The 101053-nt window shown below is 48.6% G+C and overlaps 1 protein-coding gene and 1 pseudogene across 1 annotated transcript; one reads left to right on the forward strand and one right to left on the reverse strand.

Annotated features, from left to right (window-relative positions):
* The first annotated feature begins 5664 nt into the window (after window positions 1–5664).
* LOC119375067 (uncharacterized) lies at window positions 5665–10786 on the forward strand (annotated as a pseudogene).
* Window positions 10787–29814: 19028 nt separating this feature from the next.
* Window positions 29815–55938, reverse strand: LOC119373639 (uncharacterized protein DDB_G0271670). The gene is made up of 4 exons (XM_037643693.2): window positions 55019–55938; window positions 33950–34317; window positions 31450–32449; window positions 29815–30003 (listed from the first exon to the last, which is right to left on the reverse strand). The coding sequence occupies exons 2-4, from the start codon at window positions 34284–34286 to the stop codon at window positions 29829–29831; spliced, it is 1512 nt and encodes a 503-aa protein (XP_037499621.1). The 5' UTR covers window positions 34287–34317; window positions 55019–55938; the 3' UTR covers window positions 29815–29828.
* Between the last annotated feature and the right edge of the window lie 45115 nt (window positions 55939–101053).

Genomic DNA, 101053 nt, shown 5'->3' on the forward strand with positions numbered 1-101053 from the left:
ATGGGCCATGTTTCCGCTTGTGTCACCTCCCCCTGTTTACGACCTGTACAGCCAGTGCACAGAAAAAGGGGTTTGGCCTCATTGTAAACATATTTCGGATTATAAAACACTGAAACAGTGGAGAGATAAATGTATGCAACACTGATGGTGCTACTACGTTTATTGTGTTGTTGAGGCGAATTAAACGCAGTGAATATAGCCTCCGAGATCATTCTCTCTACCTCTAGATTGGCTGTGTCAGCAGTAGCGGTCATTAGCACATGTTAACTTGCTATGTTCTTTTGTGCGAGAATGACGCAGCACAACAATCTCACTAGTACACTGTGTTTAAAACAAAGCGTCACAATACGGCACTACGATAGCAGCTACTGTCGTCGATGCCTTTGTTGGTCTAATGTTCCATCAACAATGTAGTGATTGGAGCCCTTAAAAGTATCGAATCGGTATGCCTAAACAATGCTAACAACATTAGAAAACAACTTTTAACATCTGTAAAGTTAGTGTGGCACGACTCTAGGTGCAGAGCAAAGCCCCAGAACGCTATTTTATCTCTTATGCTATGTTACATACGAGACAAAAGGGCTTTTTGTAGCATACACTGATGCCCTCTGGTTTCTACCATTATGTGACTTGTCTGTAAAATCCCGCATACTTATGTAGGAGTTTTTTACGTCAGCTAATGTAAAACACTGGCCATACGCTAGCTCGGCATGGGCCGCTTGCGACATTTAACCGAACTACGCGTGAGTTTTGTTGACGCTTGCTACTTCATGGCATTGTGCTTTGTTGAGAAGTCTCATTGAAGGGGCTACCTCCAGTTTGTTCTTGTGCTACATAATGCAGTTTGGAGGGGGGCATGTTATACACACAGAAAATACAGCAAAGCAGTGCACTTCGCTTTGTTGCATCAAACGTATGCGCTATGTCTTCGCGCTGTTCGCCTCATAGTGTGAGATCGCTTGGGATACCGTAAGTGGCATTGTCGCTGAAGTCAGTGTTCATCTGCCAGCATCTCGCAAAATCTGCATAGTGAACTAGAATATAGTATTCTAGGTCACCAAATAAGAAGAAGAGCATGGTAAACTATTTTCAAACATTTATATGTATCTAGAATATACGTAATCTTGTGGCAACTGGTATGCAATACTGTCCGTGTGCACATATTTCTCGCTCACACACTTGACATTCCGCCCTGCTGTGTAAACAAAGTAAACTTTTATAGATCTGTATGTCTTGCACAAGAAGCGTATGTTATGAGGGGAAGCTTTGCCTACGACCAAGCTCCTGTTTTTTTTTATTCAAATACACGTCAACCGCAGAAATCCTTTCACTAAAATTAATGCTCAACCGATTTTAATGATATGTGCTGTATTTAAAAGAGAAAGCCGCATGCTACTTACTGTAAGACGAATTTTCATATAAGGCTTCGCGCTTATCCAAATGCATCAATTGAAAAAAAAAAAAAGTGAAAGGGTAAATAGAGAGAACTAGTATGCAGTGTTCACAAATTCGTAACTTTGTGCTGAAAACAGATATGCTTTGCCTAGTAAACCTAATCAGGTTCCGTGTTGTGAAGGCCAACCAAAGGGATTTCTCTGTTTCCGTGTATTAAAGGGGCCCTGCAACACCTTTCTTAGTTATATTGGAATAGTCTCATTATTGACGTATGACTCTTCACGAGTCATATGCCGCAAAAATTTTTCGAATCCGTCAAGTCTAAGTGATGTTACCAAATTATAGAGATCACGTTCCGCAGCTTTCTCCCTCAACTCAACGCCGCGAGCGCGCGGAAAGGTAGGCAGCGAGTCGACGGAGGGAGCGCAGAGTAGCGAGGCTCCGCCCAAGAGCGCCGGCGGAATTTTTTTCTTCATTTTTTTCTCTCTGACGTCTGAGCGCAACCACGTGGTCTGTGCCGCCACTTCCGATCGGCTTGCGTCGTTCTCGTAGAGCGGAGTCGATCGCACTGTGTATCGCGCGTGCTTGAAAACTGCGCGTCGGTTTGGTAATGTTGGGTGTGCACCTCGAACGCCGTAGTGTTTTCATCGCTCTGCCAACCATGGAAGCAAACCTGCGCGCTCGTTTGGAACGAATGACAGCTGAGATCGGTTTCGGCCCATACTCCGATACACCGCCTCGTAATACGGCACTGGCAGACGACCCCGAAGCGCCGCCATTACCGGACGCCAGCATTGTTATCGGAGACACGCTGCGCCCTTGCCTCGGTCGGTCGTGAGAACGTGCCGACGATGCAGTTCTCAGCTGACGAGGCAACACTCGAACGGCTGCCACTCTCAAAGGCAACCGGCGATGGTCAAAAGCACAGAAATATTCACGTTTTCGGCACTGCGCATGGCGAAGAAAACGGAACCACGCAACTACGAGCAGACGAGCTGTCGGTGAGACCGGAAGTGCTAATATTAATGTTTGTTCGGTGTTTTTAACGCGATAACATAATATAAACATACATATTATCTACTTATTGAACTCAAAATTAACAACGAAAGTAATAATGAGGGTGTTATCGTGATTATAACATCAGCCAATGGTGGAACTGCCGACAATCGCGTCATATTTTGCGGACTAATACATCATTTATCGAGAGAAGAGGGAGCGATTTTCAGCTGACTTTGAGAATTTATTGTAAATTCCAGGCCGTGCGCATCGCTATAATATTTGGCTCGCGTGTTCTCGGAAGCCTCGACTATCGATCGGCAGCGCTTTTTGAGCATGCTCGAAAAGTGTTGCAGGGCCCCTTTAAAGGACCCCTGACAGCGAAATTTTTGTTGGTGACTTTTTTGCTGTAATTTGTAGCTTTGTGTCTGGTAATCTCTAAATTAAATCGTAAATGCTCTAGCGTATCGTACAACGAATTCTAGCGTAGTTAATTGTGACCATTTTAGCATCACTTCAAAACGCCCGCCTAAAAACCACAAGAAACTGGCGCCCCATGCGGGGGAGCGTCAAAGACCACGTGCACTCAAGCTGTGGTGACGTTGACAGCGCGGTTTTCAAATCGGGGCCCCGCGCGCGGTAGAGATTGAAAGTATGTGGGTGCCTCTGTATGGCTTTAAGCGCGTGTCCCCTCACGAAAACTACCTCGAGAGCAGCCCGACAACAGAGCCAGAGGGGTGAGGAACAATAGGCCTCGCCGGGTGCCAGTCGTCGTATTGTGCACGTGCGCCCCGCAAACCTTCTGTGACGTCCACAATATTTGCTTTACTCGTGGAACGTCACACGGGGCCTCTATCTACGTCATACCAGGATGTCGCAAGGTGCAGCCAACTCAAGTGAGCACTCACGCTTACTTTAAAACCAAATTAAGATATCTTAAAGGCAACGTTCGTCACTAATAATCGGTCAGATGTGTCCCCGTATACAGGAAAGCCAAACAACACAAAGATCTCGAGGTTTCAATTTTGGTGTCAGGGGTCCTTTAAGCTAAGCTTAAGTAAATCTTTCTCGCAGTTTACGGTCTTTTTGTCTCTTCACATGTTGGGCTCTGTGAGGGGCTGTTTTTCTTTTCAATCATCTTCAATAAAAACGCAATGTTTTCTTCTGAATCGTCCTCTTCTTTGTCTACCTAAAGGGACGGAGCTAGTGATGTTCGGGTGCCCCGTTCTCCTGTGCGAACCGAGAAAGCCGGCTCTCGTATGTCACTGATGAGGGGAGACTTAGACTGGGTAAAGGCAGTTCGTTTATTCACGACGCACACTCCGCGCGTTCCGAAATCCGACTCTCCCCGGACCCTCCTCTCGTGTCTCCTTAAAAGAAAAGAAGAAAAAACGCTGCACGCGGTCCTCTCAGGTTCATACACGGCGCCCTCGAGCGAGGGTCACGTTCACACGGTCCGTGCACGGTGCAGGGTCCAGCCATCGCGATCTGCTACACAAGCGTTGCGGGTCATAGCGCTCGGCATAGTCACAGTCCGTGGCGAACAGTTTAAAGGGGCCTGTAACACTTTCCCAAGTAATCGTAGAATGACTTTATTAAAAGAGCTTACTGCCTCACGAGTCTACTGCCGCAAGAATTTTTAGAATCCGCCAACTACGAGTGAAGTTACAGGGATTTATCGCACGGTTCAGGCACTTTCTCTCTCCTTTCGTTCCAGCGACCGCGGTGAAAGCTACGCAGGGAGGGGGATGACAAGGGGGCAAGAAGATGCGTCCGTTCGTCAGCGCACGTCATGACCTTGAGCACTGTCTTTTTTTTTTCTCTCCGAATGGGCGTTTCAGTGTGATCGCGAGGGGGCGCGCGGGCACGTGGCGGCATCCCGCTGCGGCCGCTGTAACTACGCAGCTCACGATTAGGGGCGGCGCCCATGCGGCGCCAGGATTATTTTACTGGGAGGAGGGCACCCACCACAAGTGAGTTCCTTCGGGGAGGAAGGGAGGCTGGGAACTTTTGCGCTGTGTTTTGAATATGTTTGCTCTTGGGGAAAAGCGGGGAGGGGGGGGGGGGGCTGCAGCTGCCCCAGCACCCCCCGCTGGCTCCGCCCCTGCTCACTATGCTCAAATCAGCCAATGGCCGTGGACTTCGGGTGTGTGGCGCAGTCATCTGGGTTTATGGCATCATTTGTAGAGAGAAGAGAGAACGATTTCTAGCTGACTTTGAGAATCAATTGTAAATTCTAGGCCGCGTGCTGCGCTATAATGTTTGGCTCGCAGGGGCGTAGCCAGAAATTTTTTTTTTGGGGGGGGGGGGGTTGAACCATACTTTATGTATGTTCGTGCGTGCGTTTGTATGTGTGCGTGTATATATATATACAAGCAAAACTGAAAAATTTCGGGGGGGGTTTGAACCCCCCCAACCCCCCCCCCCCCCCTTGGCTACGCCCCTGTTGGCTCGCGTGTTCTCAGGAGCATCGATTATACCGATCGGCAGCGTTTTCTGATCGTGAGCTGAAAAAGTGTTGCAGGACCTCTTTAGGTCGCGAATCGGGGCCCCGTGCTTGTTGAGTAGACGCTCGCGGGGGTCGCTGTCCGAATCTCCCGCAATGGCTTGCGCCCACCGCACGGTTGTTGTACGAGGCGCTGACGGAGACGTTCCGGCCAACACCACTACGCGCTTCCACGAGAAAACCCCGCCGAAGCTAGCTGAGCTGAGAACATGCCGACCCCCGGCATTCGCCCGCAGCTCGGTTTTGTTTATACGAGTCGCAGGCGCCGCATCGCTCCGTCCGACAGAGCTTACGAGCAGGACTCAAAAAGCAGTTCTGGCGGGAATGAACAAAAATCACCTGTGTTCTCATGACATGAAAGATTGCCACTGAAGGCAGTAATGAAAACATTTAATTCGTCAAGGTATGTTTTCGTTTCGTCCATATGCGAAGCTTTAGATATGGCCTCCAACTTGTTGCGCGTGAAGACTGCGCACCAATTAATCTTTCTTGGCGCGACTTTCAGACTTGCACCTGTGGCAGATCACGCGATATATATGCGCGTGTAGATAGATGTTCGCTGACATGGCACACGGGCCGCGTGCCCGTGTGCACACATGGCCACGGGCACACATGGCACACGGGCCGCGTGCACTGCTTCGCTGTGCTTCCACCAGCTAGGAGGGTGAATCTTCGTATGGCTGCCGTTAGTTTTAATGAAGACACTCTATCGATGCTAGCGCCAAGGGCCCCTTCAGTTACGGCCCTCGCGGAAGGGGGCTGGCAAAATGGCGGCGCACATGGTTGCTTACTCGAAAGCCTCTGAATGTGAGCAAGTTGGTACTTATTCATAGTTAAAGAACAGCGCAATATAAGCACGGACAAGTAAGGACAGTGCTGTCCTGTGTCCTTACCTGCCCGTGTTGATATTGCGCTGTTTTTTAAACTACGGTTGTTTACGTCGTCAACAGGACCAGCAGCCAGCCGCGCGGTGCCTCCTCGCCCTAGCGCTCTCCCCCCCCCCCCCCCCCCCCTCCACCTTCCCTCCTTGCTTATGCAAATCTAGTACTGCTCAATTTCTGAAAGTTTGATTCATATTTATTAAACTGGATTGTGGGTGGATTTTTTTACCAAAAAGGTAGATCGATCGTACCCTTTGGAAATCTTGTATGTTTCGATTTGTGAAAGTTTCATCCAATTTTAATAAAATTGATGGTGGGTGCATTCCATGGTGCATTCATTAGCAAAAAGGTAAGTCTGTAGCCTTTGCAAATCTTGCACTTTTCGATTTTTGAGTGTTTCATCCTATTTTAATAAAATTGACTGCGGGTGCATTGTTGACCTAAAAGGTAAGTCTATGGCCTTTGATTTTTTGTATTTTTCAATGTTTGAACTCTTTCTGACAAAGGAAGGGGAATGGATAAAGGGCTCGTTTCTTTGTTAGACATATTCTGATAAAACCTTATGGCACTGTCTAACATTACCAGGATTACACGCACAGAAATATCCATTAAAGTGGCCGGGGGTGACCGCCGCTGTAAACTCGATTAGTAGAGCATTGGGTGCGTTATCGGAACGTTGTGGATCCGGTGCATACCAGCGGCAAGTTTTTTCACAACGTAGTCTGTTACGAGCACACAACAGCAGCCGATTTTGGTTACGTGGTTGTCCGCTGCCGCCGGTGTCTATTGCGGACAATGAGAGAGAGAGAAAGAAAGAAACAGGATTCAAGCGGGAATCGAACCGAGGCCCTTTGCGTGACAGTCGAGCATTCCACCACTGAGCTATGCCGTTTTTAAGTGCGGAGCACCTTAGGGCATGGAGGAAGGAAAAACTAAGGAGAGGCCCTATCGTATTTCAATGCATTGTGAAAAGTGTGGCGGAAGTGACGTCAGATTTATGGGGCAAACAAACCGGTATGGGGCAAACAAAACAGCAGACGCCCCGCGGCGTGCTCTCCGCGGTGGTTAGCTTCTGCGCAGATTTGTAGTCCCGGCGTAAACTTAGCGCGTATTGTGCGGTTCGCACGCAGTAAAATGTTGCAACCAGACGTTTACCAGGCTGTTCGTGCGTGGCAGGCCCGAGCGCTGCGTGCTGAAATTCTTCGTGGAGCGTGTTTGTGCATCAGTACAAAATACCGGTACGTGCCGTGATCAAAATCGTTCAGCTCCTGCATCATCGTATTCGAACTCACCTAGCAGTGACTTACACGTTCTGCTGGGCGTTAGGCCTTCCCTTTCTCGTAGCCCGATTTCCCGATCTGTTGCCGGATTAGCGGTTCTTTGTTCGTGTATATGGAGTGAGCGTAGTAGCTATTCGGCGCAACGCCAACCTATAGTTGACGTAACTTCACGTCGAAAGGAGGACACCGCTGTATTGTATACGCGATCGTGCACGTAAAGTTCGTAATTCCAGTACGCACACAACAACAAGCACGCAGCGAGCGCACACCGCACAATACATACATCACGTAGTCCGATAACAACATAAGTTTATTGCCCTTTCGTTGAACGACACAGCCTCTAAAAACGTACGATGCCTTCGGCGCATGTTATGTACGGCACGTCAGACGCCAAAAAGAAAAGTTCACGTGTGTTCTGAGTTGACACAATGAGTAAGAAGCAACAGAGCGCACATCCGAGAGCTTCGCATGCAAATGAGGCGTTTTTTTTCGAAATGGGTCAAATCCATCCAAAGAGAATTTGAGAAAACGGCAAAAATTTGCTATGCAAACTAAATACAGCGCTGTCAAAGCTATTCTATGATATGTTTTACATGTCGGCTAGGGGAACTTTCTGGCCACAATCAATTAAAAAATACGCAGCGCATTTCATTATTATTAGCATGATAACATTGGATTTGGCTCATTTCGAATTGAAACATGGAATTCAATGCGGTATTCTTGAAAAAACTTTCTTGAAATTCGAGCAGTGGCACATTCTTGCTTCGTCGGCGTCGACATTGCTTCTGTTCACGATGTCGTCGACGTCTCGGGACCGAGCTCTCGCCGATCTCTTCACTTCCACCAGAATCCATGATAATCCAGCTCCGAAAGGGCAAAAAAAAAAAAAAACTTGCACATACATCCAGAAAACAGCCAGAGTAGTCAGGCTAGGCGGGAAATCACACGGAGGCTTCCACGTTCGCCGAATCACGTGATCGCCGAAGCGCTCTACTATCGGCATACTGGATTTGACTCATTTCGATCCATACAGCGCATGGATCTGGCTCAATTTCGTTTTGAAACGGGATCTGTGAGCACACGTAGCTGTTGGTATTTGACTCATTTCGTTCCGATCTCTCTTCTAGAGGAAAGTTGAGAGAATGTACTTGCCAATGGAGCAATATTTGAGCTAGTTTCGGTTTCTGGATTTAGCCCATTTCGAAAAAAAACGCCACAAATACATGCATTAGTGATCAGCAATGAAGCGAACGTGTACATACACATGAAAAGTGACACCCGGTACTTTCTGCAGTGCACGACGCAACAGCTGAGCATTGCGTAGCTTTCCTAAAGAACACACACAAGGAGCAGCATGCGTGAATCGACTGCGCCGAATCGGGCATGCGCTTGCAAACGACACGACGGAAATCGCGAAATGTTTCGAGGCTCCTTCGCTAGGAGGCGATGCGGATGTTTGCGATGTGGAGGCTTCACGAATGTGACGTCACGGCCTCTCCTTATTTTTCCTTCGTCCATGCCTTAACGCATTTTGTTCGACAGGCGTCACGACGAAAACGAGCCCATTCGGCGATTTGTAGGCGCATTTGGGAGGCCATCAAACTACGTCGAAAAAGGCCGGGATAGTGCAGCCATCGCCGCTAAAAACACACACGAACTTTCAAACAGCTCTAAAAATGGACAACTATGTTCATCTAGCGGAAAACATATCAAGCCAATGCCGCCTTTCCAGAGGAGGCGTTGATCAATCCATGCCTTAGGGGCCCGGGCTGTCTTCTCATTTCGGTTGGTTGGTGTCACGCTCAAAGTACCAAAACAGGTCAAGCCAGCCTAGTAGAACAAATGGAGGCCGATCTAAGGAAGGAACGGGAAAGGCGGGCCGAGCTCGAAGAGCGAGTAAAGGTGCTTATGGCGCTTGACTCCGGTCCCCAGCAGTGTGAGGCGAAAGGCAAGGGCATCACGGAATTCCAGGCAGAAACAGGCAAGAAAGGGGACCTAGGGGCTGCAGTGGCACATGTAGGAACAGGCGACAGCAGGAGAAAAAGCTACAGCGATGCGGCGCGACAGGCTTCCGGCGGGGCAAAGCAAGGAGCACCGGCAGCGGGCTCGTTATCGCGAGTCGGGGACACTCAGCGAACGGTGGATCAGCGGGGGAGAACAGGATCACAGCAATCGCAAGCCGGAAGCGAACGACTGGACCGTAGGAGGGTCCTAGTGGTGGGGGACTCCAATGTAGCCAGAGTCAAGCAGGGAGTCCTTACGACAGTGAAGGCAGACAGGAGGGTAAAAGTGGAGGCCCAGTCAGGAAAGTGCATGACGGATGCACTGGCCAAAGCACAGGAAGTGGTGGGGGACAGCATGGAGGGTGAAAACCTCGTCATCATCCATGCTGGTCTCAACGATGTCCTGAAGGGAAAGAGCCAGAACCTTCAGAGACAGTTAGAGGATGGGGTGCGTAAGCTTCGAGAAGCTTCTGAGGGTGTGCATGTGACAATATGCACCATCCCAGAAGTCTGGGGGCAATCTGGCGGTATGGAAAGGAGGGTGATAGAGGCTAACTGTGTCATCAGAGCTATGAGCCGGCAGCTCATTACAGCGTAATGGAGGTAAACAAAGACGTGTACGAACCCGGCCTCCGCCCTTTTGCACAAGATGGCATTCATTACAGTGGTGCCACGGGCAGGAGGGTAGGTAATAGGATGGGTCGCCAAGCCACAGCTTTTTAGGGGGACCCAGTGCCCTGAGGCCACCAGTGTAGACAGATACGATTTCAAAGTGGCACCAATATCCAAGACACGTAGAGTCCGGGGGAGAAGAAATCGACGTAGGCAGGGCCGAGCAAATTCAGATGTAGGTTATATTAACATGCAGGGTGGCAGGAATAGGTTGAAGTGGGGAGAGATAGAAGAGCAACTAAGGGAGGAGAAGCTGATGGTATATGGGTTTGTAGAAACACATCTTAGGGACATGGAACAACCACCTAGCAATCCGGACTACGCATGGGAATATTGCAATAGAACAGAAGGCAGCAGAAAGGGGGGTGGTATCGGGGCATTTATTCATAAAAGTACAGACTGGCAAAGGGTCAAGCAGGAGTGCAGGGAACATTTATGGCTAAAAGGGAAAGTGGCAGGGCAGATGACACTCCTGGGTTTTGTATACTGTGGACAGGAGCAAAAGCCAGAGAGGAAAACCAAGAAATGGTGCAGTGCATAGAAAAGGACATTGATGAACTAGGAGAAGAGTGCGAGATAATTATATTAGGAGATATGAATGCACACATAGAAGATATGGATGGATATACTGACCCAACTGGCAGAATGCTGCTGGATATGTGTGAAAGGCATGATTTAATCATTTGCAACAGTACCAAGAAGTGCGAAGGGCAGATAACATGGGAGGTGGGAAGGCTGCAGTCGACGATAGATTACGCACTGATGTCACATAGGATGTATGATAGGCTAAGGGTGATGAACATAGATGAATATGGTTCCAGAAGCTTGGGTAGTGATCACAAACGTATCAAGCTGAGTTTTGGAAGAGAAATGAAAATAGGAAAGAGGCAATATGAGCAACCACAGGGTAATATTTATTCAGAAAGGCAAATAGAAATAGCAACTAAAGAGATTAAGAAAGTAATCACTGAGGATACTAAAACAGTGTGGACGTACACAAATCTAACTAGACTGTTTGAGTTGGAGCTTGCTAAGGTACGAGCCAAATCAACCGGGAAAAGGAGACACAAACCCAAGAGCTGGTGGGATGAGGAAGTTAAGAGAGCCATAGTAAGACGTCAGGAAGCCTCCAGAGAACACAGGCATGCTAAACAGAGGGGTGAACCGGAAGATCATGTCGAAAGAAAATGGGGCAACTTTTTGAGCTGCAGAAGGGAAGCTTCCAATCTGATCAATGAAAAGATTAGAAGAAAGGGGGCCCAATGGATGGCGGAAGTAAACAAAAAGGATAGAAAGGCAGCTGCAAAGTTTTGGAACCATCTCAATTCTCTGAGTAATAAGACAAGCATGGAACAGAGGTTTATAACTACAGTTCAAGGGGTTAGGCTAGAAGGGGATGAGGCAATGGAATTTATAAGAACAATGATGACAGAAAAATTTAAACAAGGAAGCGATGCATGCACCCTAATGGATGAGGATAGACCAATTAGCGCAGTGGCTCCACTGGGACAACGAGAGTGGGAAAGGGCAGAGAAGAGGGTTCCTAATAGCACATCAACAGGCCCTGACGGCATCCCAATTATGCTAATAAAGAAATTAGGTCCAAACTCTAAGCAAACATTAAGAGAAGCAACGAGCAAAGCAATAATGGATGGTGAAGCCCCCCATGGGTGGAAACTAAGCCGGATGAGCATGATCTATAAAGGAAAGGGGGACAAGGCTGATATAAACAACTACCGTCCTATAACAGTGACATCAGTAGTTTACAGGCTGGTGATGCAGATCGTAAAGGAAAGACTACAGACATGGGTGGAGAATGAGGGGGTGCTGGGGGAACTACAAAATGGGTTCCGTAAACGAAGGAGGTTGGAGGATAATCTGTTCTCATTGACGCAGTGTATTGAAATAGCGGAAAAAGAACACAGGCCCCTGTGGCTGGCATTTCTAGATATCAAGGGAGCTTACGATAGTGTGATTCAGGAAGACTTGTGGAGAATACTGGACACACTAGATGTGGAAGATGGAATAACTAATCTTTTAAAGGACATCTATAAAAGTAACAGGGTAGTTATAAAATGGGAACAACAGGTATCCGAACCAATAGAGATACAACGCGGGCTTCGACAGGGGTGTCCCTTGTCACCTCTGTTATTTATGCTGTATCTACAAGGATTAGAAGCTAAATTAGAGGGGAGTGGACTCGGCTTCAGCCTCTCTTTTGTCAAGCAAGGAAAACACGTTGAACAGTCATTACCGGCATTGATGTATGCAGATGATATAGTATTAATGGCCGACAACAAGGAAGATCTGCAGGGATTGATAGACATCTGCGGTAATGAAGGAGATAGGTTAAATTTGAAGTTCAGTAGGGAAAAATCGGCAATCATGATTCTTAATGATAATGAAGGCAGTGAGCATAAGATACAGGAAGTCACGCTGGAGATAGTGGATAAATACAAATATCTGGGCGTATGGATAAACAACGGGGATGAGTACCTAAGGGAGCACGAAAGATACGTAATGACTAAAGGCAACAGGAATGCAGCTGTAATGAAAAATAGGGCACTGTGGAACTACAATAGGTATGACGTTGTGAGAGGGATTTGGAAAGGGGTAATGGTCCCAGGTTTGACGTTCGGCAATGCGGTCTTGTGCATGAGATCAGAGGTTCAAGCAAGATTGGAAATTAAACAACGTGGCATAGGTAGGCTTGCTTTGGGAGCACACGGGAATACCCCAAATCAGGGGGTACAGGGTGACATGGGATGGACATCGTTCGAGGGCAGGGAGGCTAGCAGCAAGATAGAATTTGAGGAGCGATTGAGAAAAATGGGAGAGGAGCGTTGGGCTAGGAAAGTTTTCAGCTACTTGTACATGAAGAATGTTGATACTAAATGGAGGAAGCGAACTCGAAAATTGTCACGCAAGTATTTAGACAACAGCAGAATACCAAGCCAAAAGGAAACATCGGTTAAGAAGAAGGTGAAGGAAACAGAGAGGGACATGTGGAAAATGGGGATGCTTACGAAATCATCACTGGAGACCTACCGAACTTTCAAGCAGGAAATTGCAAAAGAAAATATCTACGATAATTCTCGGGGTAGTTCTCTGCTGTTTGAGGCCAGGACGGGAGTATTGCGGACCAAGACGTACCGAGCCAAATACGAAGGCATAGACACGTTATGTAGTGCGTGTGGAGAGGAGGAGGAAACGGCTGAACATTTGATAATGTTCTGTAAAGGGCTTCACCCTACAGTCCAAGATAATGGCGCGGAATATTTCAAAGCATTGGGGTTTAGGGACAGTGAAGGCAAAATAGACTTTAAACGAGTAGAAATAACCAGGAGGAGGCTAACCGATTGGTGGCTACAATCAAGGCACGAGTGAATTCAATCCTTCAATACATAGTGATAGTACTTAACTTTGTGGCTAGGTGGCGTGAGCCGCCGCCCGATCTAAAGGGCACAGCCGTATACATCCATCCATCCATCCATCCATCCATCCATCCAAGGTTTCCCGCCCCAAGAGCTAGCTCATTCACTCTCCCATTTAACACCAATAAAGTTTATTCCCCCTCCTTTCCTGCCATGTACGCCGAGCAGGCTGCACGTTTGGAACGCCAGCGCTTGCTTGCCCGTTAACTCCAGCGTCGCCGAAGGTCTAATTCGTCTGTCCGAGCCAGCGCGTGGAGTTAGACGCAGTTCTACGGAAGAGAGGAGCGGAGGTGAAACGCCAGCGAATGCGAGGTAACCCTCAGCTTTTGAAGACGCAAGCCGAGCTCCAACAAAGGCAGGTGAACCCGCAGCTTCGACTCGGACAAACATAAGCCAAGCGTCAACAGAGGCCAGTGGCGTATCCAAGGGGGGGGGGGGGGGCACACCGGGCCCGTGCCCCCGCCCCAGAATTTTTTTTTCCCATGGGATACAGAGCACAAGATGACACTCGACCACACTTATCTGCCGAGGCCCAATGTCGGATCAAGGAGGTGCCCCCCCTCCCCTTGATGAGTATGTAATGAGTATGTGCAAACTCATATATACGAGGCAATCAAGAAAAAGAAATGTTCACGCGCCTGTGCTTGCCCAATTTCAACGCCTCCTCTGTTTTTGCCAATGTGTATTGAACTGAAGCATATGAATGCGTTCTACCGACGATCCAAAAAAAAGAAAAATTTGGGAAGCAGTACACTTGCTTAATCGCAATATTTTCATTGCACTGAAAGCGATCTGCTGGACAGCGCGTAAGGTCGATATCAGGAATTGCACGTTTCCCGAAAATTCTGACTTCGAGAAAATCGAATCCCTAAACCGCGTTTCCGTGATCGCATGATGATAATTTAGTTGGGCCGTCGTTCTACAGGCTGACGAACGCTAGAAAGAACATGAGAGACGCCATGCCGATTCCGCCCGAAAACAGCGTTCCCGGGACAGCCGCTACTTATAAAGAAAGAAGGAAGGAAAGAAAGAAAGAAAATTAGTACGTCAGGCACGCCCACAATTTCCCCGATTGGGGAAGGACACCTGAGTTTTTTTTTCTTCGATTAAGACAGTGGACCCACTAACAGCTTTAAAACAAGAAAAAGGCCATGCCCGCCGCGGTGGTCTAGTGGTTATGGTGCTCGACTGCCGACCCGAAGGTCGCGGGATCGAATTCTGGCCGCGGCGGCCGCATTTTCGATGGAGACGAAAATGCTAGAGGCCCGTGTGCTTAGATTCTGGTGCACGTTAAAGAATCCCAGGTGGTTTTGGGACGTAAAGCCCCGACAATTATTATTATCATCACATAAAGAAATTCGCAAGCCTGAACAAAGAGCTGAGCGGGAGCTGAGCGGCCTTCTTTGTTTCTCTGAGTTCTCTCTTTCTTTCTTTTTCTCTCCTCTCTGTTTTCTCTGTGTCTTTCTTGTCTCTGTTTATTTCTATACCTCATACTCGAGTGCCCGTGGCGCCCCCAAGATGCCGATAACAAGCCCGCAACGACCGCACGCAACAACCTCCTCGCCGAGACGTGGGAGGCCAAGATCTCCGCACGGGACCTAGACGACCAACGTGGACTCGTCGCCAGGGCCCGGGAGGCGATCGCGACCAGAGGATTCCTGGACTAAGGGACCCTCCCACCTAGAGTGACCCCAAGCTTAAGAGCTCGAGGACACTGTTTTGGCAAATTAAAAGTTTATTTCATCATCATCATCTCTCTCTCTCTATATATATATATTGTAAGCACATTTATCGTACTTCATCGTTCTCACTTGTACATAACCATCATCATCGCCATTGGTTTGTTTGGTTGCTGTTCGGAGCCGAGGCAGACATCGCGGAATAAACGCTGCTGCTGGCCCTGCCTGGTGAAGTCTTCCTGCGTCTTTCAGAGTGGTGGAGGTGGGTCAAGATCCCGACGTCCTCCTACGTTCGTGTCCCACCTGGAGCTACGATCCGGTCGCCGTTTGCGCCCGGCCACCCCCACAGCTATGCAGACAACGGAACCAACACCTAGCCCTAACCCTACCGCGCCGATGCCTGCGGCTGCCCTCCCTTCGTCCACTGTCACCAGCCCTCAGCACGAACCACCCGTATTCGCTGGTCTCCGCGGTGACGACGTCGAGGACTGGCTCGACCTTTACAACCGTGTGGGTTCAGCCAATCGGTGGACCGAAGCGGAGAAATTGAGCTATCTCCCATTCTACCTGACCGGCGTTGCCAAAACGTGGTATTTCAACCACGAAACTGACTTCGTCGATTGGTTGACCTTTGCCACCAAGCTGCGACAAATCTTCGGATGCTCGTCAGGTCGTTCCGAAACCGCCAAACAGAAGCTGGCTACGCGGGTTCAACTTGCACAGGAGACATACACTTCATATATCGAGGATGTTTTGGCCCTCTGTCGCCGTGCGAACAGCGATATGACGGAAGCCGAGCGCGTTCGCCACATCCTTAAAGGAATTGGCACGATTGCGTTCAACGCCTTGGCTGTTAACAATCCAACTACGGTTGAAAACATCATTTCCACATGCCAACGCCTTGACCAATTGCAGTCCCTCCGCCTTCAACAAGACAGCGATCCTCGCCTTATGCCTCCCTCTGATTTGAAAGCTCTTATCCGCGCCATCATCCGTGAAGAACTTCGAGACCTGGAACAGCAGCGGTCCACTGCCGTCTCAACTCCACCCGCACCGTTCGACCTGCGGAATCTTGTGAAGCAGGAGTTGGCGGCCATGACAACACCGACAGCGCCGGTCGCTCCACCAGCACGCCCGCTGCCCACATACGCTGATGTGGCCTCCCTGACGACACCGACAGCATCAGTTGCTCAAACACTGATGCCCACATATGCCGATATAGCTGCAATTCCGCCTGCTGCGGTCACGTCTGGGCCTGCTGACATTACTTGTGGCCATTTGGCTTCTGTGCGAGGTGCGGTACCTGCTCCACCCTCGTCTCCTCAGTGGCGTCCGTCCCGTCCTGTTTGTTTTTACTGCGGTATCCGAGGCCACATATCTCGTTACTGCCGTCGCCGCCAGCAGGATGAACGACGAGGCTATGCTGAGTTCGAGCGGGACCGGTTTCGAAGACCCGATCATTATGGTCCAGACTCCTACCCATTCACGCAGTACCGGTCTCCGTCTCCTCCAGCGTCCCCGCGTCAACATCAGGACTACCGCTCCTCCAGACGACGCTCTCCATCACCCTACCGCCGCTCGGCATCGCCGCTTCGGCCCCTCTCCCGCACTCTTGAACAACATTCGGAAAACTAAGGATTGCAGTTTTGGGAGGGAAAACTGCGTCCCGTCGATCATCAAAAATGCCTCCCGTTTCCCCGGCTAACCTGTTGTCAGTGACTATTGAAGGTGTTCCTGTGCAAGCGCTTGTTGATACCGGTGCCGCTACTTCTGTTATACGTAGTGACTTGTGCTCGCGGCTCCGTAAAGTCAGAACACCTTATGTGGGACCTGTGTTGCGTGGCGCAAATAACGTACTCATCCAACCTGATGGACAGTGTACGGCTCGCGTTTTCATCGACGGCATACGTCACCACATCGAGATGATTGTGCTACGCACGTGCGTTCATGAACTTATCCTGGGTTGGGACTTCCTACATTCTGCTTCCGCTGTCATATCATGTAAAGAACACGTCGTTCACATCACGGATACATCGGATGCATCTATGTCAGCCCCGCCTTCATTGATCTTCAACTTGGCTGTCGCTGAAGACTGTGTTTTGCGCCCTGGTCATGAACACGTGGTAGCTGTTGCATCTAGCCAAGTAGCCGATGGTGACGCCCTAGTTGCCCCTGCTCCTCGCTGCACCTCTCGTGGAATTCTCGTCGCCCCCTGTCTCCTCCGGTTGTCTCATGGCCGCGCGCTTCTGCCCATTTGCAACACAACTGCAGAATCTACGATGTTGCCCAAGGGGATGACTGTAGCGACGATAGACGCATCTCCACTGACCTCCATTGCAGCACTTTGCCCGTCTTCATCGTCAGTACCCACGTCAGGTGCGAGTTCTTCCCCTTTCCGAGCAGTAATCGGCTCCGATCTAACCTCTGCACAATGCACAGCGTTATTGGCGCTTTTAGCTAAGCATAAGGCCTGCTTCGATAGCTGTGCCACGACACTGAGTCAGACTCCCGTGGCCGTACACCGCATTGAAACGGATGGTTCTGGTGTTATACGCCGTCGGCCTTATCGTGTCTCACAATAGGAAAGAGAAGTCATTGAAGAACAAGTTGATGATATGCTATCACGCAAGATAATACGGCCATCTTCCAGTTCCTGGGCTTCTCCGGTTGTCTTAGTGAAAAAAAAAGATGGCTCCGTTCGTTTCTGCGTTGATTATCGAGCGCTAAATAAGATCACGCGCAAGGATGTATATCCTATGCCTCGAATAGATGACGCCTTGGACACACTACAAGGAGCGCAGTATTTTTCCAGCCTTGACCTACGATCGGGGTATTGGCAAATCCCTATGAATGAGGCTGACAAAGAGAAAACCGCCTTTGCTACGCCGGATGGGCTCTACGAATTTAACGTAATGCCATTTGGCTTGTGCAACGCTCCGGCAACATTTGAGCGCATGATAGATACTGTTCTTCGTGGCCTAAAATGGAAGACCTGCCTCTGTTATTTAGATGATATTGTTGTGTTTTCATCTACTTCCTGCGTCTTCCTGCGTCTTTCAATATTTCTTTCTCTTTCTATATTTCTTTCCTTTCTTTCTGTAGGTCTTTCTTTTCTCTTTGATTTTCTCTCTTTTTCTTTCTGCCTTTCTTTCTCTCTATTTCTCTCTTTATGCTTTGCTTTACTCTCTCCCCTCCTTTCCCTCCTCACCCTCACACCTCTTCTTCTCACCCTCACATCCCTTTCCCACCCCCTTGTTATACTGTACTATACAAGGCAATGCTATGCCCTGCTATCGTGTCTTGATAGCCGAGTGGTTAAACGCTCGCCTTCGAATCGTGGGTACGTGGGTTCGAACCCCGCCTTGCCGCGAAATTTTTTTCGCCAAGAATATCGCTCTTTTTTTTTCTTTCTCTTTCTCTCTTTCTTTCCTCACCCATCAGAGTTATTACAGGCCACGTCGGAGAAATCGGCGCACGACATCTCTGCAGTGAAGCAAACGCATCAGGGAACGCTTTGCTCGGAAGGCCACATTGAAAGTCCATCGTTGTAAGGTGTGACGTCAGAAAAAAGTTGAGCCTTATCATGGGTGATAAGGGCCTCAACTTTTTCGACTGCTTTTCGACATCTATTGAGGTGAAGCAAACATATCAGGGATCTTTAGCTCGGAAAATGCGCATACTAGGTGCGTCGTTGCAAGCTGTGACGTCAGACAAAAGTTGAGCCTTATCGTGGGTGATAAGGGCCTCAACTTTTTCGACTGGTTTTGACCATCTATTGCGGTGTAGCCGACGCATCAGGGGAACATTAGCTCGGAAGGAACGCATGGTAGGCACATCGCTTCAAGCTGTAACGTCAGACAAAAGTTGAGCCTTATCGTGGGTGATAAGGGCCTCAACTTTTTCGACTGGTTTTGGCCATCTATTGCGGTGTAGCCAACGCATCAGGCGAACCTTACCTCGGAAGGAGGGCATGGTAGGCCCATCGCTTCAAGCTGTGACGTCAGACAAAAGTTGAGCCTTATCGTGGGTGATAAGGGCCTCAACTTTTTCGACTGGTTTTGACCATCTATTGCGGTGTAGCCGACGCATCAGGGGAACATTAGCTCGGAAGGAACGCATGGTAGGCACATCGCTTCAAGCTGTAACGTCAGACAAAAGTTGAGCCTTATCGTGGGTGATAAGGGCCTCAACTTTTTCGACTGGTTTTGGCCATCTATTGCGGTGTAGCCAACGCATCAGGCGAACCTTACCTCGGAAGGAGGGCATGGTAGGCCCATCGCTTCAAGCTGTGACGTCAGACAAAAGTTGAGCCTTATCGTGGGTGATAAGGGCCTCAACTTTTTCGACTGGTTTTGGCCGTCTATTGCGGTATAGCCAACGCATCAGAGGAACCTTAAGCTCGGAAGGAACGCATGGTAGGCACATCGCTTCAAGCTGTGACGTCAGACAAAAGTTGAGCCTTATCGTGGGTGATAAGGGCCTCAACTTTTTCGACTGGTTTTGGCCATCTATTGCGGTGTGGCTGGCGCATCAGGGGAACATTAGCTCGGAAGGAGGGCATGGTAGGCACATCGCTTCAAGCTGTGACGTCAGACAAAACTTGAGCCTTATCATGGGTGATAAGGGCCTCAACTTTTTCGACTGCTTTTCGACATCTATTGAGGTGAAGCAAACATATCAGGGATCTTTAGCTCGGAAAATGCGCATACTAGGTGCGTCGTTGCAAGCTGTGACGTCAGACAAAAGTTGAGCCTTATCGTGGGTGATAAGGGCCTCAACTTTTTCGACTGGTTTTGGCCGTCTATTGCGGTATAGCCAACGCATCAGAGGAACCTTAAGCTCGGAAGGAACGCATGGTAGGCCCATCGCTTCAAGCTGTGACGTCAGACAAAAGTTGAGCCTTATCGTGGGTGATAAGGGCCTCAACTTTTTCGACTGGTTTTGACCATCTATTGCGGTGTAGCCGACGCATCAGGGGAACATTAGCTCGGAAGGAGGGCATGGTAGGCCCATCGCTTCAAGCTGTGACGTCAGACAAAAGTTGAGCCTTATCGTGGGTGATAAGGGCCTCAACTTTTTCGACTGGTTTTGGCCATTTATTGCGGTGTAGCCAACGCATCAGGGGAACCTTACCTCGGAAGGAGGGCATGGTAGGCCCATCGCTTCAAGCTGTGACGTCAGACAAAAGTTGAGCCTTATCGTGGGTGATAAGGGCCTCAACTTTTTCGACTGGTTTTGACCATCTATTGCGGTGTAGCCGACGCATCAGGGGAACATTAGCTCGGAAGGAACGCATGGTAGGCACATCGCTTCAAGCTGTGACGTCAGACAAAAGTTGAGCCTTATCGTGGGTGATAAGGGCCTCAACTTTTTCGACTGGTTTTGACCATCTATTGCGGTGTAGCCGACGCATCAGGGGAACCTTACCTCGGAAGGAGGGCATGGTAGGCCCATCGCTTCAAGCTGTGACGTCAGACAAAAGTTGAGCCTTATCGTGGGTGATAAGGGCCTCAACTTTTTCGACTGGATTTGGCCGTCTATTGCGGTGTAGCCAACGCATCAGATGAACCTTAAGCTCGGAATGCTCTTATTAAAATAAGATGAGAAGTGACCAAGTTGGCCCACTAAACAGGGAACTAATAGGTAGGATGCATAGACAGGTTTGCTTGATAAAGGAACTGTGCTCATTATCACATGTGCGTTCATAATTAAAAAAACGAGTCCGGAGGTTAGGCCAATCGGTGTGCCGGATGTTAGGCCGTTCGGTGTGCGCAGAAAAACATCGCTGCACGATGACGTCACCATGCGTCACCTAGCAACGTTTTGGAAGAAGGAAAGGTGAAGGAGAGGAGAAGGGAAGAGGAGAAGAAATAAATAAAACGAAATAAAAATCTTGACTAGGTGGGATTCGAACCCGGGTACCCACGAGCCAAAGGCGAGCGCCGTAACGTCTCGGCCGTCCAGACAAGCTTGCAGTACACGCATTTATGGGAACCTTTTGATTGCGTTGCTACGGGCCAAAGAACGAGAAAGAGATAGAGAGAAGGATAAACAGAGAGGAGAAAAATAGAGAACTAGAGGGAGAGATAGCCTCAAGTTGGCTTTCCCATGCATAAGTGCCCCTTTTATGCTTATGTGACTATATTAACGCGATAGCGTTGAAGTACTCGTTTCACAGAAGTTCCGGTGTCGGTGTCGGCGTCTTAGGCTGTGAGCGAAAAATCAGCGTTGTCCGTGAGCATGAATTCGAGGTGGATGCAAATAAAGAAATAATAAAAAAAATCTCCGGTTCGAGATTTCGAACCTACGACCCCACGCTCAGTGGCACGATGCGTTTAGCCGCTCGGCCACCACGAATACATCTTCTAGCTTCCTAACGGCGAATTATTTATATCCACCATTTAGCGTTGATGGTACCCACACCTCGAAGGTTCCACAGAAATCCCGCGAGATTGTCGTCAAAGTATTATTCGCATTGTTTTGTAATGGACACTGTTTCTTAACGTAGCAAGTTTCAGATAATTTCATTGAATCAAAGTGAACCAAAATGAACCAAAAGACTTTGCAATTGGTGACGTCACGCTGACGTTCCCTCGGTGAATTTCAGGCGCGAAATTCAATCATGAAACTTTGATCTTAGTTTCCTCTTTTAATTAGTTAACCTATGATGGCGAAATTAATGACAATAGAGTTCTGAAAGGATAGTTCATCTGTCTTAATTAATTTAATGCTTCACTTTAGTGACCCTCTAAAGGAGCCCAGCAACACTTTTCCAAGTGACCATCGAATGGCTTCATTAAAGGAGTTAATTGCCTTACGAATCAAGCGCTGCAAAAAGAATTTTAGAATCCGTCATGTACGAGCGGAGTTACAGAGATTTGTCGCACGCTGTAATAGCTTTCTCTCTTCTCGTCCCGACGAGCGCGCTGGAAGCTAAGCAGGGATGGTTGTCACGGGGGAAAGAAGGTACGTCAAGGCGCGTCATGGCCTTGAGCACTTTTTGTCTTTTTATTGCGATAGCAATTATATGGACAGTCTCGGCTGGATTTTGCCGTCGCCGTCGCCGCCGTCATGCACCGTATATGTATAAGTATGTGTATATATATATATATATATATATATATATATATATATATATATATATATATATATATATATATAAAATCCCAAAAGAAAAATAATTCAGAAAAATGCTTCCGAAGCGCGGAATCGAACCAGGCACCTCTTGCTCCGCAGCGAGTGGCGCTAACCACTACGCCACGAAACGCAGTTCCTCCACGTAGCTAACGGCGAGCGTTATATACACACCCTTTACCGCTGGACAGACTCAGAGACGGCAGGCGCGTATAAGCGTTTCTTCATTACCAGCGAGATGGCGCTAGGAGCGCGACGGGCGCATTTAGGTCGTCGGCGAGCACGCTCGCATCTTCTTATATTTGCGCAGGGAGAACCTTGCCCTTCCGCTGTCTGCTCGCGCGGTTTTCTCGTGGTGAGGGGAAGAGGCATGTTTCGAGCTTTCACCGTGATGTCCGCGCTCATGTTACGGAGCGTACGAAGGTCACTCGAGCTCAAGGGACGCCGCTAAACGAACAAACAGAAGATGAGCGCGAACTATCAAGTGTCACAGCTCGACACTTGAAGCACGCTAGTTTCCTTCGCTGCTTCGGCCGCCTTTGCAACAGGAGTGCTGTTTAAACTGAGAGTATCCATTGGCGAGCCTCACTTCTTATAGCATTAGTTTCTTGCTATCGCATTCATTGCTTCGGCCTTGCGGCGAAACTGTGACTTTTTTAAAATGCGAATGCATTTCTTAATCGCGCTATATCAGGCGTCGGTGTCCGCGTGCCTCTCCGCTCTCACTCCCTCTCCCATAGCAACAGCTGCGGGCGCGCGCGCTTATCCTCGCCCCTAGCAACCGGAGCAGGTGGTGCGGGTGGAGTAGCGGAGAGTGAGTGGAGTGGAGGAGCGCGCTCTGGCGTGTGAGGGCGCTCGCATCGCGGGAGCTCGGCGGAGCTCCCGCGTGTGTGGAGAGAGTGTAGGAGAGGGTAGGTGCTGTGCTTCGCCGCTCCTTCTCTCGCCGTTCGCTCTCTCTCGTCCCTGCGCCACCGCCTCAATGCAGTGCGTTTGAAACGCGTTTGTAGCGTTTGTGCTGCCTTGGCACAGCCTGAAAACAGCGCGTTCTAAACGCGTTTGTGCTGCATTGAAGGCGGTGGCAACATCCCTGAGGTGATTACGAACGCGCGTAGGAAGCGTTCGTTGAAAGAGGCGCCCAAAAGGGAGACACTTGAGCGCGTCTATGTGTCCAGCTTTACGCCATTAAAATTACTACGCCCTGTACTCTCGGCGTAAGAAATGCATTCGCATTTCCTCACGATTCCCTTCGGGGAGGTGGGGGCATTTTTTTTCTTCGGACGCGCGGCTTACCTTCAGCGTGATCGCAAGCGCGCGCGCGGCCACGTGGCGGCCACGGTAACTATGCAGCACACGATCGATGCTGAAATCAACCAATGGCCGTGAAGTTTGTTATACGGCGCGGTCATTTGGGTATATGGCATCACTTGTAGAAAGAAGAGGGAACGATTTCTAGCTGATTTCGAGAATTCATTGTAAATTCCAGGCCGCGTGCTGCGCTATAATAAATCGTTCGCGTGTTCTCAGGAGCCTCGCCTACCGATCGGCAGCGTTTTCTGACCATTCTAAAAAGTGTTGCAGGGCCCTTTAATCCAGGAGAAGAGCAGAGTTTTAAGCTTAGCAGGAGAATGAAAAAACTTATGGCAGCTCCACTATTGTGGACTCCCGAGGAAGTGCGTCTCAGGGGCACCCAGCGATTCCTGCTCGTGGAGTTCCCACTGCTCCGTTTACCAAAGCGTCAATGACGCCAATGTCTGAGGTAAGCATGCTTTCCCGGCACGAGTAGAATCTTGTGAGGCAGATTCGCAAACTCGGTGTGCGACATGTGCGCTACTTTTCGCTGCGCTTTATCGACTTCCTGCTTGTTACGGCAGTTGAGATAGGCGTCGTCGGCAGCGAGTTCCGTCAGGTAGGAGTCCCCCATCAGATGTAGTCACGTGGCGACGCAGCGGCGGTAACTACGGTAATGTATATGATGTCTAGCTAAATATGGCCGCAAGCATGATGCGTCAGTTTTCCGGAACGCTGCTGCTGCGCTACACGCTGCACAGAAGTTAAAATGGGAAGAGCGAACAGGGAGGGAACACGACGCACCATGTTTATTCCTCGCTTTCTTATCAAGGAGAGCAAGAAAGAAAGAGGGATGCACCCCCCCCCCCTCCCTCCACGCGCACGCTTGACGCCAGCGTGCGCGAAGGCGTGATTGCGATGGCAGCGCCCCAATAGCAGCGAGCTACTGCTCTATAGGCCAGGCGTTGCGGCCTGGGAACTTTTGACCACCTCTGTACATTGTCTTCCGAGGAGGCCAAGTTTAAGGAAATTTCGTTGAGCCAATTGTCACCAAAATACGGAAAATGCTCTTTGAAATCCGTGACGTAACGCGCGGAGGTTTCGGCGCGAAATTTAAAAATGAGGCATTCACCTTGATTTTCTCCTCTATTGATAAACCTATGATGGAGAAATTAACGTCGTTAGAGATCTCAGAGTAAAATTTGCCAATCTTAACATATTCATTGTTTCACTTTACTGTCGCTTTAAATTTGCAACGACGCCCCCCAATCTGAACCACACAGCTTGGTATCCTAATTCTGCCGCAGTGCTGGGCTTTGCGGCCGAGAGGTTCCCCCTCGCGGCCCTGGAGTGCGCCGCCTTCGGGATAGATGGCATAAGCGCTCATAGCATCGCACCTATCACAGAAGAAAAACACCATGGACAGAGACCTCGCTGGTTCATCTTCTGTCAGCGCTTCGGCAGCACTGGACTGCCGCACATCGTGAGGGTGGCGTTTTTCACGAGTGACGCAGCATGGGGCTACTATTTTGTTTCCTGATGACATCCGCGAAATAACTCGTTCTTTTCGGTGTGTTACTATATATACCTTTATAGTTGAATGAAAGAAGGGAATTTGGAGGGCTCGCGTCCTTGTTTGGCACAAACTTGATGAAAACCAGCACATATATAATGCAGCCACGGAACTGTTTTAAGTGTACTTTCGTAATTGCGATATAGATGTGAAGAAAGTAAAGTGGGCGAAAAGACAACTTGCCGCTGGCAGGGACCGAACCTGCAACCTTCGGATAACGCGGCCGATGCTCTACCGATTGAGCCAGGGCAGATGTCGTCCTCTCGTCCACTTTATCGGTTAGAAATTTATGTGCATGCAAACCTGGGAGTCTTTAGAGTCGTATAATAATGACCAAGGAGGCGTAAACAAATTATGGAGTGGAAGCACTCCCAGCTTCTTAGCAGCAAGTGAGGAGCCAGCGCCTGTATAATAAAAAAAAAAAAACACAAAACAACAACAACAACAAAGAAAAAACGTAGCTCTCTCGTGTGATGCCCGATTAGAGACAAAATGCTGAAGTTGTTGCAGCCCAGAAAAACTATAGCTCATGCCAACGAGGGGGACTGGCCACAGAGTAGTTTATCTGCTCACGTAAATGCTAGGTTAATTATAAAAATTTAGGCAGCTTTGCGCTAGTGGTGCCAAGCCTTTGGGCGGCCTGCATTGTTTTTCTTTATTTTTCTCTTTCTTTCCTTTTCCCTTTCTCTCTGTTTTTCTATCTCTTTTCTTTGTCTATTTCTATATCTGTCTTTCTCTCTCTATCTATTCCTTTCTCATCCTCCCCTTTCTCTCTCTCTCTCTTTCTCTATTTCTCACTTCCTCTTTCTTTTTATCTATTTCTCTTTATTTATTCCTATCTTTCTTTGATTCTTTCTCTTTCTTTCTCGCTCTCTCTTTTTTCTGTCTCTTTTCCGTGTGTGTTTCTTTCCGTCTTTCTCTCTACGTCTATTTCATTGCGTCTTTCAATATTTTCTGTCATTCTTTTCTTTCTCTCTGTTTATCTTTCTATCTCTTTCTCTCTCTCTGTACTCGTTCTCTCGCCCATTGGAGTTATTGCATCCCACGCCGGACAAATCGGCGCACGTGTTCTGGGAGCGAAGCAGAAGGAAGAAGAGCGCGCGTGCCGGTTCATGATGATGATAGTTTTCTGTTCGCTCTGCACCGACTAACGGTCGGCTTAAACAGCTCCTATGTTCAGACACGGCCGGGCTAGACCGCACGCGCGCGCGCGTGCGGTCTAGCCCGGCCGTGGTTCAGAACATGTTTAGGTCACGTGATTCTCCCGCATGTGACGGCGACCGGAAGTAGCGCTACTGCGTTCTATAGGATATGGGAAAACGCAAAGCTGAAGGCCGTTTTGGTCACCTCATACACACTCTTGCGCTCTTGTGGCCGAGAGCTAGGAACATTTCTTTAGTTGTAGTGAAAACAAAAAATAAAAGAAAATTGAGGCAGCTACGTACGCAGTAATGTTGCGAAGACTCTGGAAACAGCAGAGCTGGTGACCTTCTCTTCCTCCTCACCCTCACTTCCTTTTCCCACCCCCTTGCTAACTGTAGTATACATGGTTATGCTATGCTTTACCCTCTCCCCTCCTCCTCACCCTCCATCCCTTTTCAGGAGCGTAGCCTCGCGATGGCACACCGGGCCCATGTAGCGTTGCGCACATGACGCGCTCGACCCGCTAGTTCGCGCATGAGCACTCAGGGTTCATGCAGCGCGGTCGTTCATGCAGTGGCGGGACTCTGTTATCGCGAAGCCGGGGCTACATGTAGCTTTGTTCACATGATGCTCTCGACCCGTAAGTTCGCGCATGCGCACTCAGAATTTGCAGCGCGGTCGTTCATGCAGTGGCGGGACTCTGTTATCGCGAAGCCGGGGCTACATGTAGCTTTGTGCACATGATGCTCTCGACCCGCTAGATCGCGCATGCGCACTCAGAGTTCATGCAGCGCGGTCGTTCATGCAGTGGCAGGACTCTGTTATCGCGAAGCCGGGGTTTCATGTAGCTTTGTGCACATGATGCTCTCGACCCGCTAGTTCGCGCATGCGCACTCAGAGTTCATGCAGCGCGGTCGTTCATGCAGTGGCAGGACTCTGTTGTCGCGAAGCCAGGGTTACATGTAGCTTTGTGCACATGATGCGCTCGACCCGCAAGTTCGCGCTTGCGCACTCAGAGGTCATGCAGCGCGGTCGCTGCACTATTTATACCCTCCGTATGCCCGTAATAACTACCATCAGCGTGGCCGACTGAAGAGCAGTTCGACTGGTTATCGTGGTGGGAGGCGATCGGTACATGTTTCGTACGCGCATCACCGGTGGGCGAATGTGGCCCGAGCGTTGGATCTGTTACCGCGACGTACAGGCCAAGGCAACGCGGTGCGTATTGGTCGGACGGGGTGACTTGCATTATATTTCGAATAAGCAAAGCGAACGGTGTGTTGTATACTTCGGCAGTTTGTCTGCACCGATCGTCTGACGAACTAAATTGCATTGTGGTCATGCGGAGAGAGCCGTAAACCTGATACGCCGACTACGACATCTTGCATAACGCTCAATTACGCTCACGCAGTTAGACCTGATATTGAATTACGGTGTGCGCTACAGCCGAACACCAAGAGTCAGCGCTACGCAGGTCTTATGCGACCCTCTTCCAGGGCAAGCACGCTAGCGGAACTGTCGTGTTATTCCGGTAGTTGAAACGACCGCAACACATGCCCACTCTTTGCACTGCGTCCGACAGGATCATCTCCAGGACCAGGGAAGACAGAGAAACTAAGCGAGGGCACTCAGAAAAGCAGATCCGCTACGGATTTCATTTGTATTTTTACCTCCTTGGAAATAATAATATCTGGGGTTTAACGTCCCAAAACCACGATATGATTATGAGAGACGCCGTAGTGGAGGGCTCCGGAAATTTCGACCACCTGGGGTTCTTTAACGTGCACCTAAATCTAAGTACACGGGCCTCCGACATTTTCGCCTCCATCGAAAATGCAGCCGCCGCGGCCGGGATTCGATCCCGCGACCTTCGGGTCAGCAGTCGAGCGCCATAACCACTAGACCACCGTGGCGGGGCATCCTTGGAAACAATATATCTCAAACGTTTATTGCAGAATATGCGCGGTCAATGCGCAGTCCTTGCGTGGGAAGTCGCATTACCTGTAATGTTTCCGGGGATGCGTTTTGCAACGACAGGCGAAGCGTTTAAGCACCACAGCGTGCACTGCTCGTGTGACAGCGCATCCAATTTTCGCATATTCAAAATAAAAGTGCACCGGAATGTAATGTTACCAGATAAAAAAAAAATTGATATGCCGCTCTATTGGCGATCAGAAGAAAGAAAGAGACAAGCCCGATTTGTCAATTTATAGAACGGAAACAGTTATTCTGGCAATTCCCTTTCTTCTGCGAACTAGCTTTGCTGGCTTTAAGATCACTTATTTTAGACCGCGTGCCAGTTGAAGGGCCTCTATCTTGACAAGCTCGGTCTACATGGCATTGCTTAAGAAAGTCTCCAAGGTGGCATTCGAGGTCAGGATATTTTTTTTTCGCGTTTTTAACACGCAGAAATATTTCCTGGTCGAAAAGCAGGTGAAGGTCTCCCTTTGTTTTGCGCTACTCACAGTCGCAGGCCTCCGGCACGGAAAAGAGCTGCGATGCAGGTATCTTCGAAACTCAAAATATCTTTTCGTTGACGGGACTTTTCGTAATAAAACAAGTAGATGACCATTTGAGCTTTATGGAGAGCAGCTACGACACACACAGGTCTCAGTCACGCACAAAATAAACCGACGCGAGCTCACAACATCACAACGAAACGTGCTTTGCCGCCATTTCGTGATGGCAATGACACTGCATTTGGCACCTCTGACTGCCTCTGACGGGAGCATGGACGGGAAGGTCCTGCCAATGCCGTAAACATGGTTTCGGTTTCGTATTCGATTCTAACACGCAGGCAATTTATGGACTCGTTTTATTGGAAGAAAGGTGCGCGTTAGATTCCAGTAAATACGGTGCTTTCTTGACGTCGAGTTTATGCAAATGCCGACGGAAACGTTTAAATGCTTAATCATTCTTTGGGAGTGTATTTCCCGAAAAAAAGTCGCAGTTTTGCTGCAATGGTGAAGCAGTGAATGCAATAGCAATAAACTGGAATCTTATACGAAGTAAAGCCGGCAACTAACCCCTTTAGGATTCGATCTGGCGTAACTCTACGTGCGTAAGGGAATACTGCCGATCCAGGGAGCGAAGCGTTTTTCGTGCTGTCTGTCACTTCAACGCAAAGTAAGCTGTGAACTCACAGAGCGTACAAGGGTATGAGCCATGTACTGATCTCTGTCGAGATAGCACGTGCGACCGCGCCCTCTTGATCAAAGTTTGCAGTTGCTGCCCGCGCGACACAGCCTCCCCACCGGCACCTCTGTATGCTCCTTCGCCCGACGAAGCGAGCCAGCGCCTTTCATCTCTGCTTGAGCCGGTCTGCAGCTTCGCAAGCTTTCACTCGCACACAGAACATACGACGCGCGGGGCGATGTTATCGATTTGGACTTTATACGGAACATGACGGCGACGGCATAAATGCGCCTCGATTTCCATATAACTGCTAAAGCGCACACACACACACACACACACACACACACACACACACACACACACACACACACACACACACACACACACACACACACACACACACACACACACACACACACACACACACACACACACACACAGGCAGGCAGGGCGTTTCAATCAATGTCTACATACGTTAGTGGAAAAAGCACACAGAAACACGGACGACGGGAAGGATGGACGACACTGGCGCTTCTATCCTTTCCTTTCCTTCGTCCATGTTGCTTGCGCGCTTTTTTCAACAAGATGAATACAAGACCAAATGTCCCTTTTGTCCGCCTATACACACTGATTCGAGCTTCGTGTTGGCCATGTTCTGGTCATGAAATGACGTGACTCGCAAAGTCGCCGAGTTTCGTGTAACCGCACTTTTATTCCTTGGGAGCCTTCTTCGCGCTCGCGTCCTTGTTTTTCGACTTGTTGCTCCTGTGCTTTCCCCGCTTGGTTGGCTTCGCCGCTTTGCACCGGAACACTTCGCACTGTCCTTTCTTGACTGCTCCGAACAGGACTTTGAGGCCCAGCCTCTCGGCCCAGAGATCGTTGACTCTGTCGAAGAAGATCGCACGTATATGCAGTTAGGAGTCACGTGAGAAGAAGCGCATTTACACATTGGCGCGCGTATCCTGCATAACGTCATAACCATACCGGTCACAGCCGTTACGCAATAAATTAACGCCGTAAAGCAAGACATGGGGGTGGGGTGTTGCCCCCCCCCCCCATGTCATCTAAAGGGGGACGCCAAGTCTGCCCCCTACCTTCACTCAGTCGGACCTATTCTGTCATCGTATAATGTACACAGTTATGGCGACACATATTTTTTTTTACCACAATGGCACCTGAGGGCACCAGATGTTGCATTCCAAGAACTGCTTACTTCCGATCTTCACTCCCAGAAAACCGTGCACCAAAGACAAGCCGTTGTGAGTAGCGCATCATCAGCGTAGGAACATGGCCGTCCTTCCCTACGTGCATGGCTTGATCCCATTGCACAAAAAAGGTCACTTCTCGCTGCAATGTTAAACTTTTAATTTCTGCCCTCAATAAGTAGCGCAATTTTTTTGCGAAGGTTGAACGGCGAATCGCGAGCAGGTCGCAGACACAGGAACGTGCCTGTCAAATCATACACGTCATTAAATACATCCCTTGCTCTAAGTCTGTGGTTTACTCGATCCCACTTTCCTGTGACCGTGTGTATGTTTGGCAGACGGCGCGCTGCATTAATTTGCGCCTGCGTGAGCACAATTATTAATTCTTTAAAAGGCCAGGCTAGCTCGCACTTGTCGTGATTGTGGATGAGTTCCTTTGTTTGGCAACACCACCATTTTGTACCGTCACAGGGGGCAGACGCAGCGGGAAATTGTGGAGGCCGCCCACATCAGCGCTCTGTCCCGATACATGCGTCGCTCAGGCCTCGATTGCCTTACTCGACAAAGAGCTCGATTATCTGAGCTTATGAAGATAGATATGGCTTTGTTGATATTGTAACTTGTTTTTATATCCGGACCCTCATGTGAACGTGGTATGCGGCCCTGTTATTTGAGCATGGTTTCGCTCAATAAGTGTTTCAGTGGACAGTCAGCGCTCGTTCCGTGTTGTTCTTCCTTTTTTTCTCTCGTTTTTACTTCGCGCTGTTCATTACTATGTATGTTTTCTTTCAGACTCGACCACCAATGGCGAGGGGGGGGGGGCGCATGCAGTAATACTTGCCTCCCCCCTTCCCCCTTAATGTTCAACCCTGCGCACGCCTATGCAGACGGACATGGCGTTGTGTTCGCCTTGCCTATCGTCCTGTATTCATCAGTGAGCTACAAGAAGTTACCATGGGTAACTAGCATATCCAGCTAGCATATGCTTTTTGAAGTCAACACGTTGCTTAATTATCATTTTCTTCAACCTCGCGCCTAAACCTTAGCGTCGCTTCTTCACGGTAGCACGACACGAATTTCGATATAGAAATCCGTCGAGTCACTACAGAAATTCCTGCGCACTCACAGTGTCGACAGCGTGTAGAAGACCTTCTGGACCGGCAGGGATTCCGGCGCCTTGCCCTGCGCCGTCACCTCGCAGAAGATGCGCTGCAGGCAGAGAGGGTCTTCCAGACTGTTCACGCCGAACTTGGCGATGGAGTCTAAGATGGGGTTCCGGTAGCTCGGAGCTTCCCTGCGCCTCCTTCCCGCCGCGCCCACGGCTCCGACCGCGGCCACCGGAAGGTTGATGACACTCGGGACGAGTGCTGCCATGAGTAGGCCCAGGGGCAGAAGGCCCAGGAGCAGGGCTAGCGGTCCCTTGCCACTGTGGTGCTTGCGCCGGTGCTGGAGGTACGGCAGGTAGTGGGGATCCAGGTCCGGGAATCCGAAGTCGTCCGCGTAGTCAGCCGCCACGAAGCCTCCCTTGTAGTCGTAGTGGTCGCTGGACGCCGTCGCATATGTCTTGTCTCCGACATCCTTGTCGCCCAGCCGGTTCCCTCCGCCGCTAGACGCGGAGACGCTCTTGTCGACGTCTCCGCGACTCACTCCCGACAGGACCTTAGAGCTCTCGCTGGTCATCAACAGGGGGTTTCGAGCCGTGTAGCCATACTTGGTCTTCACGTACGTGGGAGGCGACGTCTCGGCCGAGTCATAGTCCGACGGCTTGAGCGCGTCGTTCCTGGTCAGGTGATACCGGTCCCTGCGGGCTTCGTCGCGGTCGTCCTCTTCGTCCTCGTAATCTTCGGAGGTGTAGTAGCCACCCCCGCCGCTGGACGGCTGCTTGAAGGACGACGTCCCGTGCTTGAACGTCGCCGACGCCTTGTGACCGCCACTTCCGGCGGTGTTCCTGTCGAAGTAGTGGTCTACGGGGCTGTACGGCAGATTGTACGAGAAGGGTCGCGGTGTCGTCGTCGTGGTCGTGGTGGACGTCGACGACGTGGCGTAGTAAGCGGCGGCCGCGTACGCGGCGTGGCTGCTCGGCGAGCCCGTGTAGAGTAAGTTCGCTGAGCTCAATTTGTGCGCGGCTGTAAATGAAAATTGTTTAACATGTACACAAATTTTATACGCTGACATAAATAATGCGTGGTGTTCGAATGTCCATGAACGGAAATTATATTGAACGCAACACGTAATTTATTATCCCAATAATAATTTCTATATGTAGACGCAATCTGGCCGTATAAAACTCTTAGCTATATGCGCCGTATAAAACCCTTAGCTATGCGTACGGATTACAGAAACGGCCATAGATTAAAAGCGCGGTTTGTTAGTGCAGAATTCCAAGCGCTGTAACACTTTTGTGTTTGCCTGTTTGATCCTTGCACCGCCAGGTGGCGCCACCAATCCGACCGCTCTGGCATGCTTTTTTGATAAAGGGACACTAAACATAAAAAAAAACGATTTTTCTCGCACTGATAAATTACGCTTTCTCAATACCAAGAGCACCATATCTTGCCACGAGATTACGCTTGGAAAACTAGAAAACACGCGAGAAAAAAAATATACACGCAGCGACGCCACCGAGGTTCCCGCATCGACTCACCGCGACGTAATAGATATGGAAGGCGCCTGCTAGGGCCTACATAATTCCTAAACGGTTACAATGAATTGATTTGTGCTCTAACGGAGCTAGACACACAATGTAGCAAGTTTAGGTAAGCTTAATTGAGCTAAATGTGACCAAAATACAGAAAAGGGACAATGAAAAATGTTACGTCACGCTGACATTCTGGTGCTGCAATTTCGGCGCGAAATTCAGAAATAAAACTTTGACCTACTTTTTCTCTTCTAGTAATAAACCTATGATGGCGAAATTAGCTACAAAAGAGTTCTCGAAGCTTGATTTACCAATGTAAATTCTTTCAGTGTTTCACTTAAGTCTTGTTTATGAGGTTTGTAAACAAGCTAAACTTTTTTGTACGCAAAGGGAATTGCGTATGCTATACTCGGTCACAAACAAAGAAAAAATGTCAGCTCCGATTACAGAGAAATTGCATAGATGCCCCCATCCAATTGCTCTTACTCATTTTCGTGACGTCAAGCGCTCTTAGAGTGCTTCAGATAGTTGAATTTGTCCATATAGAGACACATGTTTGAGTCGCTGGTCTTAGGTCGTCCGAAAAACGGCAGCCCCCCCCCCCCCCCGCGAGCACCCCCCCCCCCCCCGAGCACCCCCCCCCCTGTTTATGGACTTTTTTCATTTTTTTAGGTCGGACACTCGAACGCCCTGGTAAGTTTCATCAGGGATTCCGACATCAGTTCTCAGCCAAACGTAATGTTATAGGTAATATCGACGAACTAACTCTTACTATCCACAGTATTTACGTAAGCCGAGAGAACGTACTCACGGTTCGAACGGAAACCAGCTAGCACGACTGAAGGGTATGCGCGCCGTGGTTCTGTCGGCGGAGTTTACATCTTTTTCTTACGTTGTAACGGACTTTAGTGTACTAGGCGCACGAAAGATCCCTATTCATCAGCTAAGTTTGCCCATAGGTATATACACCAAGTACGACATAACTCACGGTCCTTGCTTCCGGCCTGGACAGTAGGCAAGGAGTAGCTGGTCGCGTGGTTCTTGAGGTAGCTGGAGGGCGATTCGGTCGTGGTCGAAAAAGGTGGCGCTGACGACGGCAGGAAACTGCTGGTTATGGGAAGGCTCCACGACGCGGAACTGGCGCCCACTCTGGCGGCCGACGCGCTGCTGCTCCCGGTTCTGTTAGCGTGCCACGAGCTCGGACTCAGAGATCTGGACGTTGCCAGGAGGCCCACCATCGCGGAGGAGGTGCCGCCGGACGCCAGCGCCCAGCAGGAGCAGGTTCCCAGGAACACGAGCGAAGGTGCCCAGAGTGAGGGTGCCATGATAGACTAAAGAGTGCGTGACCTGGAGTGACTGAAAAGAAACACGTGATGAATGCTATAGACATATCAAAGTGACGTCATGCACGGGCAGAATCGACGCTCTGTTTGCCTTCGCTAAAGAGACAGAGATTCTTCCCTTGACCTGACGATACCCTACGCATGCTTAGGCCACATGCATTTCGATTGGATGAAACTTTCAATCAATCAATCAATCAATCAATCAATCAATCAATCAATCAATCAATCAATCAATCAATCAATCAATCAATCAATCAATCAATCAATCAATCAATCAATCAATCAATCAATCAATCAATCAATCATACAGTGTAGCGTTTCCCCGCTCCCTGTCGACCTGGCACACAGAAGAATGACAATGGGGCAACACTGCCATGATGAAAAATGCGTGGAACACAGGGTGTCGCTGTAGCCAAAGTTTCGACAAGCGGTTTTGTCTTCAAGGCTGCCTCAGAGATTTTTAATCGTTTCAAAACTACACTGCTATGGGGGTAATAAGGTATCGCATCCGGTTCGGTACATGTTGCATTCCCGTCGGTCGGTCAATATGGAAGGGAGGCGGCTAAAGAAATGCCTTGCGCATTTAATTGCGCTAACACGGGTGCAATAAAACGTACGACGCAATCTGAACTCGCGATCGCGCCCTACGCACGTGACTCGCGGACGCGCGCGATCGCCGCAGAGCAAACTGCGATGGCCGACCGAGCAAAGGGGCCAAGGGTAGCAGACGACGCCGCCGCCGAAGCAGACGACGACGACGCTAAAGCGCGCAGCGTCACACGTACACACTATTCGTATAGAAAGAAGAAGCCGACGAAGCTTCCAGAGCGCGAAGTAGCGCGGAACGCCGGCGACCTTAACCGAGCGCTCGCCGCGGCCACGACCACCACCGTGGCCACGACACGATGTCGCTCGCGTGACCGGACGCGACGCTAGCGACGCTTAGCGAAAGGGCGCGCGTGAGAGGGTGAGGGGAGAGTGACCACGCCCGAGGAGCGACAGTGACCCAGTAGCCATAACCCGGTGTCGGCGATGCTGTTGCTGCTTTTTCATGCTTGACTTCTAACCCGCGCCCAGCCGTCTGTTCCCTCCCCACGTGGCCCGGACCGCGGGCCGCTCTAATCTTTTTGTTGTCGTTGCGTGCTTATGCGCATTTGTATATTTGCTACGTACTTTTCTGTCGCTGCGAGTGATGAGTGCGGCGGAGCGCGCGCTGCCGGCAATTACCCTGACAGCCGCTTGCAGAGGCCGGGATATACGTGCGGATTGGGAGACGCGGTGGTTGCGGCCCATATGTGTGTATTGAACGACACGTGCACACTGCCAAAGGAAAAATGAGCAAAAGAAAGAAAGAAACTGCCTCCATCTTGTCCTTTTTTTCATCTCGCATACACACTAAAAAGCACGGTTGATCCCTCCCTCATAGGAATCGGTATAACACGAAAGTGAACCGTGTCTTCACAGGAGTAGTTGACTGTTTATTGTACATTGATGTATGAGAGCTTGTACAACGTCTATTGGTGTTTGCCACCTAGAGCACCGTTGGACGTGGTTGCACCGGCGTTCAGGATTGCCAGGCCGGAATGACAAAAAAGTAGCATGAAAATTCAGAAAGATAGCCAAAAAGTACCCCACTTGAGCCAAGGGCAGTAAATATAACCAAAAGTATACTAGCCTCGTGGTGTCAGGAGCCTAGTCAGGCGTGTATAAACACGCCTTTTGTTCCGGCACCATGACAATTCATTCTCACGTATTTTCAAAACTATAAAAATAAAGTTCAAACTTCAAACGTGTGTGCGAAAACTACTGCGGCGTTCCTATTTAAACGACTAAATGCAAAAGTCTTTCGGTGAAAATGTAAATCAGTAATGCATGAAATCTTTAAAATCGATATTGCCGACATTCAAGCATTGATTTTGGACATTACCGACCATGCGTTTCATGCAAAATGACTATGTTTCTTGCACTATTGCAAAAATGACACTCTCTCCACGCGTATTTCGTGACTTGAAATGAAAGACTACAAGTAAGAACCTTAATTGTGTCGACAATAAAAATGAGTACGGCATGAGTGTGCTAAAAATCACAGCTGCTGGGATCGTAGCATAAATTGTAGTCACTTTCGCGATCATTTCTTGCGTGGTAACGAAGTCCGGGCAGTTAACATTCCTCAGTCGGAGTCCATACCTAAAATGACGCAGGAAGTTCGTCGGACACTCGATTTCCATACACGGCGACAACTTTTCTTGACAGCATTGTGGAAGCACACAACAGAGGCGCATGCCAGCTACCGCGCCTAACAATAGTGCTTAAGTTTACTGATAATTTTCTCATTTGTCTTGCTGAAATAATTGCTGCTTTATTTATCATGAGACTCAAACAGTTGCGGGAAATCATAGGCAACATGCAGTGATTGTTCACTTTGCAAGAATGCCTTCCTTTCTTTCTGTTTCCTAAGCAGCACCACCTAATCAGCACGCCCGTTTTCCAAAGTAAACATGGCGTCCATGACGTAGGGGGTCAGTGTGCGGCCGCAAACGCGCTGTTTAGTTCTCCTAGAAAAATATACTCGTAATATGACACTAAAACGTACACTGAACAATCGAAATGCCTCTCCCGTTCACATTTTTCGTGTATATGTTTTTCTAAACGCGTTCACGATGAGAGCGAGCAAAACCGAAATCGGCTGCAAGCTGCCGTACTACTTGCGGAGCAACACGAATCTGCGGAAGCCCCGCCTCCGTAGCCTTGGCTCCGCTGTCAAGATAAGTTGTCGCCGAGTGTATGTCTACAAGTGTAGAGCGCCCTGGATGCGGGAGTGCTTTCGCTTGTCCTGTTGACTCCTAATTACGCTGTAAGGTCGCGTTCAGCAATGGGTGATTTGCGAAACGAGGCGCCATGCAATAGCTTTCTTGAGTTCCAGCCACATATCAAAAAGCCCTCCCTTTTGTGTAATGGAAGGGCCAAATTGAGTTTTTCGAGCTGGAAACACGCCTTGGTATCCATGTTATGGCGCCGCATACTTGAAATAAGTGGCTGCGGCGTCAATAACTTCGTTCAAATGGAGGGAACAGAGTAGCCAAAAAGTAGCCAAGTAGCCAAGGCGTTTTTCTGCCGCCGCCGGCCTAAAAAATGTAGCCAAATTGGCGCAAAGTAGCCACACCTGCAGCAACCCTGCCCACGTTGACGCCTAGTGGCACAACTCCATCCCGACGACTAACGTCCATGATCTTGATTTAACACTTGTGGTAGCTGAAGTGATTAATATACACCCGGACACAGCATAGGGTGAATCCCGCGAAAAGATGGCATAACAAGCACGTATAACACTGGTACTCGATATGCACTGATTCAAAGCGTCGTCATCTGACGAGGCAAACGCCAAGGCGTGCACTCCCCAGTAATAGGGTGACCTACGCCTGTGCTCATGCGTATATACCACCCAGCGTTTCAGGAACGCAAGAGGCAGAGTTCGTAGCTTGAGCCGTGAACGGGGGAAGGTGTTCCGCTAACCGCTGGTTCATGTCTCTCTCGCTGCACCAGATCATTCACTGGGCGACATTCGGTTGTCGACGTCATCATAGGTGTGCGCAGGGTTCCCCTTCGGGGGGGTTGGGGGGCGAAGGTTCGTCGCAGCGCCCCTCCCCCCTCCCAATTATGCCAATGTATGGCGCTGACATTGCACCCCCCCCCCCGAGTCGCAGCGCCCCCCCTCCCTATTATGTCAATGTGTGGGGCTGACATTGCGCCCCCCCCCCCCCCCTTAGGTGAATAGGGGGCGCCCCCCCTGCCGCCCCCCGTGCGCGCGTCTATGGACGTCATTGCCTATTCTGTGCCGTTTAGAGCAGCAGTTCTATTAGCCGGTGCTATCGCACTCGAATCAATAGGCAGCGGAGAAACACCATTCGTGCATGTGGAAGCCGCACTACTCTGTTGACGAGTCGTCACGCTAACAGGAAGCGAAAGGCAAAGCACGTACTGCGTCGTCACGAAACCGAATCATCGCGTAAGACGCATTGCACCGACCTTAGAGTTTCCTACAAAAATGCATTGAAAGCCTCCGTTGCGCTGAAACTACCGAAGCGCTCCCTATCGGCACTCGTTAGTGTCATGATGCAGTACTTCACCGTTTCTACACGGCGACACCGCCCCGCCAACGAAGATCACTGTGAGAGAGATGTGTGAGATATAAAGAATGCTTGTAAAGGCGCAGTGAGTAGAGCGCCGGGCCACCTGTCGTCGGGGACCGGGAGGTCGTGGGTTCGATTCCCAGGTCACCTAAATCAACAAATTTTTTTCTTCCGTTTTCGTCATCTGTTCGTGCACACTTTACCGACGTCACTTCCGTGACGGAAATAATGTTGGTGAAGTATTGGTGGAACCCGGCATAAAATACCTTCATGTTAAAAAAAAAGTGCGCTTCAACAGGGTGTTTTTTTGTCCCAGAACGACGATCGCCATGTGGCTTGCTAGCGTTTTCTTTCTTGAAATACTCGACGCTCGCCACTTTCCTGTCAAGAATGCTACCCCACGTTGACAGCTCGCGAGCCGATCGCGACCTGGAAGTACCAGGCGCGCGGCATTAAAGCGAGGTAGAAGCAATCAAGCCGGTTGACGGTCATTGTTCTGGAAAACAGACTCCTGAAGAGTTGCACACTGTTTTTAGAGTGTATGTTTTAAAGCGAAGGCTTTAGATTCCCCATCATAAGGGAAAAATGAAAGAAACTCACAGGGTCCCTTATGCACTCACCTAAGACGACCGGAAGGCGAAAGCCTTCTTTTTCTTCTCAGTCGATCGTGCCCCGCCACCCTCCGAAAGCTTTCTGCACCTAACGTGGTTTTTCACTTCCTCCAGGATCGGAGGCACCTCACCTGGTTTTGCACTGCCTCCGTAATCGGCCCACCTTTGAACAAGCTACGATGTCATGTGATGACGTCATTATATGACGTCACTGTGGCGTCACGATGAAGTTATAATTACGTCACAAATATTGGCGATCTGCAAAGTCATCACGTGATAATGATTTTTTGCCTCACTCGCGCTGACGCCGCCGACGCGGGACTCCGGTCAATTTTCGCGTTTGATGAGGCATCTAAGGCTTTCGCCTTAATAAATTAAAGAAGGGTATTTTGAAGGGCCAATTCATACATGTCACATCCATTAAAAAACAGCGCGAAAACGGGGCAAGAAGCACGCGACAAAACCGCTGTTCTTTTTGTTGTTGTTGTGTGCATCTTTCCCTTCTGTCCTGTTTTCGCGGCGTTTTTTCATCTAAGGGAGAAGTGAGCTTCGGCGGCGCCGGCGTCATCACGAAGTGCTGTAAGAAATCATCGTGTTATGATGACGTCATCTTGACGTCACAGATGGCCAAAATTTTGTGACGTCATCATGATGTCACATCAAACTACGCCACTTGCTGACGTCTTCAATGACATCGTCGCTTGGTCATACCTGTAGGCTCATCCCGGAGGCACCGAAAAATCCCCGTGAGGTGTAGTACTAGAAAGCTTTCGGTGTGGGATCAATACAATCGACTGTGAAGAAAAAAATGGCTTTCGCCTTCGAGCCGTCTTAAGCGAATGCATAAAGGACCAAGTGAGTTTTTGATGCGAAGAATAGCTTAATTAGCGAACCGAAGGCACTTTGACCGTTGCTATCTATCTATCTATCTATCTATCTATCTATCTATCTATCTATCTATCTATCTATCTATCTATCTATCTATCTATCTATCTATCTATCTATCTATCTATCTATCTATCTATCTATCTATCTATCTATCTATCTGGCCACCTTTGCGCTCTCGTGGCCATTTCTTCAACTTGATATATATTAAAATTGGTATGATATGATATGCGTATTTGACGAACGTGAATGACAGGTCGTAACGACATGAAAATCATGAAATACATGTCATGCACGTCATTATTTACATGGAATAGTCTTGGTGCCCTCGCGGCCTTCTTTAACTTGATATATACCAAAATTAGCATGGCATGACATGAGTACATGACAAGCATGTAAATGAGAGGTCGTAACGTGAAAATTATAACAGACATGTCATGCACGACATGAAATATATAACACGGTGTTGGTACTGTCGCACGCGTTTCGCAAACTTACTGTATGTAAAACAAAGTTGGCATGCCATGACATTTGTCTATAAGGAACATAAATGACGCGTCGTAACATGAAAGTCATGATTGACGTGACAAATCTTAGTGCGCTCGCGGCCATTTTATTAGATGTTATATACGAAATTGTCATGGCATGAGTATGACAAACATATATGACGGGTCATGCATGCATGCATGCATGACAAATGTGCGAGAGTGAAGGACGTGTCATGGTATGGATGCCTTGATTTGTCTCAAAGCCGAACGGTGCGGTGCATGCCGCTACTCGCTGACTGCTTCGCCTTGCATGGATTCGTGACATCTGACGGATTTTATTGAGAGAAGCTCCATGGTAAAAGCGTGGCCTTCGCGATCTGTTCCCGCAGCGCTGCTCTGTCGGAGCTGATCACGGAGGCCAAGCTGTAAATTCAACCTCGAAGCGCGCGCCGATCCAGGTGGCCGTGATATGGTGGCTAGGTAGCCGTGATAAAAAGCTTCCTCTTAAGGACATCAGTAAACATATTCTGTGCAGTAAATCCTACTTCGCGTGTTTTAGATTTTATTATAAAAAAGGCGTTAAGCTAAGAGACAAATGCGTTAGGCTCTACACATTTTTTGAAACCCTGCGCTTCTTGTTGTTTTGCAAACAGTAGCTAAGTATTCAGTGACAAATCTTGTGGATACCTAAAGAAAGAACGCTGGTTTAGCAGCATGGGGCACAGCTTGCGTGCCTAACTATTCGGTGTAGCGTCCTAGAGAAATACGACGGTAGTGCCAAGTGTATGTATAGCTGAAGAGCCTTACACTCTCTCCCACAAGCTGGTTGCAGCAGGGTTCAAGCTACGAGGTGTAGATAAACAACATACTAGCGCAGCAAAACATAGTGTATGTCAAGACATTATAATTGGAGAAGGTGGAGACAATCTGCGTATGTGTGGCACCTGCTACGTCACAACAATACTTGATACGTGAATCACGTTTCGCATGTACGTCATAAGCATTTGATCTTTGTATCGGCATCTGCCGAAAATTGTAATGGCAAACCAACAAGGGAGCGCCCATGCAGACGCAATGGCCGGCTGCGATTCGAACTCACGCTTCCTATACTTGCCCACTCTCCTGGCAGCAAGAGATGAACGGTGGAATTTGCTATCAATGAATGTCATGTCACGCTGAGGACAAACAACGTTACTAGATCAGCTTCAATTTGAAAGCTGCGCGGCGGCGCGTGTCCCCTTTCCGTCTCCCTCCGCGTGGTGGCGCTAGTCACACGCTCGGCCTAAAGTCACTGGAACGGGAAAAGTACCGCGACCGTCCTGCGCGCCGCCATATTTGGTCCAGCGCGGCCGAAGTGGCGGCGGTGCGGTGTTGATTTCACGTTGAGTAACGCATGTTTTACGCATTGCGTGCGCTTTTGCAGCCCCGAATGAAGCATACCGTTGTTCTCTGACTGATTAGGAAAGAAATAGCGGCAGTTTTCACTTGCCTACATGCGCGCGCGCGCGTACTAACGCGATCAAGAAATGCGAACTGCGCGGCGTTTACGCGCTCGGCTGTCTGCATTTAATAAATGCGAAGCATTTCTTAGCGAACTTCTGCGACTTTGTACGTATCTATCTATCTATCTATCTATCTATCTATCTATCTATCTATCTATCTATCTATCTATCTATCTATCTATCTATCTATCTATCTATCTATCTATCTATCTATCTATCTATCTATCTATCTATCTATCTATCTATCTATCTATCTATCTATCTATCTATCTATCTATCTATCTATCTATCTATCTATCTATCTATCTATCTATCTATCTATCTATCTATCTATCTATCTAGCTGCCCCCGACTTTGTGCTGTCCTGGCCGCTTCGTTAATGGGATGTACACCAAATTTGGTATGGCATAACATGACTGTATGACGAATATGAATTACAGGTGATAACATGAAAATAATAGCAAGCTTGCTATGTACGGCATGAGTTACATGCCACGCTCATGGTGCACTCGCGGCAGCTTCGATAGCTTGATACACAACAAAATTGGTATGGCGTGACAAGAGTGTATTGCGATCATAGGTGACTGGTTATAACGTGCAAATCATGACAGACATGCCATGTAAAACATGATTTACATGACATAGCCTCGGGGCGCTCGCGGTCGTTTAATGAAATGCATTTATACCAAAATTTTTATGACGAGCTATTTCTGTATTACGAACTTTAGTGATAGGTGGTAACATGAAAATCATGACTTCCATGTCATGTACGGTATGACTTACTTGCCACGCTCATGCTGCGATGGCGGGCGGTTCACTAGCTTGAAATGCACCCAAATTGGTAAAGCGTGAGGTGACTGTATGACGAACACGAATGACAAGTGGTAACGTGAAAATCATGACTTGTGTGTCATGTATGGCATGACTTGGTTGGCGCGCTCTTGGTATGCTCGCGGCCATTTCGTTAGCTTGATATATACCAAGATTGGTATTGCGCGCCCTGGCTGTATGGCGAACATGAATGACAGGTGGTACTAGCATGAAAATAATAACATGCATGACATTTACGGCATGATCTGCATTACACTGTCTTGGAGCGCTTCCGGCCGTTTTGTTAACTGGATGTATAGCAAATTTGGTATGGCATGACATGGGTGCATGACGAACATAAATTACAGGTCACGCGTTGTATATACCAGAATATACGTACTTTTCATTCGCGTTGTGATTCAACATGCATGCATGTCAAACATGCAATGTATAGTGAACAAGATCTTACATGACATGCGTACCAATATTTTCATGTTACCGCAGGGTATTTATGTTCGTCATACAGTCACGTCACGCAATACCGATTTTGGTGCATATCAAGCAAGCGAACCAGCCGCGAGAGCATCAGCCATTATTTTCACGCTAATATCTGTTATTTGTGTTCGTCATACAGTCAGGTCAGGCAGTACCAATCTGTAGCAGTCAGTTTTCATGGCGCGCTGATCATTATATGTGAGCCCAAATGCGTCAATTTTACGCCAAACATAATAAAGAGCCGCTCAGCAATGTTATTGTGCATGAACCTCCTGCGACAACCACGCGAAACAAGCTGTACTAATGCAGAGCAGGCGCAAACATTCCCCGAAACAACATTCGCGAATTCTCAATGAAGCGCTTACCTCACAAAGGCGGGTATCAGTCGTGGGAACAAAATTTTCCCACCTTATTCTGTGCAGCCACACAGCCCGTCGCTTGGCATCCTTTTTCCCGCTGGGAATGGCAGAGGGCCTTGCCCGTTTCCCGCCGGTTGCTGCACCCAAAAGCGCAGCACCCGGGCATTCTTCGATGCCTCGATAGGCTTTCGATGAAGTCTCAAAACGATACGGGGTGTCGTAATATTCCTGCACGCTTTCCTGGGCCTATAAAAACAATCGCCCTCCAAAGCGCCGTGCTTCTGCGGCCGGGAGACACTAGCGAGGCGAGCGAGCTGGACCATTTATGTGGCGAAGCCGCCGAAAGGGCGCGGCGGCGAAGAGAAAAGGAACGCGGTACTTTTCCCGTTCCAGTGACTTTAGCTCGGCCCTAGCTCGGCCCGACTTCCCGGCAGGTCGAAGCACGTTGCGCGAACCGTTGTTGGTGGTTCTGTGGCGGTGTGCTTTGTTCATGTGCTTTGTTCTTGATTTTCGATTCGTCTGACGTTATAAGTGGCGTTGTATCGTGACCAACAGACATGCCGCGTTGCTTCGTGACCGGCTGCAAAAGCGGTTACGAAGCAACGCGGCATGTGGCCTGAAGCTTTTTGCATCACAGGGGCTATGCGGGTAACGTTGCTGTCAACACTTGACATCATTGAATACTTGTTTGGCCAGGGTGCTCACAGTATGTTCACAGCGAAGCTTAACCAAGATCCTCCAGAGGTGAGTGCAAAAGCTGTGTTTATTCAAGTTTAATAGAAATGACAGATTTATTTCAATTTTATCGGCGTCACTTCGGATTAGTGCGCTCATATGCTGGTGATGAATCACATCCAACAGTCGTCAACTACACAAAATATTCCGACTTCTGAGTTTCTATACACCGATCAAAACAGCTCTGCGCGGGAGCGTGGAAGAGGTGCACCAAGTGCTGTGCTTGTGAGTGTTCAAGATACTCTGAGAAGGACGAAAAAAAGACTGTCGCTTGAATAAGGCCAAGTTGCGTGATCTGATTGAGGCTAGGACGTGTGACTTAACCACAGGGCCAGGGGACTCCCACCAGCACGAAGACAGCGACCACATTGATTTCAAAGGAGAAGTAGTCGAGAGCATCCTGTACTATTTGTCAGGATATATGACTCATAAATTCACAAAAACCACCACCTTCTCTTTGTGCATAGGAGACATAAGCTCCACTGAGCCAGTTGTAGGCAAAGATGCTTGCCTTACTATTTACAGGAGCTTCAAGAAAGAATGTTTGAAACATCCTTCGAGAAAAATGCTGCACTTTGTGAAAGTTGCGAAGCGCGCAGTTTCACCTTCTTTGAGGGGGGGTCAAGTTACATCAGACATCTTTTGGGACGAGCTTGATGAGCTGGAGATAGAGAACATCGATCGTCTTGGATGCGTAGAGCTTGAGGCTGCCTTTACATGTCAGGTGCTGAATTTTATTATAGTTACTAGGATGCACTTCTACGCTAGGGATGTGAATCACCGCCTTGAGAATAGCGAGAAAGCCGTCGTGGCAAATAAAAAGGCCCGTTTGCTGTAGATAAAAGCGTTATCCATGGCCAAGTGGGCACATAAAATTTTGAGTACTTTTACAGAGTAACAAATTACTTTGTTGAATCAAAACACAAGCTCTCTTTCATTCATTCGTCCAGACTCCTGAGCAAGCAACGAGCACGCGAAATGAATAAGGAGTCTCGTAGCTTACGCAAACACGAGAAACGACATCGAACTGGCCTTAAGCTATGTCGTCAAATAATGAACTTCACTAAGAGACACCAAAATAACACACGATTGGCTATTTATGTGTTGAGCCGTTTAACTGAACGTCTAATTATAGCTGAATAGCACGTCAGTCCATACCCTCGCATTGGTCTTCGCATTGCCGCAGATGTGTAAGGTGCATTTATTCGCCATCCCTGAGGCCTGTACTTCCATGTAATTGCGGAGGAAATACAAATTCACGTGTTGCAAACGAAACGCACTGCAACGCGCTCGGAGGAGGCGGCCGCAGACAGCCGCAGAGGCAAGCGAACGCGGTTTTAGGGCCGAGAGAGGTGGCAGCGCCACCCCGCGAGAGGAGACGGAAAGGGGACACATTTGCGCCCGCGGCTCGGGCGGAGCTTGCAAACTGAAGCTAATCTAGTAACGTTGGAGGACAAAGTATCAGGTACATTTTGTCCTTATTATTCAGATCAGCTGTTTGTTCGGCCACACCTGCTAGGCCTTTTCACTGAGAACTTGAGAATGAATCTTGATAGCACGACAAAACAGACACGAATACATTGCTGTCGAAGCGTCAGGACGCAAATATAACGCAAGCACAAGCGTCGGTTTAGAACTTACGGGCCACACAGCTCCCGACGGCGACTTCATAATTTCGAGGCGCAAGGAACCAGTTTTGACGGGTGCCGCCATGTTGTTTTTCTTTCCGGCCTCAAGTCTCGCTCAGCGCACTGGTTTCATCTGACACTGACAACTTGGTTCCTTCGGCAGTGATCCGTTGGTTGCTGGTTTTCACAACAGCTAAAGAATCACTCTTGCCACGAGAAGGCGCTTGGTAACTCAGAAAACGCGGGGAAAGAATATACACGTGGTGGCGGCGTCACCTTGAGGTTTCCGCACCATAGAGTTCCGTAATAATACACTAGAGAAAAATCTGGTGCTGGGGTCTATGGGAGCTGAAACGCATGGCACACCATCCAGCATGGGAATGATGGGTAGTACACGGACTCGCCTAAGCTTTGTTCTTTGGGCTCCGTGTGGCCTGCAGTCGCTTTGTCGCAGCACGAAGTTCAGCAAAAGTAGAGCAGTCACACTCCACCACCTAGACCCCTTTAGGCTCACGAATTCAAATCAGCTAACGAGGTGCACAACGAGCAGTACGTTTATTCGAAACACAAGGCAAACTACAACAACAAACAAAGCCACAAGTGCATTCGAAGTCGCGCAAGCACGGAAACCAGGCAAATCTATTTACTACCCATCATTCCCATGGTGGCTTAACGATCGCAACGCCACAGTTTCCTCTGATAAACATTGTTGGAAACTCTATCTTCCGCACCAAATCGCAGTGACGTGACAGATTTTGACGGCATCTTGCACGTGACGTCATGGACGCAGCTTGAACGCACTGTTTTTCCGACATGGCGGTTTTGATGACGACGTAAAGGCAGCATATCACGTTGCGGCTAACCAGCTTCAATGAGATACAGTGAAACCTCGGTGATACGAATCTCACGGGACCACCAAGAATATTCGTATCATCCGAAATTCGTATCACCAGAAAGCATGGAAAATTAGCATGCCACAAAAGAAAGCTGGCGTACATTTTATTTATTGTTTTTCAGGGCCGCAGCAACGTCAGGAAGAACCTTGAATGATTGTCAGTTAAGTTTTTAGTTGTCGACAATCATACCAGCAATCGTAACTATACGGCCCGTACGCGCCTATTCAATTAATGAACCAGGTGCGTTGTGACTCGCGACAGCAGTAGCCCCTAACAAATTTTAGTATGCATTTTCGCACGACACCGGAGTACTGCAGCGAAGCAATGAAAGAAGCGCTTTGACGCGATGGATCAAGGTCACAAAATTACAGGACCACAGTCCTGTGTTATGATTTTGTTATCGCGGAGGTGTCGGGGATGTTTTTTGGGAGATTTACGGCCGTGCCCGCACAAGGGTGACCTCCATGCAGGGTTGCCAATGGTGGCTACTTTTCGCCAAATTGGCTAATTTGAGAGGCCCGTGGCGACCTAAAATTATGAATGGCGACATGGCGAATTTTTGGCGATTTTCAGCTTAGGTCTCCACTGAGTTATGCATCCTAAGCTCAGTGCCTTCCCAACGAATGAGCGGCACTATTCTCTGTATTTTTCTTGGTTTTGAAGTGCACATTACGCGCCGTTCTATATGTCCGTCCTGTAACTCGTGTGTATTCCCTCAATTCGTCTAGATGCTTCTAACTCAATTCATCTAGATTCATCTAGATGCTTCAGAGCTTCGCTAAAGTTTCGCTTCTGACTGGGCTAGATGACGGGTTGGTCGTGTGTTCCGGCCGTTTGTTCCGCCAAAGCTCCAACTATTCTGAATAGCTTGGCGTCCTACTCACCGCTGCAGTATCCCCTAATTGAGCTCGTATAGCGAAGATGGGCGGATACGCAGGTGTTCGTGCAATAAAAAATTATTTATTCAGGCATTTTCTACTGTTCTCGGTGAGCGTGTGCAATGAAAACAATTGCTATATAACATTATACAATGTCTACCTGTTCAATTATAACGCACTGGATTGACGCGGGTAGATATAAGTGATTATATATGAAAGGGACAGTGGCGTCCGGTATCATATTAGTTCACACTGAAAGGTATAAGACTCACTAATGAACGATACCTGTAAGAATTCTGTCTTACTACTTTCAATAAACCTGTTAATCTTTTTCTTCATATGAGGGGATGTAAAGCTGTCTACAAACAACGCCTTCGCGGCTTTCGCCCAAGGTTTACCACACTTTTACCTTTGAAACGAGCGGACAGGGAGGAAGGATATCATGAGCGTTTTATCCTTTCATACTTGCGCCTCCGTGCACATCTTGCGGCTAGTCGGAGAACCAGGTGCACCAAGCACTCCCATGGTGAAGGGGCGATGCGCCTGGCATCGAGAAATGTCAGGATACTTTAAGGGCGTTGAATGGCACTGTATTCTGCGGGGCTATACATCAGTGAAAATTCCTATTACTAGGATATGCCGCACACATCTAGAATGGCGACTTTTTTGGCGAAATTTCTAAAAAAATGGCGACTTTTGGCGACTTTCTGCTCGTTGTTTGGCGACATTTACTCGAAAGTCAGTGGCAACCCTGCCTCCATGGTCGCGCATGTTGACATTGTGAGGCCTGATCGACTCCTTCGCCAAGACCGTCGTCGCCTTCTTTCGGTCCTTGTCCACCTTTCATAGGATGTGTGATGCATGAGGCAGGTACGTGTAAACATAGTACAACGACAGCAGCCCGCATCGACACGTTAGAAAAAATTCGGCAGATCCCACGTACCGTGGGAGTCGATGTTATGCGAAGCATGCGGCGGGTAGGTGACTGTGGCGTAACTTTTTTTACTGAGCGACCCGTTACAAAATGACGCTAAAGATTTGTATATATTTTATACGCACACATATATATGTGTAAGAGCTGCATATGTGTTATATAAGCAGTTGTTTACGGTTGGGTAACGCTGCCAATGACAACGTGGGTATTACCAACACCAGAAGCGGTAAGCTGATATGTAGTGCTTATACGTGTCCCGAGAACGCACGCGCGTTTCACGAACCCGTGTGCATGTGTGCAAGAAGTTCTTGACAGTTCTTGAACAAGGGCATCATCACCGTGATCAGTGAGCACCAGCAGCTGGTCATGACTTGTTACAGGATCCGGTCGTGATCGTGGTGAAGAGGGGCCCATGTGTATTGAAGTATGTGGTATAGTAGAGCTGTTGGAATTCGTGGATGCCTCGGTCATTTCGTTGACAAATTGTCTGTCGACAGAGCCGGCGACATGTCAGAACCTGGAGCCACCTTTCGCGTTGGTGAGGCGTAGGCCGTCGAGGCTGGTAGGCCTGAATAGTGCTACGTAGACCAACATCAGTGGATGGTGTTTGTCCTATTCATAGACTACCTGGGCGTATGTGGCCTACGTAGCCTAGTCTACTTATGGCTGTCAATTAATCTGACATCATCCTCGGTCAGCATGAGGCCATCGCCCAGCCTCTTAAGAAATGAAGAGGACATTTTATCGTTGTGGTGGACGAAGTGCACTTTACGATGCGGTGATGCGGATTAGAGCTGTGCACGGGCCGTATTTCCGAGCCCGAGCCCGGCCCGGGCCCGCCGACTTTGGCGAAGGCCCGCCCGAGCCCAACGCAAAGGGCTGCGAGCCCGCCCGGCCCGGCCCGACGTACGAAAACACAATCCTGGGCCCGGCCCGGCCCGGCCCGGCTTTTCGAAGGATCGCTGAGATAACGAAACATCGTTTTCCCGGTAATTTGGCATTTTATTGAGCATATCAAATATGATCAAACGACACACGACAAACAGTCTCTATTACACAGATTACAAATTACGAGTAGACGGCCTCATGCCAGCAACAATGGAATTCGCTCGCCAAAGCCGCCACGTGTATATGGTATGCCCATGCAAGCGTCAGCTTGCACGAAGGCGATCTACGTCGGGTCGCTCGTCGCTGTCGCGTGCATTTTCACTCATATGGTATTTGGCCTTAAATCTAACACGAACTGTCGCGTGGCGCCGTCACTAGCTCAGGTGGTGTTACTTCTTTGTTTGTCGGAGTGCAACAGAGCTTTACCTGCTCCCCTTTTGTTTAACGTAGCGAATGGAAAGGAAAAGCGGTAAAGGGCGGTCTCGGAAAGGGCGCTGTATGCGTGCTGGAAAACAATTCCCGCTCATGCTCAATATTTCGGGCTTGAGTCGGGCTTTGCGCCGGGCCCGAGCCCGGCCCGATAAAACTCCAAGTATGCCGAGCCCGGCCCGGGCCCGAGGAGAAAATATGTCGGCCCGCCCGAGCCCGGCCCGCGGGCCGGGTCGGGCTCGGGCTTTCGGGCTACCCGGAGCCCGTGCACACCTCTAATGTGGATATCATATGTAACTTTCGTTAATATATTCCTCCGGGGTCGAGCAATGCTTCAATATAGCTTGCTGAATCATAGGAATACAAACGTAATGTTTATTAGGCTGCTAGAAAATTGGAGCCAACACTGGAACTACAGACGTCAATCTGATATGACGTCCGTATCGTAGGAGTACACATCGTAGGAGTATCATGTAGTGTTTATTGCTTTCTTGTAAAATTAGATAGCCAGCACCACAACCACAATTGAAGTTGCACCGATATTACGCCTGCGTAGGCTGTTTTTCCAAACCCATTTATAGACCTGGCGAGGCTCAGTGGTAGAATACCTGATTACCACGCAGAATGCTTGGGTTCGATTCCTGCTGAGATCCTAATTTTCATTATTTCCATTCGTTGAGTCAACGCTGCCGATGTTGGTTTTACTTAACTCTTTAGCATTTAAGTTACCAATGTCTGTTCTCGCCGTTCCTGGGTAGACATAAACTGTCAATCACCTGTGGCGCATACACGTACACCGCGGCCCGTGGTAAACGGGTATGTGCCACACGTGTCTAGTGGAAAGGGTTTGACGACGTACGCGACAGGATGTTAACGTTATTTATGTCATGACCCGGCAGTCATATTCGTCAAATCCTCTTACCCTCCCATGCAAATTTTGGTCTACACCAAGTTAAGGAGGCGATCATGAGAGCACCGAGACGTAGGCGGCTAGATAGATAGATAGATAGATAGATAGATACGTAGATAGAAACGCTCAAAGTGCCAGAGGTTCGCTAAGAAATGCTTCGCATTAAAAAAAAAAAACATGGCGCTAATCTCCTCTGTAATCTGAACGCGAAGGCTCACGGAGGCACATCAGAGCCTCAAAGATTCGTGCACACAATGTCGCAGGTCGTGACGCGTCTCTGAAGGTTTATTCTGACCGTAAGAAAAGTCTTTTTTACACTGTGATTCTGACGATTTGGCGGTACGGCGCGCATGCCCACGCTTGCGTTCCCGCGCTCACACGTGCTTGGCGCGTCTTCCGCGTCAGCGCGGACAGCTCCTCTTCGTACCTGGGCGGTAGCGTACGTTCGTATCAAACGTCGCTGGGTGAAAATCGGTTCGCAACAACCGTACTCCATCACATTGCAGGCCAATGGGCCTTGGCCGGGACCAACGAAAAATTCGTATCACCCCGAAATTCGTATGAGCTGTGATCGTATCACCGAGGTTTCACTGTATAACGACGCGACCGGAAAGTTATTGGCCTCTGTCCGTGAATAACGAAATAACCTACATGCGAGTTGCTAATAACGTCATTAACGTGTATTACAAGCTTAGCGAGAGAGTGGAATACCAACCGTGGCGCCACCTAATATTTAGTTACTATGACGTAATTAGTGTGGTGCCGTTTTTTGCCACGGTGTTCCGGTCACGATATATGGTCGAGTGATGAGCCAAGTAATGCTGTCACCTTAAATTTCTGCAAAGAACATACACGCGTGCAGAAAAAATTAAGCTCTCGCCCTTTCGAAAAAATGGCGGCAAGGAAAACTTGGCGTGTGCGTGGCTGATGCACTAATTTTCTTTCTTTCTTTCTTTCTTTCTTTCTTTCTTTCTTTCTTTCTTTCTTTCTTTCTTTCTTTCTTTCTTTCTTTCTTTCTTTCTTTCTTTCTTTCTTTCTTTCTTTCTTTCTTTCTTTCTTTCTTTCTTTCTTTCTTTCTTTCTTTCTTTCTTTCGCATTACCCAATGATCCTTCCTAACTGCTTCGACCATGCCGGGAATTCCACCTTCATCCGCTTGCTTAGCAGCGCAACACTTAAGTTGCTACGGGCAACATCGACGATCATGCGTTCATATACAGGCAACAATGAAATGTGGTAACGTGAAAAATGACAAGTCACCTCGATAAAAGATCGGGTTGCTATATCAGAAACATCTGATCGACGACAAGCCAACGATCAAGAGAGCATCGAGTATTGGGAAACGGCGCATACGAGTACGCGTGTGACCGGCGCACCTTCGAGATCCGCATTTACACTCGCCGGGTTTTTTGCGTACTACGCCGTCGTTGCCGCCACACGAAGTCTGTAACTCATAACGAGCCTCGCTTGAAAAAAATATTGTTGCAGTGGCTTAGCTCGGCTATGCCAGGATAACGTAGCGTTAGCAAAGGTTCACCTAATTATTCTTAGCTTTCCTGATTGTCTAGGATTAGCTTGATTATCATGCTTACTGCTGCTCCAATGACACACACGCGGTATACGTATTATGTGGCACATGTATATTTATTTTGCCAGGCAACTACTTCGGGATCCGATGAGTTAAGCTTCTCCGCTCTTCTGCGCCGTTGAGCAGCATTTGCGCTCTCCTTCGCCATGGCTAAACTACACTGGCAAACGCCAGTCAGAGGCGCTATCAAGCGGCTCCAGCGCAGTGTCAGACGGCGACTGCACAGCGAAGGCGAATAGCTGCGCGCGCGCCGGCGCCAGTGCGTTTGCCACGGCTACGACGTCACTCCTCTGGAAAGCGCAGACCGGCGGCGGCGGAGTGCGCGGGAGGTGCCGGCTCCGGTGCGCCAGCTGTGTGACATCACTGACCCTCGCGCATGCGCAGCACGGCTCTTGAGGATGCACGCGAAACTGGCTCGGCTAGGCCAGTGTAGCTAACGCTACAAAAAAAAAAATGGAGATGTGTGAAGTACTAAGCACTATACGAACATAGGCGTTTAGAAGACAGTGGGGGGCGGTTTGGCATTCTATGTGCTTTTCCATTATTGGGAAAGCAGGGGACCGCCATATTCTGGGACGATCGCTTGCGGCGACGCTGTCACTTTCGCCAGATTTCGCGAGATAAGCTTCTAGGTGGATAGGCGGAGTGCGCGCGTCGCCGTCTTCGAGGGACAATGTTTCTGGTCCACCGTATCGTAATAATAATTTTTGCGATTTTACGTCCAAAAACCACGACGTGATTACGAGGGACGCCGTAGTGGAGGGCTCCGGAAATTCTGACCACCCGGGGTTCTTTAAAACGTGCACCTAAATATAAGCACACGGGCCTCTAGAATTTTTCGCCTACATCGAAAATGTGACCCGCCACGGCCGGAATTCGATCCCGCGATCTTTGGGCCAACAGTCGAGCATCATAACCATTAGACCACCGTGGCGGGTCATAGTCCACCGTATCTGCACGCGGTTGTCACAGTGTCAAGTTGCTATGACCCGTAACGCCCGGGCTATAGTTTAGTGAAATCTGGCGAAAGCTACAGAGCCACCGAAAGTGAACGCCTCTGGATACCGCCCCTGTGTGCAGCCCTACCTCCGAAAACTACATTGCAACTATACGCCAATCAAACAGCACACGAACACTCTAGGAAAAAAAAAATGGAACGCATCTCCACGAAGTGAATGATGACGAGTGGGCGACGCTAGGTCTTAACGTCCATAATGTCTACGTTGTAGTCGCCGACTAGTATAAAGGGTTTGTGGTTCTAGGTGTTTTATATTGTTCTGTCACAATTATGATTGAGATTAGTCTATTGTTAAACCTTTTTAGGGGATTTTACACGGTGCTGTGCCGTGAGTACGGACACCACACAACGGACAAGCCTAGACCCCAATGCGCTTCGCCCCTAAAACAAAATCAGAGCCCTTTCACTATTGCGAAGACGTAAGCCAGCCAAGCTGTGGCTACGGTGGGTCTGGTATATCGAATATTGCTATGGCGAATTTATACGTTATCACTATTGACTATACTGAGCGAATAAAGAGATGTGAACTCAAAGATCCCAGTGTTTCTCTTGCGCACGACGCACGTGATCTCATCAACGGCGGTCCAAAAATGAAACACTCTAGTACATAAGAAACCCCGTTGTTTTGAAAAGTACAAAAATGGCACGGCGTTCGCTTCTTATGCTAGTGGTCTTGTCTTTGAGGCAAAAGTGCTCACGTTGTTCTGCCATCTCGGCGAAATCATACTCCTTTATGTTTACATTTACGCCTTGACCATCTTAATTCGACGCAAAAACGCTGGATTAGTCGAGTTAAACGGTTCGCCGAAAATTGTTGTTCTACGCGTGTTTTGTCCGCGGACGCGATCCGCCAGAACCTAGCCATATGCAGAGTCGGTGTTAAAAAAAAAGAAGAAAGAAGTAAAAATCGACAGTCCCTTAAGCTAACGAACGCTTATGAGAGCGCAGGCGAAAGCATTGTGCGATGACGAGACACTAATAAAATTCGACGTAATCAGTCGATTGCATTGTATGTGCATGGGATAACAGCAAGCTGTCCCGGAGCAAAAATCAAGCAACCATCACTTAAGGCTTCACCTAATCGAAAGCAAAAACGGTGCCTTAAATTGGTGGTAGGCCGGCTCGTTCTAAATATTACTCTGTGTGAACAATGTTAATAAATGCCGAGGGGAAACTAACGTTGAAGGTGACTTTTCAGCTACTTTCATCGGGCAGCAGGTAACTGTCAGCTGTAGACAATTACAATTTTTAGAGAACTTAATAATAATTGTAATCAGTTACTTTTTTTAATCTTTAACGGCCAACTGCGCCGATCATGCGATGTATATTCATTCGAACCAAACGCCAGGTATATTTTCCACGATTATGCGAGCCTTGCAGAAACAAAAGCTGTACTAGCTATAGGAGCTTGATCCTTCATTGACGACAAGGTACAAGTGAACGAGAAGTCCTGAAAGGCAAGGCTCAAGCACTGCCCTCAAAGAACTCGCGATTGATCGAAGAATACACACGAAACACTTTGAGCGACTCACCTTGGAACGAATATGAAAGACGACGTTTGCGGCGATCCTCTCGCGGCTAAGTCCCGCTCAGCGCACTGGTTCCATTCGACACTGTTGCAACTTGGCTCCTTAGGCAGTGATCCTATCTGTTACTCGATCCCACGTCGTGTGCGGCGTCGACTACGACGTGTCCTCTTGGTTTCACACCGCGGAGTCCGCCAGGGAGACCGCTACGCCACCTCCACCAACGTCAGTGTAGACCTGTGTGTGCGTGCATGCCGGCCTGTCTCTTCTGGTCATGGTAAGAAAGAAAGAAAAAGAAGAGGTGCCGTCGTCGCTCGGTTATTGTAGGGCATCGTGCCTCACGCCACGCACACGGAGCGTGTGTCATGTGTGCACGGATTCAACTGGGCTGGCGCGAAGAAAGGACAAGCGCTGTTCCAGTCCGCTTGGCCCCGTCCCGGACGTGCGACCGCCATTGTAGTATGGCTTCCCCGGCGGCGGCGGCGCCGTAGGCGCGGCCGCCATTGCTTGCGGGGCAAGCGAGCGACTCCGCGCGCCACTGAGCAGACGACAACGACGTCGTCTGCTATACAGGGCGTTCCGCGGATTGCTTTGCCTTCCGAATAGAGACGTATACACGCAACCGGCATTGAATCCTATTATACAACCATTGCTTGCCTACGACAATCCCCCAGATGAGGTTGATGCGCGGTATTTGGCATCCAGAGCTAACACAGCTCCGTCGTTACGAAGGCGTAGCCCATGTATTCGACTTTCCTGTTCTTTTTTCTCTTGAGCTTGCCTCTAGGCGGACGTCGCGCCTGCTTTGGGGCGCTACGTGAAGCAAGTTGCGTTCGGTAATCGGTCACGTAGTCGTTCGTCGTTCACGGTTCAACGCCGTGTGAGAAATACGCAAATCATCATCGTGAACACACGTGCGAATCTTGGGTAAACCGCGTGACCGCTGAAGCTTAGAGACTGGGTCGTCGCACAGAGGTGGCGCGCAGAGCTTCCACGAAGAAGAAGGCGACAGGTCATTTATCATGCTCACGGGACTGCGCTGGCGTGGCCTCTTTATTCACGTTCGTGTCTTGCTTATATGTAATGTAATCTCGGACGCGACGCCGTTTCCTGTGAGAGTCTTCGCGTTATCATTGTTATCTGCGAGCTTGTTTGTTAGTTGGTTATTCGTCTGCACGTGTCGTCTCACAGGAAGTATTAGAAACGGCATGGTTGAGGCAAAAAACGACAGGTACCCTTATGTATGTGCGCTCTGTGCTGTAAAAAATAAGAACACTAAAACTACTTGCACAGTCCTGGAGCAAGTGCATTCCGTTACCTGGACACTACTTGGCATCGTGAGGGTTTGTTAGGTTGGAATAATGTCCTGTCATCCATATGTTGAGAGGTGCGTTGTCCTTACAGTAAAGGGAAAAAGTTACAGAGAGGTATCCGACTTTTCTTACTTGCACTTAAATGCGAAAGCACGGCGTGTATGGGTGGGAAGACTATATCGGCGTCCGCACTATTTCGACGTCTATATAACGTGACGACATGATGACGTCATACCTTTCTTATGAGCTGCGAGACTAAACTAAGAACGGAAACCAGTTGTTAGTTTAATTTCTCTATAGATAAATTATTTCGATAGCACCATGCCGCTCCTTATGCAGAGTTGCCAAACCTTGCCTATTTCAGCATTAAGCCTTACAGAGCCAACGACAGCAACTGCAGGAACTGCGTCAGCTGTTCAAAGCATCGCAACACCGATACTATGAGCGGCGGTCCCCATAGAGCTTTAGTGCCGGGGACCACAAGCGGCTTGCGTACGCACGCCCCTGCGTTGCTTTGTGCTGTACCAGCCGCACCTAAAGAAAATACAAAAGAACGCAAGCGCTTGCGTACGCAAACTGCTTTGGGACCCGGCATTAAAACTCTCTAATAGACAGTTTAAGTGCCGGGGCCTCAGAGAAGCTTACATACGCAAGCCCTTTCGTTTCTTTGTATTCTTGTTGGGTGTGGCTGGAAGTACAAAGAACGCAAGAGCGTGCGTACGCAAGCCGCTTGGGGACTCCATCGCTAAAACTCTCTAATAATACACTACAGGAAAGTCAGCATGGGAATGATGGGGTAGTACATGGATTTGCCTAAGTATCGCTGTTTCGGCTCCATGTGGCGTTTTGAAATTTAAAACTGGTAATTATTAAAAAAAGTTCGGCAGACTCACCACATCACATTGACCCTTTTTATAAAAGGCTCACCAATCCAAATCAGCTCACGAGGTTCACAACGAGTCATTCTTTTATCCGAAAGAGAAGTTAAAAGACGGTAAAAATCCGCAAGTTCATTCTCATTCGCAAGCACGAACACTACAGTTGGTTACAACATTAGAATAAATGTAAGCTCCGCTCACAGCCGCCACTGTCACACTAGAGACAATTTGCATAACTGCCCTATCCAGTCGCATTTGCTCATTTTCATGACGTCAGGCACCCTTTCGCGTGCATCAGGTAGTTGATTTCACCATACAGACACATGTTTGTGTCAATGGCTTTTACTTGAAAACTTGAACTTTCTGCAAAATTTCAGCAGGAATTCCGACACCACTGCTCCGCCAAACGTAATATTGCCACGCCCGCTTCTTGTTTTGTTTTGATGTATTCGGATTTGACCAGCAAGGGCGGTTAGCAACGCTCGACGCTGATCGCGCCGCAGTGTTCGAGAAGCTTCGCGATTGTAGTAGATCACTTTGTTAAGATTGCACGCAGGACGCGAATAGTCTAGATTATTCCAGAGCTTGCGCGACCACCAGTGATAAGACTGGAAAGTTCGATGCGCGATGTATAGAAAGACGGCGCGTCCCAGCCATGAGCAGTATTATCGACAGCCGACGCCCTGTTCGCCGCTATCAGTGTACAACCGCGGCCACGTCTGTGTATAGCGCGCGAGCAGCCGGCCGCGCTGTGCGGGGCGACACCTTGCGGCAGTTGCGGGCTCTGACGTGGTGTGCCTAGGAGCATGCGCGGCCTTACAGACATGCAGACCTGCTTTGCACGAGTGGCAACGTTGAAAAGTGCGCTTGTTTAACCGAAGATGCACGCTCCCTCAGGGCGCTTTCGGCACCTTGATTCCAAAAGATGACGCGTTGCGAATGATAACACACGCCTGACACAATCGCAACGTGTTATCGAGGCGTGTGTTATCAGTCGCAACGCGTCTTCTTTTGGAATCAAGGTGCTGACAGCGCCCTGAGGGAGCGTGCGTCTTCGGTTGAATACGGTTTCGCTGTTTACAAACACAGACCCTGGACTGCTTCCGGTTTCGTGCACTGACGTAGCATTGGCGGAGAACAAAAGCCTTGGCGGATAGCCCGCAGATTTTCAACACTTCTCACCCTGTACCTAGCCAAATATTTCAAATAAAGATGCTTCTAATCTATACCCAACATTATAATAGTTAGTCCTTAACTTATGCGCCTTCCTTTTATCTGAAGGCGGAAGAAGGGTCTTTCCTTACTCTGACACAACTTAAAAACACCCTTTCCGCTTTGGTGTTAGATAGCGATAAATGAAAAACCGGAAGTTTCTTGGGGTACAACACGTACTGCTACTATCGCAGTCTTGAAACCGTCTATACACAGATGTGGCCGCGGCTGTACAGCGTGTATTGCTGTAGTTTGAGTTTTCGTTTCCCGGCCACAAGTTCGGCCAAATAAACAGTTTCATCTTGAACACGCGACATCTGGTGGAGGTGCTGCTTCCTTGATGTTCCGGACACCTACCTATATTTTATATAGGGACGACCAACTTTTAATTCTTAGAAGGCGTAGTGTTTGCATTAGCAGCCACAAACTACTTAAGGTGTGATAGCTAGGAAACCATCTAGCACGACTCTCTCGCACAGATGAATGGCAAGCGCACCGAAGTTCTCGGGGCGGAGCTTGTATTCATTCTTATGTTGCAACCGACTAAAGTCAAATCAATGTACTACCCATGGTGGCTGAACGATCGCAGCGCCACAATTCCCTCTAGTAAATATTGTAGGAAACTATTTGGCAGTCCCACCGCGGATATAGACCAGCGCGTGCACTTCCGTGGCGTACGCGTACATGGGAAGCTTGCGTGCTTCTGCAGAACGAGTATTTAGAACGAGACTCTTTGGAACTTCTCGCATAACACTTGCATCTCGTGAGGAACGCACGCGAAAACATGACAAAATAACACGTTAATTATTGAGCAAAGAGGAAAGTCCTTTGGTGTCGCGTGAACCTGACCTTGCAAAACGTTTCTTTATCCTTTATTCTCGTCCCCTCAGATTACGACGACGATACACGAAAGCTGCTGCGAAGCGGGGCACGCGACGTGCATTATGAATGCGGCAAATCGGTCGTTGGCGTTTTTCTTCTGCAGCCTGTCTCTCGATTTCTTATACAGCGATGAGAGAGGCAACTCGGCGCTAAGCGTCAGCGCTATCGACAAGAGGTGGCACTGAATCTGTGAAATCTGTGCATCGCGTGTATGCACTGCAGTGTAGGAACGCGCTTATACTTCTTCATAAACTCAGTAAAAAAAAATCAGAGGGTTCCTTACGCATTCGCCTAAGACGACTCGAATCTTCTTTTTCTTCTCAATGTACTAATCTTCCCCCGCCCTCACTCCGAAAGGACGTAAGAATGGGCTTGTTGGTGGAGATACATGATGAAAATTGTGGCGCGCAAAAAAAAAAAAAGACACAGACAAAGAAAGTGACGACTGGACGATGCGACTGGACGAAGCGCATCGTCCAGTCATCACTTTCTTTGTCCATGTCTTTTTTTTTTGTGTGCCACAAGTTTCACCCCTCCGAAAGCTTACTCAATTAACGTGGTTTTGCACTGCCTCCATGATCGGAGGCATTGCAAGCTTTCTGCACCTCACCTGCTTTTGCACTGCCTCCGTGATCGGCCCACCTTTGACCAAGCGATTATCGCATGTGACGTCACGCTATGTGACGTCATGATGATGTCACGAAGCCATGTGCGGGCCGGGCCGCTAACAAAAAATCACACCATTTCCCGCTAAAGGGGACCATGAGGCGATGCGAAGCAGTGTTTCGGCATGTAGAGCCCGCGTTTCAGAGATCGAGTGGTGAGGGGGAAAGGGGAGAGGGGAAGTGGAGAGAAGATAGGGGAGAGGAGGAGAGATGGGATGGGAGAGGAGGAGGGGAGAGGGGGATGGGAAAGGGAAATGAGAAGGGGATAGGTGATGTGGAGAGGGAAGGGGGAGAGAGGGAGTGGAGAGGGGAAGTGGAGAGGGTTTGCGCATGCGCAGTAAGGGTGGTCACGCCGCACACCACCACCGGATTGAACTCCGCTATAAGATGCTTCACATCTAAAAAAAAAATTAGGCAGATCCCACGTACCGTGGGAGTCGACGTTATGCGAAGCATGCGGCGGGTAGGTGTCTGTGGCGTAACTTTTAAATGCGAAGCATTTCTTAGCGAACTTCTGCGACTTTGAGCGTATCTATCTATCTATCTATCTATCTATCTAGCCGCCTACGACTTTGTGCTCTCCTGGTCGCTTGGTTCATCGAATGTGCACCAAAATTGGTATGGCGTAACATGACTGTATGACGAACATAAATGACAAGTCATAACATGAAAATCATGACACGCATGTCATGTACAGCATGATTTACATGCTACGCTCATGGTGCGCTGGCGGCCGTTTCGCTAGTTTGATATACACCAAAACTGGTATCTTGCGACGTGACTGTGTGACGAACATAAATAACACGAGTTAACATGAAAATCATGACACGCGTGTCATGCACAGCATGACTTACGTGCCACGCTCATGGTGCGCTGGCGGCCGTTTCGCTAGCTTTATATACACCAAAATTGGTATCTTGCGACGCGACCGTGTAACGAACATAAATAACACGAGATAACATGAAAGTCATGACACGCATGTCATGTACAGCATGACTTACGTGGCACGCTCATGGGGCGCTGGCGGCAGTTTCGCTAGCTTGATCTACCCCGAAATTGGTATTGCGCGACGTGACTGTATGACGAACATAAAAACTCGAGTTAACATGAAAATCATGACACGCATGTCATGTACAGCATGACTTACGTGCCACGCTCATGGAGCGCTGGCGGCAGTTTCGCTAGCTTGATATACACCAAAATTGGTATCTTGTGACGTGACTGTGTAATGAACATAAATACCACGAGTTAACATGAAAATCATGACACGCATGTCATGTACAGCATGACTTACGTGCCACGCTTATGGAGCGCTGGCGGTAGTTTCGCTAGCTTGATCTACCCCGAAATTGGTATTGCGCGACGTGACTGTGTGACGAACATAAAAACTCGAGTTAACATGAAAATCATGACACGCATGTCATGTACAGCATGACTTCCGTGCCACGCTCATGGAGCGCTGGCGGCCGTTTCGCTAGCTTGATCTACCACGAAATTGGTATTGCGTGACGTGACTGTGTGACGAACATAAAAACACGAGTTAACATGACAATCATGACAGGCATGTCATGTACAGCATGACTTACGTGCCACGCTCATGGGGCGCTGGCGGCGGTTTCGCTAGCTTGACCTACCCCGAAATTGGTATTGCGTGACGTGACTGTGTAACGAACACAAATAACACGAGTTAACATGACAATCATGACACGCATGTCATGTACAGCATGACTTACGTGCCACGCTCATGGGGCGCTGGCGGCGGTTTCGCTAGATTTATATACACCAAAATTGGTATCTTGTGACGTGACTGTGTGACGAACATAAAAACGCGAGTTAACATGACAATCATGACTCGCATGTCATGCACAGCATGACTTACGTGCCACGCTCATGGGGCGCTGGCGGCGGCTTCGCTAGCTTGATCTACCCCGGAATTGGTATTGCGCGATGTGACTGTGTAACGAACATAAATAACACGAGTTAACATGAAAATCATGACACGCATGTCATGTACAGCATGACTTACGTGCCGCTCTCATGGGGCGCTGGCGGCGCTTTCGCTAGATTTATATACACCAAAATTGGTATCTTGTGACGTGACTGTGTAACGAACATAAATAACACGAGTTAACATGAAAATCATGACACGCATGTCATGTACAGCATGACTTACGTGCCACGCTCATGGAGCGCTGGCGGCCATTTCGCTAGCTTGCTCTACCCCGAAATTGGTATTGCGCGACGTGACTGTGTGGCGAACATAAAAACACGAGTTAACATGAAAATCATGACACGCATGTCACGTACAGCATGACTTACGTGCCACGCTCATGGGGCGCTGGCGGCCGTTTCGCTAGCTTGATCTACCCCGAAATTGGTATTGCGCGACGTGACTATGCGACGAACATAATAACACGAGTTAACATGAAAATAATGACACGCATGTCATGTACAGCATGACTTACGTGCCACGCTCATGGGGTGCTGGCGGCCGTTTCGCTAGCTTGATATACACCAAAATTGGTATCTTGCGACGCGACCGTGTGAGGAACATAAATAACACGAGTTAACATGAAAGTCATGACACGTATGTCATGTACAGCATGACTTGCGTGCCACGCTCATGGGGCGCTGGCGGCCGTTTCTCTAGCTTGATCGACCCCAAAGTTGGTATTGTGCGACGTTACTGTGTGACGAACATAAATAATAGGAGTTAACACTGACAACCATGACACGCATTTTCCTCAATGACATACAAGACGATGTATGCAGCTCTTTGCTAGCTGCTTCGCATTACATCGATTCCCCCAATGCGTGGGATCTGCCGGCTTTTTTTACTTAGCGACACGTTACAAAATGTCGCTAGAGATTTGTATAAATTTTACACGCACAGATATATATGTTGAAGAGACGCATATGTGTTATATAACCAGTTGTTTACGGTTGAGTAACGCTGCCAATGGCACGCACGCACGTTTCACGAACCCGTGTGCTTGTGTGCAAGAAGTTCTTGACAGTTCTTGAACAAGGGCATCATCATCATGATCAGTGAGCACCAACAGCTGGTCATGACATGTTATAGGATCCGGTCGTGATCGTGGTGACGAGGGGTTCATGTGTAGTGAAGTATGTGGTATAGTAGAGCTGTTGGAATTCGTGGATACCTCGGTCATTCCACCGACAAATTGTCTGTCGACAGAGCCGGCGAAACGTTGGAACCTGAAGCCACTCTTCGCGTTGGTGAGGTATAGGCCGTCGAGGCTGGTAGGCCTGGATGGTGCTACGTAGACCAACATCAGTGGATGGTGTTTGTCGTATTCGTAGACTACTTGGGCGTATGTGGCCTACGTAGCCTAGTCTACAAAGCGGCTGTCAATCAATCCGGCATCATCCTCGGTCAGCATGAGGCCATCTCGCAGCCTCGTAAGAAATGAAGAAGACACTGCGTCGTTCTGGTGGACGAAGTGCACTTTACGGTGCGGTGATGTGGATATCATATGTAACTTTCGTTAATGTATTCCGTTAATGTAATACAAACGTGCTGTTTATTAGACCGCTCTAAAAGCAGAGCCAACACTGGAACTACAGATGTTAATCTGATATGACGCCTGTATCGTAGGAGTACACATCGTAGGAGTATCATGTAGTGTTTATTGCTTTCTTGTAAAATTAGATAGCCAACACCACAACCACAAGTGATGTTGCGCAGATATTACGCCTGCGTAGGCTGTTTTTCCGAACCAGTTTATAGACCTGGCGTGGCTCAGTGGTAGAATACCTGCTTGCCGCGCAGAATGCTTGGGTTCGATTCCTGCTGGGATCCTAATTTTCATTTTTTCCATTCGTTGAGTCAATGCTGCCGATGTTGGTTTTCCTTAATACTCTAGCATTTAAGTTACCAATGTCTGTTCTCGCCGTTCCTTGGTAGTTATTAACTGTCAGTCACCTGTGGCGCATACCCGTACGCCGCGGCCCGTGATAAACGGGTATGTGCCCCACGTGTCTAGTGGAAAGGGTTTGACGACGTACGCGACAGGATTTTAAGGTTATTCATGTCATAACCCGGCAGTCATATTCGTCAAATCCTCTTACCCTCCCATGCAAATTTCGGTCTACACCAAGTTAAGGAGGCGATCATGAGAGCACCCAGACGTAGGCGGCTAGATAGATAGATAGATAGATAGATACGTAGATAGAAACACTCAAAGTGCCAGAGGTTCGCTAAGAAATGCTTCGCATTTAAAATTCCACAGCATATCCACGGGGTGAATGATGATGAGTGGGGCGAAGCTCTCGTACGGCAGGATATCGGCGGCGGCGTCGCGCAGCTTCACGCCCAGTGCATCATCAACGACGTGAGATCGGGCCGGTTTATACTAAAGGGTCGATGAGAGTCATGGCGACTTGCAGCTCACTTTAATTTTACATGTACGCTGTGAATTTTTATTGTTTAATCACGCACAGGAGAAATCTCACCAGGCACTACCTTGGAGGTAAACAATGGCTGCTAATGGGGAATGAGAGACAGAAGAAGTCGGCTTTTAGCTAACACTTACACTTCTACTTCTACTAACGTTTCCTACTGGAACATGCCAATGGCTGCTAATGGGGAACGAGAGGCAGAAGAAGTCGGCTTTTAGTTAACGCGCACGCTGCGAATTTTTTATTGTTCAACAACGCACAGGAGAAATCTCCCACCGGCACCACCTTGGAGGTCAAGATCTGGTACTAGCGTTAAGACTGGTTACGCACTACGACGGGGACGAACGGGTGCCGCTTTAAGGAGCTTCGCCCATAAAAGTGCGCGGGCCGTGTGTTTGAGACCGCCGGTCTCTACTGCCTTGCGCTGTTCCCGTTTTTAAATGCCAGCCTTGGCTCCCACGTTTTACAGGAATATCGCAAGCAACATTACAGGTGTTTACGGAGCGAAGCTAGAGAATATGGCGAATTGAGTTCTTCAAGACCCGCAAGGATTCGTCTTGGTGTGGTCTTCACAAGACGTTACGCACATATCATCGGCTGCAGTGACACCGGTCCCAATTGGGATCACTGTCAAGTGCCCGAAACACTTGAGCACATATTTTGTACCGGCCCAGCACAGGCACGTGAACGACAAGAACTGATTTCTCCTACTGAACGATTTCGTTATAGGTGATTAACAGGTGAGGTTGTGCTGGGCCCTTGATCTGACGCCAACAGTGCAACTGTGGTCGTAAGAGCGGCTATTGGCCGTGAGATCGACCTATAGGTGGCAGCACCGTCGCCGCGTTAGTGTGGAGAGGCGGTCGGAGGCGCGTATACAAATGCGCACAGCGGCGCTTCGTTGTGAGCGGTTTGAGCCGATTGTCGGCGAATAAAATGCGTTGATTGCAGCTTACTGGTAATATATACGTTCTTCATTGTTGAATCGATGCACGAAGGTCTCCAACGTTACTATTACTAGTGAGAGAAGCGCAATCTGCTGATGAAAGGGATGCTCGCCTTGGATGACAGTCCGCGCTTACCCACTATATGACGTTTTTTGTTGTTTTCTCTGTACGTGTTTAGCTTGTGTTTTGTGTACTACGCACTGCAGTAGCACTTCTGAACTACTTAAGTGTTTACTTCTTGTTCATTTGTATACCAGCCCATATTCCTGAGCAATGAGTTCAATTGCGCTGTTCTCGCGAATACGCATATATACGCAGGCAAGAGTTTAGCACGGAGCTTTCATCGATTGATTACGTGCACGACAATGATGCAACAAAGGTGCGGTTATATTATGGAACAAGTGTCTTTTTTTTCAAACTAATAATGTCCGCTGCCTTCCATCAATTTATAACTCCACACAAACGCTGAAGATAATGTAAAAATAAAGGATGAGGGTTTGCGTGAAATTGTGACATAAATGTAAGACATACCATCGGGATTAATCTTGAACATCTGGGTCTTCAAAGCGTGCCTAAATCTAAGCACATGGGTGATTCTGCATAAATTTCGCCCCAAGTTGTAATTGCGCGCGGCAGCTCCGTTTTATCACTGCCGTGTGATTCCACTCTCTGTTTTTTCTTTTCATTTTTCTAGGGCGAGTTTGAGTACCGAAGTATCTGACTTCATAGAAATATTTCGCTGTAGCGGGACCACGACCGTGCAACAAAAGGACATCTTGAGCCAAACTAAAGCTCATCATGAACTGGAGTGTCGCGGTTATACACCTAACAACAACGCGAAAGTGCATGAGCTTTGTTTTCGTTTACCACCGAGTCGCCAGAACGCTGCATTCACACGCTATTGAATGTTCATCATGTCTGGGACTATGCCAAGCGCACTTTACGACGTCCTTGAACCAGAAAGCGGCACCAACAGTGAAATGATTCTGGCGAACGAAGGGTACGACACCAATACACAGCCCTCTCTAAAGTCGCACTCACTGATCTTATTACAATGCGCATGCAGCCGAGCAAGCTCATTTGCTTCTGTACACCATGTTAGGTATACGTACGAGCAGTTAAACTCGCGCTAACATAACAGAACAAACCGCCCTTTGAGAATGTGCAGGACGTACGCGCACATGCAAACACGACGTGGCTAGCAGACGACGCAGGGAGCAATCCACACTAGGCGCGCTTCAGATAGTAGCCGCCAGGCGGCGACTCCCTCGATCTCGCGGCCAATAGCCTTCCTACAAGCCACTGGATGTATGCACGGCTATAGCGTTGAGACAACTTTACGGGGCTTTATATACTCACCTCCCCAACTCACCATCGTCATTCATTACTCTATTTCTTCCCCGTTTCCCTACCCCGGTGTAGAGTGGCACGCTAGAGCATACTATTGCTCAGGCCAACCTCTCTGCCTTTCTGTAAATAAACCCCTACCTAGTGCCATAGCACTAGGTAGGTTTACTGTATGTGTTCCCTTTGGGAAACAGAGTTGCGCATTTGTTAAGGCCCGAACACACGTACGCGTTGACGCGCTGCAACGCGTACGTGTGTTCGGGCCTTTAGAACTCGCCGCTCGCGTTCCCATTCGCCAAGCGCGCAAAGAGTATCCTTTGATGAGGAAGCTAAGGCGACGGCCTTAGCTTCCTTATCAAACGCGAAAATTGACAGTCGGCATCCCGCGTTGGCGGCGTCAACACGAGTGTTGCAAAAAATCGTGATCACGTGATGACGTCACCGTATGACGTCATAGATCGTCAAAACGTTTAGTGTTATCATGACGTCACCACATGACATCGTCGCTGTGCACTGCTTCCGTGATCGGCCCACCGATCACGGAGGCAGGCTTTGCAAGCGAACGCGCGCAGCACGCTGTATACAAATACAATGCATACACGGAACCCGAAGCCCAAACGCTGCAGTCCCTGATCGAAAACGGGCCGGCAAGTCATTGTGAGTGCGCCATGCATGGCCATAGAAAAGTCATGACAAGATGTCCACGCCATACATGCAGATGTACAGCCGGCCAAATGTTTAACTATCGCGCGCGAGCGCAGACTTCTTACATGCGAAGCATCTTATGGCGGAGTTCAAACCGGTGGTGGTGGTGGTGTGCGACGTGACCACTTTACTGCGCATGCGCGAACCCTCTCCACACACCTCCTCTCCCATTCCCCCTCTCCCATCTCCCACTTCCTCCCCCTCCACTTCCCCCCCCCCTCCCCTCTACCTCTCCACTTCCCCTCTGAAACGCGGGCTCGGCATGCCGAAACGCTGCTCCGCATCGCCTCATGGTCCCCTTCAGCCACGATATTAGAATGGATGGATGGATGAATAAACTTTATTTCGGTCCCTCGGAACGCGCCCTAGCACGTTGCGGGCCGCTCTCACGTCGGAACAGAAAGACCAAGTCTCTGCTGCGTCGCGGGCCCGTTGGACTGCCCATAGTGTGCTTCGAGTCCGGAGCTTGTGATAGCATCTTCCCATTTTGACAGCGTGATGACTTCGCCGCCGTGTAACGCGGGGCACCGCCAGAGCATATGTTCGAGATTAGCGACATCTGCGCATAATGAACATGCATTAGTTGGCTGTATTTCAGGATAGATCTTGTGCAATAGCGCGGGGTTAGGGTACGCCCCGACCTGAAGTAGCCTGAGTGTCAGAGCCTGTGGTCTGCTTAATTTTCTGTGTGGTGGAGGGTACTTTTTCCGCCCAGGTAAAAATGTTTGGTGATTTCGTTATACGAGGTGGGAGGGTCCCGATTCTCCAAAACCTCAGCGCGCCCTCCGGTAGCTACGCGGTCTACTAGTCCTCGCGCAGCTATGTGGGCCGACTCATTGAGATTGGGCGGGGCTCCCTCGATCTGTCCCATGTGAGCTGGGAAGCAGACGAGTGTGTGTGGCTCGATGTTCTTGTCCCGGAGATCCGGAGATGGTGTGATTTATTGTGCGTCAGCGCCATACGACGGAGCCAAGTTGCAAACAGCGCGAGAGTAAATGCCCCTCTTACAAGGAAAAAAAAGGCGTTTGCGTCGCCAGATAACAAATGAACAATCTACATTTGTCAGCTTATCTCACGCGCGCGGGCTTATGACGTCTGCGGATTTCATTTTCTCGGTCGCTCGCTGATCTTCGGTATATAAGATACGAGCAAGACGCGCTGCCTGTTCGTCTGAAGTGCGTTAATGGCAGCGTGACGTTCTCACGAAGGAACAACCAAGCAGACGATGGGCCCAGCTGAGCGCGCTTCGTGGGCATGCACTCTCGCCCTGCTTGCAACTTGGCTCCGTCGTACGGCGCTGACGCACAAAAAAGTCGGCCCTTGCGCACGATAAAGATTTGGCCGGCTGTAGACAATGATGACTAAGCAGACGACACCAGGGGCAATCGACACCATAAGCGTGCGCAGTGTTCCCTTTCAGAGGGGGGGGGGGGGGCGAAGGTAGGCGAAGGTTCATCACAGCGCCCCCCTCCCTATTAAGTCAATGTATGGGGCAGACTGCGGCCGCCCCCTCTTAGTTGACTAGGGGGGGGGGGGCGGCCGCACCCCTGCTCACGCCTATGATCGACACTGAACGTGCCCCTGACGGCAACTCCGCTCGATTTCGCTTGATAATTCAATGCAAATTGTGTTATAAGAACTTGCCCACTTATGTTTCAAAATAACGAGCAGGACAGACCGGCCGGCGGCGTCGTGCAGCAATCACCTAGCAAGTCACCGCGATGACGTCACGCGTGAGCGGGCGCCACTCAAACATCGCGATGCAATCCTGACCAAAATGAACGCGACGGCGCGGAAGACCGCGGACCAACGCGCAACTCCATCAAGTACGACCTTATCGACGCGATTCCAACTAATATTAACGCTTCACGCACCAAGGGGGCACGCAAGCTGTGTCCCATGCGGCTAAACCAGCGTCTTTTCTCTAGGTGTCCACAAGATTCGTGGCTGAGCGCTTAGCTAGTGTTTGCCAAACAGCAAAACGCGCATAGGTTTCAAAAAGGCGTAATGCCTAACGCATTTGTCCCTTAGTTTAACATTTTTTAGCATAAATCCTAAAGCACGCGAAGCAGGATTGACTGCACAAAAAACTGTGTCATTAAGAGGAAGCCTTTTATTACGGCCACCTGGATCGGCGCACCCGGCGGGATTGCTTTTACGGCATGGGCTCCGCGATCAGCTATGACAGCGCAGCGCTGCCGGAACCAATCACGAAGGCCACGCTTTTACCATGGAAGCTTCTCACAATAAAATCCGACAGATATCACGAATCGATGCAATGCGAAGCAGTCAGCGAGGAGCTGCACACACCGCACTATTAAAGACGATAGTCTTTCTTGGCGAACTTAAACGCAGAAATTTTGGTCTGTCTTTCTGTTTAGAAAAAGTTTATTTCACCACAGGACGCTACTAATAGTTGGGTACAGCGTCGTCATCAAAGACAGTAACATATACAAACGTCTAATCGCTATATACATGAAACGTTTTTACACAGAAGTCCAAGTCCACAGGACGTCTTCAACACATGCTACTGTGGGCTAACATACACTTACAACAATCTTATTTTCACATAATATACATGGCTTCGTGAACATACAAGCACACATGTACAACAGACGTTATGGTGTAGGCGATGTACAGATTGAATAATGTTAGCATGAAATGTATATATACAAGAACCCACGCGGATACGGGAACATGCACACACAGAAATAATAAATAAATACATGTTATATACATTCATCAAGCTCTGTCTGATGACCTGGCTACAAGAACCAGGCTAGATTGAAAACCAGCCGCACACGCCCATCAACCACCGACAGGAAACGGCATGACCACTGCCGCAGGAATTCCTCTTCCCCAAGGAAGAACAATTCCTCCGACAAAAAGGACATAAGTTCAGAGTACAACCGTTCCAGAATCGGAAACAGAGTTCGGCGACGGTGACCCGCTGCAACAGCCTCACACCTGTTACGCCACAAACAAAAAGCCCCCGCAGCAATTAAAAGGCGTGCAAAGCGACTACGCGAGCAGCGGCCAGATGTGACGAAACGATTAACTCCTAGGCCACGGAAACCAGTGTTAACGGCTCGCCAAAATACCCTTGCAATTACACACTGCTGCAGCACATGCTGGTTGGACTCTTGTAGCAGACAGTTAGGACAAGTAGAAGATGGGACCATGCCCCACCTCTCCAGCCTGTCTCGTGTTGGGAGTACTCTCCATCCCAGACGCCACATGAAGTCACGGAGATGACCAGGTAGAAAGGATGCCGTTATCGCGCTCCACGAGACACGACTCGAACGTGCTAGACGGGCTGGAGGAACCAGAGGGAGCAGCAGGGCTGCCGTTGTATCTACAACCCGGTTTTCTAGAATGTCCACATCAGGGCAAACCTGCTGTGCATGCCGATAAAATGCTACTGCCGTGGAGTAAAATGCAGGCACGTTAAGTACTTGCGGCGCGGAGTTAAGCCGTGCTCCCGGTAACAAATAGCATAACTTTGTGCCTAAGAAATAGCAGGCAAGATCACGCGCTGGACACTGGTCACCGTTTAGCAAGCGAAGCAAGAATCGCAGAGCAAGCAGCCGGCAGCGAACAGACACAGATGGGAACGCGAATCCACCCCTGTTACGTGGTTGCCCAAGCGCAGCACGGCAAACCAGCTCAGTTCCACCTGACCAGAAAAACGAGCCAAGAAGGGATTGCAACGACCTAGTTATTCGCAGGGGGGGCTGCACAACATGAGAAATGTACCATGCACGGCCGCAAAATACTGTCTGTGCTAAGTACCGTCTTTCCAACAGCGGTAAATCGTACTCTTGCGCTTCCCGGACACGTCGTCTTACATCTTCGAGTACTGAAACCCACACAGAGGATGATATGCCGTAGTAGGTATAATCAAGCCCCAGAATACGCAGACAGCCGCTTTTTTGAAGGCGGAAGAAGGGACTCAGGCAGATGTCTGGGGAACCAATACACAAATATCGACATTTTGAAAAATTTAACGCAGCACCGGAAATATTCCCATATTCAGCGAAAAGCCGTAGGCTACGGGATAGGCTGTCCTCGTTCTTCAGATACAATGTGATGTCATCGGCGAAAGCTGTCACCTTCACAGTATCACTTCCAGGTAGTGGGAGGCCTCGAATGTATGGATCGTTAAGTAGTGAGCGCAGGAACGGTTCGAGACTAAGCACAAAAAGTACTGGAGATAGAGGACACCCTTGGCGAACTCCGCGGGTAACAGGAAATGGCGCACTTTCATAACCATCAAGAAACAACGTGCTGTGTATGTTTCTGTATGCGTTTCTGAGAAGCTCAACAAAGTTTTGCGAGAAGCCAAACGCCTCCATAACGCTAAATATGTAGCTATGTTCAAGGCGATCGAATGCCTTTTCTTGATCAAGTGAAACCAAGAGCCCACGTGCTGATCTCGCTATCGTATACGCGATGATGTCACGCGTAACAAAGAAGAGACTATGAATTTCTCGTCCAGGGATCGAGCACGCCTGATGATGTCCTATTAAGGAAGGCATCAGGCTTCTCAAGCGCCGAGTGACAACTGCTGCAAAAGTTTTGTAATCGACGTTGAGAAGCGTAATTGGTCTCCAATCCTCCGGGCGAACTGAGGATGGGTCATGTTTAGGTATCAACACAATGCGGCCATCGTGAAAGCTATCCGGGAAATCAAAGTGCTCAAAGCAACGGCAAATAACAGAGGTGAAAGTGGAACCAATGTCATCCCAAAAGGTTAAATAAAACTCAACGGGCAACCCGTCCGGGCCAGGAGCCGAACCACGCTTCATAGAAGACAATGCTTCTTTGACCTCATCAGCTGATGGACTTGCACAAAGTTGTGCAGCTACATCTGGTGGAACCTGAGGCAGACCACTAAGCATTCTGAATGTCTCAGCGGTAGCATGATGCGTTGACACAGCCGTTCGAGCCATGTTTTCGAAATGTGTTAAGAAAAGTGATCGATCACGCGCAGGTGGCAACGCAACGGGAAGGGCTCTGGCGGCTTGGGTAATCAGCGGACTTGACTGTCTAAGGAGCGAGCTTCTCGCAAAGCGCAGTACTTCGGGGTGAGCACATGGATTACGTCTGCAACGCCAGGCAGCCGCCGACAATGACGATGCTGCAATAAGGCGTTGGAAACGCCCCCTTAGCTCTCGCTGCCATGCGCGCATCAAAGGAGTTAATCGGTCGACCCGAAGAGCAATGCGTAGCTTTGTGGCAGTGTCTGCTAGTTCCTCCGACATCCGCCGTCTCAAAGCACGCCCTTCAACTGAGCAGTGTAGACGCCACTGTACCTTGAGCGCGTCCCACGAGTCTGGACCGGATCCAAAAAGGGACGCGCGCAAGACTCTAGATAAACTGGAGCGCGAACGCGTGTCATGCAGAACGCGAATGTCAAGGCGCCATGGTCTCACTGACGAAGTAAAAGGAAAGCAAGCCTCGAGCGCTACTGGTTGATGATCGGAGACATAAACAGGGGATGACGGCAATGGTATCACATCGGATCGCGACACGTAGGAAGCTAGCGCACTTGACACGTAGAAGCGATCCAACCTACTAGACGATGAGCCACGCCGCCAAGTCCAGGCATATTGGGATCCATGTACAGTATGGTCCACTCTTAGAGGGAACACGCGAGCGCGTGGCCGGCTGTCCGCGAAGCGCTAACTGCTGGCGAGATTTGTAAATGCAGCGCACGCGTATAGATTCATTACGGCGTTCGGGTGCGCGCCGCTCTTACAAGTGTATGCGCATGCGCCGCATTTACAAATCTCGCCGCTAGTCAGCGCCGCGCGGGCTGTCAGCCACGCGCTCGCGTGTTCCCTGTAAGAGTGGACCGTACTGTACTAGTCTGTACGTATCTATCAAAGAGAAGTGCTGGACAAGGCGACGCAGCTCGCGCGCGTTCCAGTCAGGTCGACCCCATCCCGGGCCCTGGATATCAGCTCTCGTATCTAAGACACAGTTAAAATCTCCGGTGAGTATTACATGCCGACCGTCAAGAAAATACACGTCCAGGTCACGGAAAAAATCATTAGACTTGGCTGCTTGGGCTGGCCCATAAATAGACAAAATGCGTAGCCTGAACGACGATAGGACGCAGTCGAAAGCCAGTACCCGACCTAGCCCATCATAGAAAACGTGGTGATCTCGCAGAAGAGTTCGGTTAAAGATAATGATTCCAACTCCACTGAAGCGAGATGTCGCGAAAGAAAAGTCTTTCTGTCTGTCTGTCTTTCTGTTTGTCGGCACGTCCCTCGATTCAGCCACTCGGCCAAAGTTGAACCACTTGCCCAAGGGCCAGCCGTCTTGAACTGGTTCGGCTGTTCATACTTGTGAACGTTGTCGATCAAAAAGTAAATATCATGCATATCTGAGGTGCAACATCACTAGGTAAGTATTAGGTGGCGTGTTCCTTTAATAGAAAATGCATACATACGTAATTTTAAGGACCCTAGTTTCTTAAGCTGCGCTGAAAATGCATAAGAATGGAAGCTTGAGCGAGTTGGTATGCGTTCATCTTTGTTGAAACAGCGCTCACTAGACCAACGTTTATAGAACCAGGTTACAGTGTACTAGAAGGGGGCAGTGGAACGAACGAAGCGGCCGCGCCGCATCTCCGGTGATGCTCCGACGGGCGACCGTAGCGGCGGCGCTGTAGTCACTTTGTACTGAAGCTGTGGAGAGCGTCTGCATTTGGCGCGCGCTCGTCGCAGCCTACGAAAGCGTGTAATTGCGCGTTTTGAGCGCGTTTAATGCATTACTGAGCTTCAATCGGTGTCTCAACGCCTGCTACGCGCCATGGTGCATGAGTGAATATGCAGGCGTGCCAAAATTGCGCCGAGATATTCCCTGTTCTTGGAGCCTGCCGACCCCCAAAGAAGGTGACAATCGGATTTTGCGCACATGCATCTAGCTGCTCATTGATTGCTGTGCAGTTTGCAAGCAGCACTTCGAGCCGCGCTACACTATAAGTGACTACGAACACTGACTACGAAGAACTAACGAACCAGCGACGAAAAAAAGCCAACAATTCTTCTGCCGGAAGTCTCTACGATATATCCAGAGCATTGGTCTGTGTATGTGCTCCAATGCGCTCGACTGTTTCATGAGTAACCTGAGTACAAATGACTCTATCGCAACATTTATATTAGTGACGGCTGAGTTCTGCCAGTTTTGCGCTGTTTCTTTAATGCCGAAAGGCTATCCTGTTTCAACAGCATGCTTCCGCGGTTACGATGCATCGGCTATGCGACCTCTGAGGGCTTAAAATACCAGGAAGGCGAGCCAGGAAGCCGAGCCGAAGGCGCGTGTTCACCTCCGAGGCACAAACTTCATGCATCAGGGCTTATCCCAAGCATATTAAAATGCGCAGATGTAAATGTAGCCCGTCGGTTATTCCGCCTAAATTCATTACAGCCAGTTCTCATTTTCAATGGACAGCTTATATTGCACTTTTCCGGATCTTCTATCGATGCCATTAGAAAAACTTCTTTTTGACATGCTCTGTTTTGCGAGAATATGTTTATACATATATATACACGCACAAATACGGACAGTAAGGTATCCCCTCCCCACCCGGCGCCTAGCAATTAATAACAATATCCGTGCAAGGCACCTCAGGACGACCGTTATTTGTACCGGTGGTCGCGTTAACTTTGAGTTCCAATACCTTTGAGCCCTCGTAATGTCGACGTCATACTTACAGCGCATTTGTAAAGATACGCACCGTATACACGCAGCTTCGCCAACGCGCGGTAAATGTTCGGTGTGCTTTCGGCACAATATCAGCACACAGCTTTCTGAGCAGAGTTAAATTCTATTAGAGCAGCTCAGTTACTCTGAATAAACTGACGCCGAATCACCACCAAAGAAAGCATTAAGGCAGAAGAAATCAGAATAAGACACGCCCTTTTTGTTTCCTCTGTCTCTTTCTTCTGGCGGTCGTTCGGCATCTAGTTAATTGAGATTAATTGTTCTAAATAGCCCAGCAATGAGTTCGGCTCAGTTACACTGAGATCGTGAATATTCACGGTCGGTGTCAGCCCGTTTTCATTTTTATATTTTGCGTACTTTCCAGCAGTCACTTCGGCTACAAGAACCGATTTGCAGTATCTCTCAAAGGCATATATGAAGCAAGCATCCATTAAAGGCTTTGAAGTGAAGGCTTACGACGACGATTCCTACGCTTAATAATGATAGACACGCAACGAAAGCCACATCAGTGCCGATTAGCCGGGTGCCGCCGACGCGTTCAGCAGTTCTAGCGGCCCGTTCTAGCGCGCGGCGCCGCGCGCCTTCAGTACCGAGCGACTGCAGCGCCGCCGCTACGGTCGACGCGGAAGGCATCAGGCGGCGAGGCGCGTTCACGCCACTCCCTAACGCCACTCGACAGTTCTAGTACACTCTAACCAGGTAAGCTGCAAAACTCCCCGCGTCAGCCAACCCGTCGCGCGGCACCGGGACAGCTTCCGGTTTGGTGGCGCTGGCGGCGCAACAAGCTTCCGCTAGCAGACGAAAACGCGTAGTCTGCGTGACAAACGCCGGGTCAGCCGTTCAGAAAGTGCTCGGTTGTTTACTCGCCGACTGTATATTATCGTGATTTTTCGTTGCGCTGCCGCTGCAATGTAAAACTGAGTAATATTTAGCAGCGGTAAGGCGAAGTCAGTAAAGCTGTGGCTTTCAAGACTGTCCAAGATAACTGACGCTTGATAGCATAGCATACGAGTCTGTCCATTACCCTATAAGAAATTAACTATATGGCGCATTCTCGTAGCGTAATTATTTAGCTAAAGCGGATGCTTGGGCGTGTTGGTACTTATATCTTTTCGTTTTGGACTGTGCAAGTATTGCGTGGTGTTAACGAATAAATCTTTGTTGCAAGTCAGCGCTGTTGTTTGTGTAATCCTTTTTCTGGTGCTCCGTAGTTTTTCGCGCTATTTTTTTTCGATAATTCTTCACTTTCACTTTTTTCAAGTGAGGAGTTTTCACTCTGTACCGCGGCTGTCGTTACTTGTAATTACTGAGTGGTAAAATCGCCGTGTGTGTACTGCACGCCACAATTTCAGTCCTGCTACAGAAAGAAAAATTGTATTTATTTTTCGCACGCAATGCAGAAAAACAATCTTTCAGATATTGCATGTATGGTGTGATGCACACAAACGGCACAACTTATTTACAGTCTCAGGCATTAAACCTTATCAAGACAGCTCTAATTAACTGTAAAAAATTATTTACAGCACAATTTTCAGAATCACTCAAATCAAGGCAAGTTCGGGAATATCTTTGGGACGCAATCTTCGACGAGGCTCCTTTCCGCTGGCGATTTCAATCGTAATTCTTATCGTTGATCGTGTGAGTGAAAGTCTTCAGGATGTCTTCCTCATGAATGTGCATATCACATGCAAGTGATATGTCGGACAGTTTCTTGTCCATACGAGGAATGGCGCGATCCCACGTCGCTCGCTGGTCAAGGTCACACGGGGCACAAACAGGTTACCAACCGTCTCGTATTTCGCGGGACTGTCCCGACCTTTTATACAGCGTTGCGAGCCGTCCCTGTCGGGACAGCTATATGTCCCGGATTTATTCCGTACCGTCCAGTTAGAACATTTATGTGATCCAACGCACGCCTGACAACACGCGTCACGCTCCAGAACACAAAGTTCTCACGAATAGCACGCACGAAGCAATGTTGCGGTGGCTAGCGGTGGCTGCGAAGGGCTTCAGTTACTTTGTCTGAACTTCTGTGCGAAACGCGACAACATTTACGGATACATTCTCCGGCAAGAGGAAGTGTTGCGAGCAGCACGTAGCCAGCTGAAGAGGCCGAAACAATGGACACCCCCCCCCCCCCACCCGTCCCGACTCCCTTCATTGAAGAGTTGGTAACCCTAGGCACAAAAGAAATGTCGGGGTGTCTCGGAACAGAATATGTCGGCATGGTGAAGACACGCAGCATATCCGAAGCACAACAGAAAACGCCACGCTGTTCGCGCAGAAAGCAGCCTCCACGGATACTGACGCGACGCGCCGCAACACCGGCTGAAGAGAGCGGAGTGAGTGAATCCTGTTGCGACAGCAGCGCCACATCTGTCGCTGATGGCGGCGCCGCCGCGCAACGTCGCTCAGTTTTGCAACTGACCTGGTTCTATAAACGTTGCACTAGACGACGACGAAGTAAAAGAAGGCACAGGACAGGCGCTGCCTGTCCTGTGCCTTCTTTTACTTCGTCGTCGTCTAGTGAGCGCTGTTTCAACAAAGCTGAAAATGCGACTGCGCTGAAATTTGCCTTCCTCCGTGCCCTTCGCACGAGCTCATTGTTGTGTTTCGGTTTCGGTTCTGTATTGCACTGTACGAATGCCATGGGTTGGTGTTGAAAAACTAGTTTTGAGAAGGCCAAGAAGGTGAAAAAAAAATATTTAAAAAATGAAAAAGCAGCGTTGTGGGCGGCCTTCAGGCTGCCGGTTGTGGGCGCCGCTCTGGCGTTCCTGTTTTACCCAGGCGACGTGTTAATAAGAGTGTGTGGAGAGTACTCGTTGAGTGCGGACGTTTCTCTGCTTCAGCGCTTCGCGCCAAACCGCGTTTTCGGGCTGGCTGGCGTCCCCGCCGGTCGCGTTGGTCACCGCCGGTCTTATTCTGCTGCTGCGCCGGGACTACCAGCACGCAACACAGCACTCATGTTTCCCGACGTATTGCCAGATGGCGTCCATATCTCACACAGCGCCTCTTCTATCGTCTTTACACGACATTTGCAGCGAAGCACGCAGATACGCGGCCAATTTTTTGGCTTTGAGACAAATCAAGGCATTTATGTCATGTCATGTCCTTCACTACCGCACATATGTCATGCACGCACGCATGGCCCGTCATTTATGTTTGGCATACTCATGCCACGACAATTTCGTGTATAGCAAGTTAATAAAATTGCTACGAGAGCACTTTGTGTCACGTCAATCATGACATCCACGGCATGACTTTCATGTTATGACGTGTAATTTATGTTCCTTATACACACGTCGTGGCATATCAATTTTGCAGTACGTACATCAAGCTTGTACATACAAGTGAAACGGGAGCGAGAGCACCAACACCATGTCATGTAATTCATGACGTATGTATACATGACATGTATGTCGTAATTTTCACGTTACGACCTCTCATTTACATGCTCGTCGAGTACTGATGTCATGCCATGCCAATTTCGGTACACATCAAGTTAAAGACGGCCACGAGAGCACCAAAACCATTTAATGTAAATCATGACGTGCACGACATGTATTTCATTTTTCATGCCGTTACGACGTCATTTACGTTCGTCGTATACCCGTACCATGCCATACCAATTTTAATATATATCGAGTTAACGAAACGGCAACGAGAGCGCAAAGGCGGATAGATAGATAGATAGATAGATAGATAGATAGATAGATAGATAGATAGATAGATAGATAGATAGATAGATAGATAGATAGATACTCTCAAAGTGCCTTTGGTTCGCTAAGAAATGCTTCACGCTTAGATATCGAGAGTGACTCTGACACCACTGCCAATGCGAGTTTATTGACGGGCGCTGCGGCGTCATGGAAATTAAATAGGAGCGACATTGTGTGTGTCTGCAAGGCTTGTGTTGGCTGGCGTTGAGCGAGCCTTAGCCTCAAACGGGGTTACTGATGTACATTTAAAAGAGAAAGTGTTGTTCAAACAAAGCGTCCATTAGCGAATCTCATTCATATAAACTTTATACCGCAAATTGTAACAAAAGGCTCAAGAACCTAGAGATATTCCTGGGCAAGAGAAACGAAGTTAGCGTGGAGCAGTGGAAGGCACAGTTCATCAGCTTTGACCTGGAGGTGCAGTTGGCATTTCTGGGTCATGTCGGCGAGCAGCCGTAGCTACTCTAAGCCAAAATCCCCCTTTGAGGGAGCAAGTGCATTTCCACTCCCATTACTCTTCTAAAAGGAGCAACTGCAAGGGGACGAACCGTTGCTCTCCTTTCAGTTGCTCCTTCGGGGGATGAGCAGTTAGACCCCCTAGTTGCTCCTTGATGACCAACTGTTACTCCCGCCACTTGCTCCTGAAGGGAGCAACGGATGCTCATTCCCGTTACTCCTCATTTTTTGGGGGCAAAAAAAATAGTTTTTGATTGACTGATCCAGCATAATGAGGTATATACAGATATGTGTATAGATGTACAAACATCCCACTCAGAAAAAAAATTACACCATCTCCCGCTAAAGGGGACCATGAGGCGATGCGAAGCAGCGTTTCGGCATGTCGAGCCCGCGTTTCAGAGGGGGAGTGGAGAGGAGGAGAGGGGGACTGGAGAGGGCTTGCGCATGCGCAGTAAGGGTGGTCACGCCGCACACCACCACCACCGAATTGAACTCCGCATAAGATGCTTCGCATCTAATAAATTTCAGAAAATTTGCAACAAACATACAGGATTCAAACTCGCGACCACTTATCACCATGCGCGTACGCTAACCACTATACGCCACAACACGCTACGGCGCCGTCCGAAAGGAAGCGAGGTCATGTAGGTACCGATGGGTCGTTGCGCGTTCTGACACGTTAGTGCAGTGATCATAGGCATGCAGAGCCAGTGGTGATGTTCAAAACAGAATAGAAAGTACCAATGCAAACATCTGAAAACGTCAAGGTAATGGATCTCTCACGAAAACATAGACTGTCTTTTGCTGTCTGTGTTTTACGGCAGTTAAAGGGGTCATGAAGCACCCCTTGGGCTGATTGAAAAAACACATCCTGCGGAAAGCTGACACGGCTATGAACTGCTCTGCCAAATATTACAGTCGTGCGCGCCGCGTAATGGCCACAAGCGGAGCGCGAAGTTGCCGTTTCCACAGGCACCCTCTTTTCAAACAGAGGCCGGTTCTCACTCTCGTCGGTGGGCGGGGCGTCTGTCCACTGTACGTCGCAGAGACATAGCACGCTTATTGGCCGATAGCCGACGTAAATCGAGAGCGGCGTTCGGATCAGATGCGCTTCTTGCCACGGGGTGCCGTCACTTGCCGGCGCCCTCCTCAGTACACGGTAGCCGCACTCGCGCAAGCGAATCACAGCGGGAGAGCGATCGCGTTTCATGACGCGCGCTGGCGTAACTTCTTTCCCCCATGCCATCCCTCCCTGTCTAGCTTGCAGTGCGCTCGTCGGCACGAGAAAAGAGAGAAAGCGCTGGGAGCGTGCGCCAAACCCCCGTAACTCCGCTGATTCTTGACGGATTCGAGAAATTTTTGCGGCAATCGATTCGGGAGGCAGTACACTCCGATACTGAGGCCATTAGATCATTACTTGCAAAAGTGGTTCATGACCCCTTTAAAGGGCTAGTAGTTTCTTTTTTTTCCCTTTTTGCCCGGAGGTGTGTTTTCTTCTTCTTCTTTATTATTATTATTATTATTATTATTATTATTATTATTATTATTATTATTATTATTATTATTATTATTATTATTATTATTATTATTATTATTATTATTATATTTTGCGGAAGAATCGCCTCCCCTTTGAAAAGAAAACACCGCCCGAGCTGATAACATCCATTTGCTTTGAGATTAAGCACAAAGTCAAACTCCCGGACGCGACTGCGATAGCTGCCCTGCCGCCAAAATCAGCTAGTGACAAGGTAGCATAAGCGTGCGCAGGGTTCCCCTTCAAGGGGGGCGAAGGCGGGCGAAGGTTCATCGCAGCGCCCCCCGCCTCCCTATTAAGTCAATGTATGAGGCAGACTTTGCGCCCCCCCCCCCCTCTTATGCGACTAGGCGGAGGGCCGCCACCCCCCCCCCCCCCGCGCGCTCGCCTATGCAAGGTAGAAATGAGGGGGGGGGGGGTAGCAGCGGCTTAGCTCGCTGTCAGGCTCGCTGAGCGTCGCCATATAAATATGCGTTGCGTGATCCCTGCTGCAACCCTGCAGTCATAGTTTTTGTTGCTTTGTACTAGACGCTGCCGTTCGGCATAAAACAGCAAATGTAAAGTCTATCAACTGTGTACTTCTCTGAACCGCTTGTTTGTCGTGAAGTATACACGGCGTCTCGCGAAGCTTCGTATTTTATTGCCACATTCTCAGGCTATATATTTATGCCAAATGTTATATGCAAACACGCCATTTGACTTGCGATGACAGCAGCTTCAGGTGCTGGCGTTCTGGTGCAACCATGTCTTTTATTAGCGTGCGTATCTCTCTGTTCAGTTAACAAAAACTAGTTTCGTTATTTCAGCTGGCAAGAAAATGTGGCCCGTGCATCGACCCATACAGGGTGCGTGCACATCCTGCAGGGGAACTAAGGTTCAACAGTTGCGCGTCGTGAGCAACTGTTGCCGTTCGTCCTTCTGTTGCTCCCTTTCAAGCTGGACACCGAACGGTTACTCCCCCAACTTCAGACATGTCAGCCATCTTGTTCCAATTAGTCTTTTTGGGGAGTAACAGTTGGTCTTTAGGACTAAAACCCGCAGTTACTCAAATTTTTTTCATTTTTGGCTTAGAGTCCAGTGGGGCCCTGGACGTTGGGCTCTACCCATAATGTTCCATGTCCCTTTTCGCCATTTACCCTTAAAGGGCTTCTCATCCCCCCGCGTTCAAAGACGAGGGAGTGATTTCCTCCTCGCATTCGCTACCCTTCCCACAGGCGATATGTCCCCCTCAACGCTTATTTCTTAAAAGCACGTGTACCATGTCAGCACTGAGCGTTGACCATATCAAGATTTCGCGTTTGTCGGCTGCGCGCTGTTATCTCCGTTTGCGCAGTCGGAAACACAGAAAATGAAGTGAAATCAGTTGATCGCGCACGATACTGTCACGTGGTCGTGACGTCGACGAAGACAGCAGTCGGCGTTTGCAGGATGAAACTGTTTATTTGGCCGAACTTGTGGCCGGAAAATCAGAACTAGAACTACAGCAATACACGCTGTACAATGATAGCGGCGAACAGGCCTGCGTCGTCCGTCGATCAACTGACAAGCGGTCAAGCGCGTCGGCTTTTATACAGGCGCTATCGAACTTTCCAGCAATATCGCTGGTGGCGGCATTATCTCTCGACAAAGCTAGAACATTCACGGGCGGCGCGCAATCTTAACAAAACGATCTACTACAATCGAGAAGCTTCTCGAACACTGCTTTGCGGACAGCGTCGATCGTTGATAAACGTCGTTGCTGGTCAAACCCGAGTAATTCAAAATAAAACAAGAAGCGGGCGTGGCATTGCCCCCCTCTGAAAAAAAAAGCATCCTCCCGATGCTTGTGAAAGAACAAAGAAGAGAGAAAAAAAAACAAGTCCATACATAAATAAATTACAGTAACAAAGGAAAAGTAGAGTCCCCAGGTTCGCTAACGCGCAAAAAACGGCTTAAGGCGCACGACATGGACGACTTCAGGTCGTGCGCGGCGTCGCTGGGAGTTCGTAATGCCGTCCGGGATGACCTCGTAGTCAAGAGCGCCGAGGCGTCGAAGAACCTTGTATGGCCCGAAATATCGCCGAATGAGTTTTTCGCTAAGCCCACGTCGGCGTATCGGCGTCCAGACCCAAACACGGTCGCTGGGCTGGTATTCCACGAAGCGTCGTCGAAGATTGTAGCGACGGCTGTCGGTGTACTGCTGGGTCTTGATGCGCAGGCGAGCGAGCTGTCGAGCTTCTTCGGCACGTTGTAAGTAGGTGGTCATCGTCGGTCACGTTTGGTAACACGGCGTCGAGCGTCGTTGCCGGGCTCCGTCCGTAGACCAACTTGTACGGCGTCATCTGCGTCGTTTCTTGCACAGCGGTGTTGTATGCGAAGGTCACGTACGGAAGGATGGCATCCCACGTCTTGTGCTCGACGTCAACGTACATGGCCGGCATGTCGGCGATGGTCTTATTTAGCCGCTCGGTGAGGCCATTGGTTTGAGGGTGGTAGGCAGTGGTCCGGCGGTGGCTTGTCTGGCTGTACCTCAAGATCGCCTGAGTTAGCTCCGCTGTAAACGCCGTACCTCTGTCGGTGATGAGGACCTCTGGGGCGCCATGACGCAGAACGATGTCTTCAACAAAGAACTTCGCTACCTCGGCAGCACTGCCTCTAGGTAGGGCCCTCGTTTCGGCGTAGCGGGTCAGGTAGTCGGTAGCTAGGACGATCCACTTATTACCGCTAGTCGACGTTGGGAACGGCCCCAGGAAGTCCATCCCGATCTGCTGGAACGGTCGCCGAGGTGGCTGGATCGGCTGAAGAAAGCCCGCTGGTCTTGTTGGCGGTGTCTTGCGTCGCTGACAGTCTCGGCATATCCTTACGTAGCGAGTGACGTCGGCGGCAAGGCGCGGCCAGTAGTACTTTTCCTGTACTCTTGCCAGCGTTCGGGAAACACCGAGGTGATCCTGCTGTCGGGTCGTCGTGCAGATGCCAAACGAAAACGTGGCGCTCTTCGCGGAAGAAATGACCCGGCTGTTCCGCCACGCTGACCCCAATATGCCTGAAGAGAAGAAGGTTCGTTTCCTCATGTGAGGAGTAAAGGAACAGCTCTTCGCTGGACTTATGAGGAATCCGCCGAATACCGTCCAGGAATTCGTCTCAGAAGCCACGACCATCGAGAAGACGCTAGAAATGCGCACCCGCCAATATAATCGCCGATCTATCCAAGACAGCCCCGCTGTTCATGCGCTCGGCTCCGACGACCTGCGCGAAACAATCCGAGCGATCGTGCGAGAGGTACTGGGATCGATACCCAGCACCTCCACCAGATGTCACGTGGTCGTGACGCCGACGAAGACAGCAGTCGGCGTTTGCAGGATGAAACTGTTTCAGAGGGGGGCAATGCCACGCCCGCTTCTTGTTTTATTTTGAATTATTCGGGTTTGACCAGCAAGGACGTTTATCAACCATCGACGCTGTCCGCAAAGCAGTGTTCGAGAAGCTTCTCGATTGTAGTAGATCGTTTTGTTAAGATTGCGCGCCGCCCGTGAATGTTCTAGCTTTGTCGAGAGATAATGCCGCCACCAGCGATATTGCTGGAAAGTTCGATAGCGCCTGTATAAAAGCCGACGCGCTTGGCCGCTTGTCAGTTGATCGACGGACGACGCAGGCCTGTTCGCCGCTATCATTGGGACGACGCAGGCCTGTTCGCCGCTATCATTGTACAGCGTGTATTGCTGTAGTTCTAGTTCTGATTTTTCGGCCACAAGTTCGGCCAAATAAACAGTTTCATCCTGCAAACGCCGACTGCTGTCTTCGTCGACGTCACGACCACGTGACAATACTCATGCGAGGCAAGGAAGAACGGATAGGCGGCTGCATGGCAAAGCAGTGCAGGAGACAATTCACATCTGATATTTCGCGTATATGGACCAATCGAGAGTAAGTACCATATAGACGTCACGGGAATCACTGTTCTGCGTAAGGAAGTGCGCCAGAAAGACCAGCAGCGCCAGGAGAGAATATTGTTCTCGTTTTTTTTATTTTATTTTCAGAGGCCGGTGAGGGGCCCTTTAAAGGGCCCCAAACCACCCCGAGTTCAAAGAGGGCCATTCCACGCCAAACGTCCCAGCCATTTCGGCGACCATCTCATATGTACTGGAAAACAATTTTGCTCATTTAGTGCATTGAAAACAGTGAAAACAGTGAACATTCCGGAGAGAAAGAAATTTTTGGTCATGTGGGAGCCTTCTGAATTTCGCATAATCTCGACTGAATGTGGCTTGCCAGAAAAGTTATTTTGAGAGTAGCGTTTCTTGTTCTAATACCACATTTGGTATAGATATCAAGCAAAGGTGTTTGCGTAAGGTGCTTAAAGCTCAATAATATTACTGTAATTTTTATGCCATATACGCCTCCAGAAACTTTGCCAAAATCTTCTATGTTTGTATTTTTTCCCTTATAATATTGCGCTATGTATGAATATCTGAGTAATGAATACATACTCTACAGAAGGTACAGTTTGCGTTAAAAATATTTACAGGTCACTGATATTTCTAAATTTTACAAGAAAAAATCACGCATTCGAGAAAATCATGATTTTGGCCCACATTGAGACGCAACTTACACCACGTGGTGCTCCAATTAAAAATCAGCTCTATATCACAATTGAAAGCAAATAAATAGTTCTTCTTATAAGGCAAATTTCATCATTACACTTTTTGTTTTAAGGAAGAAAATAATTTCTGAAGTTCCCCATTGACAACCATCTTGCCATTTGGTCATACGGCAGCTTCCTCGTTGAAGTTTCCCATTGCCATATATGGGGAACTTCAAAAATTATTTTCTTCCTTAAGACAAAAACCCCTACAAATTAATTTTTTTTATCGAGTGGTCGAGCCCTTGTATTCCTGTGGGAAGGCCGTGGCGTTACCTTACGGAGAGGTTTTTGGGGAAGTAGCCGAAGAGAAAAAAAAAAAGTTCAGGAGCGCTTGCCCTATTGGGAAAATGGAGTGTGCGTGCCTGACGTACTTTCTTTCTTTCTTTCTTTCTTTCTTTCTTTCTTTCTTTCTTTCTTTCTTTCTTTCTTTCTTTCTTTCTTTCTTTCTTTCTTTCTTTCTTTCTTTCTTTCTTTCTTTCTTTCTCATTGCACAATGCTCCCTCCTGTTTCCTTCCGCCACTGCCAGTAATTGGACCTTCACCCACGTGCTTAGCATCGCAACACTTCGTTTGCTACAGGCGACAACGACAATCATGCGTTCATATCCAGGCAACCATGAAATGTGGCGAGGTGAAACGACAAGTCACTTCGACAAAAACCGCCTCGTCGCGTCTGAAACGGCTGAATCGTCGACAAGCTCACGATCGAGAGAGCCTCATTTATTGGAGAACGGCGCACACCAATACGCATGTGACCGGCGCACTTTCGAAGGCCGCATCTTGTACGCTCGCCGGACACTTCGCGTGCTATGCCACCGCCGCCGAAATCTGGAACTCATAAGCAGCTTCGCTCGAAGAAGGGTAATCGATTCAGAGCACTGTCTACTCTGGGAAAGCTGCATGCAGCTGTGAAACCCCTCCAGATATAATGCTGTGTTTGGAAATGTTTTCGTGATTTAGAGTAGAATGTACTTGACTATGTAAAACCCTCCAGACATAAAACTCACAGGGTCTCTTGTACATTCGCCAAGAAATAACTCAAAGGCGAAAGCCATCTTCTTCTTTTTCTTCGCAGTCGGTGTATTGATCCTCCCCCGTCCCCCACCGAAAGCTTTCTGTACCTATAACGTGGTTTTCAACGAAAACTGACTGTCGGTGTCCACACGAGTAATGCAAAAAATCATCATCGCGTGATGATGCCATCATGACGTCACGCATCAACGACACTTGAGAAGTGACGTAGCACGATGACGTCCTCACGTGACATCGCAGCTTGGAGTTGGGCTGATCACGGAGGCAGTGCAAGACCAGGTGAGGTGCAGAAGGCTTGATCCTGGAGGCACTGCAAGCTTTCCGTACCTCGCCTGGTTTTGCACTGCCTCCGTGATCGGCCCAACTGTGACCAAGCGACGATGCCATGTGGTGACGTCCCAGAATGTGGCGATATGTGACGCCATCACGCGATGATGATTTTTTGCATCACTCGTATTGACGCCGGTGCTCAATTTTCGAGTTTGACGAGGCATGCGAGGCTTTAGCCTTATAATGCTCTGTTTCGAAAGGTTTTCACGATTTAGAGTGCAATATACTTCACTCTGGGAGGGTGGCAAGTTGTCCCTAACGAACACAAACTACAACTGTGGTTAGGAAAAGTTTATTTCATCGTAAGACGCTGCGAACACTTGGGTACAGTGATATACAGTGTCTTACAAGCGTTACAAGGACACTAACTTATACAAATGACTAAGCACTCTATCATGAAACATTTTTGTGCTTAAAAAAAGTGGTTAACCATTTAGTCTATATTGTACTCCACAACGGCACAGCCGCATTGCTCCAACTTTGACACAATCGCGATACCACTAATAACGCGCATGCAACCTGCTTGTTGTCCATCAATACCCCCCTCGCTTCTCTAAGTAGCCGAGTAATTTCTATTGAAATGACCGACTTAACACTGCAATAACACAATCTCAGAGGTTCGATATTGAAATAGTCTCGTCGATAACGTAGGCACCTTAGCAAAACTATCTTGCGTTGCAAATGCAACGATGCGCGAAATAGGATTTAGGACATAGCGAGTGGTTGTTGAAGTCGTTAGGAGGGAGCATCTTTTTTGTTGTTGTTGCTGTGGATAACTTATGCAAATACGGCACTACAGAGAAATTGCTTCCCTTTGCATTGACTCTACCGAATTTAATGCGCTTTGTCGCATTTGAAAGAAAATGCGAAAATGTTTGAATTTAAATTCTGAAGTTTGTGGGGATGCCTGCCGGCTTCCTGGTTGTGCTACTGTGCTGCCATGATCATGACCATGTGGGCCTCTGACGTAGCCGGGAGAGGGGGAGGTGTTGGTGGGCTCACCCCCCCCCCCTCGAATTTACATTTTGACATTACGTATATATACAGATCAAGCAAGCTCAAGCAGTTGAGGAAGAAGACGACAGAATTCAGGCTGGCGGGACAAGGGAGAATAAAGAAGAAGTTAGAAATGGCGACATGAAGAGCAATCCCCCTCGTGGGTATGTGCCAGTCTCCTCAGGGCAAACAAACAAACAAACAAGCATCGTCTGTTTATTATGTGCAGTCTTGTTACATAATTTGGCGCAGCCGGCGACAAGAGACATCATGTGGGTGACTTTCTTTGTGGACAACCACAGCGACTCTGCGGTGTTCAAGAAATATCAAGTCGAGGACGACGCGGCCGTGGAGCTTCCCGAATATGTGACTACAGGTGAGCTTCTAAACCTCATTTTGACCGGAGCCTCCCTGTCTTCAGAGGAACTTTTGAAGCGAGATTTCGTGAAAGTCAACATTCCTCTAAGAAGGTTCAACGAGCTGGTGCTAACACCGCTAGAGAGGAATTTCACGACCTGTCCAGCGCCGTCTGGCGAGTTAACTACAGTACGGAGAGCCATTGCATGTCAACAGTAGAAAATTGTGCAGCAAAACGTGGACTTCGCGTGGTCTTCGCGGATCTTCGAAAAAAATCTGAGAGTGTGAAAAAAACTCGAGCCTTCCTGTTGGGCGTCGATGAGTGCACAAGGATGGTGGCAGCAAAAGCTGGAAAGCAGGACACCAACAGTGTGATCTCCTTTCTAAACCGCAAGATGTTTGAGAACGTGAAGGTATTGGTAACAGACAATGGACCAGCCTTCCGGAGTCACCAACTCAATGAATGGGCAAAGCGGCGAGGAGTTACGCTCAGGTTTACTGCGCCGTATCATCCAGCAGCTAATCGGCTAGCGGAGCGAGCTATTCGAGATATCAAACAGTATTTAAGTATGTATCCGGACTTCCCAGGTGGATGGAAATGCTGCCTTGAAGCTGCAGTAGCGCATCATAACCGGTCCTATACAACAGCTTTGGGATGCACACCGCTGTTTGCTGCCACGGGAAAACCAACATATTTGCCAGCTGACACGACCTTAGGAGTTGAAGCGATGATCCGCCTGACAGAAGAGAGAAGAACTGAAGAGAGCGAAGTGAAGTACCGGGAGAGGATGAAAAGGAACTTCGACAAAAAACAGAATGCAATGGACCCCGGAATAGAGGTGGGAGACTTCGTGCTGGTGAGAAAAGGATTGCCGGACTCGGGTGCGAATCACACAGGGCCATTTTCTGTTGTCATAGACAGCAAGACAGCAGGGACATTTAAAGACGATCTGGTATACAGGTCCCAATGGAACCGTCGAATCGGCGTCTATAGCTAATGTTTTCAAATATCATCCCAGGAGGGATGAAAACAAGGGTGGGGGGAGTGAAGCAAGCTCAAGCAGTTGAGGAAGAAGACGACAGAATTACGGCTAGGGGGACAGGGGAGAATAAAGAAGTGAGAAATGGCGACATGAAGAGCATCGTCTGTTTATTATGTGCGGTCTTGTTACAACAGACATACATACAAACGAGCGCATGAACATATATAAAGTATGGTTGACCACGCCCCCCCCCTCCCGAAAGAAAATTCCTGGCTAGGCTACTGATGTGGGCCTCGCTCAGGCACCCTATCCACGCGCAGCCAGCGTGAGCCCGAATTGGGAGGACAGCACTGCTGAAGAGGTACTGACACCAATTTTCGAAGGTGAGTTTACTCTTCCATACAATTGTACTAAATAAAGAGACGGCTCTGAGAAAGTGTGAAGCTCAGTAAATGCTTATATGATATTTTATTTCGACATTAAAGTTGATTCTAGTATGGCGCCCCTACTGAGATCGACACAATCGCGACGTCAGGCTACAGTGTAAATTATGGCGACTACACGCACCAGTATGGCTAGTTGTGATGACGTCAAGTAGTAAAATTTTCAAAATGGCTGATTGTGCGTCACCAAAGCCATTCAAAATGGCCGCATGTGCGTCACCAATGGAGCCACGGGATGGCGCGTCCGTGAAAACGTCACGATATTTTGTGTCAGCACGTGACAAAAAAGCCCACCGCGTTGTGACGTCTGTGTACAGTAGGAAGCGAAACTAACTTGTAAAGAGCATACTGTAATCACTATTTCAGGGCGCGCTCCCACTTAGCGGTACATCTTCTAGGATCTGGGGGATCTAGAATTTCTAGGGTCTTTCACTTGTTGCAAAAAAAAGGGAAAATTTTTGTGTCGTTACATCTTTGAAGTTTACCATTCGCCCTACACAAGGCTCGCTGAGTGGGGGGGGGGGGGGGGGGGGGGAGAAGTGTACGCTAGGAGATGTTCTCTCATACAAAGAAGACAAAAAACCTTTACGACATCAAGTTTCAGTCGTTGACAGCTGCCCACGTAGATATGTATACATTCGTCCGGCTCAACCACTCCTCAAGGACTGGAGCCGCCGCTCCACCGGAACTGACAACACCACAACGCTAGGCACTATAACGACGCGCCAACCTCGTTTCGCTCCCGAGCAGCGCTGCGCGTGGCTCGAACACGTTCAAGGAAGGAGGAGGAGAAGTAGAGGGTAAGTGAGTGACGTGTTTCTCTACGTAGACGTGCGGAGGCATCATCAACCAATACCCTCGCACGCAGCGGGACACGTCACGAAGCGTCCGTCCTCGGCCTTGTCCCACGCGTCGCACGTCGTCCGAGGGAAAGAAGGTGGATGACAGGAAACCGAACGAGGAGTGGCGGGCTCGGGTGCACGCTTCGTGTTCGTACGCCGGGAACACACGTGGGCGCGGGGAGGCGCCGACAAAGGCCGTCACGAATTCTTGTCGTCGTCTCTCCAGTTCATTTGCTTGATGCGTGATTAAGAGTAAGCCTTATGTTGATGGGACACGCAAGTATACTGTGCCGACGCGGGGAGTGGGCTTTTGTTTGTGCGTACGGGTCTGCGTTTCATTTGCATCGAAACACACTTCACCTTGCTTCCTGGTTCCTGTGCGCTTCCTTCCTCCATTGCTTGGCGGTGATATGAGCTTTCCGTACCGGCGTTGCCTTGGAATTCAGGTGGCCGCGTCTGACCGACTCGGAACACGAGAACGGCATGTTTTGTCTGTTTTGATTGTCTTAAACTTTGTTTTTTCTTTCTGCACTTCCTTTACCTGGTGGATGTTTCGTGGTTATAGCGATCGAGGGCGACCTGCGGTGGTGCCGATTGATAGCGATCGTCGAAGGAAGTAGCGCGTCGATAATTATGCGTTGTGTGCGCTCAATTCAAAGCGCACCTTTAGTCGATTGACTGTCTTGAGCGCCACACCCCGCCTTCGGAGGCTGTACAACCGAATGACGTAATGGGGGGCTCGTAAATCGATTTCAACTACTTGGAAGATTGAGCAAGTGGGTACATAGCAGTGCACAGCGCACGGCTTCGGCATGTTGTCTTCGCCAATATGGCTGGGTAGTCAAACCTTTGGCATCGTGGGCAGGTACAGAGTTACTGTATGTGCTGTACAGTAACCCTCGTATAGAGCTGCAACTGCTGCTAAATCACGGCAGCGGCTCTTAGCAAGATGAAACATTTTAATTAGGATCCCGGAGAAGACATGCATGGCACTAACTATAGATACCATGTATATGGCGTCAGCCATGGGGGACGAGAAAGTACCAGAGAGACAACGTAAGCAGAGTATCGCGCTTTTCTTGAGCCGGTAAGAGAGCAGCAAAAAGCCATGTTTTGCTACAAGGTTCAGCCTCGTTAGTTAATATCCCAAAAATGCATTTTGTTTTGTTTTCTGGTACGCTGCTGGGAGACAGCAAATTCAAGTAAAGGGACCTGACTGTTCTTTCTATGTGGGTACATATACATATCTGTTCATAAATCTTAGTACATGAATCTGTGGGAAATTATTCTGTGACATCATAGATAGCAATCTTCCTCCATTTCACATGATGCCAACTCTTTAAAGCCTTGCATGCTGTGTCTGGTTTGGCTCTCCTCCTCGGCCACCTTGATTTTGTTCATTGGTTATCAAACAGTTCACAATTGGCGAATCCCCGTTGTTGGTATCTCTCCTTGTTTGGAACCATCGTCACCATCCTTAAAGCCGATCCCCACCTCAACCTCTTTTTCCTTCCTTAACGGTTTACCAGACGCTTCCTCAAATGGCTGTACTATGCGCCCGTAAGCATAGGCGTGCGCAGGATTCCCCATTAGGGGGAAAACCGTCAGGAGGGGGGGGGGGCAAACATTAGGGGGTGATCTTGCACCCCTCCTTCATTGGGGGAGGGCGAAATCACGCTTTCCGTCAGTGGGATCTGAACCCACAACCTTCGAAGGTTGTGGGTCCGGATCCCACTGACGGAACACTAAAAAGAAAAACGTTTTTTTTTTTCGCGTATTAGTAAATGACAATGTCACAATACCGAAAACACGACTCTTACAGCGAGAAGACACTTGGTAAGCGAGAAAACGCACAAAAAGGAAATGCGGGCGGCACGCCACCTTGAAATTCCCGCAATAAACGCCGCAACATCATCGATTTTTACGGAAGCTGCTGGGTCATACGTAGCTCATAATCGGTAAAAATTAACTACTTGGCCGCTGAGGGGGCCATAGGCCTGACATACAAAGTTTCAGGAAATTTCGTTGAACCGATGTCGCAAAAATACGAAAAATACGCATTGAAATCCGTGACGTCACGCGCGGATATTTCGGCGCGAAGCTTAAATATGAAATATTAAGCTTGTTTTTCTCTAATAACAAACATATGACGGTGAAATAAAAAGAAAAGAGTTCTCAGAGTACGATTTGTTGTATTATCAGAGTACAATAGCAAATTCCCATCCTTGTTCTTGTTCTTGTTCACCTCTAACTGTGGCTCACACCCAATGTGGGATTTTGGCCAAGAATTGAATGGTTTTATAAAATGTTATAGAACTCATCGATTTGAAAGATCTTGTGGATGTAAGCTTGACTTACACACGATGAGATTGGCTTACGTGCAAATAAGATTCTCACAACCGTCGCACCAAGGGTGACGATGCCATATGCAATAGTATTAGCATTTGCGTAACAGAAGACACTTTGGCGCACTGTAACTTTGTTCTCCCTGCTGAATTATTCAAGACGCATTGTGATGATAATTTGATTGTTAGCACAATTGCTCTTATTGCTGTCCTCCGTTTGCATCGCATACATTACCTAGGCCTCTGTAAAGTTTTTGCCCGTCTGTTTACTGTAATATGTCTTTTTGTAAGCTGCTCCTAAAATACGTCCTCTGCTTTATTCTTATTTTTAACTGTCTGCGTCATTGCTTCTATCTACATATGTACATTCCATGTGTGTCTGCTGTGATGTAAAGGACAAAGGTAAAATAATCTGAGTGTCTCTAGAGTATAGAGTCTGCTTACGACTTAGTAAAATAGCGAGATTTAGTTGGCATTGTAATACTGAAACTGTAACAAAAAAATTCTTAAAGAAGTTAGGAAGGGGATTTGAGATACATAGTACGAGGTGCTAGGTTTTTCTCATGAACGTCCCCACGAGCCCTTTTTATGCTATTTTCCATAGGCACTGAGTTTTATCTTGCCTGACCTTAGCATCTAAGTTGACGATATATTATGCTATTGTCAGAGCTTCTAGGGGTGCCGCCTGTATCGTGTCTATACAGGGTGTTTCGCGTAACTGGAAGAAAATATCTACAAAGAAGTGGTTAACCTCAACTGAATAAAACCAACGACATTATTTACCGCCATGTGGCTCTCGTTAGAGTATTTTTATTATGCTCTTAATTTCTTAGTTAACTAAGATGAACTATGCAACATTTCTGGTGTTTATTTTAGGTCTAAGTGCGGTTCGTTAGGTTGCAGAGAACGTACATACTGTGTAGTGATTTTTTCGGCGTTTAAAGAAAGCCGGGAAAAGATGACCCGTTACTGCCCTTGTGCGGCACCGTACTGCAGCGCTCTCAATCGTGCTTCGAGCGAAAGAACTAGCGCGTGCACCGTGGGAAATGAGCGGCCGCTGCTCAAGGCAACGATCCCACAGGGCGTCAACATTTCCGTGGCCGCTGACATTTTCTGACGGCCGCACACGGCAAGCGAACGCCATCGTCCCTGAGGAGCGATAGGCTGACGGTCCGCGCGCCGGTTGTTTCGCTCGAAGCACGTTTGAGAGCGCTGCAGTACGGTAGTGCATGAGCGCAGTCACGTGGTTTTGTTTCATATTTCGCGGACTTTCTTTAAAAGCCGGAATGTATTCGCCACACAAAATGTAAGTCGCAAAAAAAAAAAAAAAAGATCGGTCGTCTTTAAGCGCGCTCGACGACGTGACGAAGTCCACTTGGCCCTAAACTGAATATTAGAAATGTTGCATATTCGACCTTAGTTAATTAAGCAATTAAGCGCAATATAAAAATACCATAACGAGCGCCAAATCACGGTAAACAATATGCCGTTAGGTTTCATTCAGTCGCGGTTAACCACTTTCTATTTAATATTTGGTTCTACTACGTTGAACACCCTGTATACTTATTCACTGTGATTGTTTGATGCGGAACCGCCTTGCTATTTGACTTATATTGGTTTTCCTTTTTTAGATCACCGTAAAAATATCACTGTTAGAAATTACCGGGTAATCGGAGCTATGAGTGGCTATAGTATGAATAGCGATGGCATTCCTTCGACGCTTTCTGCCACTACAACACGTCTAGGACGTTTCTAGGTGGTATTCGCTTTCTCGGAGAAGAAAAGTTAGAATATTGCACGTTAGTGAATACGCTGCTAACGAACGCTTTACGCCAGCAAATAAGTATAATATGAAAAATCATTGCAGTTCTATGTCCTCAATATATACGCGGTGCGTCACAAAAATATCGCTACCAGCGTTGTTGCTGCTCTACCCCTGTCAGGTGATGCGGTATTGCGAAAACTGTAATACGCTTAATACGCTAACAGACAACGTAAGACTGCATGGCGGCCGAAGGCCCTTATGTTGCATTCCAAGAACTGTTCACTTCACATCTTTACTCCCGGAAAGGCAGGGAGCATCGGCAGGCCATTATGAGAAGGACGTCGCTTCATTTTCATTTTCTTTTCATCCATTGTGAAGCATGTTCTCTTTCGGACTCCATCACCGTGGGGAGGGGGCGCTGTGATGACACTTCGCCCCCCCCCCCCCCCTATAATGGGGAATTCAGCGCACGCCTATGCCTATGAGCAATTAATAACACGACTACAACTTCTTATTGGTCTTCAAAGCGTGGGGCTGCCGGCAGACCCTGGCCCTGGACATGACCCTCGTCTCGGCCCTAAGAACCCTGCTGGCCGTGGCCGTCGCGCTGGAACACTGGCTCCTCTCCAAGCTCGTCGTAACCGTCACGCTGCTCCTGTTGCTCTGCGTGCTCGCCACGCGGTTCGTCTACACGGCCGAGGGTTCCCCACCGTGGTGAAGGGCGCGGGCTGCGGTTGCGCCACCGTCAGTGGTCGCCTCGGAGCCCTAGCCGTGCTCGGCATCCAGTACCCGACCACGGGCGACACCTTCGCCGCAGGCGTGTTCGCCCTGATCGTCGTACCGTTAGGCATGTTCGCTTTCGGTGTGTTTGCCTTGCTGCTGGCCGAGACGAACGTGGTCCGGGTTGCCGACACCATCCAGGAAGCCGAGCAGGAGGAACCCGTCCGCGTGGACTAACTGCTGCAGATACTGCTGCGCAGCGAGCCGGCTACACGTCACGGACAAAGTTGTGACGTCCTTCTGGACGGCGCACCGGCCGTGCTATTTTATTATTATAATATTTATTTTTTAATTTTATTATGATAATATTTATGCCTTTCGTGGTGCAAGAGACTAAAGTCGACGTTAAGAGTAACCTGACCAGGCCTCCAGCACCACGCTGTACATTCATCACGCAACACAACTACATCGGAAAAAAGAAATGCAAGAGTACAATAACATTAGGAAGAACTAGGGGAACACTTATACAAAAAACAAACAAAACAAGGCAACAAAGATGTATAACAATGCACACGTATCATAGAAAGCACCCGTAAGAATAAAGAAGCAGAATAAATGTATTCTGGACATTGTTAAATCCAGCCATGTTGTTCTCCTTCAAGCTATTTCTTCCTCGAACCATTACAGACTGAAACACTCGGCCGATTGATTCGCTACAAAACATTCACTCATTCAACTCAATTGCACCATAATGTAAAACACCTTTTTTTTTGGGTCTCTCATATTAGAAATTTTTAGTACACTTGTAATCCCAACCGCTTACATTAATCTGTTAGCGTAATAGTACCCTTAATACTGTGTCATGTACTATGTGTATGCATGTATGTATAAGTGTATATAGTTATGTATGTGCATATATGCACATATTCGTACAGTCAAACCCCTCAATAACGAAATAGCCGGGAGAGCGGTTTTTGTTCGTTCTCATGAGAACTTAGTTCTCGCGAAAATAGAAAAATACACAGATCAGTTACTTCGCGCAACCAAAATTTATTTAAGCAAGTCGCCGAGCTTTCTCTTCGAACTTCTCTGCAACATGCGCCTTTGTTTCTGCCTTTCGCAGCTTCGCCGATTATCCTATAGACTTCTTCTGAAGCGTCAAAAACTTGACCTTTTTAATAGGAGTCGGCATCGTTACGAAAGGCCAACCAAGACTGCACGTAAGCAAAGCGCGGGAGATCTCGGCGTGCACACGGAGAGGCGCGCGGCAGCAAGCAGTTAGGTAGTTTACAGAACGTCTGTAGACATGACGTCACTTTCATGGGTGTGATGAAAAAATCCGTAAACAGGGGGTGGGTGCTCGAGCCGACGTTTCGACAAGTGGAATTGTCTTCTTCAAGGCTGGAACTGAAGTCAAGTCCACTTGTCGAAACGTCGGCTCGAGCACCCACCCACTGTTTACGGATTTTTTCATCGCAAGCTTCCAACTTCTCCTTCCCGCCGTTTTTTTTGGATTTCGTGGGTGTCGTCACTTGAAACGTCATGTACCGACGTAGTTGACCAACAGAGGAGATAGCAAAAAACTGTCTTCAGCGAAAAAAAATTCTTTCTGCTATCATCATCATCCGACCGAATGTTAACAGCAATGGTCGCACCAATGCTTGCTGGCGGAAATGTATGTGCCCGACTTGTCGAATGAGAGGTGCTGCAATTTTCGAACTTCCGGGTTCCCAACTAGCTTACGGGTTGAAAGAAATGTCGTGGATCACTACCTGAAGCTTTCATTATTGCGGGAGTGCTTTTTAAAATCTCTTCGCCGTCGAGAGGGGGCAAATGCATTGAACTCTATGGACGTTCTCCGGGGACACCAGATTTCTTCCTTGAGGCGAGAATTTTGTTTTTGAGGGCTTTTGTTATTGAGGGGTTCACCTGATTCTGCATTATGAATTGATATTGAATTATGCGTTTATTATGCTATTATGAACTGCTATAGGTACGCATGTATGTATGAGCCTATATATAGTTATATGTGTGCGTATATGTGCGTATACTTATTTTGCTTATGAAATTCTACTTTTCTGTTTGTAGAAGTGCTTGTTTTTAACCTTTGATACCACTCGTGCATAGTCTCTATCCTGAGCCCGCAGTAACTTGTAAATAATAATAAAAAATAATTCCGCCATTTGGTCAACCTTGATTGGCCCGGAGGGCTGCTACGGCCTCACTGATTGGCTTAAAATGCCGCCATTACGGAAATTTGACAATATGGCGGAATTCGACAGTATACAGAACAGCACCCTGGGTCAGCTGCTCGAGCAACTAGGGCCCGATAGCCGAGTACAGCTTCGTGCTACTTTGTGACGAGAGAGGACTGCAGCTATGGGCCAATTGCAGGATGTTTCGAACTATACGTATTCGTGTTGCCCGCCAAGAACTATACCGATGACATAGACATGATTTCCAAAACTTAATTAGAGCGCAACCACACGACACATTCACACACCCACACACCCAGACATAAGGAGCGCTGTACGTGGTTGATGTCTGGGTGTGTGGGTGTGTGGGTGTGTGAATGTGTCGTGTGGTTGCGCTCTAATTAAGTTTTGGAAATGATCTACCAACTAGCCCAACAACAAGTTCTTTTAGAGTACATATAGACATGAGCAACGGCGATAGTGGCGCCGTCTTGCGGCGTCGAGTCGAACCAGAGCACCCCGGAACGTTAACCGGGTGAACGACTGCGTCAGACACTGATTCTTCATGAGCAAGAGGCGTCGTTTACTGAATATTGGATGAACTGTAACTCGCACGTTGACTAAAATATGGCTGGACGCATTACCTTGGTTCATTTAGTCTTGCTTATTGCAGGTTTACGTCAAAGAGTTTTCGTGATCTTGTGTGTTTCAAACGAATCTCGGCGTTTTTAGTTATTAAACTGCGTGATTTGAATACTCGTTGTCCTGAAGCTCCTGCGCCTAATTATTTGGGTCAAATATAATAACGCTGCGTAGCGCTTACATCAGTCACTTATTTTCCTGTACTGCGAAGGTAGACAAGCTCCGACATAAGAAAGTTGTAAAATACCCTTTATGAAGCGATGTCCCGAAGGTAAGGTTGGAATGTCTGATGATAGCACTAAAAATATAGCCTTTGCGAATCGCTTTCCTAGTGCTGCTTGAGCGTACTTAAGACGTTATTGTGCCGTATCTTGCTCGAAGTGGCCGCGGTACTAGATGAAGTCTGACGTCCTGTTCAAATTAAGCTCGACCGAGTTTATTAACTTTAAAATTGCGCCATAGCGAAGCAAGAGGCGGATCACGTCGAAATAGAAAGTGAACTAGATTGTAGGATTAACCGATAAGGGTGACTTAGAAGAGGGCCCAATGTACGGCTACATTGTATTTATGGCAGCTCTTACCATGCGCAGCTTTTTGCCCGGCCACGGTGGTCTAATGGTTATGGCGCTCGACTGCTGACCCGAAGGTTGCGGGATCAAATCCCGGCCGCGGCGGCTGCATTTTCGATGGAGGCGAAAATGTTTGAGGCCCGTGTACTTAGATTTAGGTGCACGTTGAAGAACCCCAAGTGGTCGAAATTTCCGGAGCCATCCACTACGGCGTCCCTCATAATCATATCGTGGTTTTGGGACGTAAAACCCCACATATTATTTCCATGCGCGGTTTGTCAGGTGTTCCGACCTTATTACTGCAAAGGAATCTCAAAATAAACGAGATAACTTCAAGGAACAGAGGAGGGAAAGGGTCAGTGGTTTTATTCGAAAACTGAACATCGCTTACGGAAATAAGACGCGATAATTAAAGGGACACTAAAGGGAAACAACAAATTAGTTTAGACTGATAAACTATACTGTGAAAACTCCAGTGTCGTTAATTTCACCACCATGTGTTTGATAATAGATGAGACAATTAACGTCAAAAGTGTCACTTCTGAATTTCCCGCCGAAATCTCCGATTGTTACGTCACGGATTACAAAGTTTGTTCGTATTTTGATCACATTGGCTCAACGAAGTTTCCTGAAACTTTGTTAACTGTCTGGCTCCCTCAGAAGATAATGTACTTATTTTTTTACCGATTAGAAGCTCCGTAGGCCCTAGCAGAAGCTGTGAAAATCTATGACGTCACGGCGACTGGTGCGGGAACTATACGGTGGCGTCGCCACCAGTGTTTTCTTATTGCTCGTTTTCTCGCTTACCAAGAGTCTTATCGCAGGAAACTTGGTGTTTTTTGGTATCGCGAAAGAGTAATTTACTAATACGACAAAAATCGTTGTTCTCGTTAGTGTCCCTTTAATGCACCGATTTGTCGCGTTGCGCGATGTTTCAGCGCATCGTTGACAGAGCAGCCGGGTCGTATTCAGTTGCACGGGGTCCACTGATTCTGAAGGAATGTAGTTCTTCAATGAACTTGTTACACTCTTACAGGTAAGGAGTGTCGTTCAACATTACCCCCCCCCTCCCCCTCTTGTTTGGTCCCATACAGAATGCACAGCTCAAAATAGAAAATGTCTTTATTGGCTTTTAAATAGGATGAAGGCCTCACACCTGTCCGCGTTGCAAACGACGCCCAGCATCGCGAAACTACGCACTTTTTCTTCTTTCAGTCCTGTCGAGGTGTATGCAGATCGAGCAGGCACGAACGCAGATGGTTGAGCCTGAAAAGAAACTGGAGCACCTTCTAGTTAATGCAGCGTGTATATGTGGCACATCTCACATACGAGGTTGTCCGGTGTTCGCCTTGAACAAAGAGGTCATACAGCACGTTCTCATGAAATGGGATTTACACAGACGCAGTGCATTCACGAAATATAGGGTAAATCCAATGCGATGCCATTTGCATTGACGACGCTTAACAGCGAAGCAGCTTAGTTGATGACGTCATGCGGATGTGCTCTAGATTGCGCGCGGCTTAACTTACCAGTAGGCCCAGTATCTTCCCATCATAAGTAGATTCACGAAATAGATGGTAAGCGTAGGGTGAATGTCATTTGAATTGACACTAAACGGCGATCGAGGCATGCTTAGTTGATGACGTCATGCGCATGTGACGTTAGATTGGGCGAGGCTTAACTTACGAGTAGGAGCGGTATGTTCCCATCCTAAGTACATTCACGAAATAGATGGCAAACGTAGATCGATATGCCATTTGAATTGACGACACTTAGCGGCGATCGAGGCAGGCTTAGTTAATGGCATCATGCGGATGTGCCGTAAGGTATGCGGAGCTTAACTTACCAGCAGGCCTAGTATCGTGACATCCTATATATTGGTGTATCGGTAGACAGCTGTGACTCGTAGAATTTGAACGTAAGTCGCAGTTTTGATTATTTTATTCTACACGCAATAATTGTATCTTGCGTAGGTGACTACGTATAGGCTGACTCGCTATTCTTGAAATGGAATGGCAGTAACAGCGTTATTAACCACGGCCTCGTAATCGTTTTAGTTATCTTGTTGTCTGACTCTTCACAACAGAAAGCAAGCAGTTCAGGTGCAGCTGGTTCAGGAAGCAGGTTGAAGTGAACAAACGTGTTCTTACACGTTACAAGGAAAGGGGGAAGAGTTGGCGCATGCGTGTGGGGGAGCGGACGCGTGAGGGAAGGACGGACATAGCCCCGAGGAAAAGCTGCTTCGCATCTAAAAAAAAAACTGGTGCGGCAGATAAACTTCATGAGTGCAGAACCCTTTACTGCACTGTTATGATTTTACAGAAACCAATCTACCATGCTGTCGCTTGTAGCTGCGTTTACTGCTATATTGTGTTGCCACTG

Source organism: Rhipicephalus sanguineus, chromosome 11, assembly GCF_013339695.2.
Source record: "Rhipicephalus sanguineus isolate Rsan-2018 chromosome 11, BIME_Rsan_1.4, whole genome shotgun sequence".
Taxonomy (NCBI): Eukaryota; Metazoa; Arthropoda; class Arachnida; order Ixodida; family Ixodidae; genus Rhipicephalus; species Rhipicephalus sanguineus.

What these genes read in the sequence shown, in the direction of transcription:
- LOC119373639 (XM_037643693.2), bottom strand. Translation starts at nt 34,286, where the DNA reads ATGGCACCCTCACTCTGGGCACCTTCGCTCGTGTTCCTGGGAACCTGC. An exon ending in CCAGGCCGGAAGCAAGGACC is followed by an intron (nt 32,450 to 33,949) that starts GTGAGTTATGTC and finishes TTTCATTTACAG; the next exon opens with CCGCGCACAAATTGAGCTCA. An exon ending in TTCTACACGCTGTCGACACT is followed by an intron (nt 30,004 to 31,449) that starts GTGAGTGCGCAG and finishes CTTCTTCGACAG; the next exon opens with AGTCAACGATCTCTGGGCCG.